The sequence below is a fragment of the Thunnus albacares genome, chromosome 8, assembly GCF_914725855.1.
Source record: "Thunnus albacares chromosome 8, fThuAlb1.1, whole genome shotgun sequence".
NCBI classification, from domain to species: domain Eukaryota; kingdom Metazoa; phylum Chordata; class Actinopteri; order Scombriformes; family Scombridae; genus Thunnus; species Thunnus albacares.
In genome coordinates, this window is record NC_058113.1 from 229,965 (window position 1) to 374,143 (window position 144,179).

The following is a 144,179-nucleotide window of genomic DNA, read 5'->3' on the forward strand; positions in this document are numbered from 1 at the left end:
TACAGAGAGAACCTGAGCTACAGAAGACTGATGGCTCTACACACACGTCCCTCACCTGTTAGATCAGAAGGAGGACGAGGAAGAGATGAATGAATTAGACCTCAGCCACATTGTTTCAGAAATCTAAACAAAGTTTTTGTCCACTGGTATCCAAACACATATCTCTTCCTATCTCTCTCTCCATATTGTTCTGTTAGCTACTTTGACCCACAACAGTGAAGTGCGGTCTTATATGACCCGTGTGGTCACAATTGATTGGATGAACTTTTGCCCCTGAGTGTAGGATGAGTCATCAAACATTTGACACCATTTTACAGGAAGAGAAAAGACAGGGATCACCAGTAACATGATAATGTTAGAATCCCACAGTGATATACAGTAAATAACAAGGTTATGTTCTATATCATATCCTCAGCACTATTAAAACCAGGATAATACATAACAGGGGCAAGTGCTCATGTAAAGTTAACTATAGACAGATGATCTTGATGACATGACACAAAACAGAAGTTGAGTGCAGCTGAACTAAGTGTATTTATTTAAAATAATTAAGTATTATAAAATTACTAATTGTCATTATTGTCATAAAATATAATAAAGTCTCCTCAGGGATGACAGTGGAACGTATCACCCTGGGCACCAAAATGTCCAGAGAAATGTCAAAGAAATGCACTTAACAAATGGGTCAGTTATGGGTCGCCATTAAACTTAATCAGCCTACATTTTTTCTGGCTTTTAATTGTCTTAAGCATAACTTTTTGTATGGGAATAAACTATAGATACAATTCACAACATATTGAACAACATATTTGCCCTATAGTAAATTACTTCATAACTCAGTCTCCTTACAATGTACTGCTGCTGCTTGAAATTGCAGTTGAATTGGTCTGACATTACATGCATGTTCTTTTCTTTTTGGTGCATTGCCTCAGGTGGATAAATAGTTCACAGGTGGATCACCAGCATACATTACTGACAAACTGACTTCATGTTCCTAATGCAGGTACTGGACTGCTGCATTAGTCCATACATAGTTGCTATGAATTTATTAATTGATTTGATTTATTGATTGGGACAAAATGTTTATATATGTTAATATGTCCTTGTACTGAACCTTAAAGGAACAGTGTGTAGGATTTAGTGGTATCTAGCGGTAAGGTTGTAGATTGTAACAAACTGAATACCCCCCTGAATACCCCCCTTTCCCTTCCAAGCATGTAGGAGAAGCTGAGAAACTCGCGAAAAATGCGAAAGGTCCTCTTTAGAACCAGTGTTTGGTTTGTCCGTTCTGGGCTACTGTAGAAACATGGCGATCTAATATGGCGGGCTCCGTGGAGGAGGACCCGCTCCCTATATAAATAGGAAGGGCTCATTCCAAGGTAATGAAAACACAACTATTCTTATTTTCAGGTGATTATACATTAATAAAAACATACTTATGAATATCATATTCCATTTCTGCCAAGTCTGTTCTGCTAAATGCAACTAAATTCTACACGTTGTACCATTAAATCTTTCCATTTGTGCAGCAAGTTTAACTTAAACCTAAGATACATTGTGTGTGTGTGTGTGCGTGTGTATATATATATATATATATATATATATATATACACATACATACATACATACATAAACACATTTCTTTGTTTAATTAATAAATGAATTTATTCATTCCTTTAAAAAAAGGCAACATTAACATTCATTAACATTAAGAGTCCTTGTTAAGTAGTGTTGGAACAGCCCTAGGTTTACATAGATGGTTTGACCAGTGTTTGCATAACTTTATATTGTGACTCAAAAAGGGGATTGATTGGACTACAAAACTCAAGTCAAGAAAACAATGAAAAGCTATAACCCATGCAAGGAATGAATCTACAACCCTTAATTGTCCAGCTCACAGTGGAGCAAATGTAATTTGTTTACATATTCAATTGTTTTAAATACAAAAAAGAAAAACACTACATATATTAAAATAGCCCTGCAAATTAAAGAAACACTAAAAAAAATACAAGTCAAACTCAACTCAAAAAACGGGGACACGTTGGACTACTTAACTAAAATCAATAAACAAATGAAAAGTTATCCCTTTTCAGTTCCTTAACTCATTGACTATACTACTAAGCTGGCCACAGCCATTGTAATAACGTAGTAAATAAAACACTTGTAGATCACACCCAGGCGCATGAGCATATGACCAGACTTCAATTAAAAACCTGCTTCACGTCACGTGCTTATTTTATGTGTGAATTTACGTCGGACGCTGTAAGGAATGCGTGGCGAGTTGCAGCGCTAAAAGCAGGCGACATGTAATACCAGTGGTTGGGAACACCACCGGGATCACCAGGCGTCGTGACAAGGCATCGTACCTGGCCACATGACCATACTTCCTCAGAATTCCTACATATATTGCTATGTTAATAGTTTTCTCACTCTGATCACATTTGTTTTGGCCCGATAGCTAATAGCTCCTGATTGGTTACCTAAAAATCACACATTACAAGAAGCATATTATGTGTTATTTGAAGTACCGGTGAAATTATGAACTACAACCCAGGAAATCCAGTCAGAAGCCAAAACACCTCACAGCGGATTGTAATATTCACAGGATTTTAACGCCCCCTTATGGGAACGCAGGGTTAGTGACATGTGATTGCACTAAAAGCAGGCAAATACTGATCCTGATGGCATGTGACAGGTGCGTAAACACAAATAAATACCCTTGCTACTACAAGCACCCATGTCACTTTTATGTAAAAGTCATGATGGCAGTCTTAACATGTTGGATTAATAACATTTACTTATCACTTTCATCATGGCTCAAGTCTGAGCTGAATGTCATTAGATTAAGTTAAAGACGGCAGCAACACAATGACAAATATGCAGAAACAAGAGTGTCTTGTATGTAGCTGGCATACTGTGACAGGGTGCGTCTGGTAAATGAGGCCTGTTGATAATGATATGGAAAACAGTTAGTTTATCAGATGTCTCATTCTGTCACCCAGCTGTCTGTCCAACTGTCCAACTTTACAGCAGACAAAGGGTAAGCTTTAAACTGAGGGGAGTTCTATGACATTCTTTTTTATTTAAAACTGCAGAAAAAATAGTATCTAAAGCTGATGCAGAGTCTCTGTCCTCACTTTTAATGGGCAGACCCTTGACTTAACTACTTTCACTCTGCCCCACCCCACAAACATACACCCATGAATAAGACACTTGACTGCCCCTATTTCTAAATCTAAATATTCTTATCATGGCGCTGTAAAAGGCAGTGTTTGAAATACTGACCCCTGAAGACAGATCACTACAGATCTTGACAAAGTACACGTCTATAAACCCTGTCCACAACAAATAATTTTGCTATTTTCCTGTTGTTCATGATATAATTCATATGCTTAACAGAGATCCTTCTGGAAATTTTGGATTCTTATAAAGAACTCTAAAGTGATAATCGGTAGATTCAAATCATTCATTAGAAAATATGGTCAAATTAAAAAAAAAAGAAAAAGAAAGAAAGTTAGCCAGTCAATTCTTAAACCCACGTTTGCAGGAGCTGCTCCTTCACTTATTGGGGCTCGGGAGTGGCGGTTGGTGTGCAGCCATTGATGAAGCTTTACAGACTAATTTAGCCCCAGTTTGTGCCTCTTGGGGACACGGAGCAAAGCATCCATTTCTCTATAAGATAAGGTTCTCTAACAACACTTACTGGCGTTTCCTGAATCTTCGTTTTCTAAATGAGTCGCAACTTGGGAAGAAGGTTAAAAATCTATTCTATCCTGCAGCAGACGGAATATTTTTCTTCCATTTGGTTAGAAGAGTCTTTGAAGATTAGAGTAAAACTAAGGCTAGTTAGGCTTGACTTTATGACAGCGAGAGCAAAACACTGTTAGGCTTTATAAAGTATAACTGAGACTGAAAGCAGAGCGGTAGATTTCAGACATCTGGAAACAAATATAGTTCCATACACACATCGATACAGACACAGACTCCATTATATTTATCTGAAAAAGAATGGAACGAGCTTTAAACTGTCAGATGTTACCTTTCTGTGTGACCGGAAACCGGCGAGCGGAGGTCCGTGTTCCGCGCTGTTATTCTGACAGTTCCGACCATGGATGTATTATAAGATCTTACTATGAGTGAAATGACCCGGAAGTATCTAAGTGGCAGCCATGAAAAGAGCTGGTCGAATTCTCTGGGTGTTTTCCTTCCAGCTATCAATATGTAGAAATTATTAAGTAACAGTGTAAAGTGTTCATCAATTGTACATTAATTTTAAATGCAAACATTAGAGTTTAAACTGTTAGAGTACTGTAATTTCTATTGCTGACTTATTCATATTTGACGTTCAGGGTGAAGTGCGTCATCACAACTTGCCGTCTCCTCAAAATGACGCCGGAGTGAGCGAGGACGTCCCGTTTGATAAATTAAATTCCTCCGTCCTCGCGTCTCTTCCTCGCATCTCTCCCTCTCATCCTCGCTGGGAGGAGCTAAGGCGCGAGGAATAGACGCAAGTGAGGGAAACGAGGAGGCACGTTAATGTAATGAAAAGCACCCTAAAAATACTACGGAAAGGTGCTTCAGTGCTTCATTTTTAATCTCTTTTAGCATAGGTACACCTGGACATTCTTTACGAAAGAAAAGGAGATAATTCTGTCCCACAATTCCTTGCGGCAGCAAGCGACGCAACATTAACACACTCAAACGATTAAACTCACATTACACATCCACAGCGGTCCGCTTATCCAAAGCTGTGTTCAGCTTGTTTGATAACAGGATAAAAAAATGTAAAATGGATTATACGTTTTTCGTATGAATTGAAAAAACAGAAATTCAAGTGCCTTTCCTGTTTCCATCTTCAAATCGCCGTTGGAATAGAAATTAAACCAAAACCAGAAAACAACTTTTTTTTCACTTTTATTGTTATATCTATATTATCCGGCCATACTGCATCTCTACAAAAACACTGTCATTGACTATGCTTGAAACACTGTCAATTAACATTAGCCTAATTAATATTAGATCCTAACCGGTCCTGTCGACGCATCTGGGGATTAGAATAATCAGTGACATTACGCTGCATTTAACTTTTTCTTTCTTTGGCACTAAAACGACTGTAACGTTGAAAGATATCTACTTGAGTTTATTAAATGCTTGCAGGGATCACTCCCATTAAGAGAGACGCTATGCGCATTTACGCACCAGGCACAGCAGCGTAACTTTATTATTTAAAACTCCAGACATGCCGTTTCTTCACACGAAAATCGGCAACAAAATAATGCTTTGTATATTTGTTTATCCTGTTTTCAAACAAGTTGAACAGAGCTTTGGATGGAGGGAACACGGACCCACAGCCTGTATCAACCATAACAACTGTAAAGCACAATCAACTCAACATTTCAAGGTGTGTGGGTTGTGTGTGGTGGTTCTTAAACTATTATATGCATTATAGGCTAATAACAGATCGTAATCGGCATATTAACCATAACACAGAAGTCTGTCTTTCAAGAAAAAGGGATATGAGCCGTTTTTAGTCAGATGATGTTTTTAATTCAACATGTTTGAAACTTAAGAATGATGATATGTACCGTAGTAGATTTGTAGGCATAACATGTGATGTCTATCTTGCATATATTTAACATTTAATTTTATACAATAATTTGGATTCAGGAGGGTGAGCGTAAGCAAACATTCTCAATGTGACAATTTCTTTTCAGTTTTGTGACTGACAGGCTATATTCTTTTTTTTTAAATTCAATTCTGACCATTGTAAGTTATTTTTCACCGTGTTGTGTACGTTTCTATAGCCTTCATAAAACAGCATGGCAAGAACGCACGGGCGTTTTAAGATAAGATGCGTTTTTTGTAGTCCATCTTCAGAACATTGTAGTTTCACTACGTTAGACCTACGTCGATAACATCCGCCATCGCATAATTACGTAGCCCAATGTAAGTGGGGTCGGATTCTCTCTGCACCGCGATTGTCTTGCATCCCAACACCTCTTCTCATTTCTCAATTTGTACATCCTCGATTCCTTTCCTCGCCTCCTCTCCTCGTCTCTTAATCCCTCCTACCTGAGATGTGAGCGGAGGAGGCGAGGAGAGACACGAGGAGAGAGGGGTCGAGGCAACCGGCATTTAAGAAAATGAGACATCCTTGCTTCAGTGCCGTCATGTCATCATCTGTCCGTTGTTTTGTTACAACCTGCTGCTGTAATTTATGATCTCTGACAGATGAGCATAAGTGTTCATGACAATGTATAGATATACTTTTAATTCAAATCACAACGTGGCATAATATGACAAGAATGTAGGATGTCATACATTCACACACACACACACACACACACACACACACACATTTATATATCCTTGACGCACGACAAATGGTTTATATATTACAGCTGTGTGTCACGCCTCTTTTATACGTCACGGGTGCCGAAAAGATCTATCCTGTGCACCTCATTCAATGGGTGCATCCCAACTCTCTTAAATTGCATTCACGTTTCCCTCACTTGCGTTTTTCCTTTTCCAAGGAAACCAAGCGAGGAGAGAGGAAACGAGGAAATTTGTTTTGAGAGACATGACACGTCCTCGCCTTTGAAGCGTCATGTGAAGCGACGTCCGTTTCTGATGACGGTGACAGCTGATCACAGCTGGATCAGCTGTCAGTCGGCTTTAACAGCTGTAGAAACGTCTGATGGAGTTTGTGTCTGCACACATGTGCACTGTGCTAACACTAATAAAGGTGCACAGTTATCATCGCTAAAGTAGCTGTTTTCTCTCTGCAGCCTGTTACCTGTTTAACAAACACGTAAATAACAACCTGCATTTTGTATTTACACTTTGTACTGTGTCCTGCTTAGAGGCACAGGAACCATTTCTACTCACAGAATGCGTTTATACTACTATTTATTGATTATTTGCATCTGTATTTTTTGATAATCCTGATAATGAATTAATTATTCAATATCCCAGAATATGACTAGGGTGTCTTTTGAACACTGGAAAATATGTATTTGGCTAAATGTTTCAGGGAAAATGGAAATTATGAAACTCATATCAAACCCGACGCTCAGGAATTTTCAGCCTCACATGTGACTGAATGTAAATGATAAATGATGTAAAATATACATGTGTTTAACTGTTATTATGGATAAAATTAAAGTCAGGAAAAGTCTGTCAGCAAGAAACAGTTTAATGAGGGAAATAACAGATCATGAAAAGAAACATCTTTCTAATAAATGAAGAAAGTTGTTTATGGTTCTTTTGTATAAAGAGAACGTTATACATCCATGCTCGGAGCAGAACCGAGAGATTTGGGACGCTCGTCAAAATGGCGCATCAGGAACAATTTCCGGTTCAGGCAAGGAGCGAGGAGCGAGGAAAGATCAAATAAAAGACTTGAGATGTACCCTGTGAATCCATGCCCTACACTTTTCAAAGGAACGTCATCAGCAATTGCTCTTCTTTACATTTTATGGCATAAGGCAAACAATGAAAAAGCACCTTACCGCCACCACCTGGTATGGAGTGTGGATCAGTATTTTAAATCTAATAATGATAATAACAATAACAATAATGGAATAATACTGTATCCTCTCAGTCGAATTATTCATTTGAGATACCAAAATACTGAATTAAAAATGAATGACTCTTGTCTCCTGAGCTTCTCCACAAACTGAATAAATCAATAAATTCAATCATTAATCATTCATTTTCTAAGGCTAAGGCTGTTCACTGTCCTCACATTAAGTATGCAGGCTGCCAGGCCGCGAGGGTACGCTTGAGTGTTTCCATGTAGTTAAATTAAAATTCCTGACCCTGTTACTCATTTCATTTCATTTTTTCTGAATCGTTCTTCATGGTTCTGATATGTGCAGGTCTGCTGCTTTACTCTCAACAGATCTAGTCAGAGTGCTCAGTGAATTTTCCCTTTACATGAACTGCTAAACACTGCTGATATTATTTTCATATTAAATCCTCAACTAAGGACCTTCAAATTGTAGATGGACAATTAATAATTAGTATTATTATTTTCTTTTACATCGTCACTTTATAGCCTATTGCGGCAGGATTATGGGCAAATTTCTGCATGATGTCTGGTGAAGTTTGCACCCCAAGCGGACTCTCTTGAAGTCTGCCGATAATCCATTTGAGGCCCCTTATGGACTTGATTAATGGTGGCTTTCAATGGTGGGACAGACCTCTACACCTGCAGAATTCCCGGGAATGCGCATCTGCAAGTGTGGACATTTGGATTCAGCCTTGACTCAGAATCAGGTCAGACAGTGACCTGATTCTCCTTGATCTCCAGTCTCTCCTTGATCATAAAACTCACATCTTCCTCTTCATAAACATTGTTCTGTTCAGTCCTGCATGGCCAAATCTGATTTCTCTCATGCTGCACCTTCTGCTCATTGGACTCTTGACAACTACAGTATGTTTGAAATGAAAAAAGTCCTGAGACCTTTGTTGGAGCTCCTGAGAATGATCCACTGCCTTTATTGGAATAATAGTAAAAGTTTTTTTTAATTTAGTTGGACAGGTCTGAGTGTGCTCCATCAGTAAGTCTCATCATATTGCTCTTGGTGCTTGTGGTTGCGATGAGATGGTCAGATAAGCCAAAGGTTAACTTCATCCACAGACAACATGGGCCATTGTCTCTTATGTCAACCCCATAGCACCCTGGCATTCCTGGCATTTGTCCTTGCTGACCTATGTGGCAGCCAGGTCTGTACAGAATCTTAATATCTCAATAATCTTAACAATTAATAAATGACAGACAAGTTCTCCTAATGTAGAAAATAGAAATATCCTATTCACTTTATCAAGGTTTTGTCTGTACACAGGTGTACATGATTTCTGCTTGTTGAGGAACTGCATAAAATCTGTTTGCATTATTCATGGTTGTTTGTGTTCTTATAATAACACTGGATGACCATCTCTCTATAATAAAACTGGCTGGCTGCTAAGGCAAGTTTGAAAATAAGTGAAACCGAAACTGAACTCACATTCAAGTGGACATTTACAGTGTCTGAACTAGCTGCCACAGGTTCACCTCCGGATGTCACTGTTGAGTGTTGACCAAACTGACCAAACTCATACATACTGTCATAAACACATGTACAAAAATAAAATATAAGACTCTCTTGCCAAATAGTTAAGTGATCTGCTAAATATGGCATGTTTGTTATCCACCATACTAAAGATAAATCTCTATCTATTCTAATGGTTTTCCAGTAAACCTGATGCTGTCCTCCATAGTACTGTAGGCACTGCAGTACTGTGGGATTTGCATCATGGACAACAGTTACTGCAAGTATCACAAAATCCACTTAAACAAACCGTCTCTTGAAAATATTTGTGTGCATGTCAAAGTTTTTTCTTCATTGAGCATTTATGAAATTCACTCAGAAATAAGCTATAAAACATTTTTGAGTAAGTTTGACCACTTAAACTCCACATTAAAATCTTACATTCAAAATGTATATAACTGAGTCTAAAGGTTTTCAATATTTATATTGTTAATAATACCATATGAGGGAAATTATATTAAAAAAATGAATGACTGAATAAACAGGCAAAAAAAATGTACCCATAAAGTTGTGAGCTCAAGTTCAGTTCATTAGTAGGAAATATTAGTTTAATTATTTTCCAAATTCTGTTTTTATCTCAAAATGCCATTTCAGCAATGACTATTATATTTCATTTGATTGGCTGTCGATGTTGGGGTTCCATGATATATTTTGTGTATTTATTGATATTTATTTCATGTATTTACTAAATATCGAATGCTTAAGCTCTCCATGGCCCAAATAGGACATTTTATCTTCCTATAACTTAAGCTCTGGATGTGGCCCGTAAGTGTGAAGGCATAATAGTGGTGGAGCATCAGAGCATCCTGTGTGACCTGAGGGTGAGGTTCATCCTGGCAAGGCATGAGGTCATGAGGTCGTGGATCAGGTTAGTAGGAAGAAAAGCGGAGATCTGATGTTTATTTGACTTTGGTGTGCAAAAGTATACTCTTTATTCTTATTATATATCCAACTTTATTTTGCCCCAACCCCTCCCCTCCACCCAGCCCCCACAACCAGTGACATTCCCATGTCACTAGTTACTGTCACTGTTACAATAGCCAATCAGAGCTCACCTGCAGAAAGAAGGCAACCAAACAAAGAAGAGCAGAAAAAAGGGTTACTTTCAGTTTGTTTTTTCTTGTTAAATAGTAATAAATACATTGAGATGCAGTGGTTCTTACTTTATCCTTTTCTCTTAAGCAGAAGGGTTAAAAAGTTTTTTTTTTTTTATTTCTGTTTCTATTTCTTTTTATTTCTTTATTGATCTGTGTTGGATCTTTAGCAGCAATCCGGACCAGTTGTCATGGTGATTAGCAGCACAGAGAGGAGGAGCTGTCTGGAGGAGAAACACAACAGGAGAAGGAGGAGAGGAAGAGGAGAGCAGGGAGAGGGGGAGGAGGAGGAGATCCCTATGAGCGCCAGGAAGGCATCAGTGTCCTGTCACCTTCTCTTCCCTCCACCTCCCTTCCTCTCTCTGTACTCTGTCATAACCAGGCGGAGAGCAACAGAGGGAGGACAAAAACTCAAAGAAAAAGAGAGTTAAACACAGACAGGAGAGAGAATCCATGAGTCCTGAATCACACACATGTTGGTGTTTTCTCCCTTTGAAACCAGCTTCTGTCTTCTTGATGCAGCAGTAGATGTGTGTGTGTGTGTGTGTGTGTGTGTGTGTGTGTGTGTGTGTGTGTGTGTGTGTGTGTGTGTGTGTGTGTGGTGGGGGGGTGGGGGGTAAGACTGCTCGTCTAGAAGGGCTGTAAATATGAATATATTAATGTCATAACTAACCAGCGTGAACATGAATGTGTGCTCTCCTTCCACTTACAGCCTCCGAATGGAGTAAAATGGAAAGGCATGGCTCCTCTCTCTTTCCTCTTCCTCCTCCTCTCCAGGCTCAAACAACAACCAAGTAGAACACACAACTCCTCAAACCACAGAAAAATCAAATAATATTAAACAACAATAATAATATTAATAAAAACAAACTTGTCACAATCATTCCTTTCCAATTACAGTCGCAACAAAAGACAAAAAACTAAAACAGGATAAAAGGAGAGTTTTCCCAGTATCCTCCTCCTTCCTCCTCCCCCTCTCATGCAGAACAGACTGTCTCCTTCAGCACAAAGTTCATCTCTTTGTCTCTGAACTCTGGCTGTATGTGTGTAGTTGTAGTAGTTGTAGTTAAAATTGTATGGCTTTAGGGCATGGTTCAGGTTTTATCAAGAGTTGGCTGGCCCCTCATCTGAGTCTGGCCTCCCTCTGCCCCCTGCAGCAGGGTTATTGTTGTTGGAGGCAGGGTAGTAGTCCTCAGGGGGCGGGGCTTGTGGCCCTGGGGCGGTGGGGGCCGTCCGAGTCCGGAAGGCTGACAGTCCGATTGGCAGAGCGAGGGGCAGGGAGGCAGAGCCGAACTGAGAAGCCTCCATGGAAGACACTGCCCCCAGGTGGTGCAGCCCTAGGGACACGCCCACATCCATGCTGTCACTCATCTGGGGCGAGGATCCCTGCTGGCCCCCCCCTCCACCGATGCCCGCCTGTCCACCCTGCCGCAGGCCACGCCCACCATTCCCATGGTGGGAATAAGTCGGGTGGGGGTGATGGGGCGGGTCCAGGAAGTGGCGCTGGTGTTGTTGGGAGGCAGCTGGCTTGTGGAGCAGCAACTGGGTGTATGCTGGGTCCTGACCCCCACCTCCACCATCACTGCCTGGCCACATCCTCATCTGCTGCTGGGAGGGAGCCTGGTGGGGGGAGTCCAGGACACAAACACAGAGGTGAGACACATTCCAGAGTCCAGAGGTTCTAACAGTCCTGCTCTACTGCAGAAACCTGATGTAACACAACATGCATCCACTGATCTCAATCTGCTGTGAGGATCACTTCCTCACAGCATCTCCTCACTGGAGATGATACTAAATCCAAGTTTCGGGGACTTTCAGGGGTTGGCAGCAGTGCTGTCGATTGTGATTTGTCAAGCAGATAATTTAACACTGCATCTCTATCTACTAGGACAACAAATCCCTTGAACACACAACCAAACTACGAGGAGACAGACACAGAGCTGCAGTAGAGCAAATTCAATAAATAAAAAGTTGATGAACCTGCCCAATGCTGTTTCAGGTCAACATCTTGTGTTGGTTCCATTAGGGGCCTGAATTCTCCACTGGTATATAACCTTGTATCTCATATTAACATAACAGTTGTCTGTCCAATAACCACTTACTTTATTCACTTACCAAACAGACCATGAAAATGGTGATTTCTGATGACATATCCAAAAAGTCCTAAGTTTGTTAAATATAGTGGGAACCCAAAGAAAAACCTCATACCAAAGCCTCAAGCTTTTAGTTCAGGTTATGGGAAGCTCCAGGTTACTGGTTAAGTTCCTGTATTAGAAAGGGGCTGTAAGAAATGTAAATGTAATCATGCAGTCATGTAGTGCTGTCTGTACCTGAGGGCTGGTCATCTCATAGTCTGAATGTGTAACAGCAGAGTTGTAGTAGCGGTTACTGTAGCGGTAGTTGCGGTTGTCATTGGAAGAACCACTGGAGCCACCTGGAAAATAAAACAGATGAACATTAAACTCTACTATTGGCTGCGTTGATATTCTTTGTGGAAACAAGTCATTCATTTAGTCTACCTGGTTTGTCTTACTTTGGAACTGCCTTGACTACAAATCATTAAATATAAGCAAATGTGGAGCCCTCTAGTTATTCTACCAGCATGGCACAGAGATGTATCTTTTATTAGGGAGGTATCGCACCTAAGTTTGGTTCACTTTGTCGGACCAAAGGAAAACAAAAGTGCTGCAATTTGTGTTCACAACGACTTATTACAAACAGACCACGAGGTGGAATTATGGACTTACATGGACTATCAGGTAAGTCATTCATTGGACGACATGGTATTTTGCAGGTTTGTGGACTCACCAAAGAAAATCAAAACAAAGTGTTTTCCAGTTAGTGACAGCAGGACCTGCAGCACTTCACTGCTGCTTCATTTATCCTCTCTACTGTCACAAAGAGCCCACCAACAAATAGTTGGATATAAACATTATTGTGTCATGAAAAGATTCAGACAGCTAGAAATAAGACAGAAACAACTCTCACATTACAATGTAATCAAATTTTTAGTACTATTTTCAATCATGGCAGCATTTTGGTGCGGATAGATAAACGTGAAGAAGCTCCTTGCAGACATGGTTAACATGCATGCAGCAACTGCGCTTCTCAGGCAGGTAGCTTAAGTGCTACATTCTTCTCCTTACTGTTTCATTGGACATGGCTGTTACTGAGACATGAAGTGACATGTTTCCCTCTATCCTCATGTTTCATGGCACCTGTGACACTATGACTCATTTTCTTACACATCAATGAGGTAAATGAGTCATTTAAAAATCCAGGACAACTCATTCTTTTTTTGTTTTGTCCTTTCCCTGGAGCTGGAAAGTGGTGTTAGAGAAGAGGGGAAAGAGCTGGTGATGAACTGCAGGGAGAGAAGAGTCAGAAAATGTGTGGAGTGTGTGGAGCACACTGTGTGTGTTTTACCAGAGCTAGACACAGAGCTAGTAGTGGAGGTTGAATGGGAGTGGTCCATGGCAGGAGAGGTGGATGTAGATGAACTGGTGTTGGTTCCTTCATCTGTTGTCTTCTTGAAGAAATTGTGCTGCAGGGCGTAGAATGGTGTGATACGGCTTTTAGGGTCGTAGTCCAGCATGCGCAGGATCAGGTCTGGAAGAGGACAAACAATGACATGATGATGATGATGACATTTTGTAGTAAACACAGCCATGGATGCCTGGTTATGTTTTAAAATGGGGGAGCAAACTTGGAAAGATAAATAATTGGCAGCCTAACCTTTTGGATTAAGTCAAGAAACAGCCACCTGCACTAGTCTAGATTAGTTAGACTGAGGGTGCTAGAATGTATCAAAAACAGTATACAATTGGGTGGATCAGGACAGGAAATGATTATTAGAAGAATGGCTATTTCATATTTGAAGTTATATTTATAAAAACATTATGTAGACTAAAATGGTAGTAGTTTACCTAAAGACCTATTATTGGGAATCACGAGAAAATTTCAGAGTGTTCAGTTACTTGAGTGTCATGGTCAACATGTGAGAGTTGGCAGCCCTGTTTATAGCCACGAACATCCCATCTTCATAGCCAAATTCTGTCCGATCAGTGAGCTAATGTTAGGTGGGTGGGCTAGCAAAGTTAGCTTACAATGACTTGCAAATCTGTTTGGCATTTCGGCAACAGCACAATCCTACTTTTAGCTTGCTTAAAGTTTGGCTGCAGTCAGTGGGCCAAGAAGGTTCATTCAACAAATGCTAGCCTATCTTTTCCTATGTTCAATTTTCGGTCAATGATTGCAGTTAGCTAAATGGCATGTTTCTCCCCTTTGTAAATAGTCAGCCTCCTGTGTGGATTGACAGCCAAAGCATTCTGTGGCAAACGATCAGTGACAAGTTCAACCAACTCAAAGGGTGGTCAAAAAATTTTTGTCAGGGGCTGAAAATAGTAAAATGATCATTGATATAGGCTGCTTAAAGGACTAGTGTGTAGGATTTAGTGGCATCTAGCAGTGAGGTTGCAGACTGCAGCCAACTGAATACCACCTTTTGTACCACCTTCATGGTGAGGTGCATATTAACAATGCATCTGATCAAATTCACTTGACACTTAACAGTGTTTGTTTGGCTCTTTCCTGGGTTAAGAGGTCAGTCATTGATGGCACTTTCACCATATACTTTAAACTAGAAACTCAAACTCTGACATGTTGAGCTTCTTCGTAAGACGTGTGCTTCTGTGTAAACATTTCATACATCTTCATGCTCAGCTCTAAGAGCTAATAGTCATACTTTCTGGACAGTTATTGTCTAAATGAGATGTATCATTCAGTGTCTACCTCAGATCTTTCTACTTTTACAAGACTACCCAGTTAACAGGTGTGTAATGTTTCAATGAGACTTCTCCCGTAAGAGTGTGTGCTAATGCAGAGTAGTTTCCTGGGTGTCATTGTGGCTCAATGTTTAGCACTGTTGCCTCATAATAACAAAAGCAACAGAGGTTGGATTCTCACTGCAGCCTTTCCTGTTGTTGACAAAGATGTTCCTGCCAATACAACTGAAGCTGGTTGAGCAGGGTTTTTAGCCTCTGTGAAGCACTGACTGAACTGAAGTGAGTACACTCAAATTATCTTCAGATAATTCAGCTTTTGTCAGTTGTGCATGCAATATGACCACATGGTAGAGTAAAGTGAGCACTATTTGTATGAACCATTATAACCTACTAGTGCAGTGCCCGTTCAAAACGTATCTGTTCAGAACAGGCCGATTACATATTATTTCTTGAGAACCGCATATATATGTATCAATTGACAAACGTATTAATTAAAACGATAAGGATTTAATAAATTTAATGATTTCAATCCAGACAGAAACTTCACCAGTGGGATTTAACAGAGGTCGAACCATAGAAACAGTTTAAGGTCTCCCATGGGACGATTCTGCTGCCAATCAAATGTGCGCTCCTATTGGCTAGTTTTACTGCCTCCGCCTCTGCTTTTTCTCCTGTGTGAGCTTGTTCTTCTCCCTCGGGCAGTTTAATTGAGCAGGGCGCTTGCCTTTGTCCCGCTCAGCAAGTCCGAACCCAGAAGCCCCGCCCCACTGTGGTGTGACAGTGTTTATATCAAACAGCCCCTGCTGCAGTCAGGCACAGAGCTGAGTGGCTCGCTGTTCGTTTGTTTATTCAAAGTTTATTAATATTAAATGTGTTGCGTGTCCAAATTGCACCAAAAGAGCGTCTGTCTCCACAGTAAATCACCTGCTGAGTGTTTGATGGTTGTTTATTTGTACTTTAGAATGTAACCGCTGTGAAACAATGAAAAAATAACGTTGTATTTCTGTCATTCACAGGCTTTCTCTCTCTCAGAGAAAGCTTTCAAGCCTGTCTGTCACTTGCTCGTGCTCTCAGCTCGCTCGCACTCTCACTCTCTTTTCCTCTTGTCTTTTTTAAAATAAGTCGGGAAACCCATAACAAAGCCTAGCTTTTAACGTTATCAAACAGAGAGAGATGTCATCCCCTCTTATCTCTCATGGCAGGGTTGTACAGCTCTGATCATGACATGAAGTTGCAGAGGCCAGAAGCCCTGCCCCACTGCCGCAGAGCGTAATGGCTTGTTGATTGCTTGTTTATTCCAAGTTTATTAATATTAAACGTGTCCAAAGTGCACCAAATTTGACCCTGCACTTCCTTGGGTCCCTAGCAATGTAGCCGCCAAGTGTGAAGTAGATCGAATTAACAGTACATACATACAAACATACAGACAGACAGACAGATAGACAGAGATTCCTTGCCATAGAGAGATGGTTATGAGCAGTGTGTGAAAAGGCCTCCTCTAGTGGTGATGTTCCCTTCAGGACCACCATCCTTCTGATCTCTCCAAGAACATGAACTATGCCTCCCTTCAAACCAGTCAAAGCTCAGCAAACAGATCCATCCTTCTGCTCCACAACACAAAGACTCTCCCAGATGAAAAGGACTTCATTCTTAAAGGGAAACTCCACCTATTGTAAACATCAGCATTTCCAGGTGTTGGAAAGCCTAAAAAGCCTTTTGTGTCTCCAGAGGGAGCTGTGTAAAATCTGATTAATTGAATAAGTTGATGATGTGGAGTAAGAAGGAAGTGAGGTTACCAGACCTCTGTAGCTCCTCATCTCTGCTAGAGGCTAGCAGCTCCAGGCTAAAAAAGCCACAAATAGCATAACACATCCGAATCTGTACAGTTGAGTGAATAAGAAAGACAATATCTCTGGTTCTGCTGTGCTGCACAATTTTGATCCTTTTTAAAAACAATTTATTGTGAGTCCAATAATGTTATTGGAGAGCAATGCTGAATCAGTGGAGTACTCCTAACAGTTTCAGTTGTTGCCTGGTGCGAAGTGTGTGTAGACCAGGCGAGACTGTTTGGAATGAGGAAGAAGTTACCTTTGTGTGTGCAACCAGAAGGCTTATAAACTAAATGTTTGTAATACTGCTTCTGGTTTGTTCAGCAGTGTATTTAACACTGGAGAGATTTCATGGTCAGCTGATAACTGACAGTGAAATTTCTGAAACTAATGGGAAAACTCTGCTACAAGTCTGACCATCAGTGACCATGCCCTGAATTCATTTTATGGGCCACCAGATGGCAGAGATGCATTGTTCATGTCCACTGATAGAGCTAGATGAGTTGCCCAGCACTGCACAGCCATATTAATTAACTGTTGCCATATTGTATATTGTTTTATTGCATGGTTGTAACTGGTATCGCAGGTTAGCAAAGTGTGTGTTTCTTCATTGTATCACTTGGCTTGTGTTTCAACAGGTTTAATATACATAATGTGTCATCATCGTAATGATTAAATCTTCCTAAATGATAATCTTTCTAAGCTATTTTTGGAATTTCCTCAATAGACAATCTAAGGTACAAGTTCTGGGTTGGTTTGAGGTTTTGGGTTATGCCCTAAACATGCATGACTAAAATAGACCTGTACCCAACCTTTAAGTTGAAAATGACAGGCTGTCTTGGGAGTTGGCCAATTTCTGGTTGCAGACAACCTGATCTTTTTCTTTACAACTATACCACTGACTTTTATTGCTACTACTGATGAAGGTGAAGCTGGTTAGCAAGTGATCATCATATGTAATCTAAGCAGGGTGATGTATGTTAGTTACTGTAAATTCTCAAAAACTGGACTTTATTTACCTCAACTGCAGAGAGAATTTATTTGAAACAGGCTTGTAATAGAGGCCGGTATTAACTTCTCTCCACAGCACTAATTCCTTCAGTACAACAACAGACTCATGTCCTTTTCAACCTCTCTGTTTATCACCAATACTGTTCTCATTTGCTCATCAGGTGCTTCTCCCTACAATTTTTGCAATCACTGTTAAATTACCACCATGTGAGATAATATAGTACATGTAATTCCATCCCTTTTCTATTCTTTATTCATGTCAGTACATCTGGGGAATACAAATATAAACCAATAATCTTTGGTGAATCAATGCAATGTCCCTCCCTGCAGGCTGTTTGTAGATCAACACAAAGTGCTGCTTTACCTTTAAACTTCAGGTAGTCACAGGGGGCGTGTCCTGGCTCTCCTGCCCTTCGTCCCCCTGGGCCCCCAGTCTCTACACCCAAAATCTCATGAAGACGCCGTGTCGCTGGGGGCTTGTACTCCTGGAAGACACAAATGACACACATACACACACGCACACACAAATATTTAGACACATAAAAATATTAATTCTGGATCTTCCATTAACATGAACAAGCAGTGAAGGGCTTAGTACTCTAACACATGCACATACAGTAGGTAGGTTATAAATGCATGTTTATCTATATTTAGATGAACACTGAGCGGGTAAAGACAGCCACTAGGGTCACAGTGGTGATGGTCATGCCTCTGATCAGACTGATGTCAACCGCTTAGCTGGTGGCGCACCTATAGCAGCCACACAATAGGACTCTAAGTGTTGGCTGTGTGCAACTGGATTTGCACATGAACCTCAACAAATGAATGACTTCACATCCCCAGGCCTCAGTAATGTTCTGGAGCACAACCAAGTTCTGGTGGTGTATCTGAGGCAACTCCTGTTGGATGTACAACATCAATTTGACAGCCTTCCTGGTGTCTTATGCCCCATAAGGCCCCTCAACTTCTACAGGAAGGGCTGACAGTCATTTTTGCCAGAGAGCCTGGTACATTCCAGGATCTCCCAGTGTGGGAGCAGACAGCATGTCCAAGGAAGGGTACTGGAGATGGGACATGTTTTACATTAAACTGGCAGCATGTTTGTTCAGTGTCCTCTCTGGTTCTCCCAGTGACACCCCACCAGTGCCTCATGGCTTGGCAGTTGAGAGGGATAAGTTGAGCAGCTTGTGCCTCCCAGTCACTGTAGCTTTCATGGTCCAAAATGGTCATGCTGTATCCACCTTAGGGGTGTTTGCAGTAGTGATCGCAGCTGGTCATGACAGCTTCAACCACTTCACAGCCAGGATTTTTTCCTTACCACACAAATTAGTAAAGCCATTCAAACTGTCACAGTAACCACCATAAAAAATAATTTAAACCTCAGATGTTATAAAATAATTGGTTCCTAAATACCATAATGACCTGAATATAAAGAAACCCTTTTTTTAAGATGACCCCCCCTTTTCCAACACCTGTTTTTGGATAAATACATTTTGAATATATATATATATATATATATATATATATATATATATATTCTCTCACTCGGTCCTTGGTGCAGTGTTGGTGGGGGCACTGTCTAGGTCAGATTGATGCCTTTTTTCTCCTTTTCAGCTCCTAGCCTGGAGCATATGGTTAGGTCTGACCACTCGATCTCTTTGCCCAGCCAGCAGTTGGGTCTGGATTGCTATGTACACAGATTCAGGCCCAGCTGGAAGTACATCACATCCCTAGTGAACTTTACCTCTGGTGGTTGCCAATAGCGAAGCCTGTTAGAAGGTGTAGAATGTACAAAATTGAAAGCTGGCCCCTGTTCCTGTTGTATTCCCCTTGCTGAGATCAAAGGAGATGAACTGCAGCTGTGCTGGTGTTTATAGTGTGCGGATGCTACCTCCTGATTGGGTGGTGAGGATCTGTTTCAGGGTGCCGAGGCGAAGCACACTAGAGGGCTACACACATACTCATAGAACAGGAGTTACATCCAGGTAACTACTATATATGTAGCACAACAAGCTAGTGAAGGATTGTAAACAGAACTGTGTCTCTGCGCACATGTTCTATCAAGAGATTTTTGCCACCACAAATACAATGGTGATGTACTGAAATCCATGTTGCTTATGATACTGAAAAACGCCATTTGTAACAGTGTGTTCACACCAAATGCGAAGTGCATTTTTCGCGCAGTACCATTACATATAAAGTCAATGCAAAGACGTGAATAGACACGAATGTGTGTCACGAATGACACAAATTTGCGAGTTATAAATATTTAACTTGAGCGACAAATTTGCACATATCACGGGGTTTTGCGGAGTGTTGTGTGTGAAGGACTGGAGGGATGGAGCTGCTGCTTGCCGACAGATAGCTGCTGACAGCACATGGGAGCTCTGGAGGAGAGAACCAGGGGCAGAGCCAGAGCTTCTGAGGGAATAACATCCGGAGTCGCACTGGATTCTGCTCTACTCCAGAGCCATTTACTGGCAGGAAGAGAGCTCAGAGTTTATTTTTTAAACTTTTGGGATTAAAAAGTGGATTTATTTTCACTCTCACTTCTCAACCTGTGCAGCAGTGAGCCACAGAGGTGCCGACCTCCACTGTTGGGTGTTATAATGTAATTAGTCTCTCTTCGTCCATGTTGACTGCTGACTGGAGGGGAAATGTACTTGAATGTACTTCATGGACATACAGGAGAGGGGAAAAAGAAGACAGACAGGGGGGAAATAAAAGAAGAACCGTAGTTCCTGGTGAGTTTCAGTCAGAGGCTGAACTGAACACGTGCACACACACACACACACACACACACACACACACACACACACACACACATAGAGTTGGTGCCTGCCGTTGCTTGCTAGCTTATGGCTAATGTACAGTAATGTATTCTGGCTGTTTGGGGCAAATAAACACAAATGATCCTGTGGTCAAACTCCTGCGAGTAATGCCAATTAACACCAATGATACCATGGTCAAACTTGCACGAGTAACGCGAGGCAAAAATTCACCTCAAGTTTGGTGTGAGCACAGCATAAGAGAACAACAACCCATGTCTTAGGGCCTCTACCACGAAGCAGGTTCAACTGTTTCTGCTGTCAACGCGGAGAGAGGAAACATAGTCAATGTCTGATAAAAGCCTAGAACAATAAAATGATCATACTGGCCTTTAAAAATATATATCGTGACAATTTTCAAGAGAGGGTATAATATTCATATATAAGTGTATTGTATTGTGTGTGTTGTATTGTTTAACTGGAAATACCACATTGGATTCTTGTACATCATGTCACCACCAGGAGTTAGAAGACATGAGTAGTGAATGGAACTGAAATCCAATACCTTCTTGATGTCTTTGTTCTTCTTCACTGTCCACAGACCGTCTGACAGCTTGTCAAAATACTTCCTGGCCTTAGGAGCTGCATCCAGCATGTGGCTGGGTGGAACCCCCAGAACTTCCACAATCTTATTCATCTGGTCAACCTAAACACACACACACACACACACACACACACACACACACACACACACACACACACACACACACACACACACACACACACACACACACACACACACACAAATCAGTCTTTGCTCCTACAAATAAAGTCAGTGTGACTAGAATACAATTGATGTCTTTCAGCAGACACACAGAATGCCTGTGTGTGCTCATACACATGTATAAACCCTCTCACTATGTAAACAAGTCTTGCCTGCACTCTGTAGAATGAGCAGAGGCAAGAGGAAATTAATGGGAAGTTATGTCAACAAGGAAATATATTGTTTAAAAAAACTATTAATGTCTAATATTCAGCAATTCTACTCTATGATACCTCCTATGATGTATTATGATACACTTAACTAGATGTCAAAATCTCATAAGATGTATAATTGATGAGTGTAGCTGAGTATAAAAACGAATCTCTGAGATACAGTAGCAGTCAACTGTTTGGACAAACTTTCTCATTCAAGGGAATGGGAAAGTGCAACCAAATTTTTGACTGGTACCGTACAGCAGGAGAGAACATACTGTAGCTTAGAATACAACACAGCTCTAAGCTTACTGTACAACTAGACAGCAAACTATGACTTAAAAACATGTTGAATCAATTGTGAATGTCAATTAGGGATACTACTGAATCATCACTCAGCCATATTTAATATATTTCTGGTGTTGTTGCTTTTACCTCATTGGAGCCACTGAAGAGAGGCTCTCCTGTGTGCATCTCCACCAGGATACATCCCAGAGACCACATGTCGATGGCCAGGTCATATGGCATTCCCAACAGAACCTCAGGAGAGCGGTAAAACCTGCTCTGGATGTACTGATAGATCTGAGAGGAGTATCAGAGAGAACAGTAACATCATTAACAACATTAAAGCTCTGTTTATTTATAGGTTGAATTAAGATGAAATTGAATAACACCTTTGTCAGTGTTTTGCCTGCTGTTTCAGTGGCTGTCCACTGTGAGGAGCTATGTTCTCCTCAGAGAGCAGCAGTCAAGGACAGTCTGTTACTGCCATTCAGGGAATTAACCCTGAATGGCAGAATGGCCAAAGTGAGGCTTACTAAAACCTTAGTGTATGTTTAAATGTTTACTGGGACATGTTTGTAATACAGTTATTCATCAGTTATCCATCTGCTCTCTAAACCCTCTAATACTGATGAGGGTCTAGGCCGGGGGGATGCATCTCCCTGCAAGCACTGGGCAAGAGGCAATTATAGTTAATTATATTATATTAGGTGAAATACACATATTTATAAAATAACAATACTATGACAGGCATATTTGGAGGGTTTTATGTGTGTTTGAACATGTTGACAAGCTCTTCAGTGTGTGAATGCTGCTCACCCTCTGTCCGAGCTGGCAGGAGGAGCCAAAGTCAACTATCTTTATAGCAGATCTTTTGGGGTTACACAGCAGGATGTTCTCTGGTTTCAGGTCACAGTGGATGATTGACAGCTCTGGAGTGGCCAGGAATAATAATGCTGTGGACAAAAAACAGATTTTTATCATCAGGACCACCTTCCACACTGCTCACATTTGGTGAAGACTGTGACTAAGCCTATAGAACAATTATTGTATAGGTAAGTAAAAAAATGTGTGTAATTATATGTATAGCCAATTCTAAGATTATTTATACTGTATATAATTTGTTTCTTGAGATTGTAGCAGCAATAAACATGCATTTATTTGCTCTCCACCAACTCCTAAGGGAAATATATGTCTCTTTGGCTGCTAAACGTTCCACTATGTTCACCAGCTAGTCTCTAAATGTGTCTGTCTGCTACCTGAACAGGTAGTGTATATTGAGTTTTTAGAGCTGAAAACAGCTGCCTGCTGCTGCTGTTGCTGGAAACAAGGTTGATGAAAGTGCAGAGACTGAACCAAACAGTAAGGTTGTGGGCTGTGAAACCTAAACAATGACCTGAAATAGGCTAAAAACGCTCTGTAGAGCTGAGGAGAACTGAAATGAGTGTACAGCAGAGGTGTGAATCCTCAGCTGCCACAGATACAAACTGACCAGGATGAGTGGTTTCCACCCTTTAAATCTTCAAACCCTTGAAGGGCTGGTGTGTAGGATTTAGTGGCATCTAGCGGTGAGGTTGCAGATTGCAACCAACTGAATACCCCTCCCCTTCTAAGCATGTAGGAGAACCTATGGTGGCCACAAAACTCACTAGAGCCAGTGTTTTGTTTGTCCTTTCTGGGTAGACTCACAGGTCAGTCTTTTAATGCTTCACTCATAGAGACTGTGGACAATCTCCCAGGTTTCATTGTTTAAACTGAGTGGAAACAATTATAGAAAGAATTAAGAGAGAAACCCTGCATTGCAGAACCAATCCAAAGTTTTTAGGGCGGCCCTTCATATTAGGGCAGTGACATATAGTTCACTATGGAGGAGAATGGAGAAAGAGCATCATTTCTGGTAAGGCATGTCCTTGACAAAATGTAAGGGGCGTAGGTTTGTTAGCGGCTGTTTTCGCCGCTGTTCAAGCAACTGCCTTGCATTTACAAATCCCCAGACTTCAGTGGGTTGAGATCTCCGATCATCTGGTATCGCAAGACTAAGTTCTGGACTACTCCATGGAAGAGGACCCGCTCCCTATGTAAATATAAAGGGCTCATTCTAAGGTAACAAAAACACAACGATTCTTATTTTCAGGTGATTATACGCTAATTAAAACATACATGAATATTATGTTCCATTTCTGCCCATGGATCCCCCTAAACCATACACACTGGTCCTCTAAAACAAAGCAGTGTATACTTCCCCTTATTGCAAGGTCCATTATGTCTATGAGCTCTGAGGAGATCAACAAAAGAGTGATTGTTTCATTTGAATCATTTTTAATTTTTGACAAGGTCAAACTATTCAGCACTTTACAAAAGAAGGATCAGAGGAAAATACCTAAAAATAAACACCATCTTTGATAGCAGAAAAGGTGTTTTCTTCTTTTCCTATTCTGGTCATCATCTCAGGATGCCTGACAGTTATTTACTGAGCCCTAGGCAGGGGACCACTGACTCAGACCACTGGACAGGATTCCATTAGTGGGAAAGACAACGACTCCGGAAACTAAACGTTTCTATGAGCTGATCATCTTACTGTTAGATATGCATGCTTTTATTTAAAAGTAGACAGTCAGTTCCTTAAGCCTAGGCCACCAGGGTGACTCAGATATGCATGTTTTGGGTGTGTGTGTGTGTGTGTGTGTGTGTGTGTGTGTGTGTGTGTGTGTGTGTTTCAATGCACCTACCTGTACAGAGCTGCTGTGCGAATTTCCTGGTGAGGTTGAGGGAGACTCCTCTGAAGTTGGTGTTCCTCAGCAGATCGTACAGGTTGTAGCTCAACAACTCAAACACCAAACAGAGATGGTTCCTAAACATAAAGTGACGCTTCAGGTGGACTGCACAGAGACAGATTGAGAGACACACACACACACACACACACACACACACACACACACACACATACAGACAGATGGGAGACAGGGAGGAGGGTTGAGAGTTACAATGAAACAAGAATCAGGTCAGGCAAGAGTACTGGACAACATTAAAATCTATTTTTGTTTTAAAGGTGCAGTGTGCAGAATTTAGTGGCATCTAGTGCAATGGACTTGGCAGAAATGGAACATAATATTCATAAGTATGTTTTAATAAGTGTATTTCGTTCGTCTTAGAATAAGCCCTAAACATCTACATAGGGAGCAGGATCCTCTTCCACGGAGCCTGCCATTATGCACTACCATGTTTCAACAGTAGCCCAGAACAGACAAACCAAACACTGGCTCTAGAGAGGGCCTTCCATGTAGGTTCTCCTACACACTTGGAAGGGCAGAGGTATTCAGCTGGTTGCAATCTGCAACCTCATCACTAGATGCCACTAAATCCTATACACTGGTCCTTTAATTCCACACTTTTTCAGTCTTGTCTTACATATCTGAGACTTAAAATCCCAAAATGGCAAAGTAATCAAGTTTTAACACTTCAGGAGCACTTCTAGAGATGAACATATGACTGCCACCAATTCATTCAAATATGTAAGTTCATTAAATGTGTTCTTTCATCATTCATTCCTATTTGGAATTCACATTAGAGGCGACTTCATCCATCCGAACCTTCCCTTATTGATTCAAAGCAGCTCAATCATTATATCGTATTGTTATATTGTCATAATATGTTTTAGAATGGTAAGGCAAACTTAGGCTCCATTACTTTACTACTAGAAAAAAAAATGTAAATGGAAAATGGAAAAAAAATACTGAGAGGAGCTTGAGTTAAAATTTTTATTTTGCTTTTTGGTCTGCATGTTGTTTTGTGTACCAGTGCAATGAGTTGTGAGCTTCCTTCCTAAACGCTTCAGATAGTTAACTGTAAGAAGTGGACGACCATTACTGACAGAAGCAGCATGACTCTGTGGGTCGGGAGTGATGGTGGTAGATAAAAGTTACAGACTGTGCTGTCTTGCAGACTTGAACATCTGTCATCCTGCCCTTTTCTCTTTCTAATGAGGACCGCAAATGAAACATGCTTTCAGCTTGCTGTGTTTTAATCGTCAACAATTCTATAGTCTTTTATTTACCTTAATTATTGTCAAATACTGTAAATCTGTCCATCTATCATCTATCTATCTACAGGCAGTAAGAGATTAGTGTGATGAGAATGTCTGCATGTGGGGTTTAATGTTCAAGTTGCATGAGAGGAAAACAACGGACTTAAACATTTAAAAAAAACACACTAATCTAAGTCTACTAATGTCAGTGATACTGTTAAGAGTGGTGTGGACTGACACATTTGTAGAAAAAAAGTGCATCTGTGACAGATAACTAATAACACTTAAAATATCCTATATGTCTTACAGTTAACAAACCGCGCAGCTTCTCTTCTCCACTGTGAATGATTTGGATCCCACAATGTTTGATTTTCTTAAAGGTTGATACATTCAACAAGTTCAATGATTGACAGCTCTAATTTGACTGCCATCTGCCCATATTGGTGAGGGTCCGCGCAGAATGTACGCATCAACCAACTATGTAGACAACCAGGGTAGTATAAAGAGAACCACATCTGTGAGGTTGCCCATGTTTTATAACGAGGGTTCTGAATTGGATTAAGTTCTAAAATGTTAAGAATGCTGGGCATTTTTAACATAGGTTCTTTTATCGGTACGTGAAGAAAACCATGAGTGAGATTAGCTGATGGGAAAATATGGCTTTGGTGTAATTTGTGGTCGTGCTGCAGCCTTTCCTCTGCTCTCTGTGTCTGTTTGACTGAGGGCGGGGCTGAGCTCCTCCACCGCGCGCGCACACACACACACACACACACACACACACACACGGAGAGACAAGTTGACTACAACTAATCTTACTGTAAGTGCAATAAAACCTATGTCTGTAAAAAGCCGATGAGAGTACTTTATCAAACAACCTGTTCAACAAGCATAAACATTTAGAAAAGCGATATTTTCATTTGCTTTGTCTGCAGTCTCCCATTCACTGCCGGTAACTAACTAACTAATAATAATAATAATAATAATAATACTATTATTATTATTATTATTATTATTATTATTATTATTATTATTATTATTATTATTATACTATTATTATTGTTATTATTATTATTATTATTATTATTATTATTATTATTATTATTATCATTATTATTATTATCATTATTATTATTATTATTATTATTATTTTAGATTTGTGTCCAGGGAGTTATTATTGAGTTTATATTGTGACGCTATTATATAAATAGATTCTAATCCTGTTCTGGATTCATTCTTTTTTAATAATAATTTAAAAACAATCATAATTTTTTTGTGATGTAAAAAAAACATTAAAAGTATCGATAAAGAACTGGGCCGATAAGAGTCACTAAATTCCTAATGATAACCATCCCTAGTTATATGTGACCTCTGTGCCCTCACACCTCACTGTAATGTGTGCATGTATGTTGTCCATCTTACCTATGTAATATTTCATCTCAGTGTCATGCTTGTTCATGAGCTCCAGCAGGCGTAGTTCAATCTGTGCCTGGTTTAGAAACGCCTTTTTGTTCTTAATGATCTTAATGGCAACCCATTCCTGCTCATGGTGGTCGTAGGCCTTCACCACCTGCAGAGACATCAACAGACAGAAACATATGAATCAAAGCCTGATATCCCAGGCTGACAGAATGTTGGTTTGACTGTTTTTTATAATAAGCATTTTCAAACTATTTTGATGGTGTGCTGTCATGTATATAACATGTGTTGAGTGAGTCAGATACGTGTATTTCCCAAAATGTTGAACTTCCTTTAAAAGATACAGACAATAGTGGAAGTTCACTGATAGTCAGTAACTTGTTACTGACTGCAAGGAGGAACCACTTTAGACATCAGACAAATTGTAAACTGCAATTTCGTTTCAATCTTTGCGCCATGGCACTAAATATTGATCTGTTGACCTCCTCACCTGTCCAAAGGAGCCCTTCCCAATCAACGAGTCTATCTCATAGCGGTCCAGCCACTTTTCTCCATTTTTGACAATATAGTCATAGTTGTCGTCGTCATAGCCGTCGTTGTAGACTTTTCTCTCCTTCTTGGTGCTGCTGTCTTCTGGAGGGACCTGCTGGGCCCGCCGCTTCTTCTTAGTATAGTACACCTGTGGATGAAAACAGATTAGTATCGAACAGCTTAGGCTCCCAGCTCTGCTTTCATGGTATAGAAAGAACTCCAGATCATGTGTACAGTCCATCAAGGTTGCACAGAGTATGGGGTTATTAATTTAAATGTAAGTAATCACATCTGCTTCCTTAAGCTCCTTCAGTTGAGCCCTCAGACATTCACAGATGTTGAGAAGTTCACTGTCTGACACTCCTGTGATCACTACAGCTGTGAGTGTCCTTTGTCCACATCACTGGCCAGTTATGCACAAATGTCTCAGTGGTCCAAAGTTGCGTTATTGCTAAGTTTGTGGTCGCCCCATACAAACCTCTGCTGCTCAGGGTCAGGACCAACGCCTGCTTTCGCTTCTCATCCAACTCAGGCACTGCTGTCTGACTGCAGACCTCAAGTTTTTTGACCTTTGTTTGGGCTGAGTGTTATTGACAAAATAAATGCTAAACTAATTTTATTCACCTGACAAAAATGTAGTTAACAGATACTTATGGAAACACTACTAACCCTTACCTTGCTAGGTCATGTATTTGTTGTAGCTGACCTGCAGATATCATTCTCTTCTAACATCACTTAAATTCAAATCACCAACTCCGACAATTATCACTTGATATCATTCATTCAGCTCATGATGACCTAATTTCAAAATAGCTGATACAGCATGAAGTAAACCCTGTTAAGGGGTGAATCTTCTCTTTAAGCCAACTGTTTCTCCTGTCTAGAATATTGTTAAACTGGAGTGAGGAAACAGAATTTGTGCTGGAAAGCAGTTAAACAGCAGTTTTATTTTTACTTAACTGCACTTTGTTTCAAGTATATTGAGTCAAACCTGCTTCCTTTAGGAAGGTAAACACTGATACTGAATATATTTATCTTTCTGCAGTTTCTATACACCACCACTTCCATGTCCCAACAGTAAATCCAAATAACATTAACCCTTGGTGGTAAATAATCCTAAGAATGCTTTATCTCAGGTTTGACTTGATCCTTGAATCATGAAAGATCACATATGATGCAGAAAACAGCCAAATACATCAAAAATCTGAAAAGGTCAATAAAACAAGTGTGTGTGGTATAGACTGCCTTGTGTGTCATACCTCATTGATGTGCTTGTAAGTTTTGATGAGGTCAACAGAGAGTTTCCTCAATGGGGCGCTGGCAGGGTCTCTGAAACTAGGGGGGATCCTCCGCTGGAGTATGGTCATATCAGACAGCACCTACAGAGAAGAACATTTCATACACATGTCTCAAGTCTGAATAAGAACATAAGGACACTACCTTAGCATGGACATACAGGTTTATAGGTTTTAAATAGGATAATGTGCATAATACATCCACTTTAACACTTAATTTGTTAAGGTAGCATTTTTCAGTTAAGTACATCAATTTTGTCATTTGCATTTAAATGAACCTAACTTTGACTGGGTTCAGTAATTTTGTAGCCTTCAATGAGCCTGCTCTAAATGTTGTCAAATATTATTTAGTTAATTTGTTACTTCATAGGAAGTTTGTTAATATTAAGAAGGAAGATGATATACTACTGACTATACAATATATTTATACAGATACCACCTCAATCTGCTCACAGTGAGGTTATTGCAGCCACCTGCAGAAAAACATCATGTAGGCCATGTGTAGCCATCATTGCATTCTTTTGGTCACTCCCAAATCTCTGGAACACAGCCATTAGCCATTTCAGATCCACAGATCACATATTGAAAGGATTAGCAAATTTCCATGACCCTTGGATTATCTTTTAGAGGACAAAAATTTGGTCTTCTGCTATGCACCCAGAAGAAAACTGGCATTGTTATTGCTAGGCCTGAGGTGCTACAGCTGCCCAGAGTCTTCTACAGGATCATGGCATGAGCTTTCCCTGATGGTGATGTGATTCCTCGAGAGGTTAGACACACCTCACCAGTCTGGAAGCATATCAGCCATGACAGCCCCAAAACATCCAAAGCTTTAGGCATTTCAGGACAACTCACAAACACACACACACACACACACACACACACACACACACACACACACACACACACAGTGGTTAACCCAACGCTAACCTTAACCACTGACCCAAAAATCAGTGTTTTACCAATTGGGGGCACAGCTTTTGTCCTCAATTGGACAAGCTGTCCCCAATTAACTGGTCTTAAGTCTGAAATTTGTCCCTGAAAGTAGCCTATGCAGGTGCTGTTTTTCTAAGCATGTTTAAAAACATAAAGTGCATTTCTCAAATAACTGAACTGCATCTGAGGTTCCTCACACATTTTATACAGGTGTACACATGCCCACAGTGCACTGACTCAGAATGTCATACTGATAGATCATTGCTAACCCTGTCAAAGTAATGCTCAAAGTTATTGGATGTTGATTTTTGTAAAACCTCTGTTTGCGCAGTGTGAAAGATGAATTGATCATCTCAAAACCCCTTCCCCTAACAGCACCTGTCCAATCACAGCACAGCAACCATAACTAGGCAGCGCACAGGTGTGCATGGGGCTCTAGTTAGAGAGATATTCAGCATGTATTTTTATTGGGTTTCACAACCAAAGCAAAAGGGTATGAAATAGAGCTGGACTGATTAATGGTATATGGGTTGATATTAGCTTGTTGCAGATAGAGGTATCTGTGTAGATTTCTGCCAATAAGTATCTAAAAATTACAATACCAAAATGCCAAACTGGGTTTGAGGTCATTTAGAAACAGTGTCACAATTACATAGTTTGTACCTCAGAGGGCACTGACAAGCTGAATAAAAACAAGATAAATCTTCGTTCCATCTTCCATACCCATGTGCATATGTACATACAGTATATGTGTGTGTGTATTTGTGTGTTAAGTATTCCTATGCGGAGGGGTATAATGTGGATGGAGCATTTGAACACTGATGTTGGCATTGCCTACCATGCCAATCAACAAAATGTCTGACCTCTAACTTCAGAGTATTTGGACAAATTCTAATGGGAATATTTCATGATTCACATCTGCAAGACTTAACAAAAGAAACACATTTGGATGGAATGAGTTTTCAACAAATCCAAAGATCCAGTCAAAAAATTCAACGGCTACAGAACAACTCCAAAAATGACATGACAGTCATGGAGACCCTGTAGAAAACACACAGGTCATATTTTAAACTGTTCACCGTGTTCAAATATTTTTCAAAATATTTTTCCAAGCCTTTTGTGAATTCATGTTTTTCACAAAGTTTTCCAGGCCTGGAAAACACAATTTTAAAATTCCATGATTTTTCCAGGTTTTTCATGACTGTACGAACCCTGACTTTTCGCAGTAAGATATGTTTTTGGACATTACAGTAATTTTCATCTACAATTTCTTGTGAAGAGGTCCAAGAATCCCATTTATAGCCTGTAAGGTTTCAGATATGAACTCAATTAATGGATAATAGCCATGTGTAAAATAAAAAGATACAGTACCTACAGAGATATCATGTGCAGACCTTAAGATCAGTGATTAGTCAGCTTGGCTGCTTCTCTGATATTTTTAGAGATTGATAGTGAAGATAACTTTAAGCATGATAAAGAAAGGCTCAGTAATCTACTCCTCTTCAGTAACTCTAGTCATATTTTGTGCTTGTGCTCATCAATCTTTATCACAATGTAAACAATATTACTTTTTTATTAATGATCGTTTTCAATAGCACAGTTGGCATTGTTTTAATCATTTTCCAAAAGTGAATGACTGAATGTAAACACAATAATTTATAAATGAAAACATGACACAAGATAAAGTCTGTCACATCCCTCTGGTGTTGCAGTGCTGCTATGACAGTCAACAGGTGAAATATAACTCAATTCCTGTGCCAAAAGCATGTATGGCAGGACTGCTGTAACACTGGGTGTGTGTGTGTTACCTGCTGCTGCTCGGCCATGGAGTGGATGGAGCTGAAGGAGGGGTGTGTATGTGTGTGCTGGCTGGTCATGGCTGGCTCAGCGAGGGAGAAGCCCTGGGCAGTGGAGGAGGAGGAGGAGGAGGAGGAGGAGGAGGAGGAGGTGGGCGGACATCCTGAGCTGCTTACACCTGAGGAGAGAGAGAGAGATGATCAGAGAGGGAATCCTCAACATTCTAATCTGTTTCTTTGCCTCCAACAACACGGCTACTGCTGTTTATGGAGACCACATGTCGATCCTTCTGCAGTGATTATTACTTTCCATATTGGCCATACATACTGTACTGTCCACTACACAGCTCCAGTTGTCCAGAGAGAAACTGGACAGTTCGAAACTACGTCTTTTCTCGCCAAGTTTCAAAAACATACCAAACATTACAAAGCAGTCTCTTTAGCTGCTTGGACTCTGGAGCAACCCCAAAACTGAAGGAATAGTCATCTAAACCTAGGGCTGATACTGGATTTTTTTAGGTTAATACCAATTTTAATATCTGGGTTGAAAACAACAAGGACATAGTAGCACCTGTTTTTAAACATTAACACAGGAATTCTGATAAAGATCACCTCAATATGGTTAAAGATTAAAGTGCCCAATTTGTCTCTGTCTCTCTTCACAAATTTGCAAATGAATCTTACATAAAATGTTCCTGGATTGGCTTCAACTTTTCTCTCAAAACAAGAGACCTGCTTGCCAGGTTTGTAATAATAATAATAATAATATATTTCCACTGAATAACACAAGGCTGCCCCTCTCACGAATGCACACAACAACCCTTTAAGGCAACTTTCCCTCAGATTGAATCACAGCTCAAAAAAGACCATTAAGATCACCTCCCCATATATTACTACTAGAATAAATCCTGTGAAGATGAACATCATGTCAAAGTTTCTATCTGTTATACATTGCACTTGAACACAGCACCAGGCTACCAACATGAATGTACACTCTGCACCTGCACTATAGCTGCAGCAATTAGTTGATTCATCGATTAGTGGATCGTCAGGAAATTGAATGGCAACTATTTTAAAAATTGGATAATTGTATTAGTCTTTTTTTAAGCAACATTTGCTGCTTCTAGCGTCTCAAAAGTGAGAATTCTATGCTTTTCTGTGTCAGTACATGGCAGTAAACTGAATATCTTTGGGTTGTGGACTGTTGGTTTGACAAAACAAGACATCTGAAGACATCAACTTGGGCTGTGGGGAATTTTAACAGCTATTTTTCAATATTTACTGACATTTCATAGACCAAATGATTCATTGATTAATCAAGGTAAGAAGTGGCAGATTAGCCTACACAACAGAAAATAACAAGTCTGTATGTGCACTCCAAAGAACACTGCAGAGAAACAAACAGAACAAACCAGCCAACCGTTTTCACCCCACTACAACTATGATTTAGCAGTATTGTCATATACCTGGAATACAAAGTAAGAGTGTATCTGATAACAGAATAGCACTTGGCACTGCAAAGGTTTTGCTTTGCTTTGGCCTTGTTGACCCCATAATATTTTGCTAGTGGATAAAACAAACTTGTAGGTCGAAACATGAAAAATATGCAATACATGGCTGAATTCACTGATTCACAACAGCCAACCAGAGAGCTCTCTATCAGTGACTTCTTTTGTTGCCACTTCAACGTGCTCAATCGGCTGCTAATATGACCAACAGCAACAGCTGGTGGTCGGCTCAATGATATGACGGCTGATTGTTAATGCATCTGTTAGTCTCATCCTAAAGATACAAAAACAAACATAGATACACATCATTTTTGCATCTTTCTATGGGAAGTAGGGGAAAAAGCCAAACGTCCACCAAAAAGATATTTCCTCTAGCAGTGTGTAATATCAGTCGCTCTTTGACCTTTCAATGTAATCAAATGCTGGTGGACCATTGGTCTATGACACACACACACTGCAGAGTTCTTGTGATCATCATGGCTCAAGTGCAGGAGAGTGGATGCTTAGCTCACTGTTGGATCGTGGATCGAAGAGACATCAAGCTCTTTTTACAGAGATCTCCTGTTATAGCCATAAAGACGATCCATTATTAAGCCATCTTTGCTTTTTTATACTGAATCAAACAAAGCCTTGTGTGTACTTTAACAGAGCATGCCGGCATTCCGGATTCAGAGGCGTGACATGCAACGAAACAGTGTCAGCTCCCACTGTGCTGGTTGTCCCTTTTACACAGAAGTCAATTCAGTAGGGCTGTAGTCTCCTGGTCGACTAGTTGGTTGAAGGCTCTTGTCTGACCAAATTCTCATTGGTCGAATAATCGCTGTGTTACTTTCATAAGGAGAGAAGTGCTACATCAATAGCTTTCAAGGATTAATCCATTATTTCCTGCAGTGGGAGGGACAGACTAACAAATTACCTGTGAAAATAGGGTATTCAAAACACCCCCGTTGTTTTCACAACTTTGAACTCGCCAAACCTAATGGAGACTGCTAGGTCTAACTATACTGAACATTTACTAGGCATTTACTGAACGTTTACTGAATCAGTGTTTCTCTTGTAATTATAACGAGAACCCCCACTAGGCCAAAAAACGTTTTGGAGCCTCTGTATAGCACTGTTCTGTAAACGTGAGTCAACCTCTGTGTCGTTACCTAGGAAACTATTGGTAGCGTAACTCTGTTTAGGAATAGGGCATTGTGTAATATGCTTGCGTAGCAAGTGGGAAAGAGCTATCGGCAGGAAAGTGACGGTTGATGTGAGCGGAGCAGAGGAAAAGGTTAGCGGTAAGTTGTCAGTCTGGCAGTAAACATACAGTACAGACTCCAGTGTAACAGTTAATAAATGCTAAAAAGTCACATCTGCTGTTTCCCCAAGTGCTGGAAAAGTGAAGGGGGTTAGCTCCAAAGTTAGCAACAATAGGTTAGTCTAAATGTGTGGCTGCTAAGTTCACTGTGCACTCTGTACATCCAACAAAATAAAATAAAAGTGCTTTAAAGTGTGAAGTCTCTGTTCTGCCAGGTGGGAAATATCAACAACATGTAACACCAGTATTTATGAATGTGCTTAAAAATAAGGCAGCATCATTCAGCAAGGGGAAGTCCGGCCTGTCCATTTTGATGGATTTTTAAAATATCAGACTGCTCTATTTCATTAAATATAGACTGCTCTAAGACATACAGCATATTATATTATGTAATACAACATCAGATTCCCCCAAAAGCTAAAAAGAAAGTTAATTTTTTCCCTTCAACATTCAAGAGTTAAACCCATTCCAAAATGTGCTGGATGTCTATCATTCGCAGAAAACCTCCCTGTCAACCAGCAACAGTGACTACAACAGCTGTGAGTGCAGCTTGTGAGAACACGGGCCATAGTTTTGGGTCTGTTCTGTATATTCTGTGTGCCATGCTCAGATCTCTGATCTACACAAGTTCACTCATGTCTACATGAGCAGGGGTCTTGTTAAGGCTGATCATTCAGGGCTTCAACTCTGAATATTTTGAGCCTATCTCCAAACAGTTTTCATCTTTAAAAAGAGATATTTTAACGTAATAGAGCGGAACTTGAAGTTATGGAGGGAGGGGGGACAAATATTGTGCAACATGTCATAGACACATACAAGCCATGGATTAAGGATGTATTAAGGATGCAGGCAGTAAAGTTACTATTACAGTGAGCAGAGCAGTTTCTGCGGCTGTCTCCAATGTTTCAGGCTTTTCTCCACATTTCAGCACAGAGGTTGGTCCATAATAAAAATTGCACAGACCATAAAAGCCACTATTTGCATGAGATGCGCACACACAGAGCTCTTCATAATCACAAATCAACTTTCATCTATTTTGCCTCTTTCAGTTCTCTAGTATTTCACATATATAGCCATATGGATACGTCTGTCAAAATAGGCCTACAGTTATTACTGTGACTTGGGCAGGTCTGTAATGGGTTAGATTAATGTCTGAATCTCACCAATAATGTTGTTCAGGTGTCACTGAATGTAATCCAGGATTTTGCAGAAACATGAGTAGACCTTCTGATGTTCTGTTTGTTGCCCAAAGCTGTATGTGTTAGAGTCCTTCCTTTGAGTTTATTAAATACCTGCAGCATCACACAGCAGCTGAAAGTGATTCCAGGTTCATACAGTCAAACTGTAATAAAGCAGTCCTTCTCGGTATGAATCCTAAACTGTCAAGTTTATAATTACAGTTTTCAGTTTTGCTGTTTAAAGGTAAAGTCAGCGATTCTAATCCAATATGCTTTTTGTCTAATCAAGCGAATAGCTCCTCACAGTCCCCTAAATGTTCGTCCGTGTTTACAATGAAAAAAATAATAGGGGTTCATACACAGCACTGGCTCTGGGCATGTAAACAGTGGCTTGGTAAGAGCCACACACCACTACTCCAGCCAATCAGCAGGGGGCGTTTGTGCTCATGCACAGGACAGGAGGATATCATCAGAGCAGCATTTTTTTTCAAAGCTGTTTTTTTAATTGAAAAATTTCAATTTACAAACTCAAGAAGGATACAATAGCTTGCATTTAAACAGTAAGTACAAGCCAGTCATGAGAGCAGCTGTCTGTGTGAGGACATGAGTCTCCCATCTCCAGACCCGCTGAATGGTAGGGGAGGGCTGGCAAACTGGAGAGAGATAGGCTGTGTCCAATGCACATAGAAAGTGTTTTCTCACGGAGCAGATACGCTTCCATTTTATTAAATGTATCAACCCACACTGAATCCAAGACAGTCTCACAGAGACCAGCCATGTTTTTTTACGCTTAATTCTCTGTCGCGTTTAGTGAAGCATAATCTGAGCAGGCAGCTGTTTAAATCACACAAATATCCCATATTCATGTGTTTTCAACTTATTAACCATATCAATGAATCAATAAATACAAAGACTGTCGATTCCTTCCCATGGTGATGATATGCAAACTATTTTGGTTCAGTAATTTTTTGCTGTCAGTCAGCCTGGTGAAGGCAGTTAGTCTGGCTGCTGTCCTCTCAGCTCCCCAGGATCTGCAGCTGACAGACGGCTGCTTCTGTGGACAGAGATGCTGAATGCAGGTTGAGTGAGAAGAGGGGACAGTGTGGATGGACTGTTGTGCTCACATGAGACGAAATTTTTTTTTGCTCCTGATAATGTGTGAGAGGAACAGCAGTGACTCTACAGCTGATGCATTGCTATGGATTCCGCCATATTTCTCTTTTAGTCGTTGCCTTGGCAATGCACGTCCATGAATTTGGGGGGGCGGAGCTTCTGAAGGAGCACAAAGGGAGGGGTGTATTTGTTTAGGTGTTTAATTCAAATATCAACAATCTTTCTTCAAAATGATGACTATACCTCCAAATGCAGTGTCTCACAATATATTGTAGTGACATTGATGCATGCATGGAAGTGCTTCCATATAGCCTACTGAACACATCTCATCACTAAAGCAAATAATTACAGATATAACATTTTGCTGTACCATAAGTTAGTTGTTGCCTGAGTGGACAGACGGGTCTATCATTAAGCACAGACTGGAGTTTCAGTGTTATTAGTGTATTCGGGGGAATTGATGGTCGGTTCTTCAAGGAGATGAACTTTTTACTTCCTCAGATACACCTTTTTAGTTCCTGACAGTAATAAATAGAAGCTATGGGATAGTCAGCTAAAGGCAGCTAAAGGCAGACATGTCACTGCAGTGTAAAATCTATATCTTTATCTCTATATGTTAGGGCTCGACATTAAGGCTTGTCTGCTTGTCCGGGGCAAGTGGATTTTTTCAATAGGACAAGTGGAAGAGAAATTTACTTGCCACACTGAAGTTAAATGACATTAAAAAAAACCTGTGTCTTGACGTTATGTGTAGTGTTTCCCAAACCACTGCCAGACTCCCTGCTGCTCCGGAGAGAAACAAATAAAAACAAATGTAATGTATACTAGTAGGATAGCGGGAGTACTAGATGCACGTAAATGCCGTTTAGCCACCTCTCAAATTCAGCAATAGCATTTACACAAACTTTCATCACTTTACAGCTGCTAGCTCAGACTGGCTTCCTACTGCAGTTTGTTGTAGCTTCTAGGAGCGCTCGTTTTGTTTTCTGTTCTAACATTGTATCCTTGTATGACACGGAGACAGCTCTTACTGTTAACATTGACCAACAAACCACCACCAGTTTCTGCCACGCGGGTGTTTAAAACAAACAAAACCTCCGTGCTGAAGCTAGCAGGCAGACTGAGGCCGCATTCATTGGACAGACAAATGAATCAGAGTTGAGAGGATGATGTATGACATAAACTGACATGTGCATCATCAAATAATAATGTCAGACAAAAGACAACAAAGTAAGAAGCAAGAAAAGCTCTTCAGTGAAGCTTAAGTTTTTTAAATTGACATTAGTGTTGTTTTAACTGTCCAGTTAATCAGGTGCTGCTGATTTAAATTACAGTAATGTAAATGTAGCTGATAGTTTGGATAGCTTGACTTCTGATGCATTCCCACCATGTGTCATTTGTCCACAAATACTGTAATTAACATCATATAAGTTAAAGTTCTGCTTCATGCTCAGTCAGACTTTTAAAAGGAGGGCTTTTTACATTTTCAGAGTAAGTGAAGGAATCAGGAGAGAGGAGACAGAAGTGAGGAAGAATTGCAGGATGTAATGGTGTTGAAAGAAAAACAGGGAGAGAGTAAAGAAGACTTAAAGAAAAAGTTTAAGGAGGAAAGAGAAGAGAAGCACATAGAAGCAGCCCAGGTGTCCGGTGATGGAGAGACATGAACACATTCAAAGCAGGAAGCAAAAAAACTGGTAAGGTCTGACTTACACCTTTATGTAGATGAATTACTGTTCTCCAAATATTTTTAAAAGCACAATCTGTTATCCCAATGTAAACAAAATGACATCCTAACAAACAAAACAAAGCATAAGATTAAAACCTGCTATAAAAGGACTTACAGATATTTTAACACAAGTATTAACACTACACAAAAACTTTATTAACATGTTGTATTAAGCTGTGTAAAGGATGTTATCCTCAACTGTAACTGTTGCAGCACTAAAGCACTGAAACTGACAGATAGTTTCAGTTATTAAAAAACACAAAATGTTGATTCATCATTCATCTGACTGATTCATCCAAAACTCAAACTGTTGTCTTGATTTGGCTTTAAGTTTGAGCAAATTAATTCCCCGTAAGTTAGTTTTGTTCTTTTGTTTTATTACAAACACTGATCTTTACTAAGGACCATATAGATGGTGTGAGAATCGAGATTTGTTTATAAGACAGAGACATCTATCATCCATAAGGCCTATGTTTATTTCTGTGTTGTAAATAAATATGATTCATATTTAAAATTAGGTGAATAAATATTGTATATATTTATTTTACAAATTTTTGTGCACCTGTTTCATTTCAGCTCAGTATAGAGAAATACACCCATACGGACAACCGCCTTACTGCGTGTGTCTATGACGACACTGTCAACACCACATATCAATGACATGCCCGCCCGGTGAAAAAACTAGTAGTTTCAGAGGGCCTACGACCCCCCCTGAAAAAAATCCTAGGAGAAACACTGTCAATCATCATTATTAATTGTCAATGATGATCAATGATTAATCTATAGAGCTCATATTGAAACAGACTTTACAAAGTGCTTTGCAATTCAGGATCAAATGAAAAGATCATTGCCAGGAAAGTAATGGCTTTAATAAAATTCATACATTGAATCATTTATATGTTGACACTGTTTGGTACTTCCAACTGTTTGTTTGTCTGCATTATGCATTCGCAAACAAAATGAAAAATTATAATTATAGTCATTTTTACCCATAGAAGTGACTTTTGTGCCTGGACAAGTGAGAGGTAAATCTGCTTGTCCAAAAGACAACTGCATCAAAAAGTTAATGTCGAGCCCTGTATGTGTGAATACGTCTGAAGCTTTTATTGTGAAGCAGCAGCAGGAATACAGTTTGCATTAGCAGTAACTTAACGCAGCATATACAGCTCTGGCTTAAAGACAGTATGCCAGAAAACAGTGAAACTTCTATCAATTACTGTAGATCAAAGAAAGAACAGACATGTAGGAACTAAACTCCGAACCAGAGATTCAGTTACAAGCTACAAAAGTAGTGAGAGCTGAACATGGGAAAGGCTTTTCAAAATGCTGTTTTCTCTCTCTTCACTTGTACACCCACAGCTGTGGATCAGTTTAGTGCAAGACACAGCTTGGTTCATGGGGAAGTCTGGCATGGACTGGCCCTGCATGTCAGAGCAGCTAAAGCAGGCTTTACAGAGTTTTTGGGAAAAGGCCATTAGGTGGACAACTATAGATTTACATAAGGAGGGGAAACTCAGGTAGTAATGCAGAGCTCCTGTGCTCTAAGAACAGTACTGTTACTCCTTATACCAGTCACAGTAAAAGAGGTTTCAGAGTGGCAAAATGCAATCTATTTTTATATCACTATAACATCATTCAGGGGAAGTATTCTTAGTGAACATAAAAGAATAACTTTAAGCAATTATAGGCTCCTCACCAGTATTGTCTTCCATATACAGTGCGGGCAGTTCTATTCAGTGCTCAACATTTTTCCAAATGGCTGCCTGAGATTTTAAATAGAACTGTGTGGCTAATAGAGGCTCCATTTGTGAAAACGAAAACCAGTCAGCAGCTCTGCACCTCAGTGTTGAACTGCATGTGTGTACTTGTGCTCTATTTGTGTGATAAGGTCGAGAATGTAATCCAATCACTGTCAATGGGACTGTTGTGGTGCTCTGGGTCCTGGCCTGCTTACAGACATGACACTGCTGGAGAGAGAGAATATCTGCCTAGTACTGGGAAATCTGCACCGTCTCTTTAAGAGACTGAGAGGCACTCACAGCACTTCCTCACTCTGGCATCCCCCTTCTTGCACTGCCATTGGTCGGGGCCCCCTCTTTCTCTGTCAGCTGATTCGCTGCTGGTATCTAAGGGCTGGCTGGCCAGGACTCTATAAATAAACCCAGTGCTGTCTCAGCAACCAGCGTACAATACTCATTAGCTACTTCTCTCCCTCCTCTTCCGCCTCCCTCCTGCTAAGCATGTAGCTTCCAATAGCAGGCCTGGCTTTCAGCAGCAGTCTGACATACTCTCCCCTAGCAACCCAACCCACCCTACCAGTCACGCTCTCCTCCCCCTTTCCTTCATCATCCTTCCTGCTTTCTCAAACCTCTCCATCTATGAATCTGCATTCTCTCTTCCATTTATCCATCCATCATCTATACATCTCTCCCTTCCATCTTCCCTCCTTTCTGACGTCAATCAGACAACTGCTCACTATCCAACCATTTTCTCTTTCTCTGCTAACAGTTTCAACTCCCCATCAGTGTTGTGTGGATGCACAATGATGCAACAATATTAAGAATAACTGAGAGGAGTGATTCTAGATAGCATAAGAACACACACAACAATCACAAACTAATGCTTCAACAAGTGGCTAGATGATGAAAAACAACACTAAGCCAACTGTGTTTACACCACCAATATACTACCACTCCATCACACTGAAGACCACCACATAAACACACCTTTAAAATGAATACTCAAATTAGAAATGAATTCAACAATTGCATTTATAGTTATCTCAAATTCACCTGAATGATATAAGAGGACTGTAAAGCACTTTTACTTTTATCTTCACTGTAGTTGACCACAATTTTCCTGGATATACAGCATCCCTGCTCAGTTACAGCTCTGGTTATCCACAAGGCTCAAATCACAATATTTCTGTGGATAGCAATACTAACTGGTTCAGATGTGGACTTCGCTTTGCAATCATACCCTTGTAATGTTAATGTAAGAGAAAGGCAGGTGTGAATAGATATAGTTAATGGCTAGTAGTTAGCTAAATCCTAAAGAGAAACTTCAGGATTTTTCAACCTGGACCCTATTTTCCCATCTTTTTGTGTCCAAGTGACTACAAGGGACAACAGTTTTTTTAAACTGGTCCAGTACTGAGCAAGAGTGCTGCAGCCAGCAGCTACTAAACGGGCTGCAATGTGCTTCCACTAAAAGTGCTTGTTTTTGCCACCGACAGGCTCACATTGATATTGTAAGTGTCTGACAACATTATGGAAAGGACCATACAGAGAAATAAAACGTTTTTCTTTACCTTTCGCTTGATCAAGTCTGTTTGTTATTGTGTCAAACCAAGTCTCACTCAAGGAGAAGTCTCATTCTGAAATCCTGCGAGAGTTGAAATGTTGTCGAAATAAGCAAAATATTTAGACATGACTTTGAAAATCGTTTAGACAAAACTAAGCTAAGATTTCTGTACTCCAACAACATTTAGCTGATTTCGACAACAACTCAACTCTCGCGAGATTTCAGAACGAGACTTCTCCTTGAGCAAGACTTGGTTAGATACAATAACAAACAGACTGGATCAAGCAAAAGGTAAAGAAAAACTTTTATTTCTCTGTAGGGATCCTTTCCATAATGTTGTCAGACACTTATTATATCAATCTGAGCCTGTCAGTGGCAAAAACAAGCACTTTTAGTGGACATTGACAGGGCACTATTGCCTCAAAGGATTCCATTGCACCCAATTTAGTGGCTGCCGGCTGCAGCACTCTCGATCAATATTGGACGATTTTCAAAAATTGTTGACCCCATTATTCACTTAGACACTAAAGATTGGAAAGTTGGGTTCAGGTTGAAAAATACCGAAGTTTCCCTTTAAGTTAGCTCCAGTGGCTCCAAGGTGAAGAAATGTATGATTTACCACATCTTCTTCTTTCAGCTGTTCCCATTAAGGGTCACCATAATGGATCATCCGTTTCTATCTCTTCCTGTCCTCTGCATCTTCCTCTGTCATGCCAACCACCTGCATGTCTTCCTTCACCATATCCATAAACCTCCTCTTTGGCCTTCCTCTTTTCCTCTTGCCTGGCAGCTCCATCTTCAGCATCCTTCTCCCTATATAACCAGCATCTCTCCTCAGCACATGTCCAAACCATGATTTATTATGTGTACCTAAACTTACTGTGAAATGTTAATTTGGCATAAAAATGGCTAAAAGGCATTTAGCTAGTTACTGACTGGTTTTTATTTTGATTGTGACCTGCTTGGCTAACAGCAGCAGCGGGGTCAGTCGACTGTTGAGCCAGCATTGCCTTTCCTTTTGTAATTCTAGCGGCAGTGAATGGTGACACAGCGTCTTTATATAAATTCTATAGTCTACAGTCATGAACACACACAGAAATAGTGATTTCATGGCAGACCAGATCGCAGAGCTCTCTGAAACAGAGAGAAAAAGATGCATTTCAATGTACCTGGTGTAGTGTGGACAAACTCTTCTAATTGACTCCTACTGACTGTTGTGGTCCCAGGATAAATGCTCTGCATGGCATCAGGTTTTACTATCAACTGGTTAGCAAAAACATGACAGTGAGCTAGAGCGTGAATGAGGAGAGGGACCGGTGGTAGCGAGAAAGTTGATGAATTGGATTAATAAAATGTAATTTTTTTTATTATTTCACAGCAGTTATGCTCTAGAGCACAAATAAACATGCCCACCCCACACACCTCTGCTCAACCCTACAGCGGTACACCGCACTGCCTGATTTGGTCTGAATCAGGCCTGACATGGCATGCAGCCTGTGCACCCCGAATGACAGGCACACAGAGAGTGCCAGTAAAAACAATCAGTTTTGCTGGTCCACTGGCTCAAAAATATATTTTTTAACAGGCCACTGGAATGTGTCCCAGTATGCCCAATGGCTAGTACATACTGGCCGTAACCTACTGTCGCAGCTGTAAAACGGTGGATAAATTGTTTTGAGCATCACACAGCCCCTGCAAAATGATAGACATTTGTCAAAATTTAGAACGCACAATTTTAATGCACAATTATGCTTCATTTATTACAGCAAAACATCTTTGGAAAGCCTTTAGTTGGTTTCAATTGTTTAAAGGCAGTGGTAAAAACTAAGTACATTTACTCAAGTACTGTACTTAAGTAAAATTTTAAGGTACTTGTACTTTCCTGGAGTATTTCCATTTGATGCTACTTTATACTTCCACTCCACTATATTTCAGAGGGAAATATTGTACTTTCTACTCCGCTACATTTATTTGACAGCTTTAGTTACAAGTTACTTTTCAGATTAAAATTTAACATAAAATAACATAATGATGAGTTACACAACATTGTTAAAGATTAAATAAATGGTTCCCAAACTTTTTGGCTTGTGGCCCATTACAAAAAAAGATCAGTGTGTATTTATGTCTCTTTGTCATATTTCAGATGTCTTTGAGTTGTTTGCACCAAAGAGACATTTCTCCTCACATGGCTTCAAACAAATAATTGTTTATGGTCTAAAGAGGTGAAACTCAATAAACCCGATATTTCACAAAAATGCAAAGATTAAAGAAAAATTCTGGAAAATTAATCCAAATTCAATTTTATGTAGCCGAACTATGTTTTTACTCCTTTCCCACCCATCTATCATCTCAACACGCCTCAGATTTATCTCATGACCCTCACAAAGCAGTTCAAACTAGCTCCACCTCCAGCAGCTACAACAATAAAATGCTGCTTAAACATTGACTCATCAGTATTAATAATGTACTTTGTTAAATTTATTTAACATATCAGTCACAGCCGTATTTTCTGCAAAACTTTTACATTAACACTTTAAGTAAATTTAGCTGGTAATACTTCTATACTTTTACTTAAGTAAGATTTTCATTGCAGGACTTTTACTTATAATGAACAGTGTTTCCCCTATAATAGTACAGGCCTGGCGGGCCGCCAGGCTACCAAGAACCCCTGCCAGGCCAAAAATTATTTTTTAAATGCCAAGAATAACGCCAAATATCCATTCATTCGGAACTCAATGGCGTTTGGGAGCCTCTGAGCAGTGCTGTTTCGAAACGTGAGTCAACGTCTGTGTCGTTGCCTGGGAAACTGCAGGTAGCCAGTGAGTGGTTAAGCGAGAGAGCGAGCGTCAGAAAAGTGACGGTGAATGTGAGCAGAGCAGAGGAAAAGGTTAGCAGTAAGGCCGTATTCAGATCAAATCAGGCGGTGCGGTTCAGCCGCAGGGTCGAGCAGAGGTGTGTGGGGGTGTGGGCGTGTTTATTTGTCCTCCGGAACATAACCGCCATGAAACAATCAGAAAATAACGCTTTACTCATCTGATTCACCAACTTTCTCACTTTCTCCCTCTCTTCATTCACTCTCTCCTTAAGTCTCTGACAACAATCCTGCACCTCTATCAGTTACAAGAAACAGTCAGAGACAGCTTCAGTCAGCTGCAGTAACATTACTTGTAGTAGTTGGTTGAGACTGTGAATATGTCCAGTAAGTGACGTGCAAGAAATAACATTATAGCATATACATTTTTTGCAAGTCAGGTGGCTATATTATGGATCAACAAATAAACTTGTTGACGTTTGCTATCGCTTTCAAGTTAGCTCTAAGAGACTCAACATTAGCTTATGTTATATCACTGCAACAGAGTGCATTATTCGGGCATTTTCAGCAGTGTCTCTGGGAAACTGGGCATGCTTGTCATCCATCATAGAAATTGATCATAAGATTGTGGTGTTTTTAAAACTTCAGTGTAAAGACTGATGTTTATTGCAACTTTGGCAATATCTGCTGCCTTACCTTTGTAACACAGCTCCGCTCGCTCACTGGAGCTGCTCCAGTCAGCAGATGCTTCTCTGTGCCATCTGTGGCACAGCAACATGCACAGCCTTCAGTGTTGATAGGCTATTACTCGTGACTTGTAACCAATCAGACAGTGCTATGGGCAGGACATTGCTTGAGACCACAGAGTGGTGACTACAGACCATGGATGTATAAGAGCTGGATACCGGACTCAAAATGGTGCCCATTCAGTCCTATAGGAATTGCTCGGCTGGCGCATATACCATAAAAATTTTCTAGCTTCTGAGTTTGCTTCCGTGTTGTGCGGCCCACTGAATATGCGCAGTAGTGTTTCCCCCCCGCCTCCATCCGTGAGGTCCCGCTTGGCCCATTACATTGTGATGACGTCACAGATGTTTAAATTGCTTTTCTCAGCTCGAGGGAAGTTTTTACCAATATAAAACCTCCCAACTTTTCCCAGTGGTCACTCGCAGTATTGCAGCGAAAAATTCCCCTGTGGCCCAAAAAGCATTTTCCCCATAGACCATTGTAAAAGAGACATCTGTAAAACTGTTGACAGGACACCTCGAACTGCAAACAAGGTCATTTATGGCTCTTCTATTATGAATTTTTGATCTGTGGAGGTTTTATATTTGTAAAACTTTCCTTGAGCGAAGAAAATCGATTTAAAAAAATCTGTGATGTCATCACAATGTAAAGTCTATGGGCCGAGTGGGAACTCGCGGACAGGGCGAGCAGGAGAAATTCTCCTGCACACATTCAGTGGGCTGCACAACGTGGAAGCAAACCTAGAAGCTAGAAACTTTTTTTGGCGTATGTGCCAGCCAAACAATTCTTATTGGACTGAATGGGGGCCATTCTCAGTTCAGTATTCAGCTCTTATAATACATCCATGCTAGAGACAGAAAGAGGCGGCCGCATCAGAGCCAAAGTAGCGCATATCAGCAATTGGTTTAAAAAAATAACAATTCCAATAATCGAAAAAATGCTGAATATCGGATCCGATAATCAGCCAGGCCAACACAGTGCAGCATTACCTGCTAAACATCGACATGCCAGCTTTAACATTATGAGCATGTTAGCATGCTGACATTAGCATTGAGCTCGGAGCACCAACGTGCCTAAGTACAGTCTCACAGAGCCACTAGCATGGCTGTAGACTCTTAGGGCCCTATTTTACCGTGCAAGCACAACCACGAGCGCAGTGTGGTAGGTTTTAGGCACACGGACAGTGTGGGCGTCTCCATGCGCACCTGCTATCATGTATGTGCAGCAGCACAAAATTCAAAAGGGCTGGATGAAGGTGAATATAGATCAGTGGGTCTGTTGATTAATAAATATTCTCTCAGCCAGTCACATCACTGCTCTTATAGCTCTGAAATAGCTGAAGCAATAACAATTAAGCATGATAACAACAGCTCAACAAATGGAAAACTTTTCTTCAGGAAATGTCTGGTTCCAAAAAAAAACACAAAACAAAACATGAAGCCGTTTATATGATTGCATTGGACCAAGGCTATTTCAGTCATAATTCTAATGTATCTCTCCTCGTAAATGGTCACATAATTTAGTAATTAATGTTACACAACAGTGTTTGCACCGTAATGTGTTTCAGGAAAAAACATGAGATGCTAAAAAAAGTTGACCTGACGTCTCCTTCATAAAAAGGCAGAGTATTAAGTTATAACCGACCAGTCTGATGTGTGTAGAGGTGTCTGTTATATTTTATTTACATTATACTATAGCAGCCTGGTGACATTAGGTGATTTAATGAAGGTAAACACAGTGAATGACTGTCAGTAATGGCACTGTGCTCTGGTGCAGCACTTGAAGAACTGAAGAAGTTTTTCATACAGTATAAAGCATCTGTGGAAAACAGATACTGTACAATCACGCACATTCATTTATAGATTAACGCAAACGGATTAATTGACTTTTTTTCTTTACATGAAACGTTATTTTCTGCGCCAATTTTGGTTATAGAATGTTTAACTGAAATATTTTATTTATATTTCAAGCAACAATCAGTTATTTATATTGCTTTTGTTGATTAAATCATCAAAGCAGCAGCAGGTTGACATTGCATCAGAGACAAACATGGTTCTGAAATGTCTATTCTCAGTGCAACATCTAGGACCAAATTTCAGCCAAAACAGAACAGGCCTTGCGCTGCTTCATTTGAATGAACTCCTACCTGTTTGCACCTGTCCTCCCACCTGTGCACCGTGTGCCCTGTGCTGGTCACCAAAAAATCACACAGACAGGCAAAGTGAGTTTCAAGGTCAGAAAAATATTGAAAAACTTTGAAAATAGGACCCTTGGTCTGATTTATTCTGTTATTTTAATTACTTTTAATATAATCTCAAGAATCAGTCAGCAGTGGACAAGCTCTGTGATGGAGACATGGTTTCTAAATTACCGCTAACATGTCTTTTATCCGACGTATGTGTGGATACAATACTGTGTGATCTGTGATTGGGTAATGTCGGCCTATTTATCAGTTGGACTCTGATATGTGAATAAAAGCAAGTGCCAATCAAATCATAACAGATCCAGATAATAGAACCTGTGACAGAATATGAAGTTTTGAGCACTGTGCAGGCTGAGGCTGTTCTACAGAGCATCCACACATACTGTTCCTGAGCTACTACCCTGACTGAGCCAGTGACTGACTACAGACCCTCTTCACACCATGGCAAAAACTGTTCTAGTAACTAGATAATATTAGGAAGTCCATTCTTGATCAAGTCAAAAAATTAACTACATTCCATTAGGACCGTTACATGCAGTTATAAGACAGATTACACTTCTGTTGCAACATAATATGTACTCTGCAATGTCAGAGTACAAACCTCAAATGTAGAGAAGTGATGTCTGGCTACTTGTCAGTTAGTACATTTAAGCAGGGACTCAGACAGCAAACAGCCCTGAGTTACAAAAGCACAGGGGTCTGCGTGGGTGTTGTTTGGGTACCAGTGAGACATGAAATACGATCCAGGAAGTCCAGTTGGAGTAACAGATGTATGTGTTTAAAGACTTAAAGTGTTTAAAGACTATAAAACACTGCACAGTAGTTTAGAATACTGAGACAGGATTTTATAACTCTGGAAAGTTATCACTATTTTACTTTAGTTGCAACAATTGCAAGGTAAGCAGTCTAACACGGCACCTACGTTATAAAGTAAACCACAAGGAATGTGACCTTGCATGTATGTGATTGGCCAATGCAGCACTTTGTCAGATGACATCACATTGGATCGCAGCAAAAGTTGAGCCTGATTCAACCCTGTGCTTTTTTGCCAGAATTCTCTGCGTTGGCTCCCCCACAACGCCAATGGACAGCCTCCATTCAAATAACAGTGCTAATGTGGGTCTGAATGCAGCCTAACAATACACTACTACTAACTAATTAACTCACACTGACACTCTTGCTAAAGTAATATTTGCTCAGTGTTCTGCATGGCGAGCCATGTTCATTTGACATAAGATTATGCTGTGCCACACCTCCTCCTGACTTGGGGGTGGGCCATGATTTTGAGAGACATCACATGTATACACATACACAGAATAAGAGCGACCATAAATACACATACAGAAATGTAGAATACATAGTTAACTAAATGGGGGAAATGGATAGCTGCCTGGATGGAGTAGGGCTGGGACCGGGTTATCTGAGTTCAAATCAAATCTCAGATGAAAATGATGCTGGCAGATGAACTTGTTATTACAAGAGGCTCATATAACCACAACTACTTAGTTGTAACCTGCTTGTTTAAAACCAGGTGGATAGCTGGAGAGATAAAGCACAATTCCCAGTCAAAGCACCTGTTCAATAACAGTCACTGGAGTAAACTTGCCTGCCTATCTTTTTGATAGTTGGCGTAAAACCAACTTCTACACGGAGAGTTGTATTATAGGTTCTTTGGAGCCTTAGTGTTGCTAGGCTCTAGTCTGTTTATAGTGAGTGTATTAGAGTAAGTCAGCACTAAAAGTGTTTCATTAGTCCAGTTTAACCTGCAGGAGTTTCTGAAGGCTCATATAATGTGTTTTTCTGCCATTGAGGAAATAAATTCATGAAAATGAGTCCAAAGCGTCTTCTGATGTCTCTACTGCAGAAATGGAATATGTCAAGCTGCCAAATACCACTGTCACAGATGATAAGGAGTTCAAAAAGACAAAACAGGAAGTCGTATAAATGCTAACTGCCAGAGAAAATTTTTGACCATTTACTGGAGCCTGGCAGGAGAGCGTGTGAGTATGTAACTATACTATGATGTAAGTTAAATTCAAAAAGAAATGTTTATTGTGTGTTTAATGTTTATTATTTTTCCAAAAACAAATGTTGGAAAGGGGTAGGGTCGTCTTATAATCAAATTATATTTTTAGTATTATTTATATTCGTACCTCGAGCCCGAGTACGTTATGCCACCAAGAGCTAGTGTGACTAAACACATTGAAAAACACACAAAGAAGGATGAGCTACAAGTCAAGCTAGCTCTGACCACCGTCTGCTTAACAGATCTCACAAACAAAGCTACATCACACATTTTCTTAAAAATTAACCAGTTTGTTATGAGTTGATTGATGTCAGTCTGTCAAAGCAAAATTAACCAAAATTGACATCCTAAGTAGCAGACATCCAACAATGGGCCAAAATACACTGGAGAGCAATTACCTATATGTGGACTATACAGGTCTATTAATGAGGGAGGGGGACACCTGGCTGGATACTGCCTGGTAACTGGGTCGTCAAGGTTTGAATCCCAGCCAGAGCACCCCTTACCTGATGAGGATGATGTATAAACACCATTCAGCACAGATAACAATGTGTTCAATTTAGAGAACTTTTCAAAGTGGTTCACAAGAAGAGATATAAAGCAGCAATAATAAAAAAGCAGATGTAAAACATCAAGATGTTCTTATTTCCCTGAGCAGGTTGATCCAGAATCTCTGGGTCCTGAAGACAAAGGCCAGGCCTTCCTAGTTTTAACCCTTGAGTCTGAATCAGATGAAGGCCTCTGCCTTAAGATCTCAGGCTCTGCACAGACTCACATAGGGTTAAAAGCTATAGGTGATAAAAACAAGATTACGCAAGTCCTGTGGTATGATGCTCAAAACTTAAATTACTATCAAACTGAATTTTTGTGGCAGGCTTGATATGTTGCCACAGGTAACCAGTAGATGGCAGGATCTTTTTTATGATGTTGTTATGGGACCCAATGTCAAGGACTTCTGTATCACTGTTTAGCCAAAACACTGCACAGTGATTTATAATATTCACAAACAGGATTTTACAACTCTGGAAAGCTATTACAGCTGCAAACTATTTCATCTTTTGTTGCAATGATTGCGAGGTGAACAATAGAAAAACAGTGTTCATGTTACAAAGTGATGTACTAGGAATGTGCGCTTGCATGTCCGCAGAGCCTTGCCAGAGGACGTCACATTATGTTGTGGCAGACGTTGGGCTGGATGACCTGCATTTTTTTTGCCAAAGCTCTCTGTGTTGGCACCCTGTGCTGGACTAGCCTCATTTAAATGAATGAGGGGGCTGCGTTTTTTGTATACAACTAATGTCACTCTGAATGCAGCCTTAACTTCAAGACATTTTTTGACATCCAGCTTTTCACATCAACCAATCAATGATTTATAGAACATATCATACTAAGGTCAGTGGGCCTAACAGGGAATATAACTGAGTGTTATTAGAATAATAGTGAAAAGACATGCCATACCAATGACGTAACCCAGAAAAAACTTTTAGGAATACAGGGTCCCAAAAGTGACCCTTGAGGCACACCATACATGACAACAAAAAAGGAGGAGACATAGCTTTTAAAAAGGCAGAACTTTTTCTCTGACAGTTAATAGGTAAACTGATTTCATCCAGGGTCCGATAAAACTACCCAATGGCTCAGTGTGTCAAAGAGAGTGCTGCGATCAGGTCTTTCAAAGGCTGCGCTGAGTCAAGTAGCACATTTAACACATTAAAAGATTGTTGGTGACTTCAAGAACAGTAGTTTCGAGATGTGGTGCTGATGGAAGCAACACTGAAACTTCAAAAATGCTGTTGTTTTCCACAGTCAAAAGACGTCAATGATACAATTTTTAGAGAATTTGACAAAAATAAGTTGTATATTTTGAGGAATTAGTAAAATGAGTGACAACGCAAATCAATATTGATTATGAAGGACCCATGGAACAAATAAAATAGAAACCACGACTAAGACCAGCGACAGTTAAGTGAGGGATACTAATAAAGACTAAAGAGGGCAACATAGGTGACATGTATCGAGAGGTTCCATAGTTTATACAGACAATTTCAATCTAGTGTTGTATCTTGCCCCGTTTAATATGGCAGCATATTTTTTCAATTAATAAAAAATGATAATAAATGTGTACATGCCTTGGCTTACAGTAATGATGTAGGTTCAGATTTTAAGCCAACATGGATGAAAAGTTCTCAGAAAAAATGGAAATGTATGCATCTACAATTCCATGACAAGTGGGTAAAGTCTGTTTGCTGAAGATCATGTGATATGATCAAAAAATATAGAACTAAATGTACCTCAAGGTCAGATTGTTTTTTTTTTTTTTTTTTTTTTAAATATTCTTCTTTTAGCATTTTTGCCTTTATTTGATAGTTGACATTTGAATTTGACAAGTGAAGGTGAGTGCATCACATCCAGAATGATGAAAGTAGGAAGGACCTCATTGTCAAAGTGAATACAACAATGAAGTATTGTGAGTAAGTAAGTGAGTCCAATGTTAAAATTACCACAGGTAACGATGAGGCCAGGTCTATTATACAGGAGATTTCTGACAAAATGTTTAACACTAGTTGACAGTACAGCACGACTATGGATGCAACAGCAAAAGGAGTGACAAGAAAAGATGCCAGAAAACATCAAACTTTTGGGAGCATTTCAATTTTAAAGTGGCTACAATTCAGCTCTAACTGCTGTGCCCACTAATCCAAAGGCTAGTATTTAGCTTTTAGCTATCACTGCAAGTTTAGCTAATACAAAATGCTAAACCAAAGTGACAGCTGCCAGCGAGGATCGGAATCTGTTCAGTATCTGGTGGAGTTCTACACAGCACCAGCTGATAGGAAGCAGTGATAAACACAGGGGAGGCTGTTTAAATCACTTAAAGGGAAACTTCAGTGTTTTTCAACCTGGACCCTATTTTCCCATCTTTTTGTGACTAGGTGACTAATGGAGACAATCATTTTTGAAATTTGTCCAGTATTGAGTGAGAGTGCTGCAGCTGGCAGCTGCTAAATGGGCTGCAATGTAATCCTTTGAGGCATTGGCGTCAATGTATGTCCACTAAAAGTGCTTGTTTTCACTACTGACAGGCTCAGATTGTTATTATAAGTCAGCCATGACTTTGAAAATACAACACAACAAACTCCTGGCACTCCTCTCTCCAACTCTAGCATGGCTGAATATTTAGTGAGTATTTGTTCTCGCGGGATTTCAGAACGAGACCTCTCCTAGGAGCAAGACTTAGTTTGACATGATAACAAACAGACTGGATCAAGCAAGAAGTAAAGAAAATTTTTTTTTTCTCTGTATGGTCCTTTCCATGATGTTGTTAGACACTTATAATAACAATCTGAGTCTGTTGATGGCAAAAACAAGCACTTTTAGTGGCCGTACACTGACGGGCCGCTATTGCCCCAAGGGATTACATTGCAGCCCATTTATCAGCTGAAGTGCTCTCACTCAATATTGGACCAATTTCAAAAATTGTTGACCCCATTAGTCACTTAGACACAAAAAGATGGGAAAATAGGGTCCAAGTTTAAAAATACCAAAATTTCCCTTTAAGACAAATCCTGACATCCCCTCTGCCATGTCCATTTGATCACCACATGATCCAAGCGCCATGTATTTTTTTACCTTTACTCAATTATTTACCTACAGTGGAGCTTCACTTTACCTTCAGGTACATTTTTACCATATCCTGACCTGAGGGCACACCACCACTTCTAACTTGTCTAATACATGGAACAGGTTGCTCATATAGGATTACTAGTATCTTGTACCAATACAAACTTTACAAACCAAACTGAGCAGCCAACACTGCTTTCTGTATGTCCATAGAACAGCAGTCATTACTCTTCATTACATGTTCAAAGTTTCACGGTTTCCTAAACTGTAAAAAGCTCACAAACCAAAGTTGATCAGATGAACTAAATACCCTGCTTGATGTTTTTTTTTAACTTTAACTTTTTAACTTAAGTTTTTTTCCATGTATGAATGGGCTTTTACCTGGTTGTCTGAATAAAACTGATAAACAAGAAGGAAAGGAAGTAAGGAGTGAGCAACAGTGAAGGTAGGGAAAGCTGAAAGAAGAAGCCACTAAATGTCAGGGCTCAAATTTAATTCCCAGCTGGATGTTTAACAGAGCCTGGACATGAGGGATTCTACAGTGACTGTAGGGAATCCAGAGTTGGTGGACCTGTACATAGGTCAACATAAAACCCACAAACTACAGCGCATTAAACTGGCAAAGCTACAACAATTAACCCTGTATGGTACATGATATAAGAGACATGTAAATCTCTGTTGATCACCTGCTGTCTGCAAGAGAATTTGAAAAACTTTCAGCCTTAATTTGAGTGTGCACACGGTCTGTGGCATATCAACAACTACACACATTCACACAGCCTGCAGTTTCAAATCATGAATGAACCCGAGCTCATAAACAGAGATGCAGCAAAGATATCTGTCAACTATTATTATTCTTGTAATCATCATCATTATTATTGGAGGCATTTTATGCCTTTATTAGATAACAACAGTAGAGAGATGACAGGAAATGAGGTAGAAAGGGACGCAACAAAGGTTGACAGATTTGTACCAGGGACGTTGTGGATCATGGTTGGCGACTTGACCTCTAAACAGGGGCACCCTGGCTGCTGTCAATTATGTGAAGAGTCGTGCATGTGAACATGCATTACCACCAATGCCACATTTGTCACATAACAGCTTTGCAGACCAAGAACAGGCACTTGCATGGTTGTAGCAGTAGCAAACTAACTCAGACCAACCAGTCCTTAATGAATGACATCAGACATGCAAGGGCCATTAGAAACATTCTGCCATGAAACATTAATAAGTATTTTAAATAACCATAGTCATAATAAAACAGATCTGTTTTCCACTGAGGTAAATGAGGACAAGGCAGGGTTTTGGCTCAAGGCAAGGTACATTCGCAAATGACCACTGAGCACATCAATAAACTCTCTGTTGTTTTGCAGTTGTTGTTCTTTGCATGTTCTTTCATTCTCAAAACACAACAAAACACACTGACAATAACTTATCAACAATGTCAAACATGTCTTTACACAGCAAAGTCCAGTTAAGTAGAGAAGGTCTGGCCAGAATGGAACAATACATTAAGCATCCCTTGTCACTTGTCATTGTTTCTTCACTCAAAAACAATCAGTCGCAATACCTTCAAGTCACATGAACATCCGTCATCGTATTATTGTAGAAAATGTACATTTTGTCAGATGAGTTAAACTATAAGAAGCAACATACACTTACCACTAGAACAGCAATCCCTGGTGCAACAATTAGGTCACTTACTGGATTTCTTTCACATGTAAATAACCAAAAAAGCTGATATTGACAAAACTACCTTCAGTCTCCAACAAAGGTATGACAAATATATGTAAATATTCAATGACTTACCTATCCCTAGCTAAGTGTGGCCGACTTGTTGGCCATAGATCTGTGGTTCCCCACTGGTAAAATTTTTTCCTTAAACATCAGGTCACAATCAACACACACAGGCCAACTTAACACCCATTCAGTTTTACTGGCATCCATCTATTCAGCCTGTCTGTCGATTTGAAAACCAGGATCTTCTAGCTGTGAGGAGACAGTGCTAACTGTGTTGCCCTTTCAATTATATTTCAATGTTACAACTCAATCAGGCTTATTCTGGCTTAAAAGGCTGTTTATGGCATTTACAGCATGTAAATAGCCCTGATAATAAAACAAAAAAACAAGCTAATTCAACAGCTGCTCTTCTTTCTTTTTTGTGTTCAGTCAGTAAAACCAAGCTGGCAATGTTGGGCAATGATCACATGACTGGCAGAGCCAGCATTGATAGCACTGCTAATAAAAGAGTTGTTCTAGGAATTAACTACAGTTCAATTTTTTTTTTTGACAAAGTAGATCCACATGCTCACAAACCACTCAGAATGGACCTGCAGACCACTAATGGACCATGACCCACTAGTTGGAAATCACTGGCAAAGATTAATATTGTGAATGAGTGCAGGAGTTATTGTGGTCAGTTATACTGAAACACTGACTGTTAAGCACAGACAGCAGTCTAAGCCTACAACTTTCGGGGCGGCTGTAGCTCAGGAGGTAGAGCGGGTTGTCCACTAATGGGAAGATCAGCGGTTCGATTCCCGGCTCCTCCAGTCCACATGTCCACTTGCCCAAAGTGTCTTTGGGCAAGATACTGAAACCCAAACTGCCCCTGAAGGCCGTGCCATCAGTGTGTGAATGGGTGAAGCTTTGAGTGGATGGAAAGACTAGAAAGGCGCTATACAAGTACCATCTACCATCCCTCAGCTCAGTGTCGCTGTCTGACTCACCGCAAACTGTCTGACCATGGTGGTGCTTTCCTGTTGGCAAAAAAGGGCTTTAGGTTACACTGACAGACAAGGAGCATGAGCCTAATCAGACCCAGAGCAGCCAGAGTTCAACCAGACTTATGACTGTTCAAGTTCTGGCTGCAACAACGTTGCATAGATGGAAAGCCATACATGCAAACACATGCTGACAAACACAGCGCCACTGCAACATACACAATCATGACAAATTCACTAAAAGACATCAAACCTCTATAACTGACTGACAGTAAAACTACACAGAGCTACTATAACACATTCACACACACACCCATGACAGCTGACACACACACTAGCAAGACAGTAGATTCATACTCACTTATGGCTGTATTGCGACGTGAGGAAAAGAGAAGTTTACACATTTTTTATCAGTGGGATTGTGTGTGTGTGTGTGTGTATGTGTTTGTGTGTTTGTGTGTGTGTGTGTGTGTGTGTGTGTGTGTGTGTGTGTGTGTGTGGGGGGGGGGGTACTGACTCTTGTTCTTGCGAAGCAGGGCAGAGGTGATCCAGGGTTCTGACTGGACCATCCTGCAAGAGGGCACGGTCTTGTCCTCCACAGATGATGTGATCACCATGGAAATGCTTGGCAACTGGTCAATCCAGCAGGGAAATACTGTCAATCAAAACACTTTGACAGGTGGTCGAAGCTTAGGGTGGGGGGGGTCAGGTTACTGTCATCAGGCGTGTTTTCAATCCCAGAGTTCACAGTTTACACCCAACTAAATCAATGAATCTTGAAATGGTGGGAAACCAACCAACCAATCAAAGGCACCGTCTTCTCTGGCTTGTTTCTTTCTTTCTTTTTTTGTTACTGTGGTTTCTAAGGCAACCAACTGGTGTACAGGCAGCTTGTCTCTCTGAAGTAAAAATATAAACGATGTAAACTCTGTCTTCTGTGGAGTTACACTATAGATATAGAGCTCTCATTCTACATATATATTCTGTTTCTCTGTGGGTTTGGGGAATGGGGGTAGTAGAATATTTGGTTAGTCAGGTTAGCTTTTTGTTACGTTAGTTTCTGCAGTTTCATGCATTCTTTTAGTGTGCTGGAGGTTTGTACTGCTCCAGATTGCTGGTGACTGACATATGGGTAGTCAAAAGTAAGCCTTTCTACTATTCCAGTATGTTAACAAGTGGCTTCTCAGAATAAAAGAATCAGCTAAATGTTCATGGGTAATCACATAAGCTCTACTTGCTTATGATAGGTTCACATAGTCCAGGGCAGGTTTAACCCAAAGTATACAGCTAGTAGTTTCTTCAGACATCTTAGTTGTAATCCAGATCAGGGTTTAATGTGTCCAGTGCAGCCTTTACAAGTAGAATCCAGTACAGCCAGTATTCCCAGGCTAGTAAGACTCCATGGTCAGTATGGTTCCAACAGATCTTAATATATTCTGCAGGATAAGTTCATCCAACTTTTAACATTAACTAGCTGTAAATCAACTCTGAGCTAACCAGGCTCACCCAGCATACTGCCAGGTGGGCTGAGCTGGGTGTGTGTTGGAAGGGGTGGAAGAGAAGGAGGTGGAGGGGAGTTGGGTTTCCAGCTGCCTGCTTTTACCCCATCCCTTACTCTAAAAATAGGTCCAATTACTGGCGCTTTCTGGGGGGACTGGACAGAGTAGGGCAGTGTAGTGATGTTATCTCTCAGATTAATCCAGTGACACACACAGCCCCCCACTGGCAATGTCACTGAGCCTGTACAACCAGAGCTCCACGGAGCCTTTGTGTTGGTCACTCAGCTGCGTTTAACCCGCCTACAGCAGGTGGCTGGCTTCTGCCAGGGTAAAAAGGAGCCGTTTTAAAAAGTCAGACAATGATGTAATCCACATACACTATACAGGTGGTCTCTGTGACAACAAGCAGTTTCACAAACACGTGTAAACAAAGCAATCCACTTCAACGTGTTGACTTCACAGAGACGTGTAGTTCCAAAGAAAGTTCCTCTAACTGAGTATCCACACTTGCTGGCCAACAGGATTGTTTGCTGAAAGAAAGGGACGTACCATTACAAGCAGGGACACTACATCAATCACACACCTCTTTCCTTTGGGGGTAAAACTGGGAATAAATCAGGAAACAAAAGTTTAGATCCAGTATCTGGGGTTCGATGCCAAATGCTTCCCCGTATTAAAGAATAAGCCGCTCACGGCCTGCATTATACTTCCCATCTCCGATACGGTCTGATGTTTACCAACGCACAACTCGATCCAGGAAGAAGTCAGCCTCTGGGGTAATCACACTAAAGTAACATCAAAACAACGGCTGAACGGAAACGAACCAAAACTTTAGATTCGTCACAAAGTAGACTATAGAAACCAAATCCAGTGAAGTTCCTGAGCTTGCTGTCAGACGCCTCGGATCGGTTCTTAACGCGCCTCTTCCCTCTGTCTCCGCTCTCTTTTTCTTAATGTTCTCCTTCGCTTGTCTCACCCTTCTCAGAATTAAGGGAGATTTTTTAATCCTTCAAGGTGGAAACCTTCAAAAGGGCGATTTCGACTCATGTTTCTCGCCCGCTTCCCTTTCAGTGCTTCTCCGTTAGACGGAATCTCTGCTCCTCTCCCACACGGCTCCCCACCCTGAGATCGGGACTATACCATGTCCCTGTGGCAGGGGTCGGAGCTGGCCTGTCTGGCGCAGTCTCACATATTACTGGTAAAACCAAGACACAGACACACGCAGGACGAAAACTTGACATTGGCGACATTTCACGCTAAGTTTCACATCAACCACCACTCAAAATCCGACTGATTTTATGGAACATTATCAACAATACAACCCAAGTGAGTTGGAGGGACAGTAACCTTCCCTCTGACCACAGTAGTCTGTTCCGAGCAGACCTCTCCTGTCCTGTCCATTTATAGTAACAGCGGGATATATATACTGGAACTTTATATACACACACACATAGACAACCTTTACTTAAACCATATTACAACTTTAAGGATAAAGCTCCGACAAACGACGGTTTGATACAAACTTAAAACCACTTTCTACTAGATTAATAATACCTAGTTATTACTCTTAAGCCATTACTATTAGGCCATTAGTCTGAAACTTGACAGAATCACATTAGCAAATACATTGGAAATATTTTCGAAAGGTCTAAAAATTCAAGTACTTAATTGTAAATTATATATAGTTTAGGATCTGAGTAAATATACTTCTTACACCCAGCTTATTGTGCAATGTTTATGGAGACCCGGGCCAGAGGGAGAGAATGGAGAAAGAGACTAAGAGACAGAGGCCCAAATAAAACCCCTTAAATGTGCATATTTCCCTTGTATGCACTTAAAATCAGCCGACAACTAGGTTTTATTATTGCTACCATGTGACACACAACGGCTCTTTTTCCATTCAGCCTTCTAAAGTGTTTCAACTTCTCTGCACTCGGGTAGAAGCAGCCTCTACCCTCACTCGGCACGCACCCTCTACAGACTCTGTTGCTACCCGACGCCATGGCAGCTGCAATGCAATTGGCTACATAAAGTGTCGTCCCTGGCTGTAATTGGGTAGCGGACGGGTCTGTGGGAGGAGCAGTCGGCTTAGTTTCCCAGTGTCTCTTCAAACGGCGCGAGGCAGGAATGACGCGGAAATAGTTTGAAGATGTCAGGTAGAAATGGAAAGAGGGAAGGGGAGACCGATGGGTGGGGGTGGAGATACCGCCAGGGAGGGGGGAGGAGAGCGGGGCAAAGGGCCTCCATAAGCACATGGTCATTGAGTGACTCCACAGCTGAGATGTGTGACATCCCCTCACAAACCAGCCAAAGCTAAAAGTTGTTACTGTTGCTATCTGAGCATTCCGGCTAAATCAGGCACAATGCTGCCTGGGAACAGCTCAGCACACAGTGTCAGAAACCAGCTGATAGCTTTTTCAGCTTAAAGGAAAATTAACCCTCAAACACAACTCACACTGCATCGAGAAATGTGTGTCAGATTTACTTGAATCTTTTTGATGTGATTTTGATCTTTAACCTGTGCACTTTAATCTGTCAGTAATATGTTATAGAAAGCAATGGTGAAAGGTCCACTGTAATTAGTGTAAAGCTGTGTAAAGTTAAGGTCACTGCTGATAATACTGTACTTCTACATATCACAGGAAGTTTGGTAGTACTGAAACAGCAGTAAGCGTACAGGCAGAATCTTTTTATTCTGACTGTTGTTTATTGCTGTCATTTACATGCAATTACCATATTGATTTGAAATATGAATTTGTCATCCCTTTAATGTTATTTGCTTTAAGCAGTCCATATTGTTTTTGTTATTTTGAGGTGATACAGTATGTGGCATATAACGATACATAAAGCCCTATAATGGCAAGCTGCAATATCAACAAATTTGGTTAAGCTTTAACTAAGTGTAATTTAGAAATCTTTGATTTATCAATTTTAGTGAGTTTGTAAAACTGAGCTACATTCCAAGGCAAGCATCAGCAGTGTAGTTACTGCATTCTGGCTTTGTATTGTCCCTTTGGCTCCAGTTCCTACAGCTTTCCTTAGTAATCTACTCAAGCTCTAGGCTCCAGAACCTATGGTCCAAATCATTGCACTCCCACACACTGAAAAACAGCTGACCAGTAGCAGCTAAAACAGAGAGCAACTTGTTATATTTATAGAGTTTGCATTAAAATTATCATTTTCAGGGATAAGTCATAAACAAGCAGAAAGTAACATTATACAGCGTTATTGCACAGCAGCAATGTACGCTAAGGTGGTAATCACACACAGATGTACCACTTCAGGTGGTCTGCTTCAAAAATGCTTAATGCACAGCTCAGAGTGACTGGGTCTGTTTAGTTTGAGTGGGAGCCAAGATAATGTAAAGCATATCGCAAAGGAGAAGTGCATGCCACACACAGTTTCATAGGGAACAATAGTTTGCCAGGTGTCACGATTCAAGTGACTCCGTCTGTGTGACTGCCACCCAAGCCCCAGTACACTCCAAATGAAACCAAACTTGTGTTCTCAAAGGTTTAACTAGAGCACTGGGTGTGAATGCAAGAATAGTCACTGGATCTGGACATCTGTCGGTCCACACTAGAGGTTGGACTTGTAATGCTGCGTTGAAGGAGGTGAGATAAGAACTAAATCCCAAAGGGGAAATCAGTTACAAAGACAACGAGCCATAAATTCAATGAAATTACAGATAATACAGGAGAGCGATGATGATTTAGAATGAAGCTGATATATTTTTATATATACATTACAGAAAAGGAGATGGTTTGTACTCTGAACCAAACAAGGAGATAGGATGGAGGGTTTTCTCAAAACATGAGAGGTATGGATGAGGATGTGAATGTGTGTCAGGCAGTTTGATGATCTTACAATGAGTGGTAATGATCATTAAACAAAAATCATCTCTATTTTGTGTATATGCACATATATAAATCAGTAGCTGTTCAGTTGATTTAGGCCCAAACAGTGTTCTTCTATATTTGCTAAACTTCATTACCAATACTTCTTCCTTTCTAATAAAATATGACAATCTTCCCATTTAACTAAAAGGGTCATATGTGCATGTAGTTATGATAGAGGCCAATATCTATGGCCATAGATATTGGCCTTCTTCATCTTGAGTGTATGTGAAATAGTTCTAAAACAATAGGAATCGTCTTGTAGGTAGTATTTTTATTTAATGGACATTGTGGCTATATGACAATGCCTTCTACATCATAGAGGAACATGCTTACCTTAACTTTTTGAGTTTTGTTAAAAATGTTAATAAAATGACTAAAATGTGCACATTAGACAATGAAAAAGATAACCCTAGAACTATTATCTTTTTTATCAACTTATCAAAGTGAATATACTACACTGGGAATAAAATTTAAACAACGTACTAAACTGGAACTATGTGGACACATTGAGGGCACATATAAAAACCTATAAAGCAGCACTGCTGTCCAGTTGCAGGAAAAGGTGTATTGAGGTGCACCTTGAACTGATCTGGACCTGAATCTGTGCACACTTAAACAGTAATTTAAGCCCATGTGATAAGCCATTTCACCTGTGCATGCCCACTAATTCTGATGTTATGTCAAGTATATTTTTGCATAGGCAGGCATTCCATCAGATACACAACCAACAGTATGCAAGAAGGTGGCTGGGCAGACAAGGAGACAGAGCTTAACTCCACACTCAGCTTTCCACTAGCCGTACTGTGTACATTTGTGTTTGCACTGAAGGAAAGATGATGAATATAGTGCTTTTCCACTCTCATTATGTCATGCAAACCTCACAATTATATAAGTTCAACATTACAGACAGATGAGCAACAAGTGAACAAGTGTGTGTGTGTATTTGTGTGCACGCATGTGGGATCACAAAACATTTATGTAGTAGTAAAGACACATACAATGGTTGACATACTCAACTGCTCTATGATTATTAGGCCCTTCAACACAAAGTATTCAAAAATATAGTTTTTGAAATATGGCATTAACAAATAGGACTGAAGATACAATCTCCTTTATGGAAGGAAATAAGCAATTGGAACATTTATATCTACTGTAAAAATCATTGAACTAATATTTTGGCAACTGTCGTAAATCTTCAGAGCACCCTGAATGGTTACTGCATATACCACATAACCGCAACGTCCCTGGTTCGAGTCGAGCCAGTGACCTTTGTTGCATGTCATACCCATCTCTCCCCTTGTTTCCTGTCTGCTACTTGACTATCCTCTATCTAATAAAGGTGAAAATGCCCCCTCTCCCCCCAAAATCTTAAAAATAAACAAGTAAATCTTCATTGGATATACATGTTGACTCAATGCCCATTGTATTATTATTATGAATTATTTCATTCGCAACACAATCTCTGCTCTATTTCAAATAATATACTGGAATTCATATGAAAAAAAGGACCATATTTAAATTTAAAATGTTAAACTTTGATTCAAATATGGATAGTAATTACATTTGGGCTATATTTACTGTCCTAGGACAGCTGTAGTTGCAGTATTACATAAAGACAAATTGGTACATGCAATAATGTCTTTAAAGCTCTTTTGTGCTGGAAGTTTTCACAACATAAATCATCAGAATCAAAAATCTATGGATTTGTCTTTACATTTTAGATGCCAGAAAATGTTTCTTTGTTATATTAAAATTGCCTTCTTAAAGAAGTTACCATTTTATTTATTAAATGTTTATCGATTTTGACTTTGATTTAAAATACTAAAGATAGTTTTTAACCATCATTATGACCTCAAATCCCGCTTCAATATATATTCTTGTGGTGATACAGCATATCACACTGGCAGAAAAGCAGCTTCTTAACAGTGGATTTATACAGGCTGTGGAATGTCTGCAGCCGTTTCCTGTTGTCTTCTGCTGCCGCGCCGATTTTCTCTATCTGTTGATAGTTCTGAGACGCACTACTGTGATTATTTTACTGAATATGTGGCAAAACGTTAATATTTTTCCCTTCACAGTTAGAGTTTCTGACTGGCTTCCACTAAATCACGTTCAGCTACACTAACGACCAGACAGCGGAGATTACAACGGTAGTGCGAGGAGGCAAGCAGACTCTGAGACTCACGTGCCTAGCAGCAAAATTCCACCCGGCAACTATACACTGTACCATGGCAACAGCCCTGCCATTGGTCCCCGGTGCGTTTTCAAGTGACCAATGGGATGGCCAGCCGCGGGTGATGCTTGTTGCTAGGTAAACACGATGCAGAGGAAAGATAGAGGAGCAATATTACCATGCTGCTACTGCAGGGTGCTTTCAGCAAGGAGTGGAGGAGCACTTGACGCTCGAAGATGCCATTCTCTTTCTCAGCACTTGGCGGTGCCAAAGAGACAATAACAAAACGAACCAGGAATGACACAGGTAAAGAGGAATAAAATTTAAGACTAGTTTAAAGCCTGTGGGAATGTTGCGACCAATACTCTTGCTTATGCTCTACATGCACAATAGCAATTCATGTACATAGAAGGAAGGAAAGTTAACTTCAAAATTATATCAGGATTTGCCATTACTTGCCAGAACATGATTTACAGAAACAATCATTTTCAATAAAATAAAACCGTAACTACACTGCCTCAAAACTTCTATATAAATGAGTGAACAGAGTTAAAAAAAAATTAACTACTGTTAAAAAAAAAGATATCAACAATGGAACAGAATAAATAATCTTATGCAAAAGGACCTAAAGTCTGTTGTAACTTATTACAGCAGCATTAGTCAGCAATAAAGGAGGTTGTGCAATCAGTGTGTTGAATTTGATTAAATTTATTTTTTTTAATTTTAATGTTCAACCCTAATTCAACCCAGACATGATGTAGGCCTACACTAACGTCCATGCATATGACATGTATGACATATGACCCTCCTTTGTAGCAGTGTTTGCAATGGTGATTTAGTTACTTCAAAGTTTAAGTCCTTGTTCATGAACAGTTTGTGTCTAATCATTGTTAAGCTAAAAAAATGATTCAGGATTCAGGCTCCTATTCAGATGAAAATGTTCAACCTTTACAACCCATGATGTAATTTCAGGATCCAACATTTGGTTTGAGATTGGATGGCTTTTGAAATTGTTAAATTTTAATTTTGCAGTACATGTTTTTAATTAGCCTTGATAATATATAAACATAAGTGATTGTTCTGTATGTTTTCATTAGTATTTAACTATGCCTGCCACACACAGCCCCCCCACAACTAACACTAATTAACATTAGTGTTAGCTTGTTGTCCTTTACTATTATTAATGGCTAAGTTTTTTTTTTTTTTTTTTTGTCAAAACAAATTTGCAGCACTGAAATGCATCCAAAAAACAGGATGGAATATAAGCTTTTTTTCTTTTCTTTTTTTTTTTTTTTTTACAAAGAGTCAAGACCTAAATAGAATAAGTAAAAACAGTAGTTAAGTATTTGTGAGCTTTCTCGATTTAAATGTTAAATAATCAACAGTGGTGGCTAATCAGCTAGCGATACCCCTCAGTGCTTGCCCCCAATGGATGTCGCACAGTATCAGACACAAGCTTGTGCACAACCACACACACTCATGAATGCCCTGATATTTAAAGTTTTAATTTGGTTAATTTGGTAGTTTTGCCCATCATTCCTATGGGTATTATTACATATACACCTGTATATGTAAACCACAGCCAGTGAAGGGCTGCGCAATAATTGTTTCCTAGTAGGTTTTTAATGTGAAACATCCACAGTAAGTGTCACCTTTCATTGACGGCAGCTTAACACTCTGACAAAACAGTGATATTCATTTTTATAAAAATAAATATTATTATAATGTAATAAATATTATAAAATAAATAATATATTAAGTATTCAAATACAAAAACAAAGTGACTATAATTGACATTTTTCATAATAACTATCAAAAATATATTATACTGTATCTATATAATTTTCTTTTCAGAGAAAAAGCTCTAAAAACCCCACTGTACATGCTCAGCATAAAATGGTGAACAGACAGTTAGCAATTAGCTGGTGAACAAAGTGGAGCATTTAGCAGCTATTGAGCCAGATTTTTCCCTCAGGAGTTGGTAGAGCGCAAAAAGCAACAGAGCAAAAAGACAGTGAATAGTGGACTTAACATTCACCACGTGGACAGAAACATGAGTCCAAATAAATGATAATGTTGCTCCATAACTGCAGACTTTGGTGCTGCCTTGATTTTTCCCCAACCAGGCCCTCTTTGTTTTTTAGTGAACTGGCTAGTGTCTAAATAATTATTGATTGGACTGACATGACATTTGGTACAGACACAGCCTGATTAACATGTGAACTGTATGGTAGCATCTGTATTTGTTATGTTACTCCACTCATTTACCCATTTATGAATAAAATCATCATACCCTGTCTTCTTTTACTTTACTGTCAGTGTAAACTACACAAGAGAACAATTATAAATTGAAACTTATCCTTTGAAAATTTAATCTTATTATTTCACTGTGCAAAAGACATCACTAAAAAGGGCTAATGTAATATTGCTTATGAATACATTTGGGAAATGTGAGCTTTTGATACTGTATGACATATAAGCCACATGCACATTAACAGGAGAGTACCTATGTAGAAATAACTTCATTAAGATCACACATTTCACCACACACACATGCATATTTTGTTGTACACCAACATATATGAATCAATGCTATTACTGATATTCAATAACTACTCAAATAATGTTCCTCATAGATTCTTTATGTCCTACTTGTTTTATTATTATTTACATGTACCATTAAATTATACCTCTAGTAAAGTAGTGCAGCATCACTGAAACAAAATGTGTAATTTCATGATTGAAATCCATAATGGATTCATAAAACAAATATAAATCTGGACCTGATGTTGATGGACAAAAAACATACCCATAGTACAGTAAGAGTTTATTATGATCTAAGCATCATATATACACAATTAGCCAGCAATAACATTCTCCTTTGAGCATGAAAGTTCATTCTTGACATTTGGGAACATCTGTAACAAAACAATCTAAGCTCAAAGATCAACTTACTAGCTCTCAAACACATCTCACAGTTTTCATTCAGCCAAAGGACTTTGGTCATGTGAGAACAGGTGGTTGTACATGGTGGGAGACGGGATGGTAAGCCCTGTCTCTGTTCAAAGATGGTCTCTGGCTTTGGGTGGTAATGTCCTCATTGATCTTTTGCCAGCTGTCCACTGACTCCAGGTCCATGACCTTTGACCAATTCCCAGATGATTCTGTAATTTGTTTTGGTATGATGAGACTGTGACATGCGGATGAAAGCTCAGAAGAACGTCAACTGATGAAGATCTCCAAGATTTATTCCGCACTTAGTGGTAGGTCCTAGGACATTTGGTCAAAGATGAGGTCCATCAACTCGCCAAGCTAGCCAGTATAGTAACTCTGTTTTAGAAACATTGTTACTCATATGACCCTTTATTGTCATTGTATGCAATACAATATGTTGTGTAGCAACCCTCAGAAAACAGCAGAATTATGAACAGTAAGGGAATGAATAAAAATAATAGAATAAAATACATGTTAAAAAGGACAGTCTATATACATATATACATAAAATATGTATTGCACATTCCTTCAATGAGGAAGTCTATAGACATAGTATGTATTAGCTTATAGAGGGTGTGACAACCTTTCCATAAAAATTATGTTTTACAATGCATTCATGTTTTAACAACTAGTAATCTTTGTCCCCGGTCTTAAGTTGGCTGCCAACAAAATGAAACAGTGAGAAATTCCCATTTCAATTATTATACACATTAACATTTCAGTTCCATGTATGACTTGATGATATGTCAAACCACACACCTGTACTCAGGACTACAGCATTCGCACTGATAACTGTGCCAGCATTTATTCTCTCTGGGGGCCCTCATGTCTTGTGCTGGCCTTAATGCAGGGACCAGAACCGCTTTATCCATCCACCATCTCAAATAAGATTTAGAACAACTAATGAGTGATAACAACTGTACAAGACTCTTGGTTGTCAGATTTAGTGAAATTACGACAAAGTGGTGTTTTATATATTAGTGAATATCTGACATTTCTTTGGTGCCACACGTGAACTGCTCCATGTTCAAAGTGCAGCATGTAGAATTTATTGGCATCTAGTGGAATGGACTTGGCAGAAATGGAATATAATATTCATGAGCATGTTTTAATAAGTGTATAATCACCTGAAAATAAGAATAGCTTTTTCGTTACCTTAGAATGAGCCATTTATATCTACATAGGGAGCGGGTCCTCCTCCATGGAGCCTGCCATATTGTACCACTGTGTTTCTACAGTATCCCAGAAAACTTAACACTCTAGAGAGGGTCTTTCGTGTTTTACATAACGTTTTTTGTGGCTGCCGTAGGTTCTCCTGGGGGTATTCCTTTGGTTGCAATCTGCAACCTCACCACTAGATGCCACTAAATCCAACACACTGGTCCTTTAAGAGTAATATTATGGTATGATATTGTTTGTAAAACATTTTGACTATGCCAGTTAGGCGCAGCTAGTGTACCTGGTTGCTGATCAGTAATGTCCAATTTAGCTGTGCTCAAACACAGCTGCAGTAATCAATATTTTTATGTGAACAATGGATCAAAGTACTATATGTAGAAAGGTGTCTTGTTACCAATTACCACCAACTGTGCAGTTCCCTTTGTTTAACATACTCTTTTAGATCATTACTTTGGTATTACACGCTACTGCTTCACTGGTTTGGTTCAGTCACAGATCCCACCCAAATTCTGCACAAAATTAGGAAAAAATCAATACAGCTATCAAAAACTGATTGCCCCAAAGTCCCCTCTCTATCTCTCTCTCTACACTGTTCCTATACTGTGTGTGTGTGTGTTCGTGTGATCTGCCCCTCTCCTGCTGCCTCGCTACATTTCCCAATCACACACCTGCCCCAAAACATCCACGACATTCCCACACTGAAAGAACTGTTGGTACTACTGTATTCACTGCTGCCTGACGTTTACATTTGCAGCCTTCAAAATGTGCAGTGATATCATAAATTACGCTGGGGGAACCTCGCATCTTGCTAGTAATTTATGAAAGTGATGTGTATGCTGACAGAAAAGTTACTGAAAGGAAGGTGATTAAACTCTAGCGTTAGCAGACATCGCTTCTTCCAACTGAACTCTAGCTCCTCCCGGCTAACGGCAGAACTGTTACTGAAGCCAAAAGCTGTTTTATTTACAGGGACATGAGTCCATACAGTCAATTAGACAATGACACCGACCCAAAGACTGAAGTAAACAATATACAGTCAGCAGCATTTTAGTGAAAAAATAACATGGCCAGTATCACTGCTTATGTTTACTATAGTTAGTGTGGCAGAAGACATAATTTTCTGGGGTATTTATGATTTAGAATTTTAAATAAGAAATGAAGACATAATTTGTTTATTTTAGTCACAATTCTTAACCGCAGCTGAATTGAATTGTATCAAACTGGCTTTGAATCACAGTGTATCATATGATTACAGATTTATCTGTTTCAATTTTGTATCGGATCATTGACTATGTATCTAGATACATATCAAAGTGTCTAAGAAGGAGAGTCACACACATCTAATCTCAGTGCTCTTGTCAGCTTCGTTCCCAGCAGCAGTAAGTAGCTGTTTACCGATACTAGTATTGGGTATCAGTCCGATACTGCGCTCCTGTACTTGTAATGGTAAAATTGTTCCAATACATCTGCAACCGATAACACTTTGTATTGTGTTAACCTCTCATCACTTGAGCATGTAGGTGAGGATGGAGCAATGTCAGCAGTCCTGAGATATCTTAGGATAAGCGACGATGACAAATGTAGAGCAGAGTCAGCTAGACTGATGATCTTGACTGATTGCCAAGAGGAGGAGTGAAAAATAGCTACTTTAAAACAAGCAATTTGATAAAACATCTAAAGAACTAACACAACGCAGAGGTCAAGGAGTTTGCTAATGCTAGCAGCAGGAAATAGCAACAACCGACTTTGCAGGAAATGCTGGAGAAGTGAGAGAAAATATCCAGAGACAACCCACAGATGGGAAAATAACCAGCCATCACCATATCACAGAAACTGTATTACCAAATAAGGCTGGATGAAAAACTATGGATTTTCCAATTAATCGTGATTCATAATCGATTCTTGAAATCCAGAGATCAATCTTTGCATTTGCCCCTTTCTCAGTTAACTTGTACATGTGCACTGAGTTATTACGGTGTGCACAAAAAGCTTATTTTAAGTTAAAAAGTAGCGTAGATGATAGATGCTACATTCCTCTTTAGTCTGTAAATGCGACATGAATAGTTACAGTCTGTGGATCCGCCACAGTTTACAGGACTATCATGACTCAGGATGGTTAGCTAACTCTGAATTAAGAATAAAAATAGCAATTCAAATTCTTTCTGAATGTGTTTAATAGCAATTTATCAAAGAACTTCTGAACAAGCAGAACAGAACAACTTAAGTACGATGTCTTTGACTTCAATCAGTCAACTCCCCCGTCATCCACAGCCGCTATATTTTACACATGCAGCTGGCGCTGGATAAACCAGCTAAGCTGCATTGTTTTGATTGGGCCTGAGCACTCCACTATGAAGCTAGTGCTAATGGGAGAGAGGACTTCCTGTGACTTCTCATAAAATAAAAGCCCTTTTATTTCTGGTGAAAATCTTAAAAACGCTGAATTACAACCGCAGCGTACCTTTTGCATCATGTCCTGCCTCCTGCACCCCTTGCCTAAACCGAACGGAGTATTTCATATAGGTGAGAATGCGACACAGATAATCTTCTGTTGTCTGGACCCGATTCTCGGGACATTGTCTGGAGTTCATATGTGAAAACAGCTTCCAGGTCCAAACGCACTGAAAGTGTCTGACGTGTGTGTTTCTAAGTACACTTGTTTTAACTGGCTGAACGCGTACCACAGGCGTCATGAGGCGTGTCAAACTGTCTTGATGGCCCTACTCCGACCTTGTTTTGATTTTGAGGTGTCAAATGAGGAACCGGCAACCAAAGTTGTTTTTTCTGCAGCCTTAGGAGAGAGAGAGAGAGAGAGCGCAAACGAGTTGAGAGTATGAGCAAGCAAGTGAGCAAGTGAGCGAGTGTGGTGGTGGTCAAGCAAGGAGAGGGAGTGGCAGTAGAGTGAATGAGAGAAATAAAACATTATTTTCTGATTGTTTCATGGCAGTTCTAAAGCACAAATAAATAACCATCAAACACTCAACAGATAATTTACTGTGGAAACAGATGCTCTTAAGTTTCATTTTCCTTCTCTGCATTTCTCCTTTCCATTCATTCATTACATCCAACTAATGCAGAAGTAAATACAAAGAACAACAGGACAAATCTGTGTTGGTCCTGTGGTGTTCGCATTTCAAATCTAATGCCTGCAGTGCACCATAGGAGCATCTAATGATGTGTCAAATGAGGCGTGTCAATTATCACTTTCAGTGCATTTGGGCCTTTATTGGTTCACCTATGAGGTAAGTTTCCAATGAAATTCAACTTCAACAACAGTGTATGCAGTTTTGTTAATCAGGGTTTCATTTACTCAAGCATAATATACATTTTTAACGTTTATCAAATGGTCAGAAATAACAGGAAAATGTTGAAAAAGATTTCTGTCAAATAAGGTAACACAGACTCATTGCCTTTACTGTAAGCGGACTGATCATGCTTACTGTCATGCCTAGTCACCCCCCAAAGGCCCATTCTGAGTCCAGAAAAACCCCGCTGGCTATCTCGTAGCAGATCTAGAGATCACATCTACGGCAGGAACAGACTGAAAAAAGACTCGGTACACTAATCTAAGCTCAAAGTGTTCGTCAACAAGATATTATCTCTGACTATGAGATGTGAGCCATGGAAGTCAACTGAACTAATGTCAGTTTCAGTTAATTTTGCTTTCAACAGACTGACACCCATTAACTGGTAACCGGTTAATTTTTAAGAAAAGCTGTGATGTAGCTTTCATTTGTGAGAGCTGTCCAGCAGTCGGTGGTCAGAGCTAACTTGACTCATCCTTCTTCTCCTCAAAGTGTTTTTCAGTGCGTTTAGTCACATTAGCTCTCAATAGCATAATGTACTTGTTTCACTTGTCATAAATCTATTTCCACAGTTGCAGAAAAACACATTACACGAGCCTTCAGAAATTCTTGCAGGTTAAACTGGACCAACGATACACTTTTAGGGCTGACTGATTCTAACACACTCATTATAAACAGACTTAAAGACACCTGCTAGCCTAGCAACATTAATGCTACTAAAAACCCATAATGTAACACTCGCTGTAGAAGTCGGTTTTAGACTGGTACTTCATCTATTCAAAAAAAAAAATCTGATGTTGTGAACACCATAATTGTCTAGCCATTAGCAGAGTGTGTATGCCAGTGGAGGCTGGTTCATAGAAGCAGAGGAGGTTGCTCCTCCTCTATTTTTTGAGGCAAGAGGGAGATCAAAATATAAAAAAGAATATTTGGTTGAAACAAATCATTACCAAATCTCAGTATTATTTATAAAATATTTTTTCTCTCCTTTGGAAAAAATCCATTGAAATTCTGGTTAAAATGCTTCAACAGCGACACCTACAGGGCAGGAGGAGAGAGAGCAGTCTGTGTGAAGTGATGGTGGGGGGCAATAGGGGAGAGTGGGGGGCGCCCGCTGTACTCCTCAGGGCGGGATCTCTTACATCGATTTGATGTACCTCATTTTTTTTCATGCTAATCTATGATTGGCCAAGACATGTAAAATGACGCTCCAAGGGAGGCCATCCTCCCTAAACAATCAACAACCAGAATGTAATATTGACAGCACGTCAGTCCAATGCTAGTTTCCAGATTTCATCTTCAATTCTCTCCACCATAAGGCAGAGTAGCAGCAGTAGATAACGAACAGTAAATAGCTGCTTGCGTTACCCAACGCAACAGTTAGCTTGTTGTAGCAGCCCTGAAGGACTCTTTATACATCCATGGAAGGACTGTTAAGGACTGTTGTTAAGCTAACGGGAGAATGGATCTGGACTGTGTGGCGCAGCAGCGGCAGGACGCCACCGGGGAGGCTGGAGGGAGAAGCAACCGGAGAAACAACCAGGAGAGTTAGCTTGTTTGTCATTGTTGCTAATAATATAAGACTGGTTAACCTTCAGCAACAAAGTTCTGTTAACTAACAAACAGGATGACCAACAGCAACAAATGGACGTTATATGACATGGATACTTCATCTCCACGAAAGAAAGAAGACGTCAGATAATGTGAGTCAGATACAGCTTCTCTCTCTCTGTCTCTTTGGTCGCTAATTTCATCTCTGATGATGATAGTAAGAAAATACATAGAAACACATGTAAATCATGTGATATGTTGTCTGTTTCTGATGAGAACATAAATCTATTGTCACATAGTACAATACTATAAATTTGAATTTCACTTTGTTGGTAAAATAATACATTCTCAACCACTCCACAGCTTAAATGAGTACTTCTTTGTTTAGAAACAATGTGTATATGCAAAATGTCTTTTCACCACGCAAGAGTTTTTGTTTTTGAAAGCAAATTGATTTATTGGCATACAAAATTGCCCTCCACCCCTCCAATTACATCAGGTGGGGGACAATGATATAGTACAATGCGGTTTGTTGTAAGATTTCATGGTTGTTTTCCTCCTGTCCTCCCCAATTTTTCGAGTCACCAGCCGCCACTGGTGTATGCAAATTAAACTATAGACCGGCATGCATAACCAGTCAAAAACATTCTTGGCGGTTAAAGCTATAATACGTAATTATTCCACATTAAAATGTCAACAACTAGACCTATGTTATATATTTTGTTGTTGAGTTGTGTACTTGCATTATCCCAAATGTTTCCAACAATTTTCAAACCCAGAGAAATCTGAAATTTTAATCAAGGTAACGGATCCTTTCATTTGGTCGCCTGTCAATGGCATCATACCCCTCTACCAAAGAGTACAGTGCACAAAATGCATGCCTCTGCATTGTGTTTGTCCGCTACAACTGTGTTTACCAAAGAGTAACTTAGACACATACAAGATAAAACATCGGTGTTGTGGTTGACACTTTTATAAATTGACTTTTATTCAGTTTTAAGTCACATTTTCATGATAAATTTTGGTTGTTTTTAGTCTATCTTTTAGCCGGATGAAGGATTTCAGTTGTCGGACGTCTGGATCTTAAGTTATTAGAGAAATAAATTGGGCAAATGTTGGCAGCATTAGCATTAGCAGCTCCTCCAGGAAGTCCGGTGCTTGCCGAACATCGTCCGAGAAACACTGATTTTTTTTTTAGGTGAAACAGCTTTATTCAGTATTTTTACCGATTTTATTCTGAATGTACATTTGTTTTTGGAGAGGAGGAGACCTCTGCGGATAATTCAGCTCCTGGGAAAAACATCCTGAACAATGAACACTGGAGTAATCCTATCCCAGAGAAGCTGGTTGTTTAACAATGAAGACAACAACTCCCATGATCCCACTCTACTTCACAACGTCATCACACTCCGTCTTTTGTTATTGTTTCGATTGAGAGACCCCTAGCGGCTGAAATTACATATTGTGCATTTAACTGATTAACGGTTAACCATTGACATCCCTATTCGGAACGCAGCGTAAGTGTCTGCTGTCTGTGCTCACACTGATCATTAAAGTTGATGTCCTTCACTAAGTCGAAATAGCAGGTATTGACAGTCCATGCATTGCTGTATGGGATAGCTGTTTTTTTCTTTTTTAAATATGCATTATGATGGAGCTCTTGCTAGACATACAGATCTTTTATTTTTCTTGCTCAACTGTTTTGCACATGTAGGCCTAAAAAATACAGATGTGTCTTTATGCATTTACTCAAGGAAAAAAATCCTTGGTCCCCCGTGTTTTATAACGGGGAAATGTGTTGATAATTCAGCCTATAAATGTAGAAGTAATTTAATTTCCCAGGATAAATTGGGAGGAGCTTTATGCAGTATTAGTATTTATCTGATGTAAATGAATCAAGAATTGGATTGAATCAAATGGAATCAGGAGATCAGTGGCGATATTCAGTCCTATTGCCAAAACTGCATGACTTTGTGAAAAAGCACAACAGCAGCCTGTTGCAAGACATTTCGGCCTTCAGCTTTGCCAGATATTTGAAGTGTCTCCCATCAGTTTAACTACACAGTGGATTGATGAGGATTTTACTCCCCAAAGAATCGTTCTACAACTAAAGCAGTTTCAGACTTTGCATACCAGCCAAGTCAAAGCAGGTGCATTTGAAGATATGCTCTGAATGTGGGGCATTCCTTAAAGTTCTGTTCAAATTGTGCTCCGAGACAACACTAAAACACGATCAGGGCCATGAGTGATGGTGGACTCCCAAACCTGCTGTGTGTCGCTCACACCCTCCAGCTGGCTGTTAACGACGGTCTTTTGGCTCAGAGAATTGTTGCTAATGCAGTGGTAGTCAGACATAAAATAGTTGGACAATATAAACATTTTGCTTTAGCCTACTCCTGCCTGAAAGACATTCAGGTGCAGCTCAACCAGCCTATAAAAAGACTCCAGCAAGACGTGCAGATCCGCTGGAACAGCACACACTACATGCTACAGTCTCTCATCAAGCAGAGAATGAGCTCTGGGAATATTTGGGCCCGAATATGAGCTCCCTGACAATCTCACTGCTCACCAGTTGACACTTCTGGAAAAGACACCATCTGTTCTGGCTCGTTTTGAGGAGTTAACCCAAAGAGTGATGCGGACCATGGCATTAAAACAATGAAGGGAACCTTAGCTGCAGCCATCAAGAGATGCTTCTCTGACAAGGACAAAACCCACTCTACTGTATTCCATCCGCGGTAAAGTGTGCGCGTGTCTGTGTGTGTGTGTTTGCTGAGCATGTATGAAATTAAACTTTTACATCATCCATTTACTTTATTAAGTGATTTAAAGGCAATATAGTGACATTCATTCTGATTTCAGACTAGCTTGTCTGTTACCAGCTAAAATGTTATTTTCTGTTTTAGATTTAAAGATAGTTTTTTCTCAAACATCAACACCACTACTGGGGCCAAGGAGATGTTGATGCTGGAGTTGCAGAAGGTGTCTGGAGGAGAAGCAGACAAACAGGAGGATCTAGGGGCCAGGCCAGCAGAAGTCTGGATAGTGTGTTTGATGAGATAGCAGATGAGCAAGCAACAACATAACTAAGCAGTGCAGCAGTGGGTGTTGACATTCAGTTAGAGACATACCTTGGAGAGACCACAACTTCTCAGGAAGACAAACCACTGCAGTACAGGGGGTTAACAAAGTGCAGTTTCCCACTCTGGCCCGAAACGTCTCACAGATACCACCTCTCAGCAACAAGCAGCAGCGTGGAAAGTGAAAGGCTGTTTAGAATTAGAGCTAAAAGAGAGTGAATATGGGACACATTCATCAGGTGGTCACAAACACAACTCTAAAGGAATGACAATGTTGCTCTGCATCTGCTTTGAGGTTCTGCTCCAATAACGAATGTTATGTCACAGTTCCAGTGTGGGTAACAGGGAAATTCTTGAATTTGTCACATGGGAGTGTAACAATTTAAAACAATTCCTGTACCCATTTCTTGTGGCTACAGTGAAACAAACCAGGGACTATATAATAAAACCTAAATTATTCACAATATTTTTTGTATAGTGTTGGTTAATAGAGTGAAAACTAAGTCATTTTGTAAAAGCAAAATTATAAAGTAAAAAGTGAGACTTGTATTTTTCAGCAGTGACTGAGGTTTACATTTGAAGAATACATTAAATTGCAGGGTTTCTATGCTAAAAATCCATTCCTTGGAGGTTTCTAATGTTAAGGACCATCTGTCTATCTAAACTGTAAATTGTAAAATGAATTATATACTTTGGAAAAACAAACAAGTTTGCTAATCAAATCTGAGAAAAATCTATTGCCCCATGAGTCCCGTCTATTGTAGCTGCCACTTCACTTGACACAGCCAACACCAATTCAACCGCAAGTCCAAAACATCCAACCTCAGCTGGAGTCAAGATTGGTGGGATTGGTGATATCTAGCTTGCTGGAAAACCCAATAAATAAAGTTTAGCTGTTTTTACACCTAAATGTTTCAGTAAACTGTAATGTTAAACTGAATTGATGAGATTTCAGCAAAAATGATAAGGATTTGTGGAGGCCATGAAACAGGATAGGTGGAGCCGATGAGAACATCTGAGGAGTAATAAGTGATAAATAAGTAATGTTCTGTTTGTGAATGAGCCTGAAGTGCAAGTAGTCCAAATATTTACTACAGTTAAAAACATAACAAAACACAAATGAGTTTGACATCCACCGAGTCATAAAACACACAGCATTTGATGGAAAAAAACACTGTATATCTCAGACCAACATGTCATGTTCATTAAAGCTGAAACCTGGTGCCAACATTAGCTTCATCCCTGTTATAGCAAAAGAGTTCAATTGGTTCAATGCTCTGCTGTTACAAATGGTCCATATGAGCATATACAGATTTGGTCTAGCTGTAGTCAAGACTGGAATAACACATGTACGTACGTACACAAACACACACACACACACACACACAGAGAGTACATACATATATATACAGGCACTGTTGCCAGGCGAGACATAGTCAGGTTCAGTGTGAGACCCAGAAATAGAGTCCCAGTAAGGACAGGTGGAGGGGCCACATGCAACAACCCCCTCACCCAAATTACCATCACTCATATACAGAGAAAGACAGATTGACAGACCTGCGGTGAAACAAATGAACTAAAGCATACAAGCTGAGAGGTTGACCACAACATCACTGTTTATGTAACAGGGTTGAATGTTCATGTGGTCTGCCTTTTAGTTGCAGATGTGACAACTAGCACAACAATGTTTGGACTAAATGAAACATGTTTGTGAGACATGTGTACGTAAATATTATGTCAAACCATGAATCACTCATCGCAGTTTGAGTGGCAGTGTGTGTGCATGTTAGGTTATGTCACTGGTCACTTTTGGGGCCTATTACTGGACTTCACACTAGTTGACTGGATAAATTGTGTCTAATTCAACACAAAATTGGGGCCCTTAATTTAATTTCACTACACTTCCCTTCAGCATGATGTAAAATGAGTTTGATCTGAGTTTAGATCATTGGTGAGGATTATATCTGTATTGGTTATAATTAAGGACAAGTCTCTTCACAACAGGATCCTCCAAAATAAACTCAAACGTAACAAAAATGAACACAGTTTGACCAGGTCCACAAGCTAGCTTTTTCCAATTCAATTGCATCTCAGTGTGCTCGGTTGTCATAAAGACTGTCTCATTGAAATCCTTATTTATATACAGGACCTAGAAAGATTAATATCGTACACTGTAACATACTATTCAGTTTTTTTTAGAAGTTTCGAGGCATACGTGTAATACAACCCCAGTATTAATTATACTAGACCAAGTTTGGTTTGTCCTCTACATCACCTTTAAATGATGTCCATCATTTAAAGGTAACAAAGGTATATGAAGTACAGTTTACAAAAAAGCACAACCTTTACTGCAGGGCTCTACAGTGTGAGCATTTGGCTTGCGTATGCGGGTGAAAATTAGAGTGTGCGACTATGAAAAATTATTTGGGCGCAGCGCATAGAAAATGAATGGGCCGAACGTAACATTGCTTCGCGCCAGCGTCAGTCTTCATCGTGGCGCGCAGTGACAAGTAAATAGAGACGGCGTGATTGTATACAAAGTCAATGGAAGGCACGTATTTGATCGAGGTGACATGTCCGCCTGAGTTGGAAATGTTTCAACTTTAGCGAAAAATTGGCACTTATTCCAGGGCTTTATGAAACTGCTTCATAAACAGACAGAGGTGAGAGGGAGTGGGAGAAAGACTGGAGAGAAATAACAAAGAGCTGCAGTTCAGTCAGAGGCTGAGCTGAAAACAAACTCACGCACAGGTAGTCTACCACACACCGTGCTAGTGTTACTAGCTAGCTTAAAGCTAACATCTTATTGTACAGTCTATGGTACAAACAAACGTCCCGGTGGCAGCTCATATCAGTTGTCGCTAATTAGAGTTAATTATTTAGCCTCTGTCAGGTTTGTGTGCTCTCTGCAAGCCAAAGATCATTTGTGAGGAAAGACACTTCACTACCCCGTATAATCAGAGTGGACTAAGTATTTTTGTGGTTTCCATAACACTAGCCAGTGAAGCAGCACTCACAGTCTTCTCTAGTAAAGCTATCAGCTAATCACGTCACTTCATTCATATCAGATCAATAATTTATGGTTATCAGCTTAATATTTCTCAATCAGGACTTCAAGTATTTGGAGAAAGTTGCTTAAGAGTTGCTTTAGTGCTAAGCTACTGTTATTTCAATGGACACATTTAATCAACATCTCATATCTTCTGCTGCTATGAATATTTATTCTACTATGTATGCTGCGCATCTTGGTACAAACATGTCTTTTATGATGAATTAAGTTATTTTATCTAATTTACAAGTTGTAGCTACAGGTCATCAATATGAGTTAGGCTGCCACTCAAAATAGTTTGTGTGCTTTCAGCCTGCAAGTGTCAGCTGTATCTTTTATGCTGTAGTTATTTGTAACTTTAATTTCTTCAAACTAATGCTTAACTGAAAAGGATTAAGAGGGGATTTTAATGGATTCAGAATTGAGATTCAATACTGAAATCAGATTCAGATTCTAAACTTGATTTCAGATTGGATAAAATGCGATCAAATCCCAACCCTGACTGCAAGGCCAAGGAATAAACAGCCTGTACACTGCTATAAAAAGGATGCATGATTGAAGCACAATGCATTCCTGTCCTTTGAAGTAATAAAAAAATATACATTCTATGTATATTTGGTAAAATCAGCCTTCCCCTTGTGCACACAGTATGTTTAGCGTTAAAAAAGAGATGCATTAATGTTATTTCTAAGAAGAAAAAAAATTACTGTGCCCTTAAATATATAATAGATCTTCTGCATTACAGGAACTTAACAATCCATATCTTGGAGCTTCTCCTAACCTGAACATGTAAGAACCCATCAGGTCTTGGTTTTTCCACTGTGTTTTACAAACCAGAACATTTCAGATACGTCACTGAAAAGGTGACACTGTAAGTCCACACCGGGACAAACATCACTTTTACACTCTGTATGGCAGGTGAAATTGGCAAATGCAGCAAATACAGACAGAAATGGAAAAAGTAGCACTACAACAGTTGTTTTTTTTCATTTACATGTGATGACTTTAAAGGATAGGTTCATAATTCATGTCTTTCTTAAAACAATAGTCAGGTGTCCATATGAACACAGACATGTTTTGCTCACTTTAATCATTCCTCTAGTTCATACTGACTATTAAAAGACACCCTTAAAATGCACTTTCAATAAGTAAATAAATGATGGAAGGCTCGTTTTGAGAAAAGATTTATTTAGAAGTTTTTCTGGAGATAATATGAAGCTTCTGCCATTTTAGTGTCAAATTCCCTCTTTGTGTTTCCTCCAACAGTGTTTCCCTGTTAATCTATTTAATTTGACTCAAATGGGCGGGTGAAGCTTTATATTAGCTTCAGATGAATGCTTCAGTACATTTTTGCACAGGAGAACTGTGGATTTTGTCCCCCATCACTGTAGTACATTATGAAGGTATCTTCTAATGGTCAGTATGAAGAAGAGGAATGAAACAAAAACATATCAATGTTCATTTAGGCACCTGACTGTTTTAAGACAGACATGAAAAACTGTGAACTTATCCTTTAAATGTCAGTCTCAATGAATTATTAGAAAAGCCCCACCCACAGTAGGAGGTTGGCAGAACAGAACAAAGAGAGAACTTCAGACCAGCACTCGATCGGTTCCCACCCTGCTGACCAGCTCTCCAGTGCTAGGTGGTTCCTGTCCCAAAGGACACACTGGCAGCTGCCAATTCTGCTCTTTCTCTCTGTTCAATACTGTCAAAAAACACCCTGCTGCTTGATTTTTTCCCCTACCTGAAGATGGAGAGATGACGGTGAAGAATGGAGTGGAAAAACGACTGCTAAATAGGCTACAGCTCAATCATTTGAGGTTTTTTCGTCGAGAGAAAACAAAATATAGCGATACAGCGTTTGATTTGCACTGTCCTGCTACTGAAACAAAACCATCACTCCTGGAAAGACATCATTTTGACAATATCAACAATACCCAAACAATACTAAAAATATAATTTAAAGAGCAGCATATTCCGCAACGATGTGCAACAATCTACAGTTTTCACAAACAAATGCAAAAAGATGGCTTGTGAGCAATGTCAACTGCTTTTATCACTTAAACTTTCATCATTTAACCTTTTGATACTTAAACTTCAAATGACACTTCACACTTTCAGTGCTTCAGCTTCAATAAACACTTCAACTCCTCTAGGTGCTTCAATCGCAACTACCATACAGCATCTAACAAGCAAAGAATGAACTTTTTTCAGACATTTTAACCTGCAACTGTCAGCATAAGCACGCACTCTTAAATGTGTGTTTATATGATTAGTATACAAACAGACCCCTGCTATAAATTTCATTGGCTTTGTGGATTATTCAGACTAAATCAGAAATAATAAATAATTATATTAAGTAATAGGACTTAATTTACATTAAATCTTAATTTGGGGCACCACCCTTAAAGAAGGAAAATGATAGCCAATTCACTGATCCTGTCTCATAAAATATACTAAACTATCAATTTGGAACCCTGATTAATAACTGCATTAATAACTACAACCAAAATTACCATATCAATTAAATGTACAACATTAAATAGAACAGCAGGTATATTCAAAAGCATTTATTTAAAAGATAATAAAAGGGGGAAAACATATTTAATCAAACTAATGGTACTATAGGGGTGTGTGTGTGTGTGTGTGTAGGAAAATGCAAAAACAAAATAGTTGACTCAAAATGGCGGGCAGCACCGTATGGCGTGTGTTTGAGGTAAACAAAGGAAAACTACAAACAAGATGGCAGACTCAAAGATGGCAGCTGAGACCACGTGGCATGTGAGTGGACAAAAACAGAAAAGGCAAAATGGTGGACTCAGACAATGTGATTGCTGAGGTCACGTGCATGTGTGTATATGTTTGAGGCCCATTCGTGTAGGACACGGTGCCAGGTTAGAAAGGAGGGTATTTAGGGGCAGCTGTTTCTAAGGAGGTAGAGCGGGTTGTCCACTAATCGGAAGATTGGCGGTCGATTCCTGGCTCCTGCAGTCCCCATGTCGAAGTGTCCTTGGGCAAGATACTGAACTCCAAATTGCCCCTGATGGCTGTGCCATCAGTGTGTGAATGTGTGTGTGTGTGAATGAGTTAGTTCCTACTGATGTGCAGGTTGGCACCTTGCATAGCAGCCCCTGCCATCAGTGTGTGAATGGGTGAATTAGGCTTGTAGTGTAAAAGCGCTTTGAGTGGTTGGAAGACTAGAAAGGCGCTATATAAGTGCAGTCCATTTACCATTTAGTCTGCATGCAAGGTATAGTAGTTACTGGGTGTAACTCCAATTCTATAAATACATGTGTGAAGCATACTTACATCAACTTAGTGGTGTAGCTATTCAATAACCTGACTGTGAAAGGACATTACAACAACAAAGTTTAGTGAACAACATTAAACCAAATCAATACATGTACACTGGCAAAGCCAAACAGTCTTGTGCTTAGCCATGTGTCATTGCTATGCTATCTTTGCCCAGTTCAACATTACCAAGTAATGGAGGGAGAGAGATGCTTTGGCTTTCTGCTTTGTTGAGCTGGCAATGCTGTCAGTTGTGAGTGAGCCAGGCTGGTGAGAGTTGTGGTTCTGATGCTGAAGTGCAGTCTTCTGTGCAGTTAGTGGTCCAGTCGTGCAGGTCGGAGGGAAACCGGTCGTTCCTGTGGCCTGTGGAGTTAGCTAGCAGACTCTGTGTCGAGATCAGCTGTGCTCGTGTTGAGGCTTCTGTGTCCTAGCTGCTGGCACTAAATAACTTGAATCAAGCAGGCCCTCGTGTCGCTGCCTTGAAGAAAATAGTTCTGTGCATCTGCTTCGAGCACACTACACAAGAGCAGAGAGCGGAGGGAGAACTGAGCAGTTGCTGCTGCACCCACAGCAGCAGTGAAGAGAAGAGTTAGAACAAAGGCCAGCTGGCCTTTTATTGACCTGGTGACATTGTGGGTCATAGGTCACAATGACCAATAGTGATTGGAGGAGGGGGTCCATGGGCAGAGCTCAGGTGGAGCTGTGAAAACCTGAGGAATTCTAGGAAGTTGAGTTTATTCATGGGCAGTTTAGATAAGTGTAATAATTTTCAAATGAAAGTCAGAAAACTGGGAAATTTAAGTATGCCATTACATTTATTTAAGAGCAACACGTATCAAGCAAGCAGCACTATGCAACAAAGATTTCACAGAAAATACATCTGTCACTACATCGTCCTTTGTCACATGATGTCCACATTTGCTATCAGCCACAAAGCAGTATGTATATATATAAAAAAACAATGGTGTCATAACTACCTTTCAGTAGTCACCATCAGACCCTTGAGACTGAAAGTCACTGAATAAAGGTTTAGAATTTTTTTTCTCATTGTAGTAATGGGTTTCAGTTCAGTTCACGGGTTTCACATTGTATCAAACTAAAAATCAGCTTTATTGGCCAAGTTTGTTTGGACAGACAAGGCATTTGACTCTGGTGTCCAGCTGGACTGGGTGTTATATCAGAATAATTAGATTCATTAATATTTTTGTTTCTGCCGTGTTTAAAAAGTGTCTGTCTACATCATGAAAATTGAATTATTACAATGTGTGCAAAAAAGGTTACTTTTAATCAAAAAGTTAAGATTATAGCTGGCTAAATGAGCTGTTTTGACTGATAACAATCCCACAAACTGTGACATAAATATTATATGCGCCATTTACAGTTTACAGGACCGCCATGACTGAGCTGGCTCTGGCTACCTCATAATGAATTAAACAATCACACGAGAAGAACGATTGGAAAAAAAAAGACTCCTCACACTGATCTGACACTGGATTTGTGTTTTTTAATGACACATCATTATTGCGGAAGGTGAAGCTGCTAGGGTTGCAATGGTATGAGATTTTCACAGTATGATAACCATAACAGAAAATATCAGTTTCACGGTACACAGTATTTCACAATTATTATTATGACCATTGAATGACCATTAAAAGAATAAAAACAAAAGTTGTTTTTTTTTGCTTGACCAAACACTATTATTTTTTCTAACATTTTTTTTAATGTTAGTGTGTGCATGATGATGCATAATGTTTGCATGTTAGCACCAGTGATGGAGGGAATATTCACATCCTTTACTTAAGTAAAAGTACTAATACCACACTGTAAAAGTACTTTGTTACAAGGTCTGCATTAAAAATGTATTAGTATTATCACAGAAATGTACTTAAAACCTCTGGAAGCATGGCTTGAAATCATAAAAATGCATATATGAGATCAAAGTTGAGTGTCTTATGAAGCATCCACAAAAATCTGAATGAAAATAAACATTCATAACTATTAGAAACCCTAGCTCAAAAACAGCTCAATTGATTGCTCAAACCATTTCTCAGGACTGTGTGGGTGTGTCCAGATCACGTTTGATTGATAGCTCACTTTCAACTCAAGTACCATTTTATTTTTTATTCATTCACTAAAATGTTTTGCTAATATGGAAAAAACTACCAAATCTATCAAATGGACCCTACTTGGTTAAACCACCCAAATCTTTGTTTTTATTTATCTATACCTCCTAGAGTATGACGCTAAACATTTTAGCATCTTCCATCACATACATGAAATGGTTAGCATTAGCTTTTCTATTCAAAACTTTTGAGCTTATCATCAAGTACCCCAGTGGTCTACTAGTTATCTTGAGTAACCAGCTAACTAGTGGACTAAAGTAGACCACACATATATGTTTTTATTGAACTATACCTACCAGACTACCAAGCTGAGTGTTTTAGCATCTTTCATTCACTTACATGAAACAGTTAACATTAGAATTACTATGCTACACTTTTGAGCTATCCACTCTGTGATTAATACAGATTTGGATGGTGTACCCAAGTCTGCTAGTTAGCTTAACACAGTAACTTTCAAACCACATCAGGCTAATTTGAATTCTAAATCTGGCTAAAAAGCAAAGAAAAGTGCAGAGCATTGTTTTCTCATGTGGGAGACGAAGGTAACTGTTGTAAAGTCAGCTGGGCCAGATAGCAATGTCAATCATCTTTCTCCTAAATGTGATTGGGCAGGTATTTATTACGTATAAATACCCTTGGTTAGCCCCGCCTGACTGCAACCCAGTTATAAGGGAAGGGAGAGAGACTTTCTTAAGAATTACATAGGCTATGTCAAAGGTTATGTTCTCATACTTTTGAGGTGTTTACTATATACACATTAGATTACATAACTAATAGCCAATCATGGATTTGCCTTTCCAGGGGCTTTAAAGTACTAAAAGTAAAACTGCTCAATGCAGAAAAATGTCCCCTGTGACTATTATACTAATATATATAAAATCATTAGATTATTATTACTCATGCATTAATGTGGAAGCAGGATTTTACTGTTGTAGTTGGTTGAGGTAGAGCTCTTTTGAACTATTTTGTATGCAACTGCAACTAATGATTATTTTCTACATTAATCAATTGTTTGGTTTGTAAAAATTCTCAAAATAGTGATAAATGCCATCACAAGTGCTCTCAACTTTTATCAAAATAGTTGTCAATTGACTGTAGGTGCACACCAGCACAGCCAGACTGATCCTGTCTGTACCTTTAACTCTCACACACACTCACTTCTTTCAGCACCCTGAGCCGGGAAAGTGTGTGTATTTCTTTATGGGGTCAGATCGGGGTCAGTGTGTGTCTGTGTGTAAGTCAGAGGTTACTGAACTGACAGACAACGCAGATGTAGCTGGGATGTGGAAAATGATTCATTAGCGCATTTTATGATCGACGTTCAAATTTTCACACATTTTTTCGTTAGAAATTAAAGTTATAAATGAGAAACTTACTTTGATCTGCACGGAAGGATGGTGTTCCCTCCTTTGAAGGCTACTTTGTGTCCATGTTTTTTTTCTAATTGGGTATCCTTCCTCAAGGATAACCCCATGTTTGTTTTTGCGATATCCAAAATATTCCCACACTGCTGATTTCAACTTCTTTTTGGGGGGATGGAGATTGGTGGCTTCAGTCTCGCTTCTCTCTACTGCCATTGTCTCCGCTGAAAGGAGATGCGCACGTGCAGGTGAGATTCACCATTCTGTTGCTTTTTTTTTCCTTTTTCTTTTTCCAGAACTGGTATTAAGCAAATGTACATGGTATGATAACCGTCAATTTTCATACCATGGTATACTGTGAAACCGGGATACCACTGCAACTCTAGAAGCCACTGGAGTCAACGTAACAGTGTACATTTTTCAATGTCCAGTCCTGTCCCATGTCCATACCTGTGTATAGCTAATGCTAGCTAGCCAGCAGTCTGCAGATATCAGGCTGATGTGCCAATCCAAATGGACTGTTCTGCTCTATCTGTGCCGAAATTTTTTTATGACACTGTATGTCTTTGAACTACTTAGTTGAAGTATCTGGTACTGACAGTGTGTGGGATAACCTTTATTTGAATATGCAGGACCATGCCACCTTGCAGGTGATACAGGTTTTGCTCAACTCTATTGCACATGAAGTCCTACAAATGTGATGTTTCAATCATGTTTTGGTTTTCCTGGAAAAACAACAACAACAACAACAAAGTTTCCAGTGACTCTCAATGTACATAAATATATACAGGATACACACACAGAAGACATACAGCTAAAATAAGGACAGCAAGCTAGCATAGAGCTGTAATGTACTGGCAGGTGAAAAAATACGTTTTGAAACTGAAATCACATTAAAAAAAATGTTTTTTTAAAAAGAGTTCAGAAAAAGCCTAAATCTAGATCAGCTTTTTTTTTTTATTGGTGATATTTGCTGACATCACTGATATTGTCAACACTCCATGAGGCAGTTTCACAATAAAAGCCAAACCTGCCTTCCATTAAAGTGAGGCTATATGCTTTCAACTAAGTAATGAATGTCATTGCTGAAATTTCGCATTGTACATAATAATGACAGCGAACACGAACCACACACACTTTCTCCCTCTGCCGCCCCTGCCACATGCACACAGTCACCATAGCTACAGAGCATATCCTGTTGAATGCTGGGAGAAAGAGCAAACATGCAGCCGGTTGTTTCAGACTTGAAAATAGCGTGGGTATACGGTGAAAGGGTAGTCATACTACTACTTATGGAAACCCGTTTATTTTGGTAACTTTTTGGGCAAAGAGAGTAGAGTTATAACATAAGGACTAGAAATAAGTCAAAGTCAGTGTTTCCAAATGTCCATGGAGAAGTGGTTGTTACTAGCGAAGAGTGTAGGCTTGGGTGGTATCAATTTGTTGATATGATATCGCCCATGGCACTGAGGCCGTTAGTGTTGTTGAGGTGTAGTTGTCGTGTATTGTAGTGAGATGGTTATGTTCTATGTTTTGTTGATCATATGATGTATTTATATCTATGTTCAATAAAAAAAACTGTTCATTTTCTGTGTTGAGACATTTGACATTCATGGCATTGACATTATTACATCTACAGCTATTACAACTACCTCCAGAGCACTTCTGCTGTCAAAAGCTTCTGGTAAATTAACATGCACATGACTCTATGAACATGAATAAACTGATCTAGTGGAGTTCTATGGTAGTTTTAAGTTATTCCCCTACCAGCATGTGCAAATACCTGCGCTGGCATTGTGGGCACTGTGCACACACAACAGGACAGCTGCTGAAAAAGATCCTAAGGAAACACTGGACTATGTGACTTTTGGAAGAAATAATACAGTCTTCCTCTTACTAATGAACAGTTGCATTCATGAGCAATAAAATTGCTCAATTCAGCACCCTCAAGGATTTTGCTGCTCTAGCCTTACTTGGTCTGGTATGACCAGTAGCTCTTGGTGGTTATGGTAATGTTAGCAAACTTTAGATAGATAGTGCTGTGTCAGAGTACTATTTTGGCATAGCAGGGTTGCTGTGGCAAAAAAAATGCAGGTGTTGCCCAGCAAAAAGTAAACAGAGTTCATGGATGTAACACGAACTCTGAATTTCTGCTGCTTACCTGGCAACAGTGAGTAAAGCCTCATATTAGCTCCAGCTCAACAAAGATATTTAGAACATTTAGTCTGTAGCGCAAACTCTTGGGTTATATTGAACATGCATGTTGCTAATATTTCACATATTAACCCTACAGCTTTAATATCAACATTATGTATGTAACCTTTTCTGACCATTTATTTACACACCATAGCCTCTTTCAGACCTTTACATTGATCTGATGGCAATTTAACATGTCCATACCCGAGTAAAAGTCATCATGGCAAATGTCCCAACTACATTTCTGTAACAATGCCATCACAGCAAAAGTGCCAGATAAGTGTAAAGACCACAACAGCATAAGGTAAAACATGCAGAGAGAGAGAAGTGCAAGTCTTGTTCCACCTTCTAAGATCACTGTAATACATTTATTATCTTAATCAGCCTGTCTTAAGCACATAAAAATAAAATGAGTTTAATTAAGTATTAAACACCATGAAAGAGGCAATTTGAAGTTGCTCAGGAGATTCTTCTCATAAATGAGTCTGGAAAAACTTTTCCCCTCACAGTGCCACTAGGGTAAAAGAGGTTAAAAAACTCTCGTGCAACCACAATAATAATCAGAGCAGCACTCTATCCCTATATTTTACATTTTCAATGATTCCAACTGCATGGGTAAATAAATAAAGATCCCACAAAACACTTTACAGCATGTGGGCTACTTTTCTCAGCAGACATTTTGACTTGTCACAACAGGAAAAGCATCTCTCCAGCTGTAAACAAATTTTCGTTCTCTTTTTGACTCGTATGGTGCAGTTGTAAAGTTAGTTGTTGTTCGTCTTGGTGCTTTTCCTGGCACTTGGCTGGGCTGCAGAGCCTGAATGAATATTGTTGCCACTGTTGTTCTGAGGTAAAAATGAATGCTCTGCGGAATGCACACCTACACACACACACAGCAGGGCTACAGCTATGTAATAGGGGTCGACCGATTATCGGCCTGGCCAATTACCAGATCCGATATTCAAGGCTTCTGTTTTCAGGACAATAAGCATTGGACTATGGGCTTTCAGTCCAATGGGACATTTTTCAAACTATTGAGGTTTTGGAATAATGAGCCGTTGGATCAATGGGCAGTCCTCATGAATTACACAGCTGCTAACACTAGCTAGCTAACGTCACTACTTGTCAGCCAAGTTAGGTTGCCCCCGGCAGACGCAGCAGAATATTACCCCTTCCTTGTAACGCACCCAGTGAAATTCATCTCTCCAGCTGTAAAGAAGTTTTCGTTCTCTTTTTGACTCTTATGGTGCAGTTGTAATGTTAGTTGTTGTTCTTCCTGGTGCTTTCCCTGGCATTTGGCCGGGCTACAGAGCCTGAAAGAACATTGTTGCCACTGTTCTTCTGAGGTAAAAATGAATGCTCTGTGGAATGTACAAACACACACACAGCGGGGCTATAGCTATGTACTAGGGGATGACAGATTATCGGCCTGGCCAATTACCAGATCCGATATTCAGCATTTTTATGATTATCAGAATCGTTTTTTTTTTTTTTAAACGGATTGCTGATATGCGCTATTTTGGCTCTGATGCAGCCGCCTCTCTCTGTCTATAGTCACCACTCTGTAGTCTCGAGCAATGTCCCGCCCACAGCACTTTCTGATTGGTTACATGTCAGGAGCAATAGCCTATCAACAGTGAAGACTATGCATGCTGCTGTGCCACAGAGGAGCATCTGCAGACTGGAGCAGCTCTAGTGCGCAAGGGGAGCCGTGTTTCGAAGGTGGAAGTCACTTCTATTGCTATTGTACATATTCAGCTATAGTAAATCATTAGTAATAAAGTAGCCTAGTTTTGAATGACGGGTTCCCTGCGATCACATGCTGTTAATATATAACATTTAAACAGTGGTGGAATAAGTACTCAAATCCTTAACTTAAGTAAAAGTATCAATATCACAATGTAAAAATACTCCATTACAAGTAAAAGTCCTGCATATAAAATCCTAGTTAAGTAAAAGTATAAAGTATTACCAGCTAAATTTACTTACACTATTAAAGTAAAAGCACTCATTTGCAGGTAATCGGGCTGTGACTGATATATCAAATACATTTAATAAAGTACATTATTAAAACTGATGAGTCAATACTTATGTAGCATTTTATTGTTGTAGCTGCTGGAAGTGGAGCTAGTTTGAACTGCTTTGTGAGGGTTATAAAATAAATCTTAGGGGTGTTGAGATGATAGATTGTGTAAGAAAGAAGAAAAACATAGTCCTGCTGCATGAAATTTAATTTGGATTAATTTTTCAGAACTTTTCTTAAATATTTGCATTTTTGTGAAAAATTGGTGAGTTTTACCTCTTTGGACCTTAAACAGTTGTTTATTTGATGTTTGCACCAAAGAGACACAAATACACACAGATTTTTTTTGTAAGTGGCCACAAGCCAAAAAGTCTGGGAACCACTAACGGTGGGAATCTTTGGGAATCTCACGATTTGAGATTCAATTCCGATTCTTTGGTGTCCGATATGATTCATAATCAATTCTGGACTGAATGAATAGGAAAGGGGGGGCCTATTTTCAGTCTTTTGCTCCAGTATACTGTATGCTGAATTGGGTTGCAGTGGTATCCCAGTTTCACGGTTCACCATAGTATGAAAATTGACAGTTATCATTTGCTTATCACTGGTTTTGTTAAGAGGAAAAAAAAAAAAAGCAACCGAACAGAGAATCACAATTGCCTATTTGCGTATCTCCTTTCCTCTTCAACTGCCTGTCAGACTCGGTGACTGGCAACACACACACATATGTGGCGAAGAGAATGACATAGAGGCGAGACTGATGCCACCAATCTCCATCCCCTTAAAAGAAGTTGAAATCAGCAGCCTGGGAATGTTTTGTATATTGCAAAAACAAACATAGGGTTATCCTCGAGGACGGATGCCCAATTTGTAAAAATTGTGGACGCAAAGTGGCTGCCAAAGGAAGGCACACTTCCCTCCGTGCAGATAAAAGTAAATGTCCCATTAATAACTTAAATCCCTAACGAAAAAATGTGAACGCTTGAACGTCAATCATAAAATGTGCTCTTGAAATAATTTTCCACATCCTGGTTCCATTTACATTGTCTGTCCATTTGGTAACCTCTGACTTACAAACACACACACACTGACCCTAATCTGACCCCATAACGAAACACACAAGCTTTGCTGGCTTGGGGGCTGACATAAGTGAGTGTGTATGAGAGTTAAAGGTACAGATAGGATCGGTCTGGCTGTGCTGTTGCGCACCTACAGTCAATTGGCAACTTTTTTGATAATCGTTAATATATGTAATGAGGTTACATATATTAGTATAACAGTCACAGGGGACATTTTTCTGTATTGAGTTCTTACTTACTTTTAATACTTTAAATGCATTTCCTTGATAATACTTACATACTTTTACTTAACGTTTTCAATGCAGGACTTTTACTTGTAACAGAGTACTTTTACAGTGTGGTATTAGTACTTTTACTTAAGTAAAATCTGTGAATCCATCACTAGTGCTAATATGCAAACAGGGTTTTTACACATACTAACATTAAAAAAATGTTTCAAGTTTCAACTATAATAAAGTTTGTTTACTCAAAAAAAACCTTCTGTTTTCATTCCTTTGTAACTGTAATAATAATTAATAATAATTGTGAAATACTGTATACTGTGATACTGTGAAACCGTGATATTTTCTGAGACTGTTATCATACTGTGAAAATCTCATACCATTTCAACTCTAGTGCTGAACCATTCACTGGTGTCCTTAGTCCAAATCTAGCATGTGTGCGCTGTAGACTCTCCGGATGCTGCAGCTGCACTGCCCTCACAGTTGAGTTTAGCCTTTTCATTCCGTCAAGATCATGCTATTAACTAACATTTAGAAAATCGATTTTTGACATTTGTGAATCGACGCAAAATCGTCCACGTCTGCATCAGGATGCATCTTAAAATTATTTTTCCCCCCACCCCTAGGAACCACTGGTTTAATCTTTAACAATGTGTTGTAACTTATAAACTCATTATGTTATTTTAAGTAAAAATTTAATCTGAAAAGTAACTAGTGACTAAAGCTGTCAAATAAATGTAATGGAGTAGAAAGTATAATATTTCCCTCTGAAATGTAGTGGAATGGATGTATAAAGTAAAAAAATGAAAATAATCAAGTAAAGTACAAGTACCTTAAATTTGTACTTAAGTACAGTGCTTGAGTAAATGTACTTAGTTACTTTCCACCACTGCATTTAAATAATTGAAACCAACTAAAGGCTTTCCAAAGCTGTTTTGCTGTAACAAATGAAGTTAAATTGTGCATTAAAATCATGCCTTCTAAATTTTGACACCAAGATTTTAATTTTCCCTGCAAATGTAAATTGGTTCTAAATATCAGTTATCAGTCTCCTTGATTACTAATAATTTGTATCGGCCCTAAAAATAACCATATTGGTTGACCCCTACTTCATACTGACACGCCACCCCACACACACACACACAGCAGGGGCTATGGCTACGTACTGACTGTCTGCCATACACACACTGAATTGGGCGCTGGTTAGACGTATTATGGGGAAAAAATGCATTTGTTTCAAATCATTCTTGTATTCATTTAACTAAGTAGCCTAGTACTGCGTGGCACATAACATGAAGTATTTTTTTTGTTTGTTTTGTTTTTTTGTTTATGACTTAACTTGTCCGATGGGGTAAGTAATTTTCTCTTCCACTTGCCCTACAAAAAAATCCACTTGTCCTGGTCAAGCGGACAACCTTTAATGTCGAGCCCTGTCATGCCTAAAGATTCAGACATTACAGTTCTTGAGGCTGTAAAAGAGGTATTGAGCCCTGTCAGCTCTTTCACGGATGCCCTTAGTGGTGAAAAACACACCTCTCTCCTCTGTCTTGCCCGTGAGATGGAAGATATTTTCTACTTTGACAGTTGAGGAAAAAGACTGCAACCTAAAACATCAAGAAAATATTTGAGATCTAAAACAAAGATATGAGGACAGGCATCTGCAGCTTATACTGAACATAGCCACGTTTCTCAACCCAAGACCCAAGGACAGTTTCGTTACCTTAAGAGAGGAGGTTAAACAAAATCTTATGGACAATGTCCATTTACCGGAAATAGGAGGCCAAAGTCAGCAAACAGCCTTTCCAGGTGCCAAGCAACCAGAAAAGAAAACTAAAACAGATCTGAAGGGACTGTTAACAAGAACCAGGGGGAAAAAGAGCAAAGAAAAAGAGGAGAGGATGCATCATCCAGAGAAGAGATGCAGACACAGAACTCAAAAATGAGTTCATAATATATGAAAAGATGCCTGAGAAGAGGACACACTCACATGGTGGAGGACAACTGAGAAAACTTCACCTCACCTTGCCCAGTTTACTTAGAAGTATTTGTGCATCACTGCTTCAAGCTTAGCTTCAGAGCATGTATTTAGTATATCAAGGCTCATTTGCAGTTCTAGAAGGGCATGACTTACAGGAACACATTGACATCCTGGGGTCTCAAGCAAAAAATCTAAAAGTTGCAAAGAAACTTTGGGCTACAGTAACGGGTATCACTCTCACTCACCTCTGTAGAGCCTGTCTGCAAGAATAGCAATGACTTCCATTTTTACTCATTTGTTACTTAAAAGTGCATAAGATTTCACTGCATTTCTTTTTACTTGCACTTCAGTGCCTTTTGAACGCATGACAATCTCGGAGGCTTTTGACAAGTGCACTACCTCGAGAAGAATATTGTTTTCCTTCTTGTAAAAAAGTTTAATTATTGTTAATTAGGGATGTCAACAGTTAACCATCAATTGGTAACTGTCAAGAATATTTTTGACCAGTTATGCATGTCCATCTATAGATTCATTTGTATACTAGGGTTGGGTATTGAACTCATTACTTCACATTAGATCATTTGGTGCCAAATTTCAGTACCTTGTGGGACTGAGAGTGAGCATAGCCCTGAAATAACTTTTAAAAACACAAATTTTCTGACCAACACATCCCACACAGAGGATCTGACACTGACAGGAGCACCAACCTGCAGATACACAGAGACATGACAGATCCATTTTACCAACCTGCACGGCAGCTAACAGCTAGTTAGCATGGCTAGCACTGTTAGCATAGCCGTGCCGTGCTGTGTGTAGCCCACAGACTGTATAAAAATAAGATGCAACTGTGGCGTCTCCAGTTTGAGCACCATGCTGGGCAGGTGACAGGTGTGTTTACAGTGTTTGTGTGCTCTGAAAGACTTCACGGCATGGATATAAAGTCACACAGTTGATGGACTGTTACCCTAGCATGCTAATCCTATGGTCAATCTGTAATAACAACGTAGGTGTTGCTTTGTTATTAGGCCATCACCCAGCTGGTGTGCTGAATGATTGAGACTGATATGCTGCCAATCAGTGTGGTAGAGTGCAAGGGATTGAGAAAGCTAGTTCAGTACCTCAAGCCCAAGTACATTATGCCATTAAGAGCTACTGTGACTAAACACATTGAAAACATCTTTAGGTGAAGAAGGATGAGCTAAAAGTCAAGCTAACCAGGGTAGACAAGCTAGTTCTTAAACTTGTTTTTAAAAAAATTCACCGGTTAGTTACCAGTTGATGGGTGTCAGTCTATCGAAAGCAAAATTAACTGAAACTGACATCCCTATTGATAACGTTCAGCGTTTCCCCTAGGTTGACTGCTCTGGGTTGGGGGGGTTGGGGGTGTGCTGAGCAAAACTGAGGACAGAGTCCGCAGCCAGACATTTCTCTGTTCTTTGTCAAGGAATGGCTGAGATTGAAACTAAAATGAGAATAGCTGGTCCACCTGAAAGGTTAGTCCATCTTAAGTGAGCCCGGTCAGGTTAGGCTAACCCATTGTCGTTAACTTTGGAGCTAACCCCCTTCACTTTTCCAGTAGTTGGGGAGACAGGAGATGAGATTTTTCTTGGTCTTGAGAAGATGAAGCATTTATTAATTGATACGCTGTAGTCTATACTGTACATTTACTGCCAGATTGACAACTTGCTACTAACCTTTTCCTCTGTGCCGCTCGCATTCACCATCACTTTTCTGCCTCGTTGTATGCTATGCACACACATTACGCACTGCCCTATTCCTTAAAGGAGCTATGCTACCAAGAGTTTCCCAGGCAACGACACAGAGGTTGACTCATGTTTCAGAACAATGCCACACAGAGGCTCCAAAACTCAAATGATTATTGAGCTCTGTATTGAATTTGGTGTTATTTTGGCATTAAAAGATTTTTTTGGCCTGGTGGGGCTTCTTGTTGGCCTGGCGGCCTGCCAGGCCTGTACATTTCTACACATACACTGATGTTTACTAGTCATTCTGCTGTTCTCTGTTACTAGCCAAGAAAAGTCACACCTTGTTGTCATGTTATAGCTTGTTATATTTATCTTTTAATAAAAATCTATAATTTTATACTCTCAATGTTGTGTCAATTTTCCCCGTACTATTGAAAACGGTATCAAATATTGATATTTCTCAAGGTATTGTATAAAGTTTGAAATTCCAGTATCGTGATAAAACTTATGTGAGATAACCTGTATTTTATGCATAATGATAACAGCCCTGCAGGAGGTGAAAGTCTTTTATTATTCTTGCAGAACTGTCGGAAAACGTTTCAATTTTGCATTGTAGTTAAACAAAAATGGATTAAAATTGTGAAGATGAGTTTTTGTTCATATTGCCCAGCCCTAACAGGAAGCTGGTTAAATTTCTAATTATGTCCTTTTCTCTCTGTTTCAGCCCTCAGTCAAGACTAGAGTAGCCTTTTTTGTGGTCTCAAAATGCAGATTTTCCAATGTTTTAATGTGCTTCACTGTGGGCAGAGATTGCTTCAAAATGACCTGGAAACACTAGTGTGGACGCAAGTCGTTGTCACATGAAAGATTTTGACAGCTTATTGTGGACATTGTCTAAGTGGTAACAGGTACTTCAGCCTCAACTCCACGCTGCCCTCCACACAAAACTCTTAAAATTTCACTTTATAAGTATTATAGAATCATTCTGTTAGAGACTAAAGATAAAACAGGCTGTATTACAACACACATCAGGGTACATCCCTATCAAATATACTTTTATTTAAGAGGACACATTTTAAGTTTTCTACTTCATGCTAATGGCCATCCAGGCACAAACACAGACAACAATGCCTGCCCCCCCCCCCCCCCCCCCCCCCCCCCCCCACACACACACACACACACACTCTACCTATGCCCCCCCTTTCTCATCTGCTACTCAAGGCAATCACCTTTTGTGCCTATGTCTAAGACATGCCAAACTGTCAAGTATTACATTATATCATACAGAGTAACAGCATTTTGCATGTCACACACCATGTGATTCATAACCCACAAGATATTAATGGATACCTACCATGGTATAACTGGTATGGAAAATCTAGAGCTAGACCAATAAATCTGACTTGCAAAAATTAAACTGGGCAGTAGTAACTGATTTTTTCCCCTGGGTCTGTCAGGCCAATATGAAATCACCCTGATGAAGGCATTGGTGAAATAAAGATGATTCTTCCAGCTAATTAGCTTAGTGTTGCAGAGTTGTTTTTACACATTTCTGTTAAAAAGGCAGAGAAATTTGTTAACGCACACAGAACATATTAACAGTTATACTGGGTTCTTACAGGCCACCAGCACTGACTGCTCCTCTACACACCTTCTCCACATCACTACTAACACTAGCAGAGCTGAAGCTGACCAGTGAGGGAGAACATGATGTGTATGATCTTGATGCAGAGAGTTTGTCGGTCAGGTAGCTGTGCTTCAGTAAGTTGACAGCTAATGTTAATATAGAAAGTCATGTCTAGAGTAGCTAGAGCAGGACAGACAGGAGCCTGGTTTTCTGTACTGTGGTTATTCTGTCTGTGTGACTAGAAGAGTCTTCCTTCTGCCGAAACAAAAATCAAACCGCTAATGAAGGAGGGAGAGCTGCTGTGTGTTCATGGTTTTCTCTGAAAACAATAATAATGGAAATGGTTGGTGGTGTTGATAGCGTAAGAATGTTTCATCGCGGTGTACATTTAAAAAGGCGGGGGGGGCTTCTGGTACCCCCAGGTGCTGCCAATCAGGCACCTGCTACAGTGGTCAGTGGGTGTCTGCTCCAAGAATCGGCATGCCATGTTTGACTGATCTGGATAGGGCCCATGCAATGGGGCAACTTCCAGCTGGTGTTCCGCAAAACCAAGTTGCGGCATTATTCGGAGTGAGCCCTAGTACCATCTCCAAAGTGAAGGCCAAGTTCCATATAACAGGGGATGTCAGAGACAGGCCGAAATTGGGTGTCCCAAGAAGACGACATCCCAAGAAGACCATTTCCTCACCCTGTCAGCACTTAGGTACCGTAGGCTGCCTTCTACAGATTTGCAGTAAAGGTTTGCAGGACGATATGGCTGACGGCTCGCTGCCCAGACAATCCGGAACAGACTGCACACAGCCAATCACCAGTCTCATAGGGCTGCCAGGAAGCCTGCCATGACTGCCCCTCACCGTCAGGCCCGTTTGCGCTGGTGTCGGCAACACGTGCACTGGAACCTGAACGTGTGGAGGAACGTTATGTTCAGCAATGAGTCCAGATTCTGCCTACGGCAGTTGGATCTATGCTATGCTGATTGCTGCACCAATAGAGCAACATCCTTTGGTGGAGGCAGTGTGATGTGGGGCGGCATCTCCCTCATTGGAAAAACGAGGCTTGTCACCATTGGAGGCAATCTCAATGCAGAGAGATATCCAGATGAGATTCTGCAACCAGTGAAAATCCCATATCTCTACAGCCTGGGACGGAACTCTATATTCCAAGATGACAACGCTTACCCCGAGCACAGAGCGGGGTTTATCAGAGACTACCTCCAGAGTTTGGGAGTGGAGAGGATGGAATGGCCTGCCAGCAGTCCTGACCTCAACCCCATTGAACACTTGTTGGATCAGCTTGAGCATGCTGTTCGTGCCAGAGTGACCAACACAACCACATTGGCTGACTTGCAACAAATGCTAGTTGAAGAATGGGATGCCATCCCACAGCAGTGTGTGACCAGGCTGGTGACCAGCATGAGGAGGAGGTGCCAGGCTGTTGTATGGCTATGTATGGTTCTCCCACACGCTACTGAGGCTCCTGTTTGTTAAATGAATAAATTGTTAAATTGCCAATATGTCTTGTTTCTTCAAACTTCAATCATCCAATCCACCAAACACTAAACAAGAGTCAATGGCAGAATAAGCTGTTTGGCATTGGCAGAGAAGATTTGGCAAATTTTTCATGGGCACAACCCACATACTCAGCTCTGCTGCTCATCCCACAAACGCATGTTTCTTACAAATGTGGCACCATTTAAAAGGGAAATAAACAGGCTTTCCAATGGTATAAGATTTATTGCCAAGTAGCATTGTTACAACAAAGAACTAATCTACCAAACACAAATCTCCTTACTTTTTGTGCTAAATTTATATTAACATTAATTGTAAACACAATGAAGCGTGGCTGGTTTATGGGTGTTTAGTTGTAACATTCAGTAAGAGATAAAGTCCAAACTCTCTGCATCAAGATGGCACACATTATGTTCCTCCTCTGCAGTCAGCTTCAGCTTTGCTGGTGTCTGTTAGCAGTGATGTGGAGAAGTTGTGTAGAGGAGCAGTCGACACTACTGGCCTTTTCAGGAAATCAGAATCAATTCAATTCCGATTCAGAAGGTCCCAATTCAATTTGGGATATTTCAGTTTCAATACCAATTTTGCTTGGATATGAGAGAGATTCTCAGAGAACTAATGCTGTAAATTGTCCAAGGAACCCTCTACCTGGTGTATTGTTAAAAATATTAGTGGTGTAACGGAATGTAGTTAATCAGTGATCCCAACGGATCACCCCACATGGTTCAGCAAGCATGTGAACCGCGAATTAACTGCAAAATTTAATGTCTTATTGGAGACAAAGTAAACAAACTGAAGTACAAGTCATGGGCAGACAGCATGACGCTAACAGTATTTTTGAAGAGCAACGACCAAACCAGTATCTAACAGGTCCGAAGTGACATCTGCAGCTATGTTTACATGTTGTTTAATGTGATGCAGCAGAGCAGCTAATTAGCTGCTAACTGATGTTAGTAGTACACTTTTCCCTGGTTAATGTTTGTTTGGTGGCTCATTCAACAACCTAGGCTGCAGGACGTATATCACATATATATATAATATTAAAGAAGAAGAGAGTGCTGTACGGATAAGCATCATAAACTAATATCTTATTTTGTAAAATGTCCGGTGTAACCGTTAACACCGATGTTGTCAGGAGTTTATTAGTCAGTGGGAAAATTTCCTCACTGTGGCATCCCTACATTGCTGTCATTTCTTATAAAGCTTTTGTGCAACAGGCTTGGCAGTGCCTTCAGTGGAGCAGTTCCCACCATGTTCTACGAGATCTGGCCACGAGATCTTGCACAGCAAAATTTTGTGCAAGATCTCATGCACAGCAAGATCTGGCCGCAAGATCGAGTTGACATGGCGGAAGCTGCTCCACTGAAGATGCTGCCAAGACTAATGGCAGATGTCTAGATTAATTTCGGATTTAAAATCCACGGGAAAAGACATATATTAAAAGATCAATCTCTGATTTTATGAATTGATATGAAGATCAATTTGATCCGAGCTGCATTTAAAGTCATTTACAGTCAACAATCTTTATACAGACCACTGTTCAATGTGAATAAAATCCAAGGTGATCATGGTGTGAAGTAACTATATTTTAGCACTAATAGTAGGATTTCAAGAAATGTTGATGATTATTGTGATAATACCGTTCTATCAGTGGTTATTTTTATCTACAATAATTGTAGGTTAAAAATTTACTACTGGCACATCCCTACTTTCAAGTAGTTTGAGATAGCAAGAGGAGGCAGAGTTAGGGCAGATTTTTGTTCTTACGAATGAGGCCAAACTGTACAGATGTCATTTACACCTTGCTAGATATTATCACAATTCAAGCCAGACCACCTCCAGTGATGTGATGTGATCACAGTCTGACTGCAAGTGTTCTGCTGCATTTACACCTAAATTAACAGGTTTATCCTGATGCAGATTAGTTTTTCTAATAAAGATGACATGTTAATACCAGGTGGAGATGAGGTCTAAGGCTTAATCAGGAGATTTAGGGCGTGCCCTCCAGAGGGCTACTGGTTAAGACACATGTCACATAACTGAACGTCCACAGTACGATTCCAGCAGCGGACCTTTGTTGCATGCTGCCCCCCATTTATCTCCCGGAATTTCCTGCCATATCTTCTCTATGACTATAATAAAAAGGCAAAAATCAAGACATTCAGGATTCAAACAATGAAACAGCTCCTGTCTGTCTGTGAAACTAACTCCAGCTCAGTCTGCTGCAGTGTAGAATTTAGGGGTCTTGAGCTTTAAAGGGTAACTACACATGCAAAATCTAGCTCAATTCTGCTAGCTCCCTCCATCCTAGCATATTTAAAACATGCTACAGAGGACTGGAGGGCATGGACTGTAGGGGACATGGCCTCGTGGCTATGTAGTGTGTGACGCGGGGGTCAGGGGACACCGACTGACCACTGCTCAGTGTAGCATGAACAGCGATGTAGAGCTGGTAGTCGGAGCTAACCAGCCATGAGCAGCTGCTGTCAGACTCTCTGTGTCTGCACTGAAAACACAGAGAGTCTGCTGGAGCTTTGACAGTCACTAAAAGCACATCCATGGCCCTTTGCAAAAGTTTCTGTGTGGTACCTGAGTTGTAGCTGGGCTAGCAGCTACACTACGAGAGGTTCTCCGGTGTGTCTGTGTGGGGAGTGTCAGTACGTATCCCTAGCCCTGTTCTTTATCATGTTAATGTTACCTTTGTCAGCCCTGAATATCTTGTTAAGCTCTTAATATAGCACAGTTAGTTATCAGTGGGCCAATATGATGTGTTTACTGCCACAGAAAAGGAACAAATATTTTGGTTATTTGCATAACCATGGTTATATGAGTACTATGATGTTGCCTCTTTGCCGTCCCTTATCAGGCTTGCAAATGCTACCAGCAGCTCTGTGTGAGAGGCACAAACTGAGGCTACAGTTGGCCAGTGCTCTGATATTTATACTTGGTGCAGCAGCTAATATACGGAATGGACCGCGGAGTCTTGCCTGTTACGTCAAGATTAAGGAGGGGCAGAGAATTCAGCTGAACTGAATTTTCAAATCCAAATAGAGAGAAATAAGCTAGATTTTGAGCAGTTTTTACACACAACATGTGTATTGTTGGGCAAATCACCTGTATTATCACATGACGACATAAGACTATATGGTTACATGTACAGCGTAAAAAATAAAGTTAGGACTGTTTTGAAAGCAGTGTGTTACAACTGTTACGCACACAGTCTGTTTGTTGTCACAGCTGTGCTGACAGTCAGGGAACAGGTCCATTGGCTGTTTGTGGCCAAAAGACACAGACTGCAAAACCACTCCAGCGGTCAAAGCAAGCCAAATATTGTATGAAGAGGATGGCGCGTAATCTTGGCGTGAGACAACACTGAGGGTCTGACATTGGAGGAAAAAAAAAAAGCCACTCCTAGATGCTCCACTTCCACTTAACACCCAGTCTGGGAATCAGTTGACAAGATTTACTTCAGTTACAATCTATTTTTCAGCTTGGTGATGCATATCCTCATGCATATTGTACAATATATTGTTAAATCACAACTTAGAAGATATCAGCATGACAGTATCTTTTAACAAACACCAATACGTTTATTACTTGAAATTAAGTCTTAGGATATTGTAATAGCTTTGTTACCATAAGCTTTTTTCTGTCCATAAATAAAATATACTAACAGCTACAGATGGTAAATCATTAACTTTCATATGGAGTGGTGGTGGTGGTGATGGTTAAGCTGTTTTGGCACACTGACAATGTTGTGGAAAGGGGCTAATCCCCCATCTGGAAGCAGGTGCTTTTCCCACTTATACTTACTAGTGGCTGACTGAAACTAAGCAGCAGGTTTAGCTGGAAGAGGTTTCATGATAAACAGAGCTCAGTGCCTTAATGGGCAGCCAGCACAAACTAAATGTTTGCCCTGTACCTACTATTCAGCAAACAGTCCAACTTCTTTCAGTATCAGGTTTTCATTCTAATTGAGACATTTTAATTCTAATTCTGATAATGTATAGAAAAACATAACAAATTATATCGCTAAAGTCCTTAGTAGCTCACTGGAACTGCAACTGCTTGGATTACAGGTCCAATTCCACTGGAATGCTCTATATTTTGAGTCAGCACATCTTCACTGATCTGTAAGAGACTTGTTATAGAAGCTTCAACCAGAGGAAATGTATCCTTTTCCCCAACTGAATATTTCCATTATGGCCTATATATGGCCTTCATGAATAAGTTTACAAATGGCTAAACAATCATGTGTACTAGTGGTTCAGTATTACAGAGATGTGATTTGAGAAGAATGAATAAAAATATTTAGGTTAAACAGAAGTGATTGGGAAGAAAGGTCATGAGGATTGGGATCATTATGAGACTCAAATGTGGTCATCACAAGAGAAACAGAAAACCCAATTTCAGGCGAGGTGGGTGGGGAGGGAGACGAATGCACAACCTTTTAAGTTCCCTATTTAGAATCAAAATCAACAATTTCAGACTACATCTTCTGTTGAGCAACAATAGAAAGAGGACCACATAGACCTAGATAGACAGATAGAGGAGGTGTTAGGTCATGATTCTTTCAGCTGTGCATCAGCTGCTCTCTTCATAATCCTCTTCCTTGCCTTGGAGCAGCCATCTCCCGGCAGCTGAGTGCTTGTCTCCCTCTACTCCAGGGCAGGGTAGGGGCTGATGCGGTAGCTAAGCTAGCGGCTAGCGTTAGCTGCCATAGCAGATGAAATGCTGCGGATCTACAGAGGACAGTCGGGGGAACTGGCTGGCTTCTGTGACACCAAAACCCATCATCGTCCACAAGCTACACCAGGATATCGCCACCCATTTTAGGGGACACCAAAAACATCTTTGTTACATAGCAACATATCCATTCATCTCCAATCCCTCCCTCCGCCGGCATCCTCTTCCATTTAATGTCGTGCTTTAACTCAAGGCAGGTCGCAATACCACAGCTAAGTTACTGAAACTTGCCTAGATAACGTTACACACACACACACACACACATAGAGAGAGAGAGAGAGGGGGAGAGGGGGGAGAGAGACAGAGAGAGAGAGAGCGAGAGAGAGAGAGAGAGAGAGAGAGAGATCGCATCAATCATCTGCCTATTTATGACAAACCCCACACTTGGTCAACTCGCCAGGTAGTTAGCTGTTAGAAACGACACAGTCACACGATAAAGTAGAAGGGCAGGGGGGTAATAACGCTACACTTGGAGGACATTGCATGCTACTAATAGCATAGTCCATCATCATAATACGCCTCTCTTTTACTGTAGATACGACAGCCAAGCCTTACATATTACCATGATCCACTGTCCAAAACCGACGTTAACCACCTATTTCATCGAAGCCTCTTGTCCCATTAACCATCTGATCACAGTGGTAAAGGAATGGGGACACGAGGCCGGTGACAGGGGCGAATAACGAAAGGAATGGGTAACATTATGTTACCAAGCACTTTTGCTACTGATTGATCAAGTCTCCAACACATATATTAAAGGCAATTAAGGACCAATTAACCCCACATTCATAAATGACTAAAAAAGACAAAACCGACCGACTGTTTCTTACCTCAGGCGGTGCGTCGAACCAAGTTCCGCGTAGCAGCCATGTTCGGAACCCCTCTCTCCCTCCGTCCACACGAACAGAGCCCCCTCCCCCGGGTCAGTTCTCCCTCTTCCACAGCAGAAATCCAAGTAAAGCGCTATGGAATGGTTTGCCGATAAAATCCCGGTGATATTAGTTTCCAGTAAAATAGCGTTTTTCTTCAGAGCTTAGGCAGCGGGTTCTCGATGGGGACTAATCGCCGGCGCAGCACAGCTAGCCGTGCCTAAGGGGAGGTGGGCAGCCCGCCGCCTCAACTACGGACACCGAGAACTGTCCTCTCTCGGTTTAGTAAACTTAATTTACTTGATTTATTCTAAAATAGACACGAGATCGCCATATACCATAGCGTGGGACAGTTGGTTTAACAAGCCCGTCAGCTTTTTTTAAAATTAATTGAAAGGCAAGAAGCTAACATTAGCTAGCTAGCTATTAGCTAGCATGCTAGCTGTCTAATAAAACACTGCCATTGGATTTTGGAGGAAGACAGTCCGCACACAGCAGGCTGCTTGGCGGGCAACGGCCAGCCGATTGGCCGCTGGACAATACAAGCAGGCGCAATGAAAAACTAGATGTATTTTAGCAGTCACAGCTAAAGCTAGCTGTTTGCTGGCCAGCCCCTCCGTGATGTTAATATCGGTCAAAGGAGAGGGGCTGCATTGAGAGCGCGCTCCCGACGCCAGGCAAGCACGGCCCAGCGCGTTCCAGAGACGCTTCCCACAAAATGGCTGCCAAAACAAATCCACAGCGGGTAGTCACACAACTTCTAAAAGTTCGTCTTTAAATGAAAACGTCGTTATCTATTTATTTCCATGTAGTGGAACAGACAACCCGAAAGTATATCTCCATGCATCTATGTACAGGCATCAGAAAGAGGGACAGTTTGACGCGGGCTGACAGGTCTAACACTGAGGGAAACCTGGTTATCTTCCGCGTGTGGATAACGTTACATGTAATATCTCCGCCAACATGTTGTTAGGCTCGGTCAATTTTCCCCTAAAGTAGCAGACTGCAGCCATTCATTTCCGAGTTTGAGGTAGAGGTTCGACTGATGTACGTGTAGGCCTTGCTCTCAGGTTGACATGCTGTTATAAATGCTAGTCCAGTGAGCCAGCGGACCACCAATGAACGACACGAACTGAATTACACGCTTTTGTTTCTGGATTAGTCTACTGCAACAGGCGGACGTTCAGTGCATTTACAGAAACAATACATTTACGTCAAGATTGTTGGTCAGAATGACAACAGATCAATGTAAAGGTACATTTCCTTATTATGTTGGCAGCCATACAAAAATAAGAGAATCAAACACTTTATTAAAACAAAGTAGCCAGTTATATAAAAAAAACAAACTGTTACAAGCATAAATTGTTGTAAATTACCTACAATCATTCTGCTTCATACTCTGTTAACACAAAAGATATACTATCAAATTACAATAAGAATGACAAAATCACGATCTGTGTTTGTAAACACAGGGTCAGTTTACCACCTCACCACTAAACAGATGAGCATTAAGGATTCCTTAACAAAGTGTATATTATGCAGACTTGAAGATGTTCTTCACGGACTACCATAAATACACACAATGTATTAGCACAAAGTATATTTTAATGTACACAAGTTCTGACATAACTTATACATTAAATATACTAGCTGTATGGGTGTATGATGTTTAGATACTAGGGATATCCCAAACAATGGGGTCAGGAGCAGGGGACCAGGAAAAAAAGAGGACATTCAGTAAGAAAATGATCAGGAGCACAAAGGAGTAGCAAAAAGTACCAAAATAAAAGTACTGCCTATACAAAAAGCAAAAAAACCCTCCCACCAAAATCAAACCATGTAGTAGTTATTCAAACTTGAGTAACTACATAGAAGTTGTTTTTCAATAAAGCTTTCAGGATTTAACACCTTATCCCATCGGTTAAAATACTCCTCAGGTAAATTACTTGCTCACAGGGTAGCAGCTGATGAACTAAAAAGTTGCTTGACAACTAATCCTAGGCTGGGGACAAACTACATGAGACTGGATATAAACACTAGACCACTGCCTTTTACTTTTACATAATCTTCCTGATGTGTGGTTGCACAGGAACAGAGACCTGATCATAAGTCTGATGTTTCTATCACTTGTGCATAACATGTGAAATAAGGGAGGTCAAACCAGATGTGAACCGTAATATATTACAAACACTAAACAAGATGACCTGCTCCAATTTGGCAACCAATTGAAATGTCCCCACATGTAACATGCTCCTAACCTTATCTGTAATAAAAAGAGCCTCAAGCAGTTTGATGTTGGGTGGTGGCAGTTGAAGAAAAGGGAAATAGACTAAAAAAAATAAAGTAGATTGTGGCAGAAAATGGTAATCCGTTTCCCTGAGCTTTCTTCCACACCTCATTTCTTCTGTTTAGGTGCAGGTCTGAGGAATGAAAGAAAAGAGAATGTTAACATATCATATGAAAGAGCAGGCACTGTATATGTAGAGCAGACTGCAGCAGTTTGGAAGGGGATACACATGTCAACCATAGAATGTATATAACGATGGACAACATGACAGCTCCCCAAAAGTGAAGCCAAAAAAATCTTAATCACCCCTGGTGGCTGGTTGCAGTATAGATCATAAGTCCTGCCCCCTCCATGTTAGCAGATGGGACATAGGCCAAAATAAAAAAAAATCAAAGTGCAAGTCAAATAAATTTTTCCCAAAGATGGTTTCTGTCACATTATGTAGTTCTTATCACAATGATGTATGTTTAAGGGCTCATATTTCTGATAAGTTCATTTTTAATTAGGTATTTGACAATGTAAAAAAAGGTGCCAAAATGCTGACATCATGACTGACAGCTGTGATTGACAGCCACCCTCGAACCGCAGCAGTTTCTGATGGAAGACACTAATGTATGTTTTCGTTTGTGATTCACTACCAGCTGTAGCTCTAGTTACTGTCTGGTTTTGGCTGGTTTATCTCCCCTCTGCAGCGGGACAGCTGTCAGTCAAGTTGAGGGGGCAGGTCCTGTGGGCCATCATCTCACCGCCCCACTCTATGGCACAGACTGTGGTTGCAAATAACAACACACAAGCAAGATGGCAGCTCCCAGAAACAAGATATTTTGGCTTCACTTTGGCATAGCGGCAGGAAGTGGAGAGGCACTGTGCATCTTTTCATATAGTCTTTGGTGTCAACCTGTCACCATTAACCCAACTCTGGGAACATTAGTAGGGAGTAGAAACTGCTAAACCTCACATTCACAGTCCTGGAGCTTTGGAACACCATGGAGTATGACCATTTGCTCTCATCTGTTCACTTGTTCCAAAATTCACCCTGTTACAGCATAACACACTGCCTCTTGATTTTAAAGCCAATGAAATCTCATGCAGAATCCTTACAAAAATGAATGAAGGAAACTTCAAAGACAAGTCTGTTGTGTGCCAATGCACACCAAGCCCATTAGGATACACAACTGTTCAGTTGAATCCAATAATGCATTACGATGTTGTAGGCATAGCAATTCAGTTATTAAATGCCCCGTTGACACAGAAGCAATGGGTCCATGAAGATTATTTTATATAGATCTGACACTCCACTCATGGCCAGGGTTTTACATGATCACACACTGCTAACAGATACTGCAGTAGATACTAAGAAATTGGAAACAGAATTCCAGGTAAACTGCTCTTACTTGGTGAGAAAACAAAAGGTGAACAGTAAAATTATTACCCAAACTGTTACAAACATCCACACAATTTAGAGTGAGGGATTATTAGCAACATTACAGGTCACAGCCTTACAGTTTGACCTCCAATAAAGTGGTTTAGATGGTCTGGATAAACTGTTGGTTTATTTCCGGCCTGTCTGATCATGACTGTCCCTGTTTCTTGCCACGTCAAGACTCCTTTGTAGTTGTTGTGACTGTGTTCCCAGATCTCAGCAAATTACTTTGGTGAGTATAACACTGACATAACTGAAACTATGGCCAAAACTGTGAAAATAAGACCTAAGTTGTAATAAAGCAGTCCTTGAATGCAGAGATGTGTACATAGTCTGTCTTTGAATTTTGAATATAGATTTGATACTACATTAAAATGCCATTTCTCAGCTTTAATTTGAGTGGGTTTACATCAATAGAGAGTACTATGTGGGAGATATAGCCCATTTAACAGATAATGCCCAAAGTTTAGGGGTTAAAATGTAATTGACTGTATCTGTTCAAACTAAATCATATTTAATATTTAGTGGAAATCCTCTGCAGTCAATGATTGGCTGAGGTCTTGGACTCAGACATCAACAGACACTTTGCATCTTCTCTATTTGACAGATGAGGTGCTAAGCTTTGGGTCATGAGCCACGTCCTTTTCTTTCCATGCTTTTCTCTTTCCATCATTTTGATAGAGGCTGATTTTCGTTTCATCAGTCCATAGAACTTTGCTCCAGAACTCTATGGCTTTCTTTTTGTATGTTTTTGTGAACTGCCACCTGCCCTTCTGTTTTTGAGGCTCACCAAGGGTTTGCATCTTGTGCTGAGTCATGTCAAATTCTGGTCATGAAGCTTTCTCTTGATCAATGACAAGGAAACATGTCCACCTACATTCTGGAGAGCATTCTGGACTTGCTGTGCAGCCATTTTCTATACTATGCAAATGATTTCTGCTTATCCACAAGACTTGTGCTCCTCAAGTCAGCTTGCTTGCCATTTTCTAGTTTTCCTATGTTCATCTGCTTTTTTAGAATGTACCAAACTTGTGCCCTTTTTTCAGCCTCATTATTATCTTCTTCATTTGCACCTCTTTACTCCTCATATTGAAAGACAACTCCACCTCAATCTAAATGGCAAATTTCAATTCTCAATCATCAAATCTGAAGCATGTGTGAGCTCATTTGTGCTGAGCTAACACTGAAATGCCCAACATACATTTAGTAGCAAAGTGTCCAATTACTTTTGAGCCCTTGCAATTTTGGCACTGTGTTAAAAGGATTATTTTCCACACATGATATTGATGTAAACCTACTCAAATTAAAGCTGAGACATGGCATTTTAATGTATCCATTTCATTTTGAATTGAATGTGCTTAAGCACAGAACCTAAAGAACAAAAAATGTGTAACTGTCCAAATACTTACTGTCTGGACTGTATATTAAAGTGTAACTGCACCCCTAGGTCTGAGCCTTACTCCACCCACTGCATAATCTTGAAAACTGCTTAAAAGTGGGCAAGGGGCTGAAAGGGGTGCCAGGAGGGGCTGAGCAGGGGAGAGGGGAGGGGGGAGCATGGCTATGAGAGGCAGGAGGGCAGGAGTTGCTCAGTGACCAATAATAATAATAATAATAATAATAATAATAATAATAATAATAATAATAATAATAGGAAGACAAACAGTGCAATGACAATTAAACGAGCCAGAAGTCATTTTGAATTTCGTCCTGTAGTTCTTTAACTCTATGGCTGTCTGTTCCTGCAGTTATCTGTGGTGTAACTGGAGCCTTTAGTGAACCTATCTCACTGCAGCTTTGCGACTCTGCTCCAGCAGTAGAGCTGTCAGCTGACAGGTTCAGTTTCAGCGGAGCTGCTCCGCAGCGGACAGGTTCAGCTGACAGACAGGACAGTCAGTTTCGGCGGGGCTCCGGTTACACCAAGATTTAACATTTTAAAACAAGATTTTGCCAGCTGATAACTGCAGGAACAGACAGCCGAAGAGTTCAAGAGCTGCAAGGAAGATTTCTGTTGTTTTTGTGGCTGCCCACGGACAGTCGCAGACAGAGAGATTTCCTCCAGCAGGCCAATGCCGCCGTTATCTGCTGAAGCTAAAATTGTCTCGATCAGCATATATTTGAAAATGAGCTCAGGGTCATTTATATAAATTTCATGACAGACAGAGAACTCCCAAACAGTTGACTCTATATCAGCATTGGCCCTGCCTTTTTAGGGCTGATTTTTAACAGATGACAGGTTGAGCCATTTTCAACCCATGGAATGCTGATTTTTTATAAATTTTGTGTCACTGTCAATATTAACACCAGCATTGATGTGTTTCATCACAGTACAGTCATATAGTTTACAACACGTTAAAGTGTGCAGTACCTCTTTAAAACCCTGTCAGAGGCACACAACAATTGACTGCTGCAGTACGTCATTTACATCAACACACAAGTTAGAGTGTGAGACAGCCACAGAGTTTATGAACAGCCCATACTTATAGCACAGGTTGTGTGGCCTCTAATTGCACTTTGCTGCTGTTATCAAAATTAGCTACTTTATTTTAGGTAAAATGTGTCAATCTTGAGAAAAAGTAACTTTTTAAAACAGTTCACCAGATAGAGCTGTATAATGCAGCAACTGTATGCAGGTGCTGCAATGTAAAGCACTTTTTCAAGCCAAGACACTATGAACTCTCAGCAACTTCAAAGACCCTTTTGTGCATTCTGCACACATTTCCACCACATCTGAAGAACAGAGAATATTAGGCAAATTAGTTCAAAATTGAAATTTAAAAAACATGGCAAAGGACACATCATTTGGAGATACAAGGAAAAAGAAAGTTGTCATGTTCTGTTTATGCACAGATTATCTCATATCTTTTTTTAAAAATCAGTCAGACCAGTGATGATTTAAGTGTCAAAATAAACGGGATGGATATTTATGTACAAATACGAAACACAGTACTTGCATATTTTAGAGTAAGTTGTCTTTTTCTACAGTACACTATCTGAGGTGTTCATGGGGAGCAATCTGATGTTAATGTACCTGTAGATGCCCACCACCACAGCATGGTCTCTCTCATAGGGCTCCAGCGTGAGCTGTTCCTGTGGTTTCATGTTCTCTGCACTCATCTTCTTCACTTCTGAGGCAAACACTGCCTCTGGAGCTGCTGTAGAATCTATACAATTAGCCTAAAGGTAAAACAAAGCAAAAACAAAAAAAGAACACACATCAGACACTACACAGTGGACAGAAAACTCCAAATCCAAAATGAGACATAAGCAGGTTGATACAAAACCTCAATGTGTGGATTTGATTTAAGTTCTGTACTGTACATGAAATTATACTTTAAAATATATCTGACATTTACTGTAATTACCAGTATCCTCCATCAGACGTGCTTGTCAGAGCTCGTCATAATCAGACATTGACGCCCACTTCATGCTGTGACTGGTCAGGTGTATTGAGTTGAGAAAGAAAGCAGTTTTTGAACTTCTCTCTCAAGCCCTTTTATCATTTGTTCACCATGGGTGTAGATTTGGACGGTAGGCACATCCCTATCAATGTCAAGATGCAGTTTAATTGTTCCTGCCAATATTTTTTAATGATCTCAAACGATCTTGTCATTTTTTTACTACTGAGGGGATTCGTAAACTAAACCCTTTTGCACGAAGGGGCTTTATACTTTCTCTAGTCAATGTTTCCTGCCCCAGTGAATAATAATATTTACCAGATAAGGATAAGAGTATTGTTATGTTCAGCTACATAGACAACAGTGACATCAAGTGGCATGTCTATTTCGAACATACTCAAATTATAAAGGTGAGCTTAACACATCTAATTGAGACTTTCAAGGACACGTAGAAGATTCTTTTTCCATCCATCGTTGATACTAAGTGTTGATTTTGTGTCTGCAGGTGTCACCCTTTTCTTCATATATGCTCACTGTTGATGTGAACTACTCCACGTTGAGTATTCATTTGCATAACTTCTTGTGCATCACACAATGTAATAAGTCCAGATTACACCAGTCATTATAGCTGTTGAGACTATGGCTGCATTCAGACTAACATTAGCCCTGCATGACCTTTGGGTGCGTTGACGCAGTGGGGGGTCCTTAATGCAGGGAGCTCCGGCAAAAACATCACAGGGACGTCCTGCAAAAAGTTTAACCTGGTTCAACCTTTGTTGCAATGAAACATGACGTCATTTGGGAAGGCGCTGCGCTGGCCAATCACATGCATGAAGCCTTCTGCTGTCCAACATGCATGTCTGAAGGAGTATACAGCCACCTTAAGCCTACAAATTCATGGATCTTAGTTAAACTGGGCTGCCTGGATTGTATTTTATGTTTCATGTACCTAAAAAAACACACATCCTTGCTAAAACTTGTTTTATAATCATCTCTGGACTTCACTGTCATGACTAGTTTACCAATAAGAACCAGAGGCAGTGCTTGTGTTAAAGGGCTGCTGTCTGGTGGGGTGGTCATCAGGTTACCTTGATGGAGATGACAAAGTGTCCTCCGTTCTTCAGGAAGTTGTGAGCGTTCAAAGCAACAATCCTCGTCTGGTCAGGCTGGGCAACATCAGCAAAAATCACATCCACCATGCCTAAAGAGGGACAGGCCATTACTGTCTGAACACCAAGCATCTGATTACACATTATGTTCCTGTGGATCCAGTCGGACTTCACAGTTGTACATGTTGGCTGGCAAGTGCATTATGCTTCTTTCCACTGTCCCTTGTATTGTCAGAGAGAACTATAAGCGGATTTATCTATCAAGCTACATGACAATGATGTTAAGTTCATAATAAGGTCAAGTGTGAATTAGGTAGGTAATTAACCACATACAAGATATTACTCTAACATCACTGCATTTAACTGGTAAACTTTACCTCAACCGTTCTGTCTGGTTTAAGAAACTCAACTAATTAATGTAGTTAATATATTCGAAAAAACTAATGAAAAATATTCATTGATCCCTTTTCACAACAAAAATGAGATGGAAACATAAAAATAACCTCTGAAAAAACAACAAGTGAAAGAAGAATTATCCAATGAACATTACTGTTTAAATGCAAAGTCTTCAATAACCTGCACAAGCTGATTTAGCTGCTTGACCGGCTGCACTAAAATCCAGCATCTTGCATTTTAACAACGTTTTTGGCCCAACAAAGGCCCCGTTTACACCTGGCATTAACGTGCATCTCCACATGCGTCTTGAGTGACCACTTGTGATTGGATCTCACTTCCTCGCTCTATATACAAATAAACAAGTACACCATTTCCGTTTGCAAAGACTGCATTCATTGTTTTTAACCGGCAGGAGGATCGGGGGTCTGTGTACCCTCCATCCAAAGCCATGTTCAACTTGTTTGATAACAGGATGAACAAATATACAAAGAATTCTGTGCCCCCTCATGAAAATCCAATGCCTGTCCTATTGATTTGCTCTAGCGCCACATCGGAACATATGTGTATAACAAATACAAAGTTATATGCAGCGATCTCCCCGCAGCTGCGTCTCCCCATTAAGAGACTCTGCGCGTGCGTGTGTGTTCAGAGTGGGGCAAATCAATGGGACAGGCATTTGATTTTCATGAGGGGGCACACAATGCATTGTATATTTGTTTATCCTGTTATCAAACAAGTTGATCACAGCTTTGGAAGGAGGGTGCACAGACCCCCACTCCTCCTGCCAGTTAAAAAACAAACAAATTTGATCTTTGCAAATGGAAATGATAAACACGTTTATTTGCATATACAGCTGGGAAATGAGATCTGATCACAAGTGGTCACTCAAGATGCATGTATATGTCAGGTGTAAACAAGGCCTAAGTAGCTCTGTTGCAGTCTCAGGGCTACCTACCAACCAACATGCGGTACTTGTGTGGGTGCCGCGCATCTTCGATGATGGGAATGATGTTCGTGCGCTTCTTTGCCACATTGAGAAGGTCCCGACCTGATCGATGAGAAAACTCCACAGCGTACACCAGCCCTTCCTGTAACACAGAATATTTTTGACCGGTTACACAGCGGTTTATAAGTTAATTTGCATACACACTCTGCTAACGGCTAGACAATAACGTGTTCACAACATCAAATATTCTTTTTGAATGGAGAAAGTACTGGTGTAAAACCGACTCCTACATGGAGTGTTGCATTATGGGTTGTTTGTAACCTTAATTTGCAGAATATGTCCCCTTTAATAATTTCAACAAGTAAACTGATATTGTAAAGTTGCCATGTAAAGTGGAAAAAGGGTCAAAGGTGATTTCTGAGGCCACAGCAAGTGATCTACTGCACTGGATTGTATTCAGTTAGGCCCTGTTTACACCTGGTATTAACATGCATCTTGGGTGATCCGATCACAAGTGGACAGCTCTAAGTACGTCTGTTTACACCTGGTATTAACATGCGTTTCCACGTGCGTCCTGAATGACCACTTGTGATCGGATCTCACTTCCCCGCTCTATATGCAAATAAACACGGACACCATTTCCGTTTTCAAAGACCAAATTCGTTCTTTATTAACCGGTGGGACAAACGGACCTGGGTCCGCTCCGTCAAAAGCTGTGTTCAACTTCTTTGATTGATAGATACATAGATCGATCTATATAAACTTAGCACAAAAAGTAAGGAAAATGTTTGGTAGATTATTTGGTTTATTATTTCTTTGTTGTAACAATGCTTCTTTGCAATAAATCTTATACTATTGCAAAGCCTGTTTATTTCCCTTTTAAATGGTGCCACATTTGTAAGGAACATGCATTTATGGGATGAGCAGCAGAGCTGAGTATGTGGGTTGCGCCCATGAAAAATTTGCTAAATCTTCAGGATCTAATGTTAATTAATGTTCCATGTTCTTCTACATATCCAATAGGTCAGCTGTTACACACACAGTCCAGGTTCATACTGTTTGGAGTAAAGCACCTGTCCTCCTGATAAATCCTGAGCTCATTATGTCGAGCAGCGCAGCAAAACTAAAAACTGTCACTGTCAACTTGACAGGACAGAAGAATCTATCCAGCTACGTTTAGCTTCTGAATTTTAGTTAGACAGACAAGCAAAAAATTAATGGTTTAATTTCTATTCTGATTGTCAATTTGAAGAGGGAAGATGGTTAGGGGAACAGGAAAAAATGAGAGGTTGATTACGTTTTTAATTCACATGAAAAACAATAATTTAAAAATAATTTGTTTATCCTGTTATCAAACAAGTTGATGCCTAGTGTGACGGAAAAAAGTCATTTGAGTAGACGGTCCTTCAATGTGGTCCAGAACGCATTGTGTTGTATTTAGAGCCGTCCACTAGTAATCAGATCATCCAAGACGGATGTTAACACCAGGTGTAAACAGGGCCTTAGATCATTTGCTCTTGTGTGGGTGTAGACTGATTTGAAAACCTTTGAGATCCAAAGAGAGAATGCAGCACTCACCGGCCCAACAATGTCAGAAACATGGGACACTGTGGTCCCAGAGGCAGCTCCCAGGTACATGACCTTTGCTCCGGGCCTGATATGGATCTGGTCTACTCCTCCTAAGATGGCTGCCGCCAGCTTGGAGCGGAACGGATTCCAAGCTCTGTATTCAATCTTATTCTCTCCTTCCTAACAGATAAAGAGTAAGAAAACTGTGAATCATAATTTTACACACCAGAGACCACAGTTGTTGATTTCCCCAGACCAAGACTCTTAAAGACTTCAAGACTGATGCAGTGCTGCTCCTTTATACAGGGTGAGACAGGGTTTCTGTCAGAAAAAACTTGGTGCCAGTCCATGTGTGTCCTGGAAGATTTCAATGTCCTGGACAAATACTATTAAATATTATCTGTGCACACTGAGCTTAAAAATAATTAATAGACAGGCTATATGAAGAATGACATCATCAAGGCATGTAGATTTGTAGATATATTTAAAAAAAAAAAAAAACACTTAATTTGCAATGCAGCAAAGGTTAATAACAGTGAACTTAATGCAATACTGATGCGCTACCTATACTTACTGACCATTGTGCTGCAGATAAGTAAAATCTCACCTCCACATTGATCCTCTTCTCTCCATACACAGACTCTCCCACCACCATGTTCTTAGTCACCAGGGCATCCTCCTTCCCTCTGCAGATAAACACCCCTGAGGAGACACACACATAAGTTAGTGTCTACCAAATACTATTTGAATCAACAAAGATGTACATTGTTGGTAAATCTAGGTAGACAGAAATGTAGAGATGTTTGAAGCATATAACAACTCCAATCTATGAAGTTTTGCATTACTGCATTAATAGACGGCCACTTAAGTTTAGAATATGAACAGAAAACTAGAAAAGAAATCTATGTAGATTGGATTCCTAATAATCCTATAAACATGAGAAATAACCTTCATGTCTGTGTGGCTCAACCAAGACTTTCTTCCCTCCTCCAAAGCCTCCTCTGCCACCCCTCCCTCCTCTTCCTCTTGGGGTGCCTCTGCCACCTCCTCGGCCCCGAAATCCTCCACCGTCTGGGGACCTGAATCCTCCACCTGAGAAACATTGTGATAGAGCTGCTGTAGTCAATATTATAACTCCGATAATGTTCAGATGACAAGATGTTTACAACACTTCAACTTCTCATCAACTTCAGCTAAACTCACCTCTTCCTCCTCTGAATCCTCCTCTTCCTCCCCTGTCACCAAATCCTCCTCTACCTCCACCTCTCCCTCCTCTCCCTCCTCGGTCCCCACGAGGACTAAAGCCTGCAAAACAAACACAGATAATAGAGACACCTCAGTTGAATTTACACATGTGCATTAGAAAGTCATGGAATAACCACAGAGCCTTCACATATAGCCACTGGAGCTACTGTTCACCTCTTCAGAATTAAAATGTAGAGGCTACTGAGATGCTACATATAGACTATAAGAGCTGTGATTGGTCAGATTGGGCTGCTTGTGTTTTCTCCTACATGTTGCAGACCACATGTAGAGTTGAATAAAGGCTCAGTGATGTAGCAAAGCATGCTCTTCATTCTGCCGTGTCTCTTCTCTTTGCCCTGGTTACACAATGAGGTAAATGGGAAATGTGTCCAAAAGCGATGATATTGAACCACCAGAAAAACTGGGAGGGCCAGACATTACAGCCCAGCTGATACATTGACTAGCCAGCTTTTGCAGATAGAACTGTACCATTACAAGAAACTAAATTAATGGAAAGCCAAAGATACTGTAAGTGCTTGAGCCACTTTATTAGCTGTGTTGCTATATAACCAACATTCCTAGTTACAACTCAGAGGTCGTATAATGATTTTTTTGTGTATGATGTGCTTTAACCCCCTCTGTGTGTGCCTGTGGATCTCTCCCTCACTCTGGTGAACCTGCTGTGGTAGCTGTATGCAATGGGCTGCAGGTGGGCTTGTCTGATTGGCTGAGTGAATGATTGTGTGATCAAAGGTACATCCCAGATCTCTTAAATTGCATCCACATTTCCCACATTTGTGTCCTTTCCTTGCATCTTAGTCCCTCCCACTGTGGATGCATAGAGACAAAAGGAAAACAAGTGAGCGGAGAGGAAACAAGGAAATTTGTTTTTAGACAGATGAGGCGTTGTTTCCTCTGAAGCATCATGTGACGCAATGTCCGTTTCTGATGACGGCGATAGCTGATCACAGCTGGATCAGCTTGTCAGTCAGCTTTAACAGCTATAGCGACTGTTGATGGAGTTTGTGTCTGCACACATATGTGCACTATGCTAATACTAATAAAGTAATAATGCATTCATATTATTTAGTCTGTATTTATTGATATTCTGATTGTGAATTCATTATTTAATAACCCAGAATATGATTAGAGTGTCTTTTGAACACTGGAAATTATTTATTAGACTAAATGTTTCAGAGAAAATGGAAATGCAACTCATATCAAACCCGATGCTCAGGAATTTTCAGCCTCACATGTGACTAAATAGATATGATGAAAAATGATGTATTATGTATATAAATGCGTTCAAACTGTGTTTCTTGCTGACAGACCGTAAAAGACTTCTGTGAAGCTTGCTCTCGTGTATCCTCGGTCACAGCTCCTCAGAGATCGCTTCTCGGAGCAGAAATAAGAGACTTGGGACAGTCTTCAAAATGGCGGACCAGAACAACTTCTGGTTCAAGTGAGGATAGAAGAGTGAGGAAATATCAAATAAAAGATTTAGGGCATACCCTGAGTGTGTGTAGGTTGTTCCAGGGAACTTCTCTCCAATTCAACCAGCCAGCCAACATGTTCTTAACCATCAATGTGTAGAATATAGCAAATAGCATGTATAGCAGCCTGGGATCCGTAGGGGTGGGTAGCATTTTTGTTTAATCTCTTTTCTCATTTTTTTCCCCAAAGTTAGGAGTTTGGTAAGAGCTTTTTAGTTTTGTTTCTTTTTGTTCTGAGCAGGTAATTTTAGGTTGTTTTGATTTAGTTTCCTTTTTTGTTGTTTTGCTGTTAACTAACCCTGAAGCCAAAATGTCAAAGTGTGTGGAATAAATACTTAAAGGGCTTCAAATTCGTTGTTGCTGGTGGTTGTTGGGACCTAGGGACACAGGAGTCATTTTCATGTTGGGCCAGGTCATAACAACATACATCTACAGATGTACAAGTCTAAATGACTGATTAACCCCTACAGTGAGAGGATCTGGTGGCTCTGTTATGCTGTGGGGGGGTGTTTTGCTGGTATAGTTTGGGTCCACTTGTCCCCTTAGAGGGAAGGATCACCACAAATCAATACAAAGTTGTTCTGAGTGATCACCTTCATCCTGTGATGAAACATTTCTATCCTGATGGGAGTGGTCTCTTCCAGGATGACAATGCCCCAATTCACAGGGCACGAGGGGTCACTGAATGGTTTGATGATTATGAAAATGATGTGAATCATATGCTATGGCTTGATTAGCAGACACATATTTCTCAGTTCTCTATTTCTCTGTTTAGCGTCTTCAGGTTAGGCTAACCCACTGTTGCTAACTTCAGAGCTAACCCCCTACACTTTTCCAGCAGTTAGAGAAACAACAGATGTAACTTTTCTAGGTCTTGACAATCTGCAGCATTTATTAACTGAAACACTGTAGTCTGTGCTGTACATTTACTGTCAGATTGACAACTTACTATCTAACCACAACTAAATATACATGCCCACACCCCCGCACACCTCCGCTCTACCCTGCAGCTGAATGCCACACCGCCTGACTTGGTCTGAATATGGCCTTACTGCTAACCTTTTCCTCTGTTCTGCTCACATTCACCTTCACTTTTCTAAGGCTCGTTCTCTCACTGGCACTGGTATTCTTTAAAAGGAGTTACGCTACCTGGAGTTTCAAAACAGCACTGCTCAGAAGCTCCCAAATGATATTGATTTCCAAATGAATGGATATTTGGCGTCAATTATGGCATTTAAAAAAAAATTAATTTTGGCCTGGCAGGCATTCTCTCTGTACTATTATAGGGGAAACACTGGTGTAAAAATGGGGGATATTGACTTGCTGATAAAGACTCCTCTATAGTGCTACTACTGGTCATAAACTTTACTTGTGCCTTTAAAACTGATCCACAAGACCCAGATGGAAGCTAGATACCATGGGGAGTTTCTGAAGTGAGTCAATGCACTCTTAAAAAAAAAAAAAAGACTGAGTATATGTGGTGGGAATTACACATAATACAGTCCTGTACGTGGGATATTCATAAGTACAGATTCAGTGATGTGTGTATACATAGATAGAGTAATAAATATATATAATTAACGTAAATATGGCACGGCTGACAAACAGGAGAAGCACACATACAAGTTCACATTATAGATGTTTCTAAGGCGCCACTCGCATCCTTCATTACTTTAGTCTTTGTGTTGTACTAAGCCTACTTTTCCCACCAAAAACAACGTTTGATACAAAGTTCACCAGGGGTGTTTAAAGTGATGGTGAGGAGAACCTCCGTGCAACACTGACCTGCTGACTTTGTTAAATACAGATAACTACACAAGGCTGATGTTAGAAGCTATTGTTAGCTTTCGAGAATTAACCTCGAAAGCGCAGCAAATTCAGCTTCATTAAATATCTCCGCACACAAAGCTTACAAGAGCAATAACTTTATATAACATACATGTTATGCGTGTCTGCTAGGCGTCGCGGCTAGTTTGTCTGTTCCGTGCTGCCGAGCGAAAGCTCAACACGTGGACCAGATAACGTGCTGCTGCAGCGGTTATCCAGTCACGTCGCGAACATAACGTTAACGTTACATTTCAGCTTACAGCTCACATATATTGTTACAGAAGGCGTTCACGCACTTGGCAGCAGTTTTCCCTTCTGGTGATAACTGTTTGCTGCCAGGTTAACTGTGAAGCATGGCGGAGCAGGCCGAACGCACACCGGCGCCTTTAACTTCAAACACCCAACACATATGTTCGGCACGTATACGGTCTACTTCCAAACATCATCGAAAGCGAAATGCGACCCTATCTCCTTACCTGGCCTCATGTTATCAGGTGTAAAACGGTAAATCGATGCTGGCAAAGGGGTCCTTCTGCTTTTCTTCTCCGTTGACTCTCACTGAACGGCGTAGCTTGACCACATGTGTAGATACAGCACTACTTCTTCTGGTACTGCTGCTTCTTCCGCTTGATGTTTCACGGCAAAGGGCGCACTACCGCCGCCAACTGGTATGGAGTGTAGATAAGTAACGTTATCTCCCCACTATAGGAAGAGAGCAACTGTGGTCGAGTGAGCTGTGAGTGAATGAAGAGAGGGAGCGCTGGCAGTGAGGAAGCCGGTGATTCAGATCAATAAAACGTTATTTTCTGATTGTTTGTCAGCGGTTACGTTCTAAAGCACAAACACGCCCACACGCCCACGCCCACACCCCCACACTCTGCAGCTGTACGCCGTATCACCTGATTTGGTCTGAATACGGGCCAACACAACAGCTTCAGCTCCCTGTCTTGAAGTGTTGGCTGTCCCTTTTACACACACAGGGTGCATCCCAAGTCTCTTAAATTGCATCCACGTTTCCCTCACTTGCGTCTTTTCCTTGCATCTTAGTCCCTCCCACCGTGGATGCAAGGAGAGACGTAAGGAAACTGTCCCCTCTTCTCATTTCTCAGTTTGTACATCCTCGATTCCTTTCCTCGCCTCCTCTCCTCGCGTCTTAGTCCCTCCCACCTGAGATGCGAACGGAGGAGGCGAGGAGACACGAGGAGGGAGGAGTCGAGAAAACAGATATTTAACAAAATGAGACATCGTCCTTCAGAGCCGTCATGTCAATTAAATATAATATAATATATTACAGCCTGCTGCTGTATTTTATGATCTCTGACAGATGAGCAGAACAGTGGTCATGACAACTTATATATTTACTTTTAATTCAAATTACAACATGGTATAATATGACTAGAATGTACGGATGTCATACATTGACACACACACACACACACACACACATATTTACTTTATATATTTTATTGTGTGAAGCACTACAAATGGATTGTATATTCCAGTTGTGTGTCACGCCTCTTCTATACGTCACGGGTGTCGGAAAAACTTCAGGATACACCTGTGTGTCCTCGCTTACAGCTCCTCCGGCAAGCCTCCTCTCTCCTCGCTCCTCTCTCCTCGAGATGCATTTTAGGAATTGAGACATCCTTAAACATGGCGCGCTGAGATCGATTTCCGGGTCACAGGCAGGAGGACGGAGGAGAGAGGAGACGAGGAGGCACAAAATAAAGAAATGAGAAGAACCCAGAGACTTGGGACGCCTGTCTTAATGGCGCATCAGGAACAACTTCCGGTTCAGGCGAGGAGCGAGGAGTGAGGAGACAAAAACAAACTTGAGATGTACCCATAGTCGATTCGGCTCTGTCACTACCTCCGTACCTGTCTTAATCACCAAGCAACTCTGCTGTATATTCTATATGGACACTGGATCAAATTAAAAAGATTATTTTACTACACCACTAGGAATAATCAGGTCATAATTAAACCTAAAAAGAAAATGGACATTGAAAAAGCTAATTTCAAGTGTAAAATGATCATTTGAAAAGGTAAAGTGGCAATGAATGAAAAAGTGAAATTTAAAATACTGTGATGTGAATTGGTGAAGATACCTTTATTGGACTGACAAGCTATGAACTAATGAGTGTCAGGTGTGACTGATTGCGCAGCTGTTGGACGATGGGGGGTTAGTGAGTTCCTGTGTTAGGAGGGGAGGTCTGCTGCCTCCTTTAGTTATTTAGGGATGGGGCTTTAGGAGCGCAAACCACCGCTGCCTCCGGCACACCGCCGTTCCCTGCCTGTTCACCTGCTGCGCCGTCCGACGGAGCCGTGGTTCCCCGGGGAGTTGGACGGTGCCACAAGCTCAGACCTCGGGGGGGCCTCAAGTGGCATAACTATTCTATCTCGTGAAACTCCAAAGACCCTTTTTTTATTGGTGTTAACTTAATAAAGATTTTCATTTTGCCTGATACTTTTGTGGTCTGGTGTTGGTTATTCTGAGGTCTCTGTCATTTATCCCACATAAATTCTGGTCTCTGTTTGAACTCAGATTTATTACAATACTAAAGCTTAAATGGAAATGCTCAAACTGAGAGATGAAATTGTAAATGACATTTTTTTTTAAATAACTAAAAGCAGATAATCAAAAATCTCCAGCACACTTGTGTAGTCTTTGTGACAGGTGTGTTGGTGGAGTAACGATGTACTAAAAAGAAGTGACACACTGTCTTCATTTGTTCAATAAAGATACATACATATATAAATATGTATGTATGTATATGGTTCTTTGTTTAATTTTCTCTTAGAACCTTTTAGAAGAGTTTTTACAGGTTTGAAGTTTCCTCCTTCTCATCTTCCTCCTCCACAGGAATGTCATCCAGTTAAAGACGCTGAATCCACTCCTGGAAGCCTGCAAAATCATAATACCTCATACCAACATTATTAGTAGCTGTTGTGTCCACAGTTACATGCACCTTTGGTTCATATTTGGCTGCAGCAATTGTGTTTATGGATGCAAAGTAACTACTCCAGAGATAAATATCATCCTCATCAGTTTCATCATTCCCAATGATCCCCCCATCAACACCTCATGAGGACTTAGTCCTGTAGTTGCTCTTGGTGCACTTCAAATGGAATACAGCACAATACTGCATCAGGCCATTTCAGACCCGTTCTCATTACAGTTTTGGTCAATCTCTCTTTGATAGTTGCGTTCATTCTTTCAACTTGACCTGAACTCTGTGGACGATAAGGAACATGCAACTGCCACTTGAACAATAAGATATCTGACAACCCCTGAGTGATTTTTGACACAAAAGCTGGACCTCTGTTACTATCTATTCATTGTGGCACCCCATACCTAGGGATTACATCTTTTAGCAGACACTTTACAACTGTTGCGTCCTCTTGTCTTGTTTCAAAACCCTCCATCCACTTTGAGAACCTATCGGTTATGACTAATAAATATTTGTAGCCTTGACAGTTTGGCATATGTACAAAGTCTATTTGCATATTTACAAAGGGACATGATGGGGGTTCCAAATGGTCATGCTTCACTGTGCTGTTCTTCTTTCTGGTCTGTTGGCATATCATACAATTATCCACAAGTGTTTGTGAGACTTGCATAATGCCTACCATTGTGAGCGAATAACATCATTCATTACCCCTCTTCCGACATGCGCTGGTCCATGTGCAACACGTGCCAGCACATGTAGGAGAGCTTGAGGGCAAACTGGTCGACCATCAGGGTGGAGCCACAAGCCAGACTCTGTATCAACTGTACAACCTTTATGCAACCAAAGGTTTCGCTCCCTGTCATCAGCATGATTTTGCATTTTCACGACATCATTAGCGGAAGGTACTGGAATTGGATTGGCAGGTTGTGTGGAGGCACATTAATGTACCATGGAGGAAGAGGAAAGTGCCACTTGTTTGGCTGCAGCATCAGCCATTGCATTTCCTTGTGAAACAGCATCATTTCCATTCATGTGAGCAGCACATTTGATGATTGCAAGCTGAGACGGGCGCAAAATAGCATCTAACAGGTCATTTACCAAAGCATGATGCTGTAGCGGTTTGCCAGATGATGACACAAAACCTCTCATTTTCCACAATTGGCCAAAATCATGAGCAGCGCCGAATGCATATCAGCAATAGGTCTGGCTTTGGGGATGTACACAAGTCAATAGTTGTAATGCAATCATGTTCATCATCTGTGTCAATCAATGGAAAGAGAGTAGTCAGATTCAACGGAGGTGAGCACTTTAAAGTTATTTGTGGACTATGAAGAATGACTGCTTCATAGCCTGAGTGACATGCAGCTGTCATGTGTTGAGTAGCAGATGTGTTCAAGATGTGAAATACTGCATGTGGGACGTGCACAACACAGTCATGAGCCAGTACAATGGGAGAAGATTTGTCAATCATGATGGCAACAGTGGCCACCACTCTTGAGCAACCTGGCATACCAAGAACCACAGGGGTTAGTCGAGAGGAGTAGTACGCAACTGGACGGTAATGAGGTAATGTTTCTGCACGAGAATGCCTGTAGCAAAGCCATATCGTTCATGTACATGCAGATAGAACGGCAACCCCAATGCCAGAGCCATGGTGAGAGCATGGTTCAGATCTTGAAAAGCTTTGTGCATGTCCTCAGTCCACTGCATCACGGGAGGAGCTGACTGCAGTGTGGCAGCTCTCGCAAAACAGGGTCCATAGTGGCATACTCAAAAATCCAATGTCTGCAATAGTTAGCCATCCCCAAGAATGAGAGCATTTACTTCTTTTTGGGGGTGGGAGGTATCTTAACCAGCAGCTTCAGCCTCTCTGGTGACAAAAGGGGCTGTCCATCCTTCAAATCATGACCCAAGTATGTCACTTCAGACCGACAAAATTGCAAATTAGCCAGTGATGCTCTATGACCACACTCAGCCAGTCTCTGCAGGAGCAAGATAGAGTCCATTCGGCAAGCTTCTTGTGATGGTGAAGCTAATAGGAGATCATCTGCGTACTGCAGGAGATTGGAGCCCCCTGGCAAGTGGAGGTCATCCAAGTCACATTTTACCGCTGCTGTGTAAACTGTAGGACTCAACAAAACCCTGAGGTAAACGCCGCCAAGGGTACTGTCGTCCTTTGAATATGAATGCAAACAGATACCGGCTATCTGGATGCAACGGTATTTAGAAAAATCGAACACAAATCTATGACTGTGTAGTGTGTAGAGTTTGATGGTAATGGGGCTACAATCGAATTGGTGTCTGGCACAATTGGAGCTGTAGGTACTACAATGTTATTAATAGCCTGCAAATCTTGCATGAAATGCCATCATCCAGGCGATTTGCTTTTGGAATGAGCAAAATGGGTGTGTTGCATGGGCTGGTGGTTTGAACCAACACACCTTGATCCAATAGAGATTGAATGACACCTTCAATACCAGCAATTGATTTTTGAAGGCAAATTGTACTGTCTGATCGTTGGTAGCTTAGCATCAGGCTTGAGTGTGACTTTATGAGGTGGAGCTGAATTCACAAAACCGACATGGTTTTTATGTTTAGCCCATAAAATGGATGGAACCCCTGAAAGCTCTGATGGAGTCCCATACTGTGTGGAGGGAGGTGGCTGGTGTAAGACAAATGTGCTCTGTGGTAACTGAATATGCTCACTTAAAGATAACATGTACAACTCCTAACCCAAGTGTGTTATTGTTTGTGTGTGAGAAGCATGTGCAGCTCCTCTCAATGCCTTGCACTGGGCGACCATGCTTCCAAGTTGTTGTGGCTCACAGCCAGGAGCGACTGCTACAGTGATGTGTGGAAATTAATCTTTATCATTAACCAATTTATGCTGTGAGTCAGATAGCCGGATTGGTATTGCACCCTGTGGACCAACAAACAAACATTGTTCACACTCCAACCCCTCTTGTGTATTCAAAAGCACATTAGCCAATTGTTTATACTGCTCTGAAGGGTTAAATGCCGCTGTATAATGATAATACAGGAGAGGCCTCATAGCAGACATCAATGTTGCACATGCATGTTAAAATCTGGCAATGTCCAACAATACAAACAATCAACAGTGGATTGCAAAAACTGAAATGCTTGAGCAGCTTTCTCATCAGGGAGAAAAACAATCCGTCTGGTATGCAATGAATGGTAGCATGTAGTTTACAAAGTAAATCCCTTCCCATGAGATTGATTGAACTTTTATCAGATATCAGAAAGGAATGCTGCACATCTGAACCTTCAACAGTTATTTTAGCTCTCTGTGAAAGTGGCTCTGCAATAGGAATGCCAGAAATACCTACATTGGTGACAAAATTAGGTGTTGGTGTACATACATGCTGAGCGGCCTTAACTGCGGAAATTGTAGCCCCACGGTCTATCAAAATGTCGACTCAACTACCATTAACCTGATTAGGCATCATTGGATCTTCAGCAGGATCTTCAGGCTTGAATGGGAAATGGTTGCTCTGATGGTTATTGGACCTGTTCTGGTGACGACCACTCCTAAACTCCCTAGCCCAATGTCCTGCTTTTCCACCTTTGTGACAATTTCCTCATCCTCATTTGTTATTGTTTCTGTAATGTTGCAGCCCATCTTCCTGTTGTACATACTGTACCATTTGTTTAGGATTGGAGGCAGGTTTATTGTAAGTGAAAACCTCACTCCTGTGTAGCACCATTATTTTGTTTATTGTTGTCTTCCAATCTTTGGTTTGCCAATCAGTGACTGACAGTTTGTAGGCAGCTGCAACATGTGGCTTCAGATTTTGCGGAAAAGTTGTTACAACAAAAAATTAATTTTCTTCTCGTCCTTTTCCTGCATTGCTATCCCACATTTGTGTAAATCTCTGAATAAATTCAGGCACAGACTCATTTGATTCTTGAATGCAGTGAATTACTTTTGAGAAGTCATTGTGCTGTCGCACACACTTTTTTATTGCTGTTTTTTCTCCTCGTTTAACCAATCAGTCAGGGTTTTGGTTGGAGGCCATTGACCGTCCTCTGTTATAGCAGGGAAAACAAACTCATCTTTACACAAGTCCCACTCAGTCTTGTATGAGAAAGAGATTAGTTGTTGAACATCAGTTATTAGACAGTTATACACAGTGCATACTTGTTATAACCATATACAATACTCATCTGGGCCAGTAATTGGATTGGGGGTGTTTCGTGTCATATCCAGTATCTCAGTGGGAGTCCATGGTTTACAGACAGCTGTGTTGCCAACCATGATTTTTGGAGCATTTATTGAAGATGACGTAGGGGATTTCAAAGTCTCAGTCTTCTGTTTTGATCGTCTTGTCACCCTTGATCGTGTCATTCTAATTGTTCCTCACCTTCTAATAATACTGTGTGAGGTATGAGGCTGTCTCTGTGTCATTTTGGGTGTCACTACAGGCTCTGTGTCGTCACTATGGTCTGTGTCAAACTCCTCCTCCGTGTGTCTGGCTCCTTGGGTCTCAATTTCTACTTCACTGTCCCTGGTGCTGTCCTCTGTGTCTGTGTCTGTCTCTCTCCCTTCAGCTATGACAGCTAACTGCCTTTCCTTCCTCACTTTCCTTTTCTGTGCTTTCTTCTCCTGGTTGAGTAACAATTTAGCTTTCCTTTCTTATTCTGCAGCTTTCCTAGCTCTTTCTTAGTCGGCTCTGTCTTTCTTTTCCCGCTTAATTCTTTCCCTTTCTCTCTCTCTCTCTCTCTCTCTCTCTCTCTCTGTAAGTCTCTCTTTACCTGTTCCCCTCTCTCTCTCTCTCTGGCTGCTATCTCTCAGTCCCTATTTTCTGCTTCAGCCTGTACTCTCTGCCCCTCAACAGCTGTGGCTAATGAGAGAAACTCTTCATCTGTCTTTGTCTATGGTGAACTAGTTTGGTCAGTCATATTAGCAGCTGAAAAGGGATTTGTAGTTGACAGTTGTGGATAAGTTGAAATCACTTTTTTACTTTCTTGTTGCTGTTGCAATGGCACCTTGACTTCTGTTAAAATGGTCAGCAAAGCTTGTGGAGAGGGAGCTTTCGTTTGACGTTTTGCCCAACCATACATAATAGCTTTTGATATGGCCTCTAAATTATCACCATGCTATTGTTTAGCTTTCATCGTTTCTACAGCTCTTGTTTGCAACTTTGCTTCCAACACTGGCATATGACATGCTGTCACACATTTAGCACAGTTCTCCACTGCTGTTCTGAACTCATCAGAAATACAGTCTATGCTTTTTTCATCCAATCTCACTCCACATCGCTGATGAGCAACAGTCAACCACACATTCACACAGTCCTTCATGTATCCAAAGTTCCAAGATGGGTTACCAACGTTAGGGTTAACATTGAATTCAGCAATCTGAAGTTTATCTCTATCAAACACTCCCTCATACGGCCACACACCACTCGTCCACTCATTCATAAGGGAAGAAAATGGAAACACAAAAGTCCATGGAAACACTTTCAGTCTACCAACTATTCCGATTCCGAACAATTGCGATTGTGGGGAGAACATTGCTCTGTATTGTGTCTCTGTGGGTGTGTGTGCGTTTGCTTCAATAGGTCAATCTGCTTCAATACAGATTGACCTTTCAGTTCTGAATTGCTTTTATTTTTTACTGAAACACAGGTAGTCTTTCTTTTAACTTTTGGTGAGTTGATTAATTTGTTTGTAGATTCTATTCTACTCACTGCTTTGGATGTTTTGTTGCCCATTTTCACACACACACATTAAGACATTACACACAAACAGATTTCAACATCTTCAGCAGCATCAAAGTTCTTTTCACACTTTTCTTCCCTCTGTGTCGAGCGTAGCCCAGAGCTAGCTCAAAAATCAACAGCCACTTTATGGCACTGCAGGGGTTGGGAGCACTAACCTTCAGCCTTTTTTTTCCTCTTCACAACCACACTGCTCTGCAACCAACTTATCTCAGCCTAACTTAATAAGTTTCCACATCTTTATGTATTAAGATTTTCAACCATCAACTCCTTTAACTTCTTTTTGTTCAATTTCAAACCAATGTTACAGTTAAAGTGAACACAGTTTCTTTATGATTTTGTCAAATGCAGACATGGTAGGGCACAATAATAATAATAATTCTGCACTTACCATGTCTTTGTTCTATTGAAATCCTTCGTTTTGTACACGCCAAATTGTTGTGGATATTTTGAGTGATGGTCAGCACCTCAGTGGAAAAAAGCAGACACAAGCCTTGGATGTCTTAAAGCTGAAAATGTCAATTGAAGCACTTGGCCAAGCAGAGAACTGAAAGATCGAACATCAAAGTCATCTGCAACTTGGATGCTGTCTCTTTCCGTTCTGCCCCATGAAGGTCTGACCCTTAGTCTTTAACCTAAGCAGATCACCCTACAATATGAAAAATTAGTCTAATTGGTTCACTAGTTTCTAAACAAGGAACTGCATTTTGCCTGTGTCAGTTCAGGTCACGTTGCATGGAATTTCAGGTCACTGTCAGCACATTCTGGTTTGAATGTCTGATTGTGTCAATAGAATCTACACTTTCACCTATCTGTGTTGTCTAGGAAGGCCCTCTCTGACCTTGGTAACCAAGGCAATGCTGATTTACCCTTTATCAGCGAGGTTTCTGCTTTCCCTAAAACATCACAGACAGAGAGAGAATGTCTCCTTCCTGCATAAGATTTACAGTGTGACCTCAAGGCCCAGGCTTGACCCAATGTAATCCAATTTGTAACCCCTAAAGATAGAAAATTCCATAACACCTTTGACTGGTGTGACCCATATACTGTAGCCATCCTTCATAACTCTGAACTGTGTTAGGCCAGTTTGTTATACAGAGAAACATGGAAATCCTGGGAGGATACAGTATTCTAACCCTTGATGCCTCAGCGATACCCATCATGCCTGATGAGGATCTAAAGAAGCACCTCCCCCTTTATGGTGACAGAATTGTAGCTCTCTGCTGAAATCCAACTTTGGAGGCAAGAAAGAAGGTTGTCATTGACTGGCTAAGAGGCAGGGTTTTGTCCTCCAAGAGGCCATCCACAGGTGGAGCAACGCCATCCACTACCACTCGGGGAAGATCATTGCTTGGCAACAGAAATGGCCAAAGAAAACAAAGGCGACTGGAATTGGGATGGATGGACTTCAACATGGTAGAGAAGTGATTGGTCAGTTAAAAGAGGAGGTACAAGAACAATATGTATTGACAAAAACAAGACAGTGCAAGAAATTAAAATAATGGCTGACAACATTTTTTTCCCAGATGGCCTTTGTGAAAAAAAGAAGCTTTCCGATTATTACACAGGAATAAGAGACTTTGCAGAGTGTCAGGTTGATACCACAAACACATTGGAGGAGCTTTATGAGCTAAACAAAGTTCGACTTCTCCAACTCTATCTTTGCACTAAATGATGCACACAAGACTTAACCCACTCTACCTTTGCACTAAACTCCAACTCAGACCAGCTCCCCATCCTTGATGAGCTGTGTGTCATGCCAACATCCACGGATGAACAACTATCAGTCAACGATGAGATAGGTGAAGCAGAAAGTAGCGGCCCAAACTCCTTACCCACCACAATCTACTCCATCACAGTCACTCCATCACTACTTTATGTTAGTGCCATGTCCATGGATGAGGAAATCCAAATAGGATATGAGCTACTTGATGACGTGTTCGTCCTTGATGGCACTATTCAAATGAACATTGATTGTTTATCATGAAGTAAGTATACTACTGCCCCATGAATAACAAGATTGAAATTATGACAAGGAAATGTGTTTCAGAATCTTAATGCTGCATTTCATGAAGACTGTGTGTCTGTTGATGACACACTTTTAGGGACTGAAAACGTCTTACCCAATGGCCATATTGAGAAGGGTGAGGACAACAGGAGAGTACTGAGAGATGCCCTTAGTGAATACTGAGACACGTTCATGGTAAAATGCGCAACACAGTGGCAACACAGTGAAGATCCCGATGACTCGCCATGACATGAAGGACTTATGAGAGGACGTTGCAAAGGTAATGGTACATGGGTATAACATGATTGGCTACTTTCCAATTGATTTATCAAGTCCATTCTTGCAAAATTGTGTTGGACAAGAGTATGAAACAGAGGAACTCCGTGCATCATTTCTGCACTCACTATCGAATTAGGAGAAGAATATCATTGAAGAATCTATGAAAGACTTCTCGGCTGTGAAAGAAAGAGAAGATTGGCCTGATTTCCTTGAGGCGCATGATGTCCGGACTCTTGTGACCAAAGAAAACTGAGGTAAAACCCTCTTGGAAGTAGCACACAAAAAGATCATACAGGATCCAGCGTACATCAGTGAGTGTCCGTCCGTATCGGAGTCCGTATCGGAGTCCGTATCGGAGTCCGGATCTGGAGAAGCTTAAACTTCCACTTAGTGGTTTGAACATGGTATTAGATACTCTCAAGCCGGGGGCAAGACCAGATGCAGACACCTGGGTAGCCACGCTTTGTCGGAGCTCCGGCACACTATCCTGTTTAATTATTTTTGTTGGCGTTTAAAACTTAAGCATAGCAGAGCATATGCTCCATGGGATGTCCCTGGTTAAGTTGTGGAGCAAAGCTGCCGGAAAAATGCCACCAAAAACCATTGCTAAGAAGAAAGATGCACTGGCAGCCTCTCCTGTCGATGATGCTAAACTGGCAGCTGAAGCTAGTTCTCCGTGTGCTAGCGTGGAAGCAGACTTGGGCTGCTGTTAAAACTTTTCACTCTCCAGAGCAAGACTCTGCGTTTGTTGATTCTCTCTAATGGACAGAAAATATGTGACTGAAGCTGGTAATATCATTTTTTTCATTTAGGGTGAGATGCTAGTTATGGGGCAACTGTTCCACCTAAAAAGCACATTTTGCTTAGGGTCTTTGAGTTGACTATGGGCACCCTGGCATTTCTTATCTAATAAGTTTCAGTGATTAGAGACATACAGGTAGTGATATGCAATGTTTACTCACTGCTCATTTACAGATTACCCCTCAGCTGAGACATAGGATGAACCCAAATTTGTCAGAAATGTGCTTGAAGTGTCATGTGGAGGTGGGAACTTATAGGCACTGTGTTTGGTCATGTATGCATATCAAGGAGTACTGGGGTAAAATTACTGATAAAATCAATTTGATTTTTGATGATCACCTTGACCCGGGGCCTGAGGTTCTGCTGCTTGGCTTGCCTAGCCCTCATATTAAAGGCTCTTGTCGAAGAAGGCTGTTCAATATCCTCACATTTGCTGCTCGGAAAAATATACTGCTTAAATGGATTGACAATACGCCTCCTACAATTATAGGATGGCATAAACTGATATTTGAGTTAATACCAATGGAATATTTAACTTACAGATTCACATGTAAAACAGCAGTTTTCTTTAAGATTTGGACACCCTTCTTCAAGTATGTTGGTGAAAGACTCACAAATATTGTCTTAAAGGGAATGATCGATTGCAACACGATTAACTGGCAAAATTATATCTTCGGGTCATAAGGTCAGATTTCTATTTGCTTGGTGATCAAATGTCAGGTATTTATTATTATTATTTTGTCTTACTAAAGTTGTTGGAAATTTTAAGTACTTTAATTTGTAATTCTCTCAAGACTGTTAGTTGTTGTATCACTATCAATTGTAATGGATTGAGCGTGTATATGTTTATATAGGTGCTATGACGCCTCCCACTGTATGCCTGTACAACTGTGTGCAATTATAGTAGGTGGTGGGCTATGTATATCTCATGTCAAAGATTTCAGTAAGATGTGTAACTTTTGTGGCCATTGTTTGTAGTGTTTGTTTTTGTATGTTTATGAAAAAATCATAATAAAAATATTATTAAAAAAAAAGAAGCCTTAAGCCTACCAACAGAAAAGTGAATGCAGCACTGAAACATGACAAAGTCATAACAAAGACGGAGCAAAAAATCTCTGACTATCTGAAAAAGTGCATCAGAAACTGCAAAGAAGAACAGCTGAGACAATTCCTCTGCTTTTGTACAGGTAAGTGACCTCTATGGTCATTCAATCCATCAGCCCAGGAAATAATGGTGTTAAGTGTTTCTGTGGAGGTCCTATGCAATAATTGCTTTATTACACTAGCTACCAACGTTTTCTTATTGTGTTCTATTTATTTGAAACAGGTGCCAATGTACTTGTCATCTATGTACAGTTTGTGGAACCAAGAAGTGAATTTGTAAGAAGCACACAATCCCACACTTGTGGGTGTTTTCTGGAGCTCCTCAACACTTATACCCCTTACTTGAAGATGGTAGAGGAATTCACAGTGCTCCTTGATTCAAAATTGTGGGTGATAGACATCATCTAGGTGTAATCTCCCACCTCTGAGCTATAGCCCCAACTCCCCCACTTACACCTGAATCTGGTATGGCCTAATAGTTGTGTTGTTATTTCAGTTGTGTATAAGCATGGATTTTTTATTTTATTTTATTACAGCTCTGGGCCTGTAGGACTAAAAGAGAGAAAGATGATATTTGTAGGAGACACACTGTGCATATGTGGTGTAAACACAGCAAAAAGATGTTGTCTTCCTCACCATGTATAATTTCCAGATGGAGCCCATACAACAGGTTTGTACGACCTGAATGAAGTACTTGAAAGGTTAAATGTTTTGTTTGTTTTTTAGATTTTTGTGTGCTAGTTATATATGGTATACTGTGATGTTTCCAGAGAGCACTTATACAACAGGTTTGTACAACCTGTTTTCATTATTGTATCAGCTACACAGTTGAGTATTAGCATGAATTTTTAAATTTTATTTTGTTACAGTCCTGGGCCTGTAGGACTCCCGCAAAGCTATGAGCTTTGAATTTCATGAGTTGCTCTATAATGCAGACACACAGTTTATTCGTTAGATTAAACCAGGAGGTTTAAGAAATAAGTACTTGAAAGATTAAGTTGATTTATTTGTTTGTATTTTAGATTTTTGTGTGGTAGTTATATACAGTATACTGTGATGTTTCCAGAGAGCAACAACAACAGGTTATACACAGGTTTGTATAACCTGTGTTTTCATCATTGCATCAGCTGCACAGTTTATTTGTTCATATATTAGCAAAAAAAAATGAACAACAACTACCAACAGTCATAGTTCTTAAAACCTTAACTACTGTGTTGTCACAGGTTAGATTGTCAAAATTAGAAAAATAACATCTTCAATCCCTGAGGAGCTACGTTAGCATTAGTGATGGTTGTGTCCACTCATATGCAGTTACCTAATGTTATAGTTCCCTCAAACAATGTAACAATGCACAATACAAACTATATAAACAAATGAACTGTTAAAGGTACACTACTAATAAAATAGCTATGTGTTATGGTACCTGAAGATTCCCTTGTGTTTCCCTGTTTTTCCCTTCCCTGTGTTTCCAGTGCTCCCTGTCTGTCTCTCTCTGTGTTTATGTTTTATTTGTGTGTGTGTGTGTGTGTGTGTGTGTGTGTGTGTGTGTGTGTTGGCCTGGGTGTGGATTTCCTGGCTCCCAGCTCTACACTCCTGTCAGCAATCAGCTTATCACCTCTCCCAGTCTGCTCACCAGCCTCTCATCAGTTCATCAGCTTGCAGTGTATCTACCCCGGCTCCTCATCCACTCATCGCCAGATCATTGTATCTACTCCAGTGGTAGCTTATGCTTCAGGTCTCTCACTTGTATAGTGATTTCTCTAAGTTTGGTATTGTTGCTAACTACTGTCTCTCTCTCCAGTGCTCCTGGACCACCTCTCACCTGCCTGCCTGCCCACCTGCCAGCCTGCCAGCTTGCTTCTCCAGCCCACTGCCACCTGCTCCCTTCTGCCAGCCCTTGCCATTCTCCCTCACTCATCTCAGCCTCCAGTCCTCTGCCTCAGCCTGCTTCATCCCCATTCCATCCACCTCCATTCCCCATTTCCCTGGCAATAAAGCCTTATTTCATTCACCTTCATTCCAGTCTGTGTCTGTGTTTGGGTCCACATTGCAAACCACAACAGATACTGCGCCAACACCATACAACAGCCCACTTACAATATGCCAAACAGCACTTAGACAAGCCTCAAAACTTCTGGACCAAAATTGAACTTTATGGTCACATCCTTAAACACTATGAATAGTACACATCTTACGAATTCTGTAAACTTATAAGCACAGCGGTAAGTATTATCAGCAAAATTTACTTATAGTATCAAAAGTAAAAGAACGCACTATACAGAAAAAGCTTCCTGTCAGTGTCTTACTATTATATATGATGCTTTTGGATTAATATTACTACTGCATTTCAATGTGCATTTTACTGCTGTAGTTATTTAAGGTTGTGCTAATTTTAGCTACTTTATACACTGTTGGTCAGCTTGATCTACAGTAATGCATCATAATCTATAAGATTGTCATGTTTGTAGCATTGCTGTCCTGTAAGAACCATGAATCTCTAAAAAGTCAACAAGCTCAGAAAAACAGTCCTGTTTTCAGCTTTGTGAGAATGCATTTTCAGGGTAATCCAAGTGGGTTTTTAAATAGTCGTGTATAGATGTGGTAACTGTGCCTGCTGCAACAATACAACCAATATGAAATCATGCCCACACTGGGAGGAAAATTCCCATTAGGGAATTTATAAACTGTAAGTCGACTCATGTGATTCACATGCTGTTATGTCCCTGTGGTCTAGTGTACATTGGACAAACCAAACAACCTCTTAAACAAGGAATATTGAAGCACAAAACTGCAATCTGTACAGGCAATATGGATTACGCAATTGCAATTGCAATTGCAATTGCTGAAGCAAATCACGGTTCACCCTCTTCATTAAAATTCTATGAGATTGAGAAAGTCATGATGCCTACTGAAGGAAGTGATGTTCTGGAGAAACTGGCCCAGAGAGAAATGTTTTGGATATACACATTCAACACTATGACACCAAATGGATTTAATAATGACTTCAGTTTACAATTCTTTTTAGGTTAAAACAATTTGTAATCTATATGTCCCTCTATTGCCATCTAGTGTATGTTCTTAATAGGGAATCAATGATGGTCAGTAACAGTGTTTTGTGAAGTTTCATTTTGTTTGTAATGGGGTTTAAATCAGATTTCATTGTATACTTGTGATTAGTCCCTGTATCTGGAACCACAGGATAAGAAAAGTGAAACTTTTGCCCTTGAAAGTGAAAAGTAAAACACTCTGAAGATGGCTCTGTGCCCAAACGCATAAGTGTTTTTCTAATGTGATGTGAGCCAAATAAACAAGTGAAATGTTAGTATTTTGTCCTCCTTGACAAGGAAAGTTGGGATGTGCTACCTTTTTTTTAGACATTACTTTAAACCTGCAGTACGGGACTTTTATCTCTAACTTCTAGCAGTGAGAGTAATTACAAAAACACTGTCAACACATGCTCACATCATACAGTTGCGACTGTAAAACTGTGGATATTTTTTTTTCGAGCATCACACACCCTTAGCGAAATGACTCATTTCACCATCAGAATTTAATCCATTCAGTCTGATAAGATTTGGAAAGTCTAAAAGAGTCGCACTATTAAATGATCTTATCCACATTCAAGTCAGCCGACTCGGCCAGTGTGTCGGCTTAAGTGGTGACTGAATTAACTGGTGATAGAGGCAGAAGTTTCGTAGGTGTGGCTTTTGAGGACCCCTTGTCGACTAACCAGGAAATAAACATTCCGATTACTTTGCTTCTCTGTCACATTAATTTGTTGGTCTTTTGAGACATTACAATAGAAACAGTTTGCTGGAACATTAATTTTGGTCAGTATGGTCCCACTGATGCCCTCCCAAGTAATGTTATGCCACAGAAACATCAAAAGAAGAGAGGTGATAGTCACATAAACATGTCATAATAATAAAACCTGAATGCATCTAAAATGTGAGTGAATTGTGTGTGTTGATAAATGTGTATAGCTTTTAATATAAAGTATGATTGATGGTATATACAGATGTCACAAGTTATATTACAAGTTAATCTGGATGTATCACACTTTGCCACAGCTCCATGCTGCATTCGAGCTGGGTGTAAACATGCTCCAGACTGTATGTTAAAGGCTGTATGAAAGTATGCTCTCAAGTTCACTAGACATCAGATTAATAACGATAATTGATACAAATATGAGACTGTCAACAAGAATATTTTGTAAAAGATTTACTGACATTTGCAGTTACTCCCTCTTTTCTTTAATATTGTCTCTCTTGGACTGGCACTGTGGACACTGAGCAATCTATACAGACAAACATTGGTGGATGGTTAGGTTAGTGCAAATTAATCTCTAACTGAAAACTAATAGACGGCCTTTGAGCATACAGTATCAGCTGGCATCATCAGCAGGACAGCTGCAGAACATTAGTCAGTGTTACATCCACAGACAGGCTTTCAAAAAACCCACAAAGTTGCAACATATTAACCAAATTTATATAGGCTGTTGCACCCCCATAGTAATTTTAGTTTTCTACACCTGTGCGTAAAAATTATCCAATTTCTGTTGATATTTGCAAAATGAGAATTAACAGTTGACATCAGATTAATGATGAAATATAAGACCAACAACAAGAACATTTTGTATACGCCATAATGCTGTTGATATTTGCAGTGTTTTGAGCAGGCATTGACACAGTCACCTACCACAGCCTCATGCAGGGGAATATCACCAGTTAATCCGTTACACCGTTGGAAGTCTCACAGTATGCATTCAAATGGCCAGTGGGAAAGTCATAACAGACCCCGGATTAAAAACTTTGTATAAATTACTGCAAAATACAGAGATTTTCCTGGCGGTGATAGGCTTAATCAGTACTGTGTGAACTCGTTTGGCAAGGGCTTGAATGTAATGGACGTTCATTTATATGTAAAAGTCCCGCACTATTGCTTTAACAATGATTCTAAATGATTATACAAGACAAATAACTGAGTTACTGTAGCAGGGTATCACGATAACCCAGTTTGCTTACCTAGAGAATTCATAGAGAAAATCCTGAAAGCATTTAATTATTATGTTAGCTGATGAATGTTAGCTATAGTTAACTGGCAAGCTCGATCAAGTTTAGGCAAACATTGTAGGAGAACCAGTATTAATCTTTGTGTTTCATGCAATCTCAAAAATAGTCCAAAGAACGTCTGGGCTTGATTAACAATAACCTCTAACCTCAAGGATATGGATGTATATTCAACTTCGTCTGGAAATGCCTTCAGGTAAACTGAGAACCCTTCACATTAAAGTGTCAGTTTTGACTCCTCACAGAACCATCTCCTCACCTCCAGATTCTCCCCCACCAAGTGAAATTTATGACACCAACTAAGAACTCCTACAATCTTTATCAACTCAAGTTTCAGAGGATAACGGATTAAAGGACCTTCCCTTGGAAAAATGCAGAGAGACTGTTTATCATAATGAAACCTATCAGTTTGTTTGATGAGTTGGAACAACTCTATCTATTTCAAATCCTCTTTTCACCTTCTAATCTCATACATACACACACACCCACATTCCAAAGCACATCCTCCCCTGTTGTTTTTCACTCTGGTGTGACTTCAGATAAAGATATTCCAGACGTGAGTTGTAAATTCAGTGAAGCCTTAGCTTTAATTCCTGTGTTCTTTAAAGCCAGAATTTTGATTCAATGTTTCTTAAGCATATAACCATCTTGTAATCTATATATTATTAGTCGCAAGGTAATGCCTGTCAAACCAGTCCAACTCTGAACTTTCTGTGACAAAGTATAGATGAAATAGAGATATCTATTTTAATTATTACATAGTAACAAGACAACTCTCATTGAGGTTGAATGTTGAAGAAAGACTTCTGCCAATGTATAATGTATAATGTTTTCTTATTGTGATATCTATTAAATTGCCATTAAACTCTATATGACTTAGTAGGAATTTGTTATGTATGAAGGATTACTTTGATAAGTAAAGGATTAACACTAGTAGTTATAAAGTATGTTAGCTAATATGAGAAGTAAGTTTCCTAAATAACTATAGTATGTTTTAATTAAGCTGCACTGATGATTGTCAATTTTTGTGTGAGACCCTGTTGACGGATGTATAGCCAACAAAGACTACATTTTAATTTGAACGTAATCAAAGGTTTTAACTCAGGTATTGTGATGGTGATTATATTATAGATGAACATTTAAGTAACATGTCGTACATATGCAATTCATGTTTAAATGTGGATGATCATGTTGAAATGGTTAAATGGTTGAAATTTAATCAAATAACAGTACAGTGGAAACCGCTTATAGTGATTACGTCCGTCTGGGTCAAATTAATCACAACAGGCGGATGATTATTATAAACAATTTATTTGTATTTTTCTTTATTTCTCATGCAGATTACCATCTAATTGACATTTATATATTTATTACACGAATAAAAAAGTAATGAAATGGCCAGCTTTGCTATTTACTGTAGCTGTAAAAATAAAAATAGTTACCATAATTTTATTTTTCCCCCATGTTTTCATGTATGAAAAGACCCAAAATGAACACTGTAAACAGACTATTGATTACTATAAGCAAATTATTTAAATAGAATTTGTATAGGGATGATTCTGTCCTGAGCTTTTTGATACATATAAGCAGTTGATCACTGTAACTGTGATTATATAAGCGGTTTCCATTGTATAATATTAGTGTTATATTGCCTATCCTCTTGTCTCTTCCTCACTTAAACCTAAAGTTAGCTAACGTTAAGCAAGAAACAAACGAGTAACAACTTGATAGCTACATTGACCATCATTTGCCACAAATTTATATTAGAGCTTGGTATCTTCACTCTGTAACTACTTACTATTTGACTCTGTATGTATGATGTTTATCTTGATAAAGTCTTCACCAACATCTTGTCACAATTTCAGTGGTTTCCAACTACCGTTACAGTCTTTACTGTGGGATCTGAGTGGGCAGCACAGCCAATGGAAACGCTGGATTAGAGCAGCAGCAGCCTCTCCTAGGTACTAGCGCCTGGCGTTTTAGGTACATTGTGAATTTGGAGATGCAGTGACACAGTTCGATCGACTTTAATGAAAAATGAATGAGAACAAACTATTGATGATTTAAACTAATAATGTACATTTATTTTGGGGGGGCTAAAGAAGATTTTAGAGAGGGTAAAGTCCCCCTAAAATAGGCCTCGCGACATCCCTGGTTCGAACAAAAACACCATAAAAAACCCATTACATTCATCAGGGATATCTGCAAAACTGTTTTTCTTCATTTGCTTAAGAATTGTAACTTGTTAACTCACCTTATCAACTGCAGCCATTTCCTCTTCTCTTTCTTGTCGCTAGGAAAGCAGTAGAATGACAATGAGATCGTTTTTTTTGACTGAGATCTGTTTGAACAAGGAACACAGCACTGCGGCATATTGAAACGATGAAGCTTGGACCCGGAATTAGTATTTTGACAAGGTGTTTCGTCATGACTTAAAGACTGGATAGAGTCATAGTCATTGCGCCGCATACTGGTAACAGGAAGTTACAGTCTCTGTATTTTCATGAGCTCTGCCCAGGACCTTGACCAGATCCACGTCAAATTTGGTCAGAAAAGCCTTAAGACCTTGGTGATGCTATATTGTGAATCTTATGAGTTTTCATGGAGCACCATTGCCACGGCGATGCAGCAAAATTCGATGTTTTGACATGAAAATACAAACTGCTGTAACTCAACTCCATGTCATCAGATCCTCCCCAAATTCCACATGCTTGATAAGAGTCCCGGTTTGACGATATGTACAGGCCAATATTGAATCATAATCACAGTGCCACCTACTGACAACAGGAAGTCATAAGCACCATTCTTTTACTAACTACTCCTATCAGCTTAACCAGATCCACCTAAAATTTGGTCAGTTAAGTTGTAAGACCTTGATGATGCTAAATACTGAAGCTTTTGAGTTTTCACCAAAAGCTGTTGCCCCGGCGATGCATTGTTCGTCATGAAACAGGAAGCTGTTTTTGAGGGGCTAGAGATGCTGCAAAACTCATGAAACTTGGCACAGAAGTAGGGAAACATAATATCTTATATGGGTCTTGGGGTTGAACGTGGCAAAATGGCTCAAGGGCACCCCCTAGAATATTTCAAAGTCAAAGCCACCACCTTTAAATTTGACGTAGGTGAATGAAATTTGGCAGGCACATTTATCATGTCCAAATGCATAAAAAAAGCCTCTTGGAGCCATACCCTAAGTCCAACAGGAAGTCAGCCATTTTGAATTAACGTTGGAATTTTTGCTCCATTTTTGCCATTTGCAGGCGCCGTATTTTAACAAACTCCTCCTCGGGATTTGAACTGACCTACCTTCAAACTTGGTTAGCGTCATCTTAAGACCTTTATGATGAAAAGTTATCAAAATCATGAGTTTCTGTGGAAAGCCCCTGATGTGGCTCGCCAGTCAATTTGCATGTCTCACCATGAAACAGGAAATTGTTGTAACTCCACTGGACTTTATCCATTCTGCCCCATATTTCATATGCTTGATTGAAGTCCAGAGCTGAACACATCTACAATCAATAGATGTCAATATTGAGTCATAGTCATAGTGCCACCTACAGAGAACAGGAAGTCAGTGTTATATGACAAACAACATCTGATCTACAGGGAATTTACAAGGTGTGGTCTACGCATGATATATGGCAAATTGACATATAATCAGTGAGTGCTCTCTAGCACCACATAGTGGACACAGGAAGTGGTATTTAACTCCTTTGTGCAACGTCACATATTCATCACACTGCATACGCATGTTAGGCGACCTTTACTAATGGTATTGCTGCATGAATGACGCACTTGTGTAGCACTGTCTGCTGGCAACAAGAAGTGTGACAAAATGTGACAAAGTTCCTTTGATTCACATGAAATTAAAAGCGTGTGGTGTACATTTGATATACATCAAAATGTAGGGTTTTTTGCATCAGCAATTTGTAGCTACACTGACTCAAACCATGCCACATTGATTTGCGTTTCCATTACTGGTTTTACACCGCAGAGTTGTGCCCAAGATTGGCCAATTCCGGAGTGGAGCCAAAGCACGCCTGACCCGACTCCAGGCAGGTAGCAATGATGACTCTCCGACTGCGGTCAACCCATGACAACCTCTCTTCTCCCCACTTCTCCCCCTAAAACAAGCTGTGTTGCGAGACTCAAGACGTCTGTGTTGGAGACGAGAGAAAGATGCTTTTTAAAAGCCTGTGTTTGTTCAGCTCTCACTACTTTTGTAGCTTTCAACTGAAACTCTGTGATTAGTTTCTCTCCCGTGTCCCTGTTCGTACTTTCAGAAATTTCCTTGATTTTACCGTTTCCTGATGGCCTTCAGCTGTATCAGAGACATATTAAGTTATGGCAAATGAAAACATTTCCTGATGCTGCTGCTGCATATTAGAAGCATTTAAATAATAAAATATTCTAGTCTTTTTGGATAGAATTTATGGGAAATGAAATTTGTCTATCCACCGTTTTACAGCTGATACAGCACCTTGTCAGATAAAAGACACACCTTAAAGAGGGTAGCCCTGTTGTAATGGAAATCGAAATCTCTGCTGTGCTGCACTGATGCGCCAAGTCAAACCAAGACAAGCCAAGCCAACACATGTATAGAAAAGGTCTAAAAATGTGTATTTTGTGTTTTCTATCACCGCATAGTGGACATAGGGAATGATAGTTATCTCCTATATACAATGTCCAATATTCAGGAAAATGCATATCCATGTACCATGCCCTCTAGTAAATGCTGCATCATGTTGTTCGGCAATAACAGCACTTCGACTGCAGCACACCCCGACATGTGTGAAGGTGCGAGGGCCCGATCATCGCTGCTTGCAGCTTTAATTCTTCTTCTTCTTCTTAAAGAAACACATTTTTGAGGGCCTAAATATGCTTGAAAACTCATGAAACTGCACATTCGTCAGAAGTGGTGAAAAATGTAATATGTTATGGGTCTTTGGGATAGGCGTGTCAAAATGGCTCGAGAGTGCCCTCTACAAAATCTCAAATTTGAAACCCCTCTTTTCAATTTCATGTAGATTAATGAAATTTGGTAGGCACATGTAACATGTCCAGACGCACACAAAAGCCTCTTTGAGCCATACCCTAAATTCAACAGGAATTTTGAATTTTGAATTTAATTTCAATTTTTGTGCAGATTTTGCCATTTCCAGGCACTGTATTTTCACTGTATAACTCCTCCTAGAGATTTAATCCCACCGACTATAACTTTGGTCAGTGTCATCTAAAGCCTTTTGTGATGAAAAGTTATCAAAATCTTGAGTGTTCACTGAACACCATTGCCGTGGCTATGTGGCGAATTTCGTTGTTACGCCATGAAACAGGACGTTGTCATAACTCAAAAGTACATCGTTCAATCTGCCCCAAATTTCTCATGCTTCATAAGGGTCCTCAACCAAACACATCTATATGTAAATACTGAGTCATACTCATAGCGCCACCTGCTGGCAAAAGGAAGTTACAGGTGCTGTACAATCTCTGTTTAGCAGGTTGAACTGCTCCACCTCATATTTGGTTAGAAAACCCTCAAGACCTTAATGATGGCATATTGTCAAGATTGTGAGTTTTCATTGAATGCTGTTGCTCTTGTGACGCAGCAAATTTCGATGTTTCACCATTGCAAAAACAAAGTGTTATAACTCAACTCCACATGGTCAGATCTTTTCTAAATTTCATGTTTGATAAGAGTCCTGGTCTGAACACATGTGCAAGCCGATTTTGAATCATACTGATTGCGCCACCTACTGGCAACAGGAAGTTACAGGCCCCATACTTTTACTAACTACTCTTAGCAGGTTAACCAGATCCACTTAAAATTTTGTCAGATAAAGTGTAAGACGTTGATGATGCTAAATGGTGAAGCTTTTGAATTTTCATTAAAAGCTGTTGCCATGGCGATGCATTATTCACCATGAAACAGGAAGCTGTTTTTGAGGGGTAGGGATGCTTGAAAACTCACAAAACTTGGCACACCTATCAGAAGGGTTGTATTTAGTTGTCTGATATGGCTCTTGGGCTTGGGTGTTGAAAAATGACTCAGGGGCGCCCCCTAGAAAATTTCAAAGTAAAAGCCCCCACATTTAAATTTGATGTACAAGGTCAAAATTTGGTAGGTAAGGTTTGGTAGGTGCTGACCTACCGACAACAGGAAGTCAGCCTTATATGACAAACATTATCCGATTTAAGAAGAAACAGAAGACGAAATAAAAAAGAAATAGTAGAAGAAGAACAGAAGAACAGAAGAAGAAGAAACAGAAGAAACAGAAAAGGAAGAAATAGAAAAGCAAGAAGAAAAAGAAACAGAAGAAGAATAGAAGACGAAACAGAAGAAGAAACAGAAGAAGAATAGAAGACGAAACAGAAGAAGAAACAGAAGAAGAAGAAATAGAAGGATGGAAGAAAAATAGAAGAAGAAACAGAAGAAGAAGAAATAGAAGAAGGAATAGAAGAAGACAGAAGATGAAACAAAAGAAGAAATAAAAGAAGAAACAGAAGAAGAAGAAACAGAAGAAGAATTAGAAGAAGAAATAGTAGAAATGGAAGAAGAAACAGAAGAAGAAGAAATATAAGAAGAAATATAAGAAGAAAAAAAATAGAAGAAGAAGAAATAGAAGAGGAAAAGAAAAAGAAACAGAAGAGGAAGAAATATAAGAAGCAGAACAGAAGAAGAAGAAAGAGAAGAAGAAACAGAAGAAGAAATAGAAGAAGATAGAAGAAGAAACAGAAGAGGAAGAAACAGATGGAACAGAAGAAGAAGAAGAAGAAAGAAGAAGAAGGAGGGAGCAGGAGGAGAAGAAGAAGAAGAAGAGGAGGAGGAGGTAGAAGAAGAGGTAAAAGAAGAAGAAGAAATAAAGGAAGAAATGGGAGAAGAAATATAAAAAGAAACAGAAGAAGATATAGAAGAAGAAACAGAAAAAGAAGAAACAGAAGAAGAATAGAAGACAGAGAAATGGGAGAAGAAAAAG

General features: G+C 40.1%; 3 protein-coding genes across 5 annotated transcripts in view; all 3 read right to left on the reverse strand.

Moving 5' to 3' along the window:
* Nucleotides 1-4,147, reverse strand: part of ppox (protoporphyrinogen oxidase) — a 40,585-nt gene extending 36,438 nt beyond the window's left edge. The window contains exon 1 of the mRNA XM_044359167.1: nucleotides 4,040-4,147. The gene's annotated coding sequence lies outside the window, so the exon portion shown is untranslated. The remainder of the gene's footprint in view (nucleotides 1-4,039) is intronic.
* Nucleotides 4,148-10,278: 6,131 nt separating this feature from the next.
* On the reverse strand, nucleotides 10,279-104,226 carry dyrk1b (dual-specificity tyrosine-(Y)-phosphorylation regulated kinase 1B). Of its 3 annotated transcripts, XM_044358487.1 has the most exons (14): nucleotides 56,617-58,725; nucleotides 56,461-56,466; nucleotides 31,849-32,015; nucleotides 29,069-29,188; nucleotides 27,769-27,957; nucleotides 27,282-27,429; nucleotides 24,568-24,717; nucleotides 22,658-22,794; nucleotides 21,992-22,138; nucleotides 21,147-21,287; nucleotides 18,178-18,298; nucleotides 13,616-13,798; nucleotides 12,520-12,623; nucleotides 10,279-11,809 (listed from the first exon to the last, which is right to left on the reverse strand). In XM_044358487.1, the coding sequence occupies exons 1-14, from the start codon at nucleotides 56,714-56,716 to the stop codon at nucleotides 11,294-11,296; spliced, it is 2,229 nt and encodes a 742-aa protein (XP_044214422.1). In that variant the 5' UTR covers nucleotides 56,717-58,725; the 3' UTR covers nucleotides 10,279-11,293. The 3 variants fall into 3 exon arrangements, with proteins under 3 accessions (XP_044214422.1, XP_044214424.1, XP_044214423.1); XM_044358489.1 differs by lacking the exons at nucleotides 56,461-56,466; nucleotides 56,617-58,725 and adding an exon at nucleotides 103,521-104,226; XM_044358488.1 differs by lacking the exon at nucleotides 56,461-56,466.
* A 623-nt stretch (nucleotides 104,227-104,849) lies between these two features.
* fbl (fibrillarin) lies at nucleotides 104,850-119,998 on the reverse strand. Its single transcript, XM_044358491.1, has 9 exons — nucleotides 119,729-119,998; nucleotides 115,891-115,992; nucleotides 115,636-115,779; nucleotides 115,295-115,389; nucleotides 114,697-114,867; nucleotides 113,128-113,260; nucleotides 111,756-111,868; nucleotides 110,301-110,446; nucleotides 104,850-105,979 (listed from the first exon to the last, which is right to left on the reverse strand). The coding sequence occupies exons 1-9, from the start codon at nucleotides 119,736-119,738 to the stop codon at nucleotides 105,955-105,957; spliced, it is 939 nt and encodes a 312-aa protein (XP_044214426.1). The 5' UTR covers nucleotides 119,739-119,998; the 3' UTR covers nucleotides 104,850-105,954.
* Between the last annotated feature and the right edge of the window lie 24,181 nt (nucleotides 119,999-144,179).

Coding starts and splice junctions, on each gene's coding strand:
- dyrk1b (XM_044358487.1), bottom strand. CDS start 56,716: ATGGTGATCACATCATCTGTGGAGGACAAGACCGTGCCCTCTTGCAGG. Junction 27,958..29,068: donor CTTACAAGCACATCAATGAG/GTATGACACACA, acceptor TTTCATCCACAG/GTGTACTATACTAAGAAGAA. Junction 11,810..12,519: donor ATGAGATGACCAGCCCTCAG/GTACAGACAGCA, acceptor TCCCCCCACCAG/GCTCCCTCCCAGCAGCAGAT.
- fbl (XM_044358491.1), bottom strand. Junction 114,868..115,294: donor AGAAGAGGATCAATGTGGAG/GTGAGATTTTAC, acceptor TTTATCTGTTAG/GAAGGAGAGAATAAGATTGA. Junction 113,261..114,696: donor TTTCTGACATTGTTGGGCCG/GTGAGTGCTGCA, acceptor TCTGTGTTACAG/GAAGGGCTGGTGTACGCTGT.